This window comes from Gobio gobio (assembly GCF_949357685.1).
Source record: "Gobio gobio genome assembly, chromosome: 19".
Lineage (NCBI taxonomy): Eukaryota > Metazoa > Chordata > Actinopteri > Cypriniformes > Gobionidae > Gobio > Gobio gobio.
Genome location: NC_137112.1, coordinates 35,780,249 through 35,912,260, shown reverse-complemented (window position 1 = coordinate 35,912,260; position 132,012 = coordinate 35,780,249). Strand labels below are relative to the sequence as shown.

The window sequence follows — 132,012 nt, the reverse complement described above, 5'->3', positions numbered from 1 at the left end:
CCACAGCGCATCTGATATGATTGGCACAACGCTGGCGAATTTAGGGACCGTCTCTAAAGTTAGACACAACATTGGTAACGTTATACACGTTTCAAACTTTAAAAGCATTTGAAAAGAATGACAGTCATAAAACAGACTGTAAAGTGATAATTTAGGTGTCAGGTATGATGCACACATTTTGATATTTAATAAAATAAACTGTCAAATCATATGGAAATATGGATATGCATTATTTCACTAAGATACTGTTTGGGCTCTAACACAAAACATGCTAGATTTAAATGCTTCATTGCTGAACACTGATGCGAAATATTGCCTGAGAATATATTTACAGAGATAATATTAGAGATTATATTTACGACAAATTATTATTATTTATGCATTATGCGTTAACGACGGCTATTAAGGAAGGAAATCCCACAGAATCTATCTTTAAAAAGTGCATAGAGCTGCTTTAGTTATTTGTTGTTTGTTGAATTTCAAATATAAAACTTGTTGAAATGTTTTAAGTGTGTGCATCTGTTCTTTTTGAATACTTTCATCTCATTTGAACAAAACCGTGATAATATTGATAACCGTGATAATTTGGGTCACTATAATCGTGATGTTAAATTTCCATACCGTTTCATCCCTAAAACATACCGCATAAGCTTAATTCGGATTCCAATAATAATGAATGCATGGATGCACTTTATTTTTAATGAATATCCCGCTCATGTGGGGAAGACATTTCGCGTCTGTTAGTTCATTTAACCACGGATTAGTTTGTAAACGAGACTGGATTTGCAGACAGGATGAGATTACATGAATGAATGAAGCAACACACTAATGTGAGTAAAAAATGTGTGATAGTATTGCATTGTTACAGATCGTATTGATTATGTCTAACTGAACATAGCACGCTGTCAAAGACTGATGAATCCTTTATTTGAGGTGTTGTTGGTTCATTGTGATTCGGGATCAGACTCGGACATGTATGGGCCAGTGCTCACAAAGCCCAACGTCCCGGGGCTATGTGTTTTTCAGATGGGCTACCAAAACGTAAGCCCGGTCTGCCAACGGGCTATCTTAAATAGTGAAATAACATTCCTTTCTTGATGTACGTTGTTCACTCTCTTGACTTGATATTTGAAGGGTGCGCGCGCACGTGTGTTTATGGTTAGCGGTTATATTCACCGATCGGGCGGGCAATGTAACGTTAATAAAAAAATAACTTTCCAATCAATCGCGGGTGTATGAGAGATAAATCATTGTCTTTGTTTGATAAAGACATTTTGAGAACCCTGTGGGCGATTCATTCCGGTTGGCGTTTCCCCACACGCTTTCAAAACAATTCCCACAGGGGAGCTGAAGCTCATTATAATATGCAAATCTTATCCAATCCTAGCCGTGGGCGTTTACTTCCAAGTCTTCAGTGCGGCATAAAAACTGAGCGTTCCAGAAAATAGCCTATTACTTATTCATTATGATGTTTTTGAATGTAAAAACCACGCGTACGTCATAAGTTGACCTCAGACAACAGTATAAAAAAATACAAAAAGCCAGTTCATGACCCCTTTAATGGAGTGCAGGATACTCTTACCACCAGGAACAGATATTAAATAATGCATCTCAAAACTCAGATCATGTGTCAGATTTACCATGTACACTGTAAACCAAAAAATTGTGGCAATCGGTTACATCAAATTTATGAAATTAATTACATTTAGTTACTCTTCAAATATTAGAGCAAGCTAATTAATACATTTAAGTTAAAATGATTACTAACTTTAACTTGCTAATTCAATAAATGCTTTGATATCATTAGCATAGCATAGCACTTGCTGAGTAAGTACAGCAATATAAAACATTTAGCATACTGTATATCTGTTCTCAAACTAAGCTCATGCTCCACTCATCACCATGATGCCCCCCCCCCCCCCCCCCCCCCCCCAAAAAAAATAAACCCAACATATAGGGCTGTAACGATTTGACCAAAAATAAAAACCTCGATTAATTGAACATTTGACCTCGATTACGATTAATGAACGATTATTTTGTTCTTTTTTGTTGCTTTTTTTGCCCTCATAAGGTTTTTGAGTGAAGGTGGATTTTTTTTTTCTAATGAAAAAGTGCATTTCTTTGTGATTTTAAAATACTTGAAGGAAACGGTTCACTTTTAGCAGTTATTGACTATGGGAGTAGAGATATGAGTGTGATTGTTTGTGTGAATTAGTCATATCGTCTCTATTCATTATGAAGCTGTGGTTTGTACTTACTTCAAAGGTATTCAAATGTATGCCTATAACGGTTGAGTTTCTTAGCTCCTTTAGTTTAGTGACTTTAGTCACAGGACGGCGGTGACACTGCGTTTCTGTGCGCGATCTTCACGTGATGTGCGAGCTTCTGTCTGAGTGTTCGTTTGTTACAATATATCAGGCATTAGTTCAACATAATACACATCTGATGGTCGAAAGTCGCTTTACTGTTCAAACTGGCGGGGCTTAAACCACATACAAATGACAAGCTTTGTGAGGACTTAAGTGAAAGAGCTCTGCCTTCAGGGCGCGCGCGCGCGTGTTTTGATCACGACTTGGCTCTCTGTGTCACAGAAAAAAAGCTGAGCACTGAACGGATACGTATTGTTGTTTTTGAATAGTGCACAATCGCTTTAAATGTTGAAACTGGCAAGCCTTTAAACGCATGTACTTGACTAACTTTATGAGCATGAAAGTGAAAGCGATCTGGCTTCGGGGCTTGTGTGTGTGTCAGCGCGTAGGCTATAAGAACAGCAATTAACTGACCTGTATAAACTGTGTAAAACATGTTACTATAGTGATTCTGGGCATCTATAAACACAGATAACTGCTCCTGCATCTCTCTGTGTGCCTGCAAACTGCACTTGATGTAACTGACGGGGCAGAGTCACGTGAAAACCGAAATAACCGACATGGGAAAAATACGTCGGTTAGAAGTTCTGAATGTCGGTTTCGGTTATTTTTCGATTAATCGTACAGCCCTACCAACATAACAGAAACTCTTCTAAACTAACATAGCAAAACATTAAACACTACTAAATCTCCACCTTGACATTGATCTTGCACAAAAAACATTATATAACACTTAATTTTAGCATTTGCTCTCCCTTTTGAGTCTCATAGCAAAGCATGCTGGGAAATAAAAATCCCAGCCCAGTTTCGGTTAAATTTAAGTTTGTCTAAATTAAAAGAAAGAAGTTCCTAAAACTCAAAACAATTGAAACAATTCAGATTACATAACATTTGTAAGTTTTGTGAACTCAAAAGAAAAGGAAAGTTTTAAAGGGGTCATGAACTGTGTTTTATTGTTTTATGATGTTTCCTGGGGTGCACTTATAATGTTAGAATGCTTTTTACATCAAAATTTGTCATAATTTATAAATAAAAGGCATTTTTCCTACCCTGATTTTATCTTACTGTTCTGAACGCTCTGTTTTAAGGGACGTGTCCACTGTGAGACTTCAGTGTAAACACCCACTGCTGAGATTGGCTAACATCTTTCCATCTCTTTTAGCTCGTTTATACTATTACAGCTCTTATGGTTTACTAATCGTGAAAAGTGTTGCATCACATTTAGATCTATGGCATTATATTTACAGGGCTCTACGCTAACATTTTTCTTGAGGAGCTTTTGTGCTCCTAATTAAAAAAAAATAGGAGCACAGTCAAAAATTTAGGAGCACTTTCTGATCAATAACGCGCATTCATTCCAATTAAAACTTTCCCATTACAGGATGTTCTTTGTCCCTTTAAATTAATGTCCAGGGGCATTTTTACCATTATAAGAGCAATGTTTTCTAATCTTATTAAATGTATGCATCATCTTTTGTAATTTTCTTCAATTAAAATAGAAAAACTAATTTTTTAATTGTTAATTTAAACAATAAAACAAAAAAAATTCAATTAGAGCAATAAGACACAACCAGACTGTTACCAATCTAATTAAATCAGCATCAAAAGATCAATTGCAGTGTAGAAGTGGCACAGCAGCTCTATCTGAAGTGGTGTTTACTAGAAACAGGTGAAAACTAGAAAACATCATGGCGACGAGACGCTGTGTTCTGAAGTGCGACTCAAAAGCAAACTTTTTTAATCTGCCCAAGGATGAGCATTTGAAGACTAAGTGGCTTGAAGACAAACCATACATCGTCGCGATTGAGTGTTTATTATTAGTCGTCAAATGTATGTTTCGCGATCTCAGGAAGCTTTTATTATGGACTTTTATTATGGCACATGGTATCTTCTTCGTCTGTCTGTACCATATATGGATTACATGTGCACAGAGCGCCCTCCGGCTGCCAGTATGAATTGAAAACAACACATAAGAGACTCAATCGCTCATGATTAGGCTATTTCTGCCCATTTTGAGGAAGTATTGAATAAAAAATACTCCTCTGTTTAGAAATTTGACACAGACATATGAGAATCTATCAATATGTCTCCTCATCTGCACACTTTTGAACTAAAAGCCCTGAGGGATGTTGATTTGTCGCGAGTCTTCGTGAGGAGTTTTTTTATGAATGAGATCAGCTGAGGCTCATAATTATAACTCCTGACACATATTAACAAATTACTGTCATTATAAGACTTTGGTGGGCGTTCCGTTTCCGAAAATATCTGCACAGACTATACCAATCACAACTGACTGGGTCATCTGACCAATCACCGCAGATTAGCGTCACGTAAAGGCGGGGTTTTGAAAAGTGAATCACTAAAGGAATCATTTGAGAATCGCTGTCAAAACAGGTAAAAATAAATGCATATTATAAGAAAACTAAAGTCTTTTTTGTCATTGCATGCATGCAAAACTGTTGTTGGGGACTTCTAAAACAATATTTGGAACATTTTAAATGCCATGATAGGTGCTCTTTAAAAGATTTATATTTTAAATAAAAAGTCCATGCAAAGGATAAATATGAAAATGACGCCCACCAGTAGGGGGCGTCAAGTCTGTGTGTGTCATTCATTCAATCGTTCAAACGCAGATTAGATTATATTCGATCGACCCGCTTGGAGATGTGCAACAGTTCTGATGTAGTTTTGATTTTCACGAAATAGACAATATTGTGGCTAAAACGTTGTTACTTAATATCAACTTGTCTATTGGACTTTTTTACAAGATCAGTATCACATTTGCAATCATGCCAATACTCGGAGCAATAGCTGTCTGTAACTTTAGGCGCTCTGGTGCTTAATAAACATAACTGCAGGCGTCTCGCGGAAGAACACTGCAACCGGAGCTACTTCTCTCTGTTTATGTCTATGGCGAGTCACACATGGACTGTGCTCCTCCGCAGCGCTGCGACTCGAACTGGAATAAAATAGTCAGAATATAAACACTTATTATATGTGTACCGTAGTGATTCAGGGTAAGATAAAAACATGGTTTGGAAAATGGATTCATGATGTACTCTCTCATATATACATCTAGTCATTTTTAAACACAATAAATGTTATGGACTGCAGCAGATAAAGATTAAATCAAGAACTCATACAGGAGCGTTTTTAAATTATTTTTTATTAATTAATTTTTGGTGGCATTTTTGCCCCAAGACCCTGTTAATTTCTAACCTTGTTTATGATAATCCAAATGTGGTATTTCTAGTTAATTTTGGCTGCAAAGAAACATCAGCGCGAGGCGTCTGGTAAGTGCATTCATCTTCACTAACAGTGCAAACGTGATATAGTTAAGAGATTCGTTGCATAAAACAGGAGTCACTGATAAACTCGCGCTGTTTGATTGACAGCTGCATCGCGGGCTTTCTTTGATCGCTTTCTTTATAGAATTTAATCACTGTTAAATAACAGATTATTTTCATCATACTAAGAGAAACAACGCAAGTTGACGTTTAGTCACTGGTTTGATTTACTGACACTAGAGATGTTCCGATACCCTTTTTCCCTTCCCGATACTGATTCCGATACCTGGGCTCAGGGTATCGGCCGATACCGAGTACTGATCCGATACCTGGGTGTGTATCTGTATATACAGCTGTATACACTACTAGCCCTGTATGAATTGCTAGAATTATTTTATGGTGTGTTTCAGACTTATCCCTTAATAAAACATGAACAAATACATACAGTGAACTACTGTATTCATTACAGAATTTGTATTATCTGACATGCATTTGACAGTAATATTATTTATTTTTCTTAAGCGAAAAATAACTTCAAATGCAGCCACAAATCTAACACTGCAAACTGAAAAAGGTATTTTAGTTGTACAATATAACTGTATAAAAAACAGTGCAACACATAAATGTAGGAATATAAAAATATATATTAATCAGAAAATAATCTCTTTACAACAAAACAAGTGAAAAATAAGCAACCATCTAGGCATTATTATTATTATTATTAGTAGTAGTAGTAGTAGTAGTAGTAGTAGTAGTAGAAGTAGAGACGTATTATTATTACATAGAGACGTAGCTAAATCTACTGTACAGCAGTAGCCTAATATATTCTGTCAATTTAAATTGTTTTAAACCGAACTTTTATTTTGACGGGTTGCCGTGAAAATATTTCAGTGTCTGTGTTCCTTATATGACAGTTTTCCCAAATGAAACGGTAAATTCTCATGAAGTGACAGTTTATGCGTTCGTGGCCTCATATAGTGACCATAGACTGTGAATATGGACGTAGAGAAACTGGTAGAGTTTGCCGCTTGATAGTGACACACGGCAGAGATTATAAAGACAGCGGGCGAGTGTCACGCGTGTGTGTGTGTGTGCGCGCGCTCGCCCGCCATCCACACAGAGACGAAATACTGCTAAACAGCGGACATACTGCTAACACGTTTTCATTTCTTCTTCGCTGCTCTAAACAGTGGTTCTTTGTGGCAACACAGCACAACTTCCTGTGTCTGCAATGCATTCTGAGCAGCGAAGAAGAACCGCGCAGTGGTTAGGCAAAGCTTGCGGTCATAACTAGGTCTTGTTTAAGAAAATGGTATCGGATCGGTACATGGGTTCAAGTACTCGCCGATACCGATGCCAGAATTTTTTGTGGTATCGGTGATATTTCCGATACTAGTATCGGAATCGGAACAACTCTAACTGACACGCAGACAAAGAACATCTGACTACATGAATCATTACATTTTAGATCAGGCATTACAATTAACACAGTTACTTACTTGTTGCATTACTGTTGAACCCAGTCACTGCACAATATTTTGTAATCCTCAACGGCATGTTTATTGCTTTGTAGCTCAATCTTCTTTAACCCCTCTGGCCTATGTTTCATGCGTGAATCGGTGGGCGGGGCTAAACAGGCATTGATGAAGTAGGCGTTGTTCTTTTTCTGTTGAGGCGGTGTTTCACCACACGATGACGTCAAGGTGTGGCATATTCTGAAATCGATCGTTTGCTGGGCCTGGTGTCTATAAAAGCTTTTCTTTGACTAACAAGGAAGTTTTCAGCTCTGAAATTTAAAGGATATTCTTATATTACCATGACCTTTTATATATCAATAGCTCATGGGAAAGTTGATTTCTAAATTCATGACCCCTTTAAATACTCATAAAAGTTCATTTGATTGAACTAATTTGTTTAATTTGAGTTGGCTCTACTCAAACAAATGAATTATTTTGAGCATTAGGGTTTAAAGTGTATCAAACAAGCTTCTTTATTTAGGTGTTTCTACTGCATAAAAATCAACACCTGAACTTTGACTTTTTTTATATTATATGAATTATGTAGAATGATTAATGTAAATGTAATGTAATGATAAAATATGTGTTAAAAATTTGGCATGTGAACAAGAATTAGGCCACATCCAAGTTACAGATTCTGATGTGGAATGAAATGTGCTTTCTCTCTCACACACACATACTCGCAAATAGTGTGCATAGGCATTCACATATTAACACAGCGACAAACAAATGCTTTAGTCATGCCAGGGAAATGCTTTCGTGCCTTGAACAATTGGATGGTTCACAGGATCAGTGGCAAATTTCTGACTCATAGCTGTGGTTTACTGCCTCACTGAAAGGCAGCATTTGAGACTTGGTTTAGGAATCTGGGCATTTGTATTGTGCTGTGTCCAACTTCCCTTTTACCAAATCACACTTGCATGAAAAATGCAGGAATTGATCCCAGATCGGCTTTGTGTAAATACTAAAGCTGGGCAGGTTATAGGAAAGAGGTCATGAATCCATCCTCACTGTAGATAGAATCAGCCCTCAAGCTATTCTGTACACCTGCGCATTGCTTCGATCTGGGGCCGACAGATGGTTGAGAAAACCCTCAAGCCAAAGCCCTAGACCGGATACAGGCAGGTCTCTGATCCTCCAAACTTTCAGTGAGTCATGTCATTGAAAAACGACGTAAAGGGAAGACTCCATTGTCATTGCTGGTCGCTGACAAGCGGTTGGCTGCTACATGTCTGCACATCTGCTGGGGCAGACCTTCCAGGAAAGTGTCTATGAGTCAGAATTATGCCTGAAGTCCATAAGTACTTGTGCTATGAATATGAAGAATGTGTGAGATAATTTGTGTCCCATTGCTTAGCTGTTACCCTTTTAAAATAACGGAATAGCCCATAAAAAGTGACAACTTGAACCCTTTCCATAGCACGGCAAATGGGACGACAAAATAAATAATCTTATTCCATGACTATAAAAATTCTAGTGTTGACAGCATTCATCCAGCTCGACCATTCAAACATTTTACCAAAGTGATTGTAAAAAATTATCAAACTATTATTTTTCTTTAAATTATGGGAAATATACATTTATCAATATTACAAACCAATATTTGCAATATTACAACCAGCTCAAGCTAGCTAGTCATGTGCTTAATTTTAAGCTACATTTTTATTGTTTTTCGTTCTTAAATATAATTTTTTACACAAAAATAACAAAATGTAATTTTTACATAATTAAATTCCAAATTTTCAAATACCTAAAATTCCAGACAACAAAAGGTTAACCTCCTTTCATTGAATCTTTGTTGAAAAGGTGCTCCAAGTTTTTTTTTTTTTATCCTGTTCATGGAAAGAAATTTGATCTGTACCCTATAGTTATTATAGTTCCCAAGCTTCAAGATTTTTTAGTTTTCCCAACCTAGCATAATAGCCATACTTAAATATATATATATATATATATATATATATATATATATATATATATATATATATATATATATATATATATATATATATATATATATATATATATATATATATATATATATATATATATATATATATATATATATATATTAACTATAAAAACACACGCACACACACAGACAGGGAGAGAGAAGAAGAAGTTTTATTTATATAGCGCCTTTCCACAGCTCAAGGCTGCTTTACATAGTGTTAGACAGTAAATTTGTCCACATAAACAATAGTACATTAACAGAGAGAGAGGGACACACACAGACAGACACAAACTTGAAGCCTTTGGCTATAAATTCCTTTTTTAAAATATAAAATTAAGTATTCTGAGTTATATGAAAGAATGATTTTAGTGCAAACTGCTTCTATCTGTCTCATAGTTTCCAAATGACACAACAAAATAGGCCCATTATACGTTTTCTGTAAATGCCAGAACGACTGGTGCTTCCCGAGTTGGAAGAAATTCAGCCCTTTTTGTGAATACCCTTATGTGTTACTCTCCCGCCCTGTCAGGGTCATCAAATGACAAGGCTTTGCCCCTCTGAGGTCGTGAGAAGTAAGTCTGGCCAGAAAATGCTATATAATATGCTAACTGTACATCCCTGGGTGTGATCCTGTTTGGACTGGTCATGTTGTGGTTAATATTTCACAGTTCTTTAGAGGGTCTGACACTGAATTGTGTTTTATATGCCTGGTTGAAATGGGGTTTGGCTGAGTAAACATATTTGTCTGCTGTTTGAGTTCCACTGCTGACTTGAGCTGCTCAGATGCAACAGAGGCCTCATGATAGACTATTGGCTTTGACAAGACCGAAGACAATTGGTCTTTCATGCAACCAGATGACAGAAAGAAATTATATTATCTTTTACAGAAACTCACAATATGCATTTTTTTTATGTCAGAAATCTTTTCATGAAATCATAAAAATGCTATGCCCATTAATTAACATAATAATAATAAAGTCTCTGGAGTGAAGAAGAAGAGCAAAAACATTTAAGATGAATGAAAATGTTAAAATACTTTAATATTAAATAATAATAAAACAATTATTTATTATTATATTAAATAATTTAAAACATTATGTGATAAAATAATAATGTAACATATACTTATATTTTTGAAGATTTATATATTTAATTAAAATATTTAATTTAATACATATTTAATTTTTAATTAATATTTAATTTAATGTTAACATTTTTATCATAAAGCATACATAGAATTTATATATGTATGCAGACAAAAGGACACAGCAATGAAAGGGTTAAAGTCTAAACCTGCAAGACTGTAAAAACACATGCGCACACACAGACAGGGAGAGAGAGAGAGAGGGACACACACAGACAGAAATGAATAAAATGTTATGCCCATTAATTAACATAATAATAAGAGACAATAAATACAACAAGGCAAAGTCCCTGGAGTGAAGAAAAAGAGCAAAAACATGACTAAGTGCACATTTAAAATGAAATAATTTAATAAATATTTAATATTGAATTAATATTTAATTTGAATATTCTCTTAGTAATGTTAACATTTTTATCATAAAGCATACATGGAATTTAATTTAAAAATGCACGTGTAAATGTGTGTGTATGTGTATTAAGAGTTCAGACTGGGACAGCAATATCTGACTGTCATATAAGGTGACTATTCTAATCTAGGCTGCCGAAGAACATACAACGGGCGTGGCCTTGTATAAGCCCCGCCCTCTGCCATGGAAATCCCTATTGGTAGGAATCAAAGAGGGCGGAAACTCACCTCTAACAGTTCCCTCCCAGTTCTAAATGAAAGCCCATTGTGGAATGCACACATTCTCTCTCTTACATGCATATACACACACACACCCTCACGTATGTTCACCAAGTCCTCTCTCCTTCCTGTTTTTCACAAGTTCCTGCCTTTATGGTGACGCTAGTATTGTCGCAGACTGGAAGGAGTTCAAGCTTCCCAGGAATCCCTTGTTTAGGATTCCTTACTAGGAGGGCTGCACTGAGGAAAGCTGAGAAGAGAGCTTTGAAATCTCCCAACACATGTTTGTTGTGAAGACCGAGCTGACCATGCTTTGGAGCTTATTTCCTAGGTGTAGCTGACATTGGGGGGTTGGAAATTTGGCTTGGGAGGAGGTGAAAGCAGGGGGTGGAAGAGGAAACCCCATTCACAAACAGATCAGCCAGCATTCTGACACGCTGAGCCCAGAGAGCCTCCTCTAGTCATTGGGGACGACTAGCTTCACAATCTTCTCCTGATGGAACTCACAAGAATAAGCATTCCTAGGATTCCCAAAAACTGCTGAAACGCTCACAGAAGAGGAGATTTGGTTTAGTTATGGAATCACTGAGGGAATCTTTTCTTCATTTGACCTTTCAGATGTCTTCTTACAAACGGGCCACGCTGGATGAAGAGGAGCTGTTGGACACCGGCTCCGATGGGATCTACAACACCCCTACCATACAGGTGAGAACTATTTTTTACAACTTATTTTTCTTGACCTATGTGTATTGAAACATGAGCCAATCCACTGAACTAGTGACCAGTTTGCTTGATTTTTCACCAAACTTCTTTACCAAGTTACTTCCTCATGCTTTTCATTTCAAACATCCGCTGTGTTAGCACTGTTACAACTTTCTTCTTATACTGTTAAAGCTTTCCCCCCAGAAGTGTTTCTTCTATTTGTGTTGTGTGAATACGCCTTACATTTCCGTTTACTTTTAATAAGTACACAATTTTTTTTTATACTTGTTAAAAGTCAATGTTAAATGTTAAAAGTCACTGCAAATGCTAGCAAAATTTTTGCTTTACTGTCACGAGATGCTGCAGTTTTTATTTGTTAGATCTGAATGAGTTTTGAAGCACAAGTAAAGCAATGTGCATGAACATTTAGAAATTATAAATTGTGTTGTAACATTCTAAATGTCTGTATTGTCTTTTAAATGTAATGCACCCTTTTCTTTAAAAAAATCTTACCTCAAACTTTTGAATGGTAGTGCACATTACCTGTGAAGTTTATAGTTTGTGATTATGATGTTATTTCTGATACAGTTCGCTGCATAAGTAAACTGTGCCATTGTTACCAAACAACTGATCCACCTCTGACCCTTAAAATTACGGTTTATTGTATTGTCTAATTTAGTCAGGTCGATTCTGTCATATTAAATGATATACACTATATGACTTGACTGGTTTTGTTGATTTTGATGTTCCCACACAACATATTTTTAGATTACCTGACTAAACCTAGAGTATTTTTGTTGCTGCTAAAAGCACAAGCTATTCATGTAAAAAAAAAAAGGATTTGCATAACAAATAATGGTTTATAGGGATGTTAAAACAGACTGATATCTGCTGTGTATATGTAAATGGATTCCATTTTAGTTTCTTTGCAACACTAATGTTTGTTTTAGAATAGCACCTTATAAGCATATTATTACTGAATATTTGCCCTTTTCATTTTGAAAGGCAAACAAGTGGAAGTCCAAATATGTTCTAGTCGTTTATTTCTCGAACCAGAACTTCATTATCCTTTGACCGTTCCTAAAACATTTTCTCTGGATCATCGAGGGTATTAAATGTTCTTGGTGCCTTTATTGAAAACATTTCACTCTCTTTGTTTTACTTTCTCCCCCTGCTTTCTTTTGGAGAGAGACCTGAGTTTGGCATTAGGGCTCATTGAAGCCACACAACACATGCACACTACCTGGTATGCATCCAAACTAAGCTGAGTAATTGCACAGCTGGGCAGTTGGCCACTAAAAGTGACTTTTGAACTCTGTGAGCTCAGTAGGACTTAATCTGATTGGTATTACAGAGATCATTTATTTAGTTTCTCTGGCACCTCTTCTGCCAAGAGCTGATCAATTATGAAATCCGCAAGCCTTATTTGATCAGTACAGTATCTAAATGAAAAGAGAATCAGTCAGAGGAAAAGTTTAAAGCTTAAAGTTCATAGTTCTCAGGTATGTTTCACCAACCTTTTCTCAGAGGATCAAATAAAAAAAAGAAGAGACAGCTGTCTTATACAGTTATAGATGCACTACTGTTCAAAAACTTGCAAAGGATGCATAAATTGATCAAAAGTGACAGGAAAGACATTTACCAAAGGATCATGTGACACTGAAGTCTGTAGTAATGATGCTGAAAATTCAGCTTTGTCATCACAGGAATAAATACATTTTTAAAATATATTAAAATAGAAAATAGTTGTTGTAAATTGTGATATTTTACAATGTTTTACAAATAAGTTTATAAATAAGTGCAACTTTGGTGAGCATAAGAGACATCTTTCAAAATTTTAAAAACCTTATAGAACCCAAACTTTTGAACACTAAATATGGAACTCTAAAGGTTCTATATGGCACCAAAAATGGTTCTTGGCTCGTGATCATAGGGGAACCTTTTTTTGGTGCTTCAGTGGTTCTTCAGCGGTTCTTCAGAGGTGCTATATAGCACCTTAGTCAAAGAACCGGTGAAGAACTGCTGAAGAACCACTGAAGCACCAAAATTGGTGCTATATAGCACTAAAAAAGGTTCCCCTATGATTACGAGCCAAGAACCATTTTTGGTGCCATATAGAACCTATTAGTGTATATGTGGTTACTGGATAGTATGGTCTAGATACTTTTGCATAGTATGTATGCAATTAAATTTTTTTGAACTTTGCTATCTCAAATTACAGTTTGAGTTGTTGAGATCTTCTGAAACTAAAGAAGAGAATTTCAATGCAAAAGGCCCCATTTAATCTCATTAATGCCTAACGTTTGAGATATGAAAAAGATCTAGTTTTGAATATTTCTTTCCAGCGGCTAGGGTTGAATAGCACTGCGTTTGGCAGAACAGTGTTCAGACTTGGCAGTCTTTCCTAGAAGAAAGCCTTTTCCTAGAAAGTAGGAAGTTTATCACTGTTTTTTTGTGGGTTAGTATTTAAAGGGTTAGTTCACCCAAAAATGAAATTTCTTCCATTAATGACTCACCCCAATGTTGTTCCACACCCGTAAGACCTCCGTTCATCCTCAGAACACAGTTCAAGATATTTTAGATTTAGTCCGAGGGCTTTCAGTCCTTTGAATGTAAGTGTATGCACACTTTGCTGTCCACGTCCAGAAAGGTAATGAAAACATCATCAAAGTAGTCCATATGTGACATTGATTGGTTAGTTAGACTCTTTTGAAGCGTCGACAATACATTTTGGTCCAAAAATAACAAAATCTAAGACTTTATTAAGCATTGTCTTTCGCTTTGTTTGAATCCGCGTTCACAACGCCACAGTGACGCTGCTGACGTAAGACGCTGTGACGTGTTATCTGGTGCGACAGAGCTTCGTTTGTAGTCTGAGGGAGATGCACGCTGTAAACAAGCTGTTCTACATTGTTTGTATTGCTATATTTTTTTTAAATGGTGCGTAAGTGTGCATGTCCCGGATGCCCTAATCGCCAAAGATAACCAGATAACACGTCACAGTGTCTTACGTCAGCAGCGTCACTGTGGCGTCGTGAACGCGGATTCAAACAAAGCCGGAAGAGAAGACAATGCTTAATAAAGTCTTAGTTTTTGTTATTTTTGGACCAAAATGTATTGTCGACGCTTCAAAAGAGTCTAACTAACCAATCGATGTCACATATGGACTACTTTGATGATGTTTTCATTACCTTTCTGGACGTGGACAGCAAAGTGTGCATACACTTACATTCAAAGGACTGAAAGCCCTCGGACTAAATCTAAAATATCTTAAACTGTGTTCAGAGGATGAACGGAGGTCTTACGGGTGTGGAACAACATTGGGGTGAGTCATTAATGGAAGAAATTTCATTTTTGGGTGAACTAACCCTTTAATGCTTAACCCGATGATAACGGTTCCTGCTGTTCCTGGCTCAATACCAGTTATTCTCTGTGGACGGCATCTGTGATATGCTGTCGATTACCACAGAAAATAATTGTGGTTACAGTAACACACTTACAATGAAAGTGAAGCAGGCCAGCGTTCCAGAGGGTTTAAAAGCAGAAATTTGAAGCTCAGTTTTTTTTTGGGATGTGAATGTGAATGTGATCTGTATTTTGAATTGAAGCAGAAAGACAATGACATTTGGTCCCACCAAATATTTGTTGGACATGATCATATTTCATTTTCCCATGCAATATTATATAAAACATGAAACCTACACCATAACCTGAAACCTACACCATGTTATATCAATATTTACCAGTACCATGGTGTCACTTTCATTAAACAAGACAAATAATCATCTCACCCATGAGGATTGCTTCTTTGTCAATGATCATTCCTTTGGAAAAGGTTTCAGTGTCATATACGTCATCTATGTATCATTGCTGATTTGCAGGGATAGTTATTTCAGTCTTAACCCTTATTCTCTGATTACTTTATGTGATTATCAGGTGGGGCTGCAGCGTGGTCTGGGACTCCGGTGCTGGGCGGAGAAAACACATGTTGAGAGAAAACTAGTGGTCATCGTGTGCGCTCTGTCAGTGGCCCTGTTCATCTGCATCATGTCTTTGGGTCTGCACTATAAAGAATGTGAGTGACTTGATCCTTTGAATTGATGGTACAAATATTACATAAATGTATATTTATATATAATGTGTTTATATTAATATTATATTTTTATTATATTAATTATGTTATTATATATAATAATCATATTATATATAAATGCTATGATATATATATTATTTTTAAAAATTTTATTTTAATCTTTGTATACAATCCTGCAGTTGCATGTACTAAGACTCTATATGCTCAGGGGGGTATTCCAGAAAGCAGGTTATGTGCCAGGTATGTTTAAGAGCAAGTAAGCGGATAATCTCAACTTTCGGTTCCAAAAACTGAGGTAACTTTCAGGGTATGTAAGTAGGTTATGTTCCAGGGTTAATTTGCTTAAGAGGCATTCAGATGCGTGTTATATAATTAATATAGTTATATTAATATAACTAAATTTGTTATATAGTTACAGTTATATATATATATATACACACACACACACACACACACACACACAATAGTATATATTAATTCTAAAGCACTATTACAACAAGGTAATGTTTACATGTTAATTCAATTCAAATATATTTATTATTATATTGTCATCTCACACATGGATCTGCATTCAATTAATTAGCATCAAACAAACAGTATAATTCTTATTCTCAGTGAATAAAGATGACCTATTAAACGAAAAGGTTGAAAAAAATGATTGCACAACCACCAGATAGGTGGTGGTGTGCACTAAGTAGGTTATGTAAATCGCCATTAAACAAAAGAAGAAGGTGGAAGTAGAATGACGCGCTTTTTCTTAGCGTCTGTTTTCTGGAATACCCCCCTGGACCTCTTATCAGAAGCATTTACTCACAATTATTGCAGCTCAAAGTTATTATTTTTTCAAGTGAACTGAATGCCACTTCCTGCTATTCAGCCATCCACTGTTGCCCAACCATGACAAATCGCTGTATAAAAGAACAATGATTTTTGCCAGACTGTTTACCTCTATCAGCCTCTGTCAGGCCTATAGTTTCTTGGCCTTATCTCTCCAGATTAGGAGCTAGGGATACATCATTTGTTTTGGGCCAAATTTTATTCTTAGAAGAGCTTACAATTAATTTGTTGTAGCTGTTCTCCACAAACCAAATAAAATCAGTGCCCTTTACCTTCAATTATTTTCAATATTAAACTTAATACTTGCATAACCTCATTCAGTGGACTTGTGCCCAGCCTCAAAGCCAAAGTGAAAACAAAGAATTGCATGCTTACACATTAAGTCGTCTTAACATATTCGAGGAAAAAAAAAAAAGAAGCAAAATACCTTTTCAAAGAAGTGTGACTAAAAGTGTGACTGTTGGTGGTTGCAATACAGACAAAAAATATTTGCCATAACAGATTGCCTATCAACCTGGGGGGTGTTCCAGAAAGCAAGGTTAACCTACCGTCACATTTACCTTGATTAACTCGAACCTTGTTCTAATTTTTTAGTCTAATTCTTTAGAATTAATATATAATATTGTATATCCTCCTGGGACCCAGAAAAAATGTTTAGTATTTAGAATTTAGCATTTTTGCATGTCATTACATTGTTTAGAGCATAAGAAACAAATGGGGGAAAAAAAACATTTTTGAAAAATTATATTTTATTCATATGTTATGATATGTCCTCTGTAGTTGACACCAGGTTGTTTAAAAAATAAAATGACATGAAATTGCATGTATAGGCAAAAACAATGGGATTTATTTTTAATTCACCAATCAATTTTTAGGTTTCAGGATTTTTTTTAAACCAACTTTGTTAAAAGAGGATTCTGAACTATGTTAAGAAAGATATAACGAAATGCATTGATATACCATTTTACTTTATGAAATATGTGGGGAAAATGGCCATACTTGGGTTTTCCCATTCAAATCAATGTATCTATACACTGCATCTAATTTGCATATTGATGTGTTCTTGGTGCAACATGTAATGAAAAAAAGAAGTGTAATAATGGGAGTAATAATTGGCAACATTTTCATAATAATATCTAATATTTCATAGGAATATCGATGTTGTCTCCAAAATGCCTGATAAACATGATTTAAGTCCTGGGGTCCACTACAGTGGACATGTATGAAATCAATGCCCTGTTTTGTAACAGGAAGTCATATTTTGATTAGAAACCCCATTAATGCACAATTACCATCGCACACCTGTAGGTAATGGATAGGTGCGTGGGACAAAGGACAACCAAATCCAAAAATCTCAACGAATCAAGGGAAATCCCGCACACTATCAGAACTTGCAAAAAATATATAAAAAGTTTTCATATTTTTTGCAAGTACTGATAGTGTGCGGGATTTCGCCTTGATTCGTTGAGATTAGAAACCCCATAACATTTTCCTGAGATGTTGATTTATAACAAACAATTTGAAAATTAATCGGATTTAAATTATAATTACAAATATTATCATATTTCCATAAGAGTGCTAAACATTAATGTCAGCTGTTTTTAAAGACCAAGAAGAAGTTGTTGTCCTGATGAAACCTCCAAACATTTGGTATCTCCGCAAAACCCTGAATGTGCTCTTTACAGGACATCCAGACTTAAAACTGTGACACGTATGATGTCAGAGAAATTCACTAAAATATAATGTCCACTATAGTGGACAAAAGTCTATTCGTGGGTCCCAGGAGGATATTATATAACCGAAACCCCCTCTGGAGCAGGTTATGTTCAGAGAGTGAGTTGCTATGGCTAAAAGTTACCTCCGTTTTTGGAACCGAAAGTTGAGGTTATCCGCTTACTTACTCTTAAACATAGCCAGGGGTGTCACATAAATACCCCCCTGGTGTGCTAATTAATTGATTCTTTGTCAATGTCTTATTTTTGTTTTGTTTTTTTGACAGTTAGATTTAATATTTTATAAAGGGTCACTGCTAGAGACTCACCGTGTGGCCAATTAATCAGGATTCTGAATAAATACAGTTTGTTTCTCAGAAACCACATTTTGGCATTAGCCCCTGATAAGTGAATAGTTCCAGATGGGTTCATGTCCTGGGATCTTCCTCAAAAAAAAACATTCAAAGCATATTTATGATGTGCAGCTTGAATGCTGTATGAGGTACTGCACCGAAAGTGTAGCGCCCCAAAATCCCAAGCTATAATCAAAGCCATGTTGATTTACCTTTTCTTGATATGAAGATGAGTAATTGGAGTGGGGATATATATTTTAGTTTTAAACTGCACTTCATTTATGATAACCCTAGTGTAAGATATGCTGAGTGAAAGAGACATCGGCATGGCTTTCTTTTCTGTTTGGCACATATACGTGATATAAGGCATATATTGTAATGGATACAGCAGTATATTTACATACTTGTATCGTTTTTAACAGCTCCTCCGGGAATGTGTCTGTCAGAGCCTTGTGTTAGTGTGGCAAGTACGGTCATGGGGGCCCTCGATCGGTCAGTGGACCCCTGCCAGGATTTCTACAACTTTGCATGCGGGGGCTGGATGAGGAAAAACCCGTTGCCTGAGGGCAAGTCCCGCTGGGGTCCTTTCAGCAACCTGTGGGAACACAACATGGCCGTCATGAAGAACTTATTAGGTAAGAAACGCAGTCCAGGGTGATCATCATCATCACAAAGTATGGCCTGATATATTAATCGACTTACCTTTTTTCCGACGTCAACACGTCCTCTTATGTTCTTAATTAGATTTTTGAATCCCGGATTTTCAGTGGGGACTTTTGGACCCTGCTGTATAAAAAAAGCAGTAATGAAGTTCGATCCTGAAAGGCTCCTACCAACTTATAGGCTTCATTTCACTTTGCTTTAAGGGTTGTTGTCGTTGAATTTTTCTTCATTTGTTGAATTCAGAGAATACCAGCACAAAGAGCCTGAGCAAAGCCGAGCAAAAAGCCCAGTGGTATTACCAAGCTTGTATGAACGAGAGCAAAATTGAAGAGCTTGGGGCAAAACCACTCCAGGATCTCATCAATCAGGTGACCTCAGATACATGAACAAACCTAGTCACCTTATTTAACAATATGAAACTCAAAAGATCTGTTGTCAGCCTTAATGAAAACCATTTTTTTCTCCTATTCTGGGATATAATTCTTAATAACTGAACATTGTTTTTCCAGACAGGAGGTTGGGGCTTGAAAGGCCCGTGGGAGAAGGATAACTTCCAGGAGGTTTTACGGACTGTGTCCGCCAACTTCCGAACCTCCCCCTTTTTCACTGTTTTTGTCAGCACAGACTCAAAAAGCTCCAACAGCAACATCATCCAGGTGGGAACACTTACGGTTATGTTTTTTATTTTTAAATGTGTAGGGGAAACTCAGAATATATTATAGTGATGCATGTCACTGCTTAGCTTGTTGATTCCCCTTTTTCCACAGGTGGATCAGTCAGGATTGGGACTTCCCTCTAGGGAATACTATCTCAATAAGACAGCCAATGAAAAGGTAAACAAAGAGACATTATGTTGTTTATGAACGTTGGTAGTGTTTTGCTGTGGTCTACAGCTTGTGTTGTTATTCCTTCCAGTATTTAAAAGCATACTTGAACTTCTTGGTGGAGCTTGGGATTCTTTTGGGCGGATCAGAGGAGACCTCTCAAAAAATGATGCAGGAGATCATAGACTTTGAAACGGTCCTGGCAAACATCACGGTCCCTCAGGAAAATCGACGTGACGAGATGAAAATTTACAATAAAATGCAAGCCAAAGACTTAGCTGTGAGTACTGCATGGTTATTGTACTACTGTTTTATTGAAATCTATGGTTCTTTACTGGTGGGTCATGACACAAAAAGGATCTGTTCTGGTCATAAATGGAGAGGCTAATATTTAAATGTATAGTAATGAAGGACAAAATGTTTCCCATAATTTTGCTGTTGCAAACACATACTAACATGGGCAGGTTGCTTGACAATGGATAAACATTTGTACAGACTACAAATTGTTTTGTACAGATTATATACATGTTTTATATACATATTATTGTACAGACAATAATATACATTATTGTCAGTTTTTCTGTTCAGCCTCTACTACCGTTCAAAAGTTTGTGGTCAATAAGATTTTTTTCATGTTTTTGAAAGTAGTCTCTCATGCTCATCAGGCTGCATTTATTTGATCAAAATACTGCAACAGTAATATTGTGAAATACTATTACAATTTTAATTAAAAAAGTGTAGGGTAGGTAAAAATCTAAAATGTTTTTGAACAAACCATTTATGTGATCAGAATACAGTAAAAACAGTAATATTGTTGAATATTGCAATTTAAAATAAATGTTTTTAATTTGTATATATTTTAAGTGTAATTTAAAAAGCTGAATTTTCGGCAGCCATCACTCCCATGATCCTTCAGAAATCATTCTAATATGCTGATTTGCTGCTTAATAAACATTTGTGCTGCAAACCATGAAATAATTTTTTTTAGGATTCTTTGATAAATAGAATTCAGTAGCCTTTCTATTTATTTAGTCCTTACTGCAATTTTTGATCAATTTATAACATCCTTACTGAATAAAGTATTAATTTATTTATTTTTTAAATCATACTGACTCAAAACCTTTGAACAATAGTAGGCCTATATGTCTTGTTAGTAATGTCTCATATGGTTGAGAAGTTGTTATGGTTACGACGTCCAGATTAAAATATGGGTCCTGAAACAAAACCGGTTGAGAACCACTTATTTAAATATCATCTTCAATGAGAGTAACAATTTCAGAACATTTAGTTACATTTCCTTTGCTGGAGACATATAAAGCATTCTTTCAATTCTTCAAATTATGTTGTTGCATGTGAGCTGGGATATCAGTCATCATGCGTTTGTGTCTGTGCTGTAGACGTTGGCTCCGGCAGTAGACTGGATTCCTTTCCTCTCTGCAGTGTTCGCCCCTGTTGCCCTAAATGACTCTGAACCTGTGGTTGTATATGCTAAAGAATACCTCCAGAAAGTCTCTGAGCTCATCAGCAACACCAACAAGAGGTAAACCAACATTAGCCAGAATTAGCCAGCTAGGCTGTGTGTGTTTTTGGGTGAGACCCTTACCCCTTTTCCAACAGAATGGTTCGCGTTTTGGAGCCAGAGCCTGTTCTCGGCCAGCTCGCATAAACTGCCGGTAGTCTCATCTGTCCTTTTCAGAGATAAATTGAAACTGAAACCGTTGATCACTCGCTCTCTCGCACACTGGAGACCCTATCATACACCCGGCGCAATGTGATGCCAGACACACCCACGTGTTTTTTGCTAGTGTCAGCCCGATGCAGTTATCATTTTCACGCCCAGCACCACGTTGTTTAAATAGCAAATGCACTTGCGCCCATCTGTTCACCCCTGGGCGTGCTGGTCTGAAAACGAGGTGTGTTCAGGAACATTTGGTGTCTTGCTATTTTGAGGCAACTGAAAACGACTGCGCCATTGACCAACAAAAGTCTGGTCTAAAGTCAATAGCAGAGTATTTTTTGTGTTATTTAAAGGGCGCGTTAGTAATATGTGTCTATAGGAGGGTGCATAATGCACGTACACTCTGCGTACACACAGGGACGTGTAGTAGCACACACACATTTTTAAATTTGATTCCTCTCTGGAGAAGCGTTCAGTCTTTCCGCTCGCAAATTCCACCTTGGTGCAAGCACAAATGGCTTTTAAAGGGACTGGGAGATGAGACTCTGATTAATTTATTGCACGTTACGCCCAAAACACACCTATGACTCATTAAGAGACTAGGTACAACCCTTTTGGACCACGCCCCTGATACGGCGACTGTTTTTTCCATGCGCTCAGATCGTTAAAATAGGGCCCATGGTCTTTCTCGCGCACGCATGAGCTCGGTGCGAAGAAATACTGCCGCCGTGTAGTTTAGCAATCGAATAGCATTGCACTATATTGCTCTCGATATTTAGATATACAGTGCAATATAGTGCAATGTTATTCGATTGCTCAACTAGACGGCGGCAGCATTTCTCCGCACCAGAACCGTGTTACCGGAAAAGGGGTAATAGATCTGTAACAGATCTGTAGAAAAATTACATTCTCCTTTGTGAAATTGTCTAAAATCAAAGCTAATGTGTCTCCCCCAGTGTCTTGAATAACTACATGATCATGAAAGTGGTGCGGAAAATGGTGTCCATCTTAGACCAGAAGTTCCAAGATGCGGAGCAGCGCTTCCTTGAAGTCATGTACGGCACCAAGAAGGTGAGAAACGAAGATCAAAGCTGCCATCTGTCAGCCCAAGGCACTGCTGTCACTGAAAGAGTCAATGATCCATCAAATATCAAATAACAAAGTCATGTTTTTCACATTTACCTCTCTTTTTCTGTTTCCCTATCTATCATGCATTATTTCATTTTCCTATAGTTGAGATTTAAAGGACATTATTCATTTTATTGCAAGTTTTGCATAGTTCATCCCAAATTCTGTCATCATTTACTCTGCCTCATGTCACTCTAAAACCATTTGAACTTCTGGACATGTTTATGCATAATTATACTGCCCAGTTAGAAAATGCACCATAAAAGTATCATAAAATAAGCCCCATATGACCTTTTTAAGTCTTCTGAACTTTTTTGATAGCTTTCTGAAGTCAAATTTGAGGAACAGACCTACATTTTTGCCATTTTTCTTTGATAATTGTACCCTCTGCCATATTCCTTCTGATGTTCAGTTACAAAAATAACATCTGTCATCTATCTCATATTTGACCGAATCCAAATGGCATTGGTTGTCATCTAAATTGATACTTTTATTCAGCAAGGACGGCTCATATTGGTCGAAAGTGACATGTAAAGAAAGACTTTAACATTTTTACAAAAAAAAAAAAATATTTCAAATAAATGCTGTTCTTTCTATTCATCAAAAAATAGAATGTATCACAAAAAAAAGCAAACATTTTTGTTTTCAAAATTGACGATAAATAGAAATGTTTAGGATATCAGAAATATTTCTGACGGATCATGTGACACTGAAGACTGGAGTAATGATGCTGGAAATTCAGCTTTGCCATAACAGGAATAAATTACATTTAAAATATATTAAAATAAAAAAAACATTTATTTTAAATTGCAATAATATTTCTCAGAATTACAGTTTTTACTGTGCTTTGATCAAATAAATAGTGAGCATAAAAACGTTTTGCATCAGTTTGGCCTCGTCCTCTCTCTTCTGCTCTCCGTCTTATCTTAGTGTAACTGGTATCAGAGTTGGTGTGTATGGAGAGGCGGTGTGTTGTTCTGCGGGGAGCCTGGTTATTCAGACTCTTATCAGGAGGAGATCCTGTTGCCCTGACCTCACTTTCCGCTGGGGTCAGGCTGAAATAACAAATGAAAGACTGAGCCTTGGGCGATGTGTGTATGTGTGATGGGTTATGATAAGAGATAAAGAGAGGGTAATAAGGACGTCCATAAGGACGGTCACCTTAAGCACAACTCAGTATTTTAGAGTCAGTATAGCGTTTATAATAGGATTTAAAGTGAAAAAGGAAACTTCTTGTCATCATTTACTCAACCTCATGTCATTCCAAACCTATAGGACATTCTTCTGAGGAACATAAATGTTGACTCTGTTTTCTGTCATTGTCATACAAGGGCAATATTTCAATAAACGTATTGTTAAAGGAATCCATATAATGTCTGTGCTGGATTCCAAGACTTTTGAAGTCACATGACAGCTTAAGATACCAAAAATAAGCCATTATTCACTGATAATCTTCGCATCCGCTGAGAACGAATGTAAATTGACAACCCCTGGTCACCAGTCACTTTCATTGCATATTTTATTGCATTTTGTTCTTTTAAATGATGTTCTATTGAACTTTATATTCATTCAAGAATCCTGAAAATCATTCCATAGAAATGGTCACTTAACGTCTCATTTCCTTTAAAAACTAAAACTCCATTTTACCCTCATAGTCTTTTATTGTGAGTGTTATCTCTAGAGTCTCCGTTTCTAAACAAGACATGGGAAGTTGAAAATGTGACAAGACATGTCCTGTTTCTGCATCATATACAAGGAATTTTCAAGAGAACAATAACGTCTTGTTTCACTGATGAAGTGGAAAAAACCCCTTCTGTTTACCTTCACTGTCAGAAGAAAATGTGTACAATTTTTACTTTTAGGGGTACAACATCTTGTCACTGGGGCAGTACCCTTAAAAGGACATGTTTGTACCTTTTTTACCCCTTGAATGTTCATAGTCAAGTCAAGTCACCTACATTTATATAGGGCTTTTTTACAACACAGATTGCTTCAAAGCAGCTTTACAGTGATACAACACATTTCTGTTGTAAAAACTGATTAGTTATTTAATTTGGTGCCACTTAAACAACACCATCCTCAACTAAAATAGAAAACCCCCAATGCGTTCCGGACGCCCATCCGCATGGCAACAGCACTTGGTGGCCGGAGAACGCAATGAAATAGGTTTTGAAACTATACCATCATCATCCCCGGGAAAACCCCAAACAAGGCGAATCTGCAAAAACATGTACGTGTTTAGCCTATAAGCAAGCGCATTTGACTACGTATGTGTGCATATGTCTGTACAAAGGGGAAGGCAAGGGAAGAAGGCCTTCACAGGAAGTGTCTAGTTGACACAGTCTCTGCTGACACTTCAGCAGAAGTGGACTGCGTCGTGGTCATGTCTAGGCGCAGGTCTGCTATCTGATCTGGATCCGGCAGACTACAGTAAACCTCGGGATAAACAGAGAGACTAACAATAGCATAGACACCATTCTTTTTATAATGTAACATCAGGTGTTATGGAAAGTGTTCCCGGTTCCGGCAGACCTAGTTAATGCAGCCTAACAATCAATTAACTGATTTAAATAATAGAAATTGATCATGTTCTATGTGTATGCCATAGTAAAGAGATGTGTTTTTAGTCTAGATTTAAATTTACAGAGTGTGTATGCTTCCCGAACAATGCTAGGAAGACTGTTCCAGAGTTTAGGTGATAAATAGGAAAAGGATCGACCGCCAGCAGTTGATTTTGATATTCTAGGTATTATCAACTGGCCAGAATGTTGAGACCGCAGTAGACGTGATGGAGTATAATATGTTAAGAGCTCATTCAAGTACTGGGTAAAATGTATACCTGATGTTTAATTGGGAGCCAGTGCAGTGTTGACACAACTGGGCTAATTTGGTCATACTTCCTGGTTCTAGTAAGAACTCTAGCTGCTGCGTTTTGGACCAGCTTCAGTTTATTTATTAAGCGAGCAGGGCAACCACCCAGTAGACTAGAGCATTACAATAATGTAGTCTTGAGGTCATGAATGCATGAACTAACTGTTCAGCATTTTGCACTGAAAGCATGTGCTGTAATTTAGATATATTTTTAAGATGGAAGAATGCAGTTTTACAGATGCTAGAAAAGTGGCTTTCAAATGAAAGATTGGTATCAAAGAGTACACCCAGGTTCCTAAATGACGACGAGGACTTGACAGAGCGTCCATCAAGTGTTATACAGTATTCTAGGTTACTATGTTCATAGCAGTACCTTAAAGGGATACCCCAGGATTTACTCACCCTCAAGTCATCCTAGGTGTATACGACATTCATTTTTCGAATACAATCGGAATTGTATTAAAAAACGTCCTGGCTTTTCCAAGCGTTATAATGGCAGTGAATGGCAGCCCAAAATTTAAAACCCAAAAAAGTGCATCCATCCATTATACAAGTAATCCACATGGCTCCGGGGGATTAATAAGCGAATCGATGGGTTTATGTAAGAAAAATATCCATATTTAAAACTTTATAAAGTAAAATATATAGCTTCCAGGGGACTGCCTTCCGTATTCAACCTACGGAAAAAGCGTAACTAGCGCGACGATGATGTTGGACGTAGCGTGAGCTTTTTGAATTACGAGAGGCGCTACACTTTTTTTCTTAAGTTGAATACGGAAGGCGGTTCGCCGAAAGCTAGATATTTTACTTCATACAGTTTTAAATATGAATATTTTTTCTTACACAAACCCCATTGATTCACTTCAGAAGGCCTTTATTAACCCCCCGGAGCCGCGTGGATTACTTTTATAATGGATGGATGCACTTTTTTGGGCTTTAAATTTTGGGCTGCCATTATAAAGCTTGGATTAGCCAGGATATTTTTTAATATAACTTAATATAACTTTAATATAAAATATGATTGTATTCGTCTGAAAGAAGAATGTCATATACACCTAGGATGGCTTGAGGGTGAGTAAATTATGGGATAATTTTTATTTTTGGGTGAACTATCCCTTCAAGGTATGTATTGCTCCTTTTAAGGGTAAAAAAAGTTGATGTCCTTTTAAGAAGACTGCCCCAGTTACAAGCTGTTGTACCCCTAAAGGTACAATAAAAAAAAAAATCTGAGTGTTGTTACATATACATTTGTTGGTCTAAAATGTCTTGAACAAATTATTTGTGGTAATTTCCCTTAAACGCTAAATCCCATGTTGTGCACGTGGAAACTAGACTTTGTGTAGCTGCAGAAGTTCAAGTCTGGATGTACTGTAGATTGTTTGTGAGATGTCACATTGAGAAGATTAAGGTGCAAACGAGGATGCTAGTTGTTAATATAGCACCTTTGTGTTTTCCAGAGCTGCACGCCACGCTGGAAACTTTGCGTCAGCGACACGGACAGCGCTCTGGGCTTTGCTCTCGGGGCGCTCTTTGTCAAAGCTACTTTTTCCGAAGACAGCAAAGCTTTTGTAAGGATCTTGTGATGTTTTGCATGCCATCCCTGTCTTTTCCTCCAGGCCTATAAACTATATTCTCGCCTGATGTGTTTGTCAGGTTGAAGATATGGTGTCCGAGATCAAATGGGCCTTTGAAGACAGCCTGAAGACTGTCGGCTGGATGGATCCTGAGACAAAAAAAGCAGCAAAAGAAAAGGTGAGAACCGACAGCACAATCCCACATGATGTTTTCCACCGCTTTTGTCCGCAGGGATGGATCTTGCTTAAATCAACACCCATCTAATATTTCAGACTTTTCACATTTCACATGAGCTATAGTCTTTTTTCAATTGGTGTATGTTTATAATTTTCATTAGCTGTTTTGCCTTGTGGACAATAAAATTGGCCCATAGACCAAAAAAAAATCCCATTACTTGAAATGTTGAAAGTACTTTAGCTTACAGAATATCAGAGAGACTTGGTTCAATATTGGGAACTATGCATCATATTGCAACAAAACTACATACTAGTTTTTATGCTTGTTGATGTTCTGTAATGCCACCTAGTGTTGAAGTCTAAACTGCACTCTTATAATGCCACTCATAATCTTTATTCCCTTTTCCTTGTCTAGGCAGATGCAATATACAACATGGTTGGTTATCCAAAATTTATTATGAACCCCAACGAACTGGACAAGGTGTTTAATGACGTATGTATACATTTTGTTTGTTTGTGTTTGGTGCATGGAAAATGTTTTTAATGTAGTTGCGTGCCTGAACTGAAATCTCAGCCTCTCAAACTGTATATCAGTTTGATGTTGTTTCAGAGCTTTACTTTCAAAACGTCATGAATTATTACAACTTCTCTGCACGAGTGACGGCCGACCAGTTGAGAAAAACCCCCAACAGAGATCAGTGAGTATCAGTCCAACACGCACACAAGATGATGCTCTGACACACATCATAGTAAAACTATGTCATTTACCAGTGTTATTTTAATATTATTTATATACTATTATAGTATGTATTAATGTTTTGAATTAGCTTTTATTTTTATATTTCATTTTTATGTGCTTCTGTAATTTTTTTAAATATATATTTTTCAATATTTCTATTTAACTTTCATTTATTTTGGTTATAGTCATTTTAGTACTTCAACTTAAAATGATTTATTTCACTTAGTTGCCAAGGACAAATTAGCGATTTTTAAAGTTTAAATAATTAATCTAATATTTATATTTAATTTCAATTAACGGAAACCAACTTTTTTTTATATCGTTTTTGAATTTAGTTTTAGGTTTAGTTAACAATAACAACACTTTCATTTACTCCCTCTCATGTCTTTCCAAACCCTTGTTGACTTTTTTTCTTCTGTGGAATACAAAAGAACACAAAACGACATTGGACCCCATTGACTTTCATTATATGAAAAAAACACTGCGATTTTTCAAAATGCATACAGGTTTGGAACACCATGAGGGTAAGTAAATAATGCAGAATTTTCATTTTTTGTATTAAAACTACCCCAATGTCCGTTTATGTGTATGCCAGTGAACGATCAAGTCATTGTGTTTTTCTTTCTTGCTTTTATCTCGGTGTACAGATGGAGTATGACTCCACCAACAGTTAATGCCTACTACAACCCCACAAAGAATGAGATGGTACTTCCAGCAGGCATTCTGCAATCTCCCTTTTATAACCATGCTTGGCCTAAGTAAGAGTCTCCCAGTAACAAAACCTTACCTGCTTATTTAACTTCTTTCTTGGGTTTTTAGAAAGAGGCAGTTTGCAGTTGCCCAGTCTTGTAGTCGTTTGCTATATCACTTACCTCATCCTATTGTGTATCTGTTGTTTTCTAGAGCAATGAATTTCGGTGGTATAGGAGTGGTTATGGGGCATGAGCTCACCCATGCCTTTGACGATCAAGGTAACAGAATTATTCTCTCTAAAATATTACTCTATATTATTATTTCAGATGGTTAGGTCTCCAGTATGTAAGATTCAGGCAATTGCTGTAAAGAGTCGAGTGTGCAACTGATTCATTATTGCAGAGTTACAAAACCACAGGAGTAACTATATACCTGTGTGTTTGCTTTGGTAATAGTGAATACATCTCACACATCATTAAATGAGTATTCAATTATTAATTCAATTATTAAATGAATATTAGACTATCAAATCATTTCTCTCTATCATTCAGTTTTTAGGATCTCAGTCTAGCAAGTATTATTAGTAATGAATAATACAAGTAATGTAAAAACAATGTTTGTCTTTTGATTTTGTATGTTATCAATTCTAAAAATGTTAAAAAATACAAAAAGTTGTGGTGGCAAAGTGCTTCTAAGGTCAAGGTTCAGAATAAGAGACTGTTAAACTTGTGCATGTGGTGACCCTGTTGAATATGCATCCATGCTTTGATATTAGTTATTATATTGGTATATATATACTGTATACACTGTGTGCAGAATTATTAGGCACGTTGATTTTCTGATCATATTTTTTTCCAGGCACTTTTTACCAATTCCAAACCACATTAATCATAATAACTACTATTAATTTTGTATTTAATCATTTATAAGTGATATATAATTGTTCATGAATGCTTGAAATGAAAAACACATTACGTATTCAGGTGTGTAAATTATAGGAATGTTTTCCTTTACAGATAAATTGAGCCAAAAAAGAGATTTAACTCAGACTGAAAAGTCAAAAATTATTAAATGCCCATGAGAAGGATACAATACTAATGCAATACTAGAAATTGCAGTTAAGACATGACCATTGGACAGTGAAATGCTCGTGGGATCAGCAGGGTCAGACAAAAACAGATGGCGAAGAAAAGACACACAACAGATAGGTTGAGAGTGACTCTTGAAGGACCAGCACCACATCCTCTTGTACCACTGTTTGTAAGTTAAGTTTTGGGAGTTCATTTTTAGTCCATCTCTGCAAAACAGACTTGGACTAAAAATGAACTCCCAAAACGTACTGCCAGATTCTGGAAGATGAATTCTTCAAACAGTGGTACTAGAGGATGTGGTGCTGGTCCTTCAAGAGTCATTCTCAGCCTATCTGTCTATAAAGCCTATAAAAACCAGTCTTCTGTATTCACAACACTTTATGTATTTTACAAGACTTCAGCTTGTGATTCTTATTTAGTGGGGGTCATTTTTTTAGCCTGGCTCCGCCCTCCTACGTACTTCCGCTCAATTTTCATTTTCAAGAGTCTGGTAAAACCAGGCTATCATTTTTTAGGATTCTTTACCTAACTTAAGTCTCTGAGATCCTGACACCGTGCACTTCTGGAGACTCCAGGTAGGTTGCAGTTCTGGAAAATGGTGACGCTGGAGACTAAAGGGTTCCTGATGGTTTCATACTTAATTTTTCACCTTAATTCTTAATTCTTTTGCAGTTAACTTGTCTTTTCTTTGCCACCTGTTTTTGTCTGACCCTGCTGACCCAATGAGAATTTCACTGTCCAATGGTCATGTCTTAACTGCAATGTCTAGTATTGCATTAGTATTGCATCCTTCTCATGGGCATTTAATACTTTTTGACTTTTCAGTCTGAGTTAAATCTCTTTTTTGGCTAATTTTATCTGTAAAAGAAAACATGCCTAATAATTCTGCACACCTGAATATAAGGTGTTTTCATTTCTAGCCTATTCTAGACAATTATATGTCACTTATAAATGATTAAATACAAAATGAAGAGTAGTTATTAGGATTACTGTGGTATGGAATTGGTAAAATGTACCTGAAGACTGTTAGTCTTCAGTTTTAATCAGAAAATCAACGTGCCTAATAATTCTGCACGCATATAATATATAATATATATATATATATATATATATATATATATATATATATATATATATATATATATATATATATATATATATATATATATATATATATATATATATATATATATATATATATATATATATATATATATATATATATATATATATATATATATATTAAATCCAGGTAACGACACCGTATTAAGAATCAAGAATCAAGGTAAACTTTTGAATGGGGTCATTTTTTATAAATTCAGCTGTTTTTGTCTTATATGTGTAAAAAAACTTTAAAAAAAACATATTTTATGCAGGACAGTACCAATTTTTTTTTTTAAATAACCCATTTTGAATGATCCCTCTTTTTTGTTAAAATAATTAATATTTTCACAGATACTGCAAGGGGTATGTAAACTTTTGAGCACAACTGTGACATAAAACCTGTTTTATTACCACTGGTGTTACAATCCTGTCTTCATTCATAAAATTAATATAATATAATATAATTTTAATGCTATTAATATTAATATATACTTTTAATAAATAGTCATTGTATTGTTTGTATTTTGTTGTTTATGTAATATAATAAAATATAATTTTAATGTTGTCAATATTAATATTTTTATATATTATAATATATTTATATCCTATATAATACTTTTAATAAATAATGTTATTGTTTGTATTTTATTATTGTTTATATTATATTATATTACATTATATTATTGTCCTGTATGATTTATAATAATGTCAATTTGTTAGTAAATGCTAACATCAGCAGAACTGCAATGTGTATGTAACCTTTGATCAATATGTGTGTGTTATAACACAGTGTTTTAAACATGTCCTACAGGAAGAGAGTATGATAAGGATGGGAATTTGCGTTCGTGGTGGCAAAATTCTTCAGTGGAAGCTTTTAAACTCCAGACCCAGTGCATGGTGGAGCAGTACAGCAACTACAGTATAAATAAAGAACCTCTGAACGGGAAACACACTTTGGGAGAAAATATTGCTGACAACGGAGGCCTGAGGGCAGCTTATAAGGTTTGTGAAGATCCTGTTGTGGAACAAGACTTTGCAGGAACTAGAATTTAAATCGATTCAATTCAATTAACAGATTTGTTTCGTTCATTAGAGAGTTATAAAGAGATGAGACGCCAATGGTTACGTTCCATAACACGACAACAGCTACGGCGAATGACGTATGAGAATCTGATACGAAAGTCATTACAGTCTCTATATGTCTCTCGTTGGGGGCTTTGATAGCTTTGGGGCCGTTGTGATCCTGTCTCACTGAAAAGCCTCGCAGTGCAACAGGTGGCTCGGAATGGGCCGCTCTACCTCCAGCCGCTCGGATTCTTTCCGTTGGCTGAAAAGGCATAGGTTACAGAGCAGATGCGCAAAGCATATGGCCGGAGAAGACCCTGCGTTAACCTCTCTGATGGAGAGGAAAATAACCGTTGACATGAGGGCACTGTTTATTTGTGATCTCACCATGCAGTGTAGCATGCAGAATTATTTGCGGACTAATGTTATCACACTTGCTTTGCAGGCTTATGTAAACTGGATCGAGAAGAATGGTGAAGAGGCCTCCCTGCCTGCCCTTGGAATGACCAATCATCAGCTGTTCTTTGTGGGATTTGCTCAGGTTTGTGCCCCAAAAATGTTTGCTTTCTGTTATCTGTGATGTTACACTTGTTTTAAAGATTTTAGTTGTTTTACTGCCCACAGCTGTTTCACTTCAAAGTGTTTTGTCTCTGTTTTTGAACGATTGGTTTGCTAAGGCAAGAATCAATATTTCTCACACTTTGTTTTGAAAATGTACCTCTGATGTGGATTGTTGAGGAGAGGTGTGCATAGCCTATGCTATTACTTGAACACCTATTACCATTCACCTGATGGACACAAAAAATTATATATTTTCATATAAAAATTGCAGACATATTTGAAAGGTGGGACCCCATGAATATCTATAGATTAGAATATCCCTATGCTTATTATGCTTATTAAAATATGCTTATGTTCCATAGTTCCTAGCCATATCGGCCTAGAAAATCACAACGTTTCATTTTCCGTCTGTCTTCTTACACGATGTAACTACAGAAGAGTCAAATTTTAAATAGGAAAAATATCAAAACTCTTTAGTCATTTTTGAGCGAGATGCTAACGGTCTAATCAGATTCAATGATATATGCTAAGCTATGCTAAAAATGCTACCGCCAGACCTGGAGCTTTTATTAAGCCGCAGACGAGTGCTTTCGCTAATGCGTATGTGTGTTTTATCATATTAGATACATTTGAGTGTGTTGAAAGTTATGTTATAATGCTACTCTGTGCGTTCGCTCGGCGGCTACTATGAGACACTTGTTGCACACTGCAGTAAGCTAGATCAATATTAGGCATGGTAAAACATGGTACTTACGGTTAATCAAGAAAACAAGATTTAAACAATAAGACTATCTGTGTTGAGCTATATAACAATGATTTGTTTTCTGTCTATGAATGTCTCCAAACAGTTGCTCACCTGTCTAATAAAACACATTTTAAATCGTTTTTGGTGTTTCCATGGTTTCTACAAAATAAAAACGGAAATCGAGGTTAACACCGGTATGATGTCATAGGCGACGCACAGACAAGGTCCGTGTCCTGATTAAAAATGCTTATTTCTCTGGATTTAAACATTCTTGTAAACATTTGGGATAAAGTACACAAGTCAACAACAAATATAACATTGTTCTAATGGTTTTTGGATATTTTAATCCAAAAATCTTACATAGTGTGCCTTTAACCACTATTTTGGTTAACTGTAAAAAGTTAACATATTTATATAATTACATATTAATACAATTTTAGGCATAGCATATTTCATTTTAATAGATTTTAATACATTACATATTATAATACATCAAACGTATACAGCCTGCCTGTGTTAAACATGGAAATGCAAAATGATAGGAACTAGACTTTTAACTGTTTTTTTTTTATTTTTATTATTAAACTAAAATTCTTTTTCATGACTCAAACTATCTAAAAATGTCTAAAATAAAAAATAATTTATTTATGAAATATCTAATTCAGTAACACTTTAAAATAAGGTCTCATTAGTTAACCTTAGTTAATGCATTAACTAAAATGAACTAACAATGACTAACAATACATTGGTTGCAGTATTAATCTTTGTTAAAGCTACACTGTGTGATATTTTACCCCATCTAGCGGTTAAAATGTATGTGACCATCCAGTGAATATTAGTTTCTCTTCCTCTCAATTCCGAATTCGTTTTAACTCCTACGGTGGCCGATTTAGTCCAAGATTAATATGGCTTCCAGTTCGACCTCGTCCACATTCGACACTGTGCCATCGAGTGTTAAAACGCGAAAGGCGAAGCTTGAATTTACAGGTATGTCCCTCTTTGGCTAATGTACTTTCAAGATGGAGGGGCAACATGGCGACCCGCATTCGAACCCCTTACCCATATGTATGTTCAATGGCGTATTATAAACTTACGAGAATACTTTATTACTTGAAAGAAGTAAATATACATTAATGAGCACATATATTTTTGAAAGAACTAAGTGTTTTTAGCTAAGAATAAACTAAAAAAGTTACACAGTGTAGCTTTAACGTTAGTTCATAAAAATACAACTGTTCACTGTTAGTTCGCCAACTCAGGTCCACTAAATAATGTTAACAGATACAACTTTTTATTTAAAAAAAATTTTTATCAGCAAATGTTTAAATCAACATTAACTAAGATTAATAAATGCTTTAGAAGTATTGTTCATTGTTAGTTCATGTGAACTAGTTAATGTAGTTAACTAGTGTAAACAAATGTAAACTTATTGCGAAGTGTTACCTTTACTTTTAGTTTTTGATTTATTGTATATCATAATACTTGAAATCTTTAAAAATGCAACTGTAGATAGCAATAACTAGACTGCAATGAGAAATTTAACAACATTAAATAACATTTTGAATTAGCACATTAACTTTTCAGCCCTAAAATAAAGAAAATAAAATAACTAACATTGGAGTAAAAACTATAATGAAAATTAAACTTAAATGAAAATAAACATTTTAAAACTGCTGTCCGTAACTTTTTTTGTGTTCAAGATTTACAAAAATTATATAATGAGAATGTACAACATGAATCCATTTTTCAAAACGTGTTTTTGTCTTACCCTGAATCATTATGGTACACTTATAAGTGTTTATATTGGGACTATTTCAGACTGATCTGTTGGGAACTGCTGCGGAAGAGCACAGTCCCTGCGTGACTTGCCATAGACATAAACATAGAGAAGTAGCTCCGGCTACAATGTTCTTCCGCAAGACGCATGCAGTTCTGTTTATTAACCGCTAGAGTGCAAAAAGTTACGGACTGCAGCTTTAATAAAAATTAAAACCGGAATAAAAATGTAAAACTAAATACCCTCAACACCGTAGCATCATGACAAATTTTCTTCGAAAATGTAATAATCTTGTTATGCCCTATTATGGTCTAATAAATCCCTTTGTTTCCTTTTTTGTAGGTGTGGTGCTCTGTTCGGACACCTGAAAGCTCTCACGAGGGCGTTATCACTGACCCCCACAGTCCGTCACGTTTCCGGGTCATTGGCACCATCTCCAATTCCCATGAGTTCTCGCAGCACTTTGGCTGCAAGGTAGACTCACCCATGAACCCCAAGCAGAAGTGTGAGCTGTGGTGACAGGGACTGATCCTGGAGCTGGAGCGAGGTGGTGAAGCGGCCGCTGTTATCGCTCTCAAAATACCAAACGTCCATCTCAGGTTGCCTAATCTAGACTGCCAGAAAGCTGGTGGACTTATAGCGGACTACATGTTTTCCAGTAATTATTTGCCTCTTAATGAGGAGTAGGTGTAAATAATGACTCCATGGAAGTCTAATGGAGTTTCTTATACAAACATTCAAAACACTGGAAGTTCGGGGGTTAAATGTAACGAGAGAAGGAATTGCCACTTTTGCAAATAAGTTTTCTTTGAATATGTGCCTTTTTAGCAAATGCTTTTATTTTTCTAATGGGAAATAATATTTATGTTCTCTGTATTACGTTGTTAGTGTTTTTCTTTGTCTGTAATGTTTGCCAATTCTTACCCGCAACACATTGTGCAATATTGTTAAATAACTTTGCTTCATGGTAAACAAGTTTTATACAAGTCTCTTCCATCACATCCTATATGTTGTTCTATTGGATTTGTTTTTGGACCGCCATACAAGAAAGTGCCTTTGGAACTATGCAAATATGAGACTTGCTGGGAAAATAATATTTTCATTGCAGATTCCAAATGCCCCTTCCACCCTCAAAATAAATAAAAAAGTGGGTAACGCTTCATTTGTTAACATTAGTTTTGTGGTTTATAGTTAGTTTCTCCATCCCCCTGCAAACATGACCAGCAGATGTCGCCACATTCTCACATATTAATGGAAACACAAATGTGTTTGATGGAAACACAAATTCCTGTCAAAATGTTTGCTAATATTAAGTATCATCTAACCCCGGTATACATACTCAACAACATCAGCAAGCGTATCTATTCTATAAACGCTTGAGTTGACGAAAAGTATTCATCATATATAAGTAATAGGCCTACTGCAACCATAATATGGGCGGGACCTTTTTTATTTATTTAAGATGAAATCGCAGTCTTATATTCAGTCACCATAAACTGCGTATGACCCATTCATTTCTTACACTGAAGATTGATGGCTTGGAATGTAACTGAAATGCCATTCATTGTGTGAAACAGTGCAGGCATGTGGCGAGTGGCGACTGCCCTTATGACGTCACTCTCATTGGCGTATTGCAATGTCCGATTCGCGAACGAGTCGTTCACAAATCGAACTGAATCATTCCGAGCGGTTCTCGAGTCAACAACTCGCCGACTGAACCAAGAACCTATTTCGAATTTGACTGATGTGGCAAGACAAAAGGTTAATTATTTATGACTTGTTTGCCTTACAGTTTTATCAACACACAGGCACACAACGAATGAATTGGTTTTAATTATAGAATTTACGTTTTTTTTTTTTTAAGTGCTACATAAAATTGTTCTCATTCACGATATTTACTGAAGTGTGGTCTTGTTTAATTTAAATCCATATTACGATTATAAATGTATTTATCTTAATTGAGCACATTTTAAAAAGCTTTTCAGAGCATGGTTTAATGAATACACATTTTGATTATACATGCACTATTGTTCAAATGCAAATATTTAACATTAAACACTTAAAAATATCCTGGGTAATATAATAAAAATCAGAATAAAGATTCAATCGGGTAAAAATATGCAAAATAAATTCTTTGTAGATCTCACAAAGTTTGTCAGGGACGACGTGAAAACGTAATTGCGTCACGACGTAAAATAATCACTGAATCGTTTTATAAACCGCATCTTTGAAACGGACTGTTCAAATGAACCGATTTGTGAAAATGATTCGTTCTTCCGATCACTACGGAGTGGCGTAAGGTGAACCCGAGTATCTCCGAATTCACCCGACGTTTACCGAACCGTCCTTCCAGCCGGACTGCTGGAAGCAGCCGCAACAACGCCATGTTGAGCGAAGTCTCCCATCTTTATGAGAAATTCCTATAATGCGACTCGTTATTGTGATGTTACAACGCAAAGCGGAGAAAAGAAACCCGGAGACGGCCATCTGAGGAGGCGAAGAACAATTCAACCGGGGAGATCCAGGGTGGCTGGAGGGGGAAACAACCCCCTATCGTCCCCATGCGTAGAGCAGCTACAACCCCCGATTTCAAAGATAAAATGACATTTTTGTTACTAACAGCCAGATTTGAATGAAATCCATGGCATAAGGATATACACACGTCCCGGCCTTCGTAGAGAGAAGAGACGGCCAGATATTGTTGGAACGTGCGACCGTTTTCAGCTGCGTATTTTTTGTTTTGGTTTAAATTTCTGCAATGAGTTTGCCACCGAAAGTGGTTCCGAAACCGGCCGCTGTCTCTGTAAGTGGACATGTTACCGGACCGGCACCGCCAACGCAGCTCCGCGCAGCGCTGACCTCCGTGTCGTTACCACCGGGAGTCCAGAGCGCTCCTCCGCCGTCAGCCGTGCAGCCTACCCAGTATCCTTCACTAACAACAAAGCCCCTTGTGTCCCACGCAGATTAATGGGCAAACGAGTGCGAATTTCGCTTTGTAATCACATCACCTGACTTGTTTGTTTACATTCACGTGTAAGCGGTTATGGCGACGAAATTGCTAATATACGATTGTATTAGTTCATATTAATATAATATAGCAGTCGTTGCCAGGGTGATCGGGGTGTGTATCGATTAAGTTACATCGAAGCGATTTACTTGGTTGGTATCTGTTCTGTTGTTGTTTGTCGGTCCTCTTGGCACTTGCTTTGTTCGTTGAATTTGACAATCCCAGCTTGGTGTCCATAACAGTTTCAGATCATTCAGAATTTAATAGTTAATAGTTATTTAATATTAATTTTATACTTTTGTTTTCAAATGCTTTTTCTCCTAAAGGCCTAAGTCAAAAGAGACCGGAATGACATATTTAAGGTTGCTAGGGTATTGTTGCTGGTTGCTAGGGTGGGACTAGGAAGTTGATGTTGTGTTGTGAATGGCTGCTTGTTGGCCTGGGCCAAGTTTAGAAAATATTACTTTAATATGACTTTATTAGTACTTTGGGATGAGCTGGTTAAAATTATTTACAAATTGGCTCAGTAAAAAGGTCAGTTTTGAGAAAAGGGGCTAGTTCTTTGACATTCATACATTAAATGTTGCATAATTATTTCTCTGGCCTCTTTATGTTTACTAATATTTGTAAAAAATCAAGAAACTACTCATATAACGTCATAACCTAGACGCTGAGATATTTCCCCCTCCACAACTGAATAGAAAACATCAACAGATATGAGGCTACGTCATTCTAGTCTGATATTGAAAGTAAATCACGTCACATGAAAGTCATGTTCGCCAGTGTGGGTCAGGCTAAATGTATTATAGGAATGATTTGATGTGATGTGGAGTAATCAGTCAAGTAAAGGCTGTTTAGACCGAGTCGAGTTAAGTAATTGAGCAATAGGCGTACTGCAAATCTGGGTCACCCTCTTGAGCTCTTTGAGAATTTCTGTTGTTCTGCAAGTCTGAGCCACGATTTGCTGAGGAAGATTTAAAGGTGAAGTGTGTCATTTTTGTGCAACTAGTGTCACCAAAGATAATTGCACAAATAATGAAGATTTGAAAACAGGTTAGTTCCAAAAACTCACCCTCATGTCATTCCAAACCTGACTTTTTTCCCCTCTGTGGAACACAAAAGAAGATATTTTGAAGAACTGGTTTTGTCCATACAATGAAAGTGAATGGCACCCACGAGTTTCACCCTAAAGGTAGCGGTAAATTAATCCATCCAAACCAACTAAGAAAGAAGTTTGGAGCGACATAAGGGTGAGTAAATGATGACAGAATTTTCTTTTTTGGGTGAATTGTTCTGTTAACCGTGTAATGCAAAATGACTAGCATTATATCTTCATTAAATGCATCTGCCAAATACTAGCATCGATGCTTGACATGAAGGTTGGTGCTGACGCAACCGTCATAGTGACAACAGCCAATCATATTACTTTTCCGCTGTCGCATGAAATCTGATTGGCTGCCGCCTGTGTTGGCAAAACTTTTCAACTTCTGCCGCAAGCAACGTCAGTGATGCAACGCAACAACCTACAATTCAGTTCGGCAACGCATTATGCCGCCCATTTAAAGTAAACGAGAAGCGTTATCGCCATCACCAGTGTGAATGCACCATAGTGGAGTGAAACTGACATCTACGTGATATTCCTCAGACTTCTTCAGATAATAATTTTCCGCTGATTGTCTCATTTAAAGCACAGATCACGTCTTATTTCCCTCGCATATCAATCAATTGGGAAATAGTGCGCACTATACCTCACTCTAGTCTACACTCACCTAAAGGATTATTAGGAACACCATACTAATACTGTGTTCTACCCCCTTTCGCCTTCAGAACTGCCTTAATTCTACGTGGCATTGATTCAACAAGGTGCTGAAAGCATTCTTTAGAAATGTTGGCCCATATTGATAGGAAAGCATCTTGCAGTTGATGGAGATTTGTGGGATGCACATCCAGGGCACGAAGCTCCCGTTCCACCACATCCCAAAAATGCTCTATTGGGTTGAGATCTGGTGACTGTGGGGGCCATTTTAGTACAGTGAACTCATTGTCATGTTCAAGAAACCAATTTGAAATGATTCAAGCTTTGTGACATGGTGCATTATCCTGCTGGAAGTAGCCACCAGAGGATGGGTACATAGTGGTCATAAAGGGATGGACATGGTCAGAAAAAATTGCTCAGGTAGGTAGTAGCATTTAAACTATGCCTAATTGGCACTAAGGGGCCTAAAGTGTGCCAAGAAAACATCCCCCACACCATTACATCACCACCACCAGCCTGCACAGTGGTAACAAGGCATGATGGATCCATGTTCTCATTCTGTTTACGCCAAATTCTGACTCTACCATCTGAATGTCTCAACAGAAATCGGGACTCATCAGACCAGGCAACATTTTTCCAGTCTTCAACTGTCCAATTTTGGTGAACTTGTGCAAATTGTAGCCTCTTTTTCCTATTTGTAGTGGAGATGAGTGGTACCCGGTGGGGTCTTCTGCTGTTGTTGCCCATCCGCCTCAAGGTTGTGCGTGTTGTGGCTTCACAAATGCTTTGCTGCATACCTCGGTTGTAACGAGTGGTTATTTCAGTCAAAGTTGCTCTTCTATCAGCTTGAATCAGTCGGCCCATTCTCCTCTGACGCATACTGGATGTTTTTCCCTTTTCACACCATTCTTTGTAAACCCTAGAAATGGTTGTGCGTGAAAATCCCAGTAACTGAGCAGATTGTGAAATACTCAGACCAGCCCGTCTGGCACCAACAACCATGCCACGCTCAAAATTGCTTAAATCACCTTTCTTTCCCATTCTGACATTCAGTTTGGAGTTCAGGAGATTGTCTTGACCAGGACCACACCCCTAAATGCATTGAAGCAACTGCCATGTGATTGGTTGATTAGATAATAGGTGTTCCTAATAATCCTTTAGGTGAGTGTACGTATTCAATGTCTATTTAATTTTTGTAACCATGTATGTGCATGTGTGATAAATGGTCAGGATGTCATCATCTGTTTGCATTCCGCATACTCTGATTTGGCTTTATTTGGCATAGGGACTCTTTTGTCTCTCATTCATGCGTCCTAAAGTATTTATTTGTAAAGACTTGCAGTATGGTCCAATCCAGTAATTGAACGAAGTAGAAATGTTTCAAATTTAATATCACTAATCAAATAAGCAAAGATTTTGGCATTGCCTATGCAAACGTCTTTGTACTAAAGTCAGATGTTCTTGAACACTGTACTTCAACCTCTGATTGGCCATTCCTTTCACACGCTCAACAACATGCATGTGTGTGATTGGCTGCAATGCTTTAAAAACAGGCTGTGTATATATCTTTGTACAAGATCTTTGACACTGCCCCCTTTGCGGTCGATATGCGCCCTTGATGCGCACTTCTGCCGAGCCCGCACTGGTGCGGATTCCGCTGCTGACTTCTTCCAGACAGTCAAAGTGTCGTTACGTCATGAATGTGCGGACTCGTAGGAAGACCGCAAGGGTTTAGGGTGCCATTTGGGACAGGGCCATTGTCGAAGTAGCAGCAGCAGTGACGGCGGCAAGTAGATGGCGACTTTTCTTGCAGCTTGAGTTATTGTATCTAATCCAAATTAGGCATCTGGGGCCTCATTTATAAAACTTTGCGTAGGATTTGCGTCAGAAGTGGCGTACGGATGAAACATAGGACGTGCGTACGCACAGAAATATTCGGATTTATAAAACCGTGCGCACGCACGTCCTACGCAGATTTCCCTTAATAAATCACAATCAATTCTAAATGTAGCGCAGCTTTTGCGGCTTCATGTCACGCCCATAGTTGCCCATAAATAGTCCGCGAAACGCCCCCAAGTTAATATTCATCGATTGCGAAATCATGGCAAACACAGAGAGGAAATCATGGCAAACACATTTGCCACATTTGAAAACTAAAAAAACGTAACCTCACTCAATGTGAAGTAGAAGTTATCGTTGGCAAGGTGGAAAAGATGAGAAAAATGTTGTTTTGGAGGGAACAGTGTGGGCATTAGGCTACTAATGCCAAAAAGGCACTTGAGTGGCAAAAGGTTGCAGACGCCGTGAATGCTGTAGCCTCACAACCTCGGACCGTGGCCGAAATAAAAAAGAAATGGTCGGACATCAAAGTCGAGGCAAAAAAGCGTCTAGCGCACCATCGCCTGAGTGTGTCCTCGTTTGCCAGCAAGTCTTCTTGCTGTCTGAAGATGCGTTCACTCCGACTCCTTCCATTTGCGACATCTTCTAAGAGCGCAATATCAGCCATTGTGCGTCATTATGCATTGTGATGGGGCATTTTATTTCCATCCATTTAATTGCATCTGACAAGCTACAGATGTCGGTTATAATCTACGTGGAAATAGGCTATAGTTCAGTGCAAATGGAAAGTCTTGCAGCTTTCTGAATGGTTGAGACATACATACGATATTTTATCAAAAATAAAACAAACTAAAGGCATATGCATGAATACCATGATTCCGTAGCTGATGAAGACATTTTTACTATGAAAACAACTTTCCCCAGTGGACAATGAATACATCAATCTATCTATTTATCTATATATCTCCCTATTATCTATCTATCTGTCTTGAATCTATAGCCTATCTGCTCCGCCAGACGGACACATTGACGAGAATATCAGTTTTGCACATTATTTCGTTCTGTTTACCATATTATTTATGAGGATGAATTGCATAACATGCCAATATTATTGCAGAACATATTTCACTTTTCTTTTTGCAAATATGGGTTAATTTGCATCTGTTGTAATTTTCGTTTGATTCTGTTTGTTTTACACTGCAGATCTATCAAACGGGTGTTCGTGTAGGCTGTTAATTGTACAATTAACAGCCTACACGAACACCCGTTTGATCGATTACGTAAGACTTGCTTTGTGAAGTCTTCTTGTTATTTATGAGAGGCAGTATTGCCATTTCTTTTACACAACGGTCTACAGTTTCACACACTTTCACGTGTTTCTTCCATCTGCCGACGGTGTCGCCATTTCTCATTTCACCCGTTTTTATGCGTACGCCTGGGTCAGAGCTTGCGTGAAGGACCGCACATTTTCCCGTCAAGTTTGCTTTTTATAAATACCAATTATTGCGTAGAGAGCGGCGTACGCCTTCTTTTGTGCGTACGCAACGTTTATAAATGAGGCCCCTGTAGTTGATTATTAGAGTTAAATAAGAGGCGATCTGGCGCTGGAAATCATGCAGAGTGCTCGTGGCCACTGTTTTCAGTATCGGTGGCTCGTGCACAGACAAGCTTTTCAATCGATTGCAGTTGCGGAGACTTTATTCGTTCCGTTGAAATCACAAAACGAAATGCACCCAAATGTGTCCCTGTTCTTGATATACAATCACTGATTAACATCTTTATTGTTATTTTTATCATTAAAACCAAACTATACAATGGTGGATTAGAATCCAGAACCTCTGGCATGCTTAACAAAGATTCTACCACTAGACCATCAAGAGCTCGCTCACACACACTCACAGCGGATCTATGTATTTATTCACTAACATGAATCTCTGGACTACAAAATATTGTTATATAGCAGATGTAAGGATGAAACTATCATCCCCTTTTTGGAGACACACACTCCTATCGCAGATTTTTTATTTATTGACCTGAGGGAGGGGTTCTGGCAGACCAATCACAACGCTTGCGGTCCGCATAGAATTGACGTGTTGATACATTTTTTGAGAGGTGCACACCAGGGTATGTCGTAGGCTACGCGTGCAACTCACAGCCTATGACGTAGCTACGGCGTACACTCGACACAGAAGTATAAACTGGGCTTAAAGGGATAGTTCACCCAAAAACGGAATTTTTATGTTTATCTGCTTACCCCCAGGGTATCCAAGATGTAGGTGTCTTTTCTTTGTTTCTTCAGTAGAACATAAATGAAGATTTAACTCCAACCGTTGCAGTGATAGTCGTATAATGCATGTCAATGGGGATATTTTAGAGTATGAGAGCAATGAGAGTAAAAACACATAGACATACGAATCCTTATTCAACCATGCGGGTCGTGGCGACACATTGATGTCTTAAGACACGAAACGATTGGTTTCTGCGAGAAACCGAACAGTATTTATGTAATTTTTTTACCTCTTATCAGACGAATGTCATCTAGTATTCCCAGCGCCATAACTTCCGGCGAATAAGGTCAAAATACTGGCGTGATCAAAGATATATATATATACGTAGATGCCTCATTCGACCGATCCGCGCAGGCACTAACGAGGAATCTATGTATATATTTATGATCACGCCGGTATTTTTGGATGTATTTTGACTTTGTTCGCCGGAAGTGATGGCGTGGGGACGGCTGAATGCAGAGCCATCGAAAAAAATGAAATAAATGTTTAAATATGGATATTTTTCTTACACAAAGGCATCGATTCGCTTCAGAAGGCCTTTATTAAATCCCCGGAGCCGCGTGGAGCACGTTATTTGACGGACAGATGCATTTTTTTATGGACTTCAAAAACAGAGCAACTATTACTGCTATTATAATGCTTGGATTAGCCAGAACATTTTTAATATAACTCAGATTTTATTCGTCTGAAAGAAGAATGCCATATACACCTCGGATGACTTGAGGGTGAGTAAATCATGGGCTAATTTTAATTTTTGGGTGAACTATCCCTTTAAGAACCATATTTTAAAGGGTAAAAAATTGGCAGTTTCTGCCAATCTCATATTAATCTTGAGTACCTATAGAGTAGTATTGCATCCTTCATATCTCAGAAGAGTCTTTAGTTTTGTCATATTTATAGACCGATACATTGTACCGATTCTTTCTGAAAACAGCCGAACTTGTGGAGGTGTGCAGTCGGCGGAGCTAAAGAGTCACAGGCAGACACACACCTATGACATACACAATACATCATGGCATTATCCCTGGATAACTTACGATTCACTATTCAGTCGTGTTGTTTACATTTTATGCACTTGTGTGCCGATTGCCAGCAAAACATAGATATTTGATGCAGTTTCACTCACCACCTGCGGTTTCGACTCGTGACACACTTCCAGAACTCCGTTGCTGCTCCGGAAAAACAAACTGCATCCACTGTTTCCTTAACGCTGGGTTATTTGGGAAGCTGAACAAGGTTATCTTTCCCTCACAACCAAAAACATACTTCTTTAGTGACATTGTTGATTTCGTGATCTAAAAACAAAATGACAGCGCTGCCGACGGCTTCTGTGACCCGAACGAAGCTCGTTGATGGGTGTGCTCTTGCTCTCGCTCTGGTTGATGTGCGCGCACGCTCATCTGGGAGAAGTGCCCATACAAGGAACTCTGCCCTTTATGACGGCTTACAGGGCCAACTCGGGGCTAATGTTCCGAAACTTGTTCGAATCCTGAAGTAGTGTATTTGGCACAGAAATACTCCATAATACGTCCAACTCATTTTTGGAAACTTTGGCCATGTTTAGCATGAGAATCCAACTCTTTAACAGTGTAAATCAGTCCGAATGCATGAAATAGCATTAGACCTCCTCTTTAACGATCTGAGTGCATGGTCTGAAGCGCATGGGGCAGGTGCACTTAGGCAGGGTTGCCAACTTTTAAGTTCAGGTTGGAGTGAGATTTTTGTTGTTTCAGGGGTAGATATGCGGGTGATTGGCACAAATATTGTTTTCGATCTTGATTTAGTATCAATTCATATGTAGATAGCCTACTGTATAAGGAAAAATAAGTTTGCCGTAGCACTATTTTAAACGTTTCTTGGGTTAAATTATATGTGCTTGAATTCATTTATATTCACTTGTGTGTGTGTGCTTATGTAAGTATCATTAAAGATATTAGGATGTAAGTTATTAACGTTTTAAAATGTCACATTTAAAGAAATCTAGTGTTTGATCATATCTAAATATTTATTAAAATGCAAAACTGCAATACTTTTTTGAGCAACTAGACTAGATGCATGTATTAAAGAGCCATACAGGTACCTACTGGGTAATGGCATTACAAATAAAAATTATAATTTTTCTTGCCACAAAATGACTCCAATTTGCCTCTTAGAATTGGAATTCTCTATTTTAACCTTAATTACTACACTAATTGTAATATAAATAAGAAAAATATTAGAAGAAAAATATTTTAAGTGGACATTAATTGACAATAATTATGCAACAAATAGTATTTAGTACCAAAAGATACTCAAAATATTCAATAAATACAGCTCTGGGAAAAATTAAGAGACCACTTAAAATGGATTTCTCAATGTTAAGTGGTCTCTTTAATTTTTTCCAGAGCTGTATTATTGAACGAAAATATAGAACATTTATTTCATTGAAAAATAGTTAGGGTGAATAGTCACATTTGACCATCAATCTATAAGTATGAGTGTGATCAATTAGTAAGGAATACCTGAGGGATAAATATAGGAAAAACATTAACATTAATGTTAACAATGTTAGATCTCCATCACTCTCCATAATAAAATGATCCTGTAAATATGGTTGACGTAATAATCAATGCACACTATGCTGTACTGTTTACCAAAACTTGCTGCAAACATCTGTATAGTTAAGCTGTTGTGTATCCGCTTAAGCCATTCAAATGCATTGACACAGCGCTAGAAGTTTTGAGAGCTCCATGAACCACGTGACTACACGCGGCGCTGCGAGATGAAGGCATGTCGCAACTCTGCTCTGGCTTTAACTGTTATGCCACATTAAGTGCGCCAAAGCAGTGTTTATTGTTTGAATTTCATATTCAAACTTAAAAAAAAAAAAAAGTAAAAGCTTAGACTTTGTTTAATATCAATAAAAGGTTTGGCAATTTGGCGTGAGATGAAGTTGGGCTGAGTGAGACCGTGAGACTGAGCCTGAAAGCGTGTGTATCACGCCAAAAGCGTGAATGTTGACAACCCTGACTTAGGGCTTGTCCGAATCCACTTTTGCTAGTTTAACGATGGAAAAAAACGGTCGCCGCTATTGACTTTAGAGCAGGTTTTTGTTGGTCAATGGCTCAGTCTATTTCAGTTGCCTCAAAATAGCAACGCACCAACAATGCGCCAAAACCACCTTGTTTTGAGACCAGATGGGCGTGAGTGCATTTGCTATTAAAACAACATGGCGCTGGATGTGAAAATGATAACTGCGTTGGGCTGAAACTTGCAAAAAACACTGGCATCGCATTGCGCAGGGTGTATGATAGGGCCCTATAAGCCAAAAAACTTCAATTTTCATGGGGACTTTAAGGTACATTTTTAACATTGTCCTGAAATTCACAATATTCCCTAATTTTATAGCGCATCAAAGTTATAATACTGAATATTCAGTGTATCGCCCATATAAAACAAAGTGCTTCTATTTTTCACCAGTGTACTTTAAAATTATAATTTCAAAAGTTTAATTTGCCTGAAAAAAAAAAAAAAAAAAAAAATGGATTAAGTAAAATATTTTTCAGACTTCTCATTTTTCATTGGCATGTCATGCCACATCCATCACCTAGTGATCTCAGCTTTGTGGCCTCCCTCATTGAAATTTTCCTAATCAGTTTCAGACTCTTGTTCTCTATGACAAAGGGTTTATAATTCCCAAAATGATTTGTTATTGCTTTGTTATTGGAAATCGTATTATATCAGCCCTAGCTGTTCAGCAGTGATCAACATCGACCACAAACCTCAGCAAAAACATGTGGCTGTAGAAATGAACTATTGTGTGCACACATGGTTTCACTTATGTCGGATAGCGATGATTACATCACTTGATGCATATCAGTGTCTTCCAGTTGTAGATTGTTCATGATTGCATAAATCGCAACTATGATCCCTTCCTGTGCTCAGAAGTCACTGTATTGCTTCATCTCAGGGACAAAATCGTCCCAGTTGACGGGATTCCTGCTTGCGGGACGCCTGCCTTTGGTGATGATGCTGCGTTGAGAGATTGTGTGTAATGCCTAGGGGGGTTGGGGTGTTGGAGGGAGTGGTTGCCAGAGCGACGGGTAACATATGCGACTGGCGCTGCACCCCTCAGACAATGGCAGCGCTGCTTAGCATTCAGAGTGTGAGGCTTCCCACCGCCTGCCAACAATCGCCTAGGTCAAAGAGAGTCTCACACACACACCGCCTGCCGCAACCCCATTCTTAGTTCCAACACATCTTGTCACCTGCTTTTCCACTTTTTCATGTCCTTCGCAAACTGTACAATCAGCCATAAATGCTTATCAGGAAAATGCTACACCAGTAGGGATAAGGAACTTTCGTTCTTGAAGGTGAAGTGGGCAATTTTCTTTTATTCAATAAGAGATAACTACAAGTAAGCTATTTGTAGGAAGCTATGGCTTGCTCTGTGATAGGGCTGGCCACAATATTTTTTTCCATATCATATGGTATTAATAGTTATCACAACAATATTAATTTACCATTAATGGGGACGGAAATGCTTTACACATATTTGTTTGACCTTGAGAATGAATGTAAACTCGTTTGTTCCCACTTAAACTCCACAGAGTATCTACCTTTTAATGTAGGGCCCCATGACTTCCATTTTATTTTTCCCAAAATTTTGTTTTCCATTAAATTTTTTAGTAGTTCTATGTTTTATGATTAATATAAATGTTAACAATTTAATCAAGCTTTTAAAATGTAATCAAATGAAAATGATAACAATTAATTTACAACAAAACATTACATTTTTCGTCAAATATATATATTAGGGCTCTCAAACGATTAATCGCATCCCAAAAAGTTTTTGTTTGCATCATTTATAGGTGTGTACTGTGTATAATTACGTATATTTAAATACACACTCATGCATGTATATATTTAAGAAATATTTGCCTGCGTATATATATATATATATATATATGTATGTGTGTATATATATATATATGTATGTGTGTATATTATGGCTGTCAATAGATTACAATTTTTGATCTCGCAATTTAATCGCACCTTTATTGTGCGATTAATCGTGCGCTTATCGTGAAATTAAGCATACGCCATTTATCTTTTTATACACATTAATTTTGTCATGATTTGCTATATCCAAAGTAAACAATCAGATTGAAGGGTGATTCTCACAAAACTGTATTTTCTGAAAGCTTCAGGGATCATTGGAGACTCCAAAAGGACACCAAATAACCAAATATAAGGATTCCATATAATTCTATCGTTCGCGAACCGGACATCACTAACGTAACGTACATATGACAAATCAAACATTATCCTTCCTGAGTGTGTGTGTGTGGAAACAATGCAAATGTACTGAAATGTGTCTGTACATGAATGCAGCGCGATCAGTGATTGAGAGTGTGCACATACACGTTCTTTGCGCATCAATATAACAAACTTGTACGACTGCTGTGAGTCACCAACATTGCGCTCTTTAGAAACAATGGCAGAATACGACAGAGCTCGTGTTTTAAAGCAAAGCACACATTGAAATGAATGATTCACTAAAAACGTGATGTGAGTCTCTATTCTCTCTGATATAGCTGATGTGATCAGCCTGGCCTTCTTTGCATTAGTGCTGTTTTGGACTGTTTGAATTGATTTGATTACTGGATCACTGAACACTTTCCCAGAGTTTAACAGCGTAAAATGGCCTGATCACAAGCAGAGAAGCAGAACTGGGTTAAAGAATGGAAATGTCCTTCTACCAGGGTTACAAATAAAGTACTCAGTGTGATTCTGTTAAACTCCCGACTTCTAAGATCAAATAACTGCGTGACGAAAAGTATGTTAATGACGCAGCTTCACGTACTTCTGTAATTTAGTTTTTTTGGCATCGTTGCCTACTAAAATTTGCATTCCCGGTGCTAAATATCACATAATTGGGGTCGCTTCAACCCGCGGACATGAAAAACAGCGGATTGGCAACACTGAGCCACGCTTCCCTTTGAGGGCGGGGACAATAACAAAAGAAACACGCCTCTGCTGCATGCTAGAATCTCTGAAAAACAAGCCGATTTCAACCTCAAAGTGTATGCTTTTAAATATACCAATACTGCTATCTCAAACAAGGAGAGGCTTCTTCATAATCTCAACTAACAGATTCTGCAAAAAAGCGAAAACACCAAGCTAACATAACATTACTTAGCATAAAGTTACAATGTTATACACTTAGCGAACCATTAGTAGGGATGATAAATACTCAATATGCCTAGCTCAAGTTGATCGCTGTCGTGTTGAATTTCGCAAAGTGTAACTTTAGATAACAAAATGCATGTGTAAAACCTAGTACACCGCATCCAGGAACTTTTTTTTAGAACTAAGTTAGCTTTAGCTACTACCCTCTGTCTAAACTCTTTTTCCATGTTCACCGGGAACTTTACCTGCACGTTTATTTCCGCCTTGGTTTGTTTTTATAAACCAACGTTTACTGATGTTTTTATCTTGTATCTGTGTGTGTCGTAGACACTGTGTTGTGCGTGTATTTTAAACTTTACCAGTATCGTTACTCTAGCTTGATAGTGAGTACTAAAAGACATCTTATTTGTTTATATTCATAATGATAAAGTTAGATTTTTTATTACATGTGATTCTGACATGATGTCACTACATGCACTTCTTCTCCGCTCGCCTCAGGTAAATAATGCGCCTTTCAGCTGACGGTCGGCGTGGCACATTCATGTGTTTTGGGGGCGTGGCTTTGGAAAGAGCCCAGAAGGGAGAAGGTGGAGTGAATGGAAATAATGAGTTGTCTTTAAAACAGTCATGAGAGGTCTACAGACACTCAATTTTTATACTTTCTTTTTCAGAGTACTTACATTTTAATTATGTATTTATATATAAAGAAAGTTTAAACAAATTTGGAAAAAAAGTTTTTTAACCAAATCCTACCTACCCTACCTTTTTAAGTTTAAAATATTTAAAAAAAAAATGTAATATATTTTTCTCCTGGTCCTTATTTTAAATAGATCATTAAAATATCAATAATTATCGATATCAACCGATAAGAAACTTATATCGTGATACAGACGCATAACGTTAGTTGTCAAATGTCAACAGAACTCAACTGCACTGTGTTGCCAAGTCCACGGGTTGAAGCGACCCCAATTATGTGATATACAGTCCCAGGAATGCGAATTTTAGCAGGCAGCCCTGCCAAAATAACACAAATTTTCCCCCCAAATGCCATTTTTTTCCGGAGATCCCCCCCGGAAAGCTATTGGGCTTGTTTTTGGCTAGTTTTGAGTAGCAATTGGGCGGGTTTTGTTGTAAAAAACTTGGCAACCCTGTTTGCACGCACGCTGGAATAAGTAACGTTAGAAGAAAAAGATGAGTGTAAACGATCTTTGCCGGTGTTGTAAAAAAAATAATTTTAGAATACACAGAGTACTTACCAACGCGATCATCATTTCTGAGAGAAATAGTAAAGGTGAATGCATATACGAACAAGTTCTCCGTTTAGGATTAGAACAAATTCAACCCAAGCGACTTTGATGACGTGGATGATTACGTTACTGTTTATCATCTGTCCATCATCCTCTAAAGCCCGCCCTGATAATTTCATTGGTCCGAACTGTTTCTGTTCGGGCATAATTACTCCTCTACGGATCAAGTCCAGACTGAACTGCCCGAGCTCAAATGTTGTGGGTGGGGCTAAGTTCGGCTGGCATCCAGGCTACAGTAGTGTTATATTTATGTCATAATTTCTTGGAAGTTGAACCAAACTTTTATTTTGACGGATTGTGGTGAAGATCTTTCAGTTTTAGTTTCAGTGTGTATTTGATGGTAGTTTTTTTCTCAAATGAAACGGTGAAAAGCTTGTGAAGTGACTGGAGATGAAGTTCATGTGTTCATATATTGAGATGGCAGATGCTGAAAACACTTGCCTGATCATAACCCTTCTTTTTCCCAGTGATATTCCTCTGACTTATTCTCTTTAGTAATGTCTCTTCTTTCAACAGTCTTTCTTCAAATCTCCCTCTTGCTCACTCTCTCTCCTCCCTTATCATGAGTGGACATGCCCCCTACTGCTGACTGGCTACAAGTTTGACTCAGTCTGATCCACTTTCAACAGCGTTTTTCAGAAATGGCTGTTGTGCTTTTTTTGTGTTACCAGATATTACCAAACAGAACTGAAAAAAAAATTGGTCAAACACGCAGATAATCCCACCCCAAACTCGTGCCTTTGGTTGAGCCATTGTTTCAGGATAATCAAATAAACAGCAATGTTTGAATAGCACCACAAAAGTACAGTGTTTACACTTAATCAAACTACTAGTGTCTTACTTATAGTTGGCTTTCTATGTTAAGCATTTCAATAACACTTTACTTGTGAGTCACTTTCTGTGAACGGTCTAAGTCGTGTGATGTTGGCCGCAGTCTTGCTGCAGTACAGTGTACATGGGCTGCATTTCATTTCATGAATTTTATATACGGTCAGTGACCGTATTCCTCAAAGTGTAATACATCTATATGTATAAGAGTATAATATACATATCTCCAGATGAGGGCCGTAGGGTACAGATCCTCATTTTAACAAACGTCAGCTATGCAGATGTGTTCATAGAGAACAGTCCTGAAATCATACTGCGCCTTTATAGCGCAGCCTGACCTGAGGATCACGTAGCAAGGAATCTCTCTCTCTCTTTCTCTCTTTCCTTCCCTCTCACGCCCTCAGCTGTAGACCCTCTGCCTGCCACGTAGACATTCTACTTCTGGTTTATCTTACTTTTCCTTCCTCCCTTCCTTCCTTCCTTCCTCCCTTCCTTCCTTCTTTATTTCCTTTTTATACTTTAGTCATTCCTTCCATCTTTCTTTCCGATCTTTTTACTACTTTCCTCCTTTTAAACTTTTTTCCCCTTTCCCTCCTTTTTTTATACCTTGGTCCTTCATTCCCTTACCTTTTCCTTCTTTCGTGTCCTTCCTTTATTTTCTTCAGTTCCTTCAAAAAATTCCTCACTTCCTTCTTCCCTTTCTTTTACTTCTTTCTTTCTTTCTTTGCTGGTCCTTCCTTTACTTAATTGTCTTTACTTCTTTCTCTACTTCTTTCTTTCTTTTTTTTCTTTTACTTCATAAATTTTTTCCCTTTATTCCTTTCCTTCAGTTGCTTCTTTTTTCTTTCTTTTTCATTTACTGTCCTTCCTTCCTTTTCTTAATTAATTTCCTTCTTTTCCTCCTCTTTCTTTGTTTCTTTCTTTGTTTCTGTCCTTCCTTTATTTAAATAATTTTCTTCTTTTATTCCTTTCCTTCAGTAGCTTCTTTCTTTCATTTACTGTGGTAATTCCTTCCTTTACTTCCTTCTTTTCTTCATTTGTTTTTCTTTCTTTCTCTTTCTTTCTTCAGTCCCCTTCTCTCTATCACTCCATATGGTGCCTAATTGGATTTACAGTAAGCTACTATGAAAGTACTATGAAAGTTTAAGGCTACACAGTTTTGCCATCTCATCCTTTGCCATTATCTGTACTCGTTCTACTAGCAGTAATTAAAGAGACAACATTTAGAGACTAAAGGACCATCTCTTTCCAGAGACCATGGCACTAATAGGATATTTTCAAAAGAGATTCTTATTAACAACGGTCTCAGTGTCTCAAGAACCCAGATGACTTTTAAATGAGTGCTTTTGGAAAACTTGTAAATTCTTCTCAAATTCTCCACACCTGTTGGTACACACTTGCGTGTCCTGCCATCAAAATAGTGCCATGACCATGCAAAGGGATTTGGTTATGCAATGGAGTGCCAAACTGTGAACACAGGAATCAGATCAGCCTGTAATTCCAGTAAGTCGTGCCTTGTGTCCTGCCTTGAGTCGAGCGAGTGTCACCTGTCAGTTTTAACCTGATTAAATAGCCTCACGGGCCATCCCCCAGGCTGTATTCCTCAGGTGCACCCCTCTGAACTCTGATTGGGTACCGTGGATGTGTCCCTGATGACCTGGAATATAGGTTTTCAAAGTCAAATTCTCATAGGAGTGATGGAAATCCTCTCGCCACACATTATACCTCTCTTCCCGGCTGTTTTTTTCCCAGCTCTTACTTCCCCATCCCCCTTTTTTCTCAGAGTTTAGGTTGGCAGAAGGCCAGAGAGGTAGAGGGGGGTGGGGGGAATGGGAAAGAGAGTGCAAATCGGAAGGCAGGATTTCACCGAAAGACTAAAAAGTGTTCACGAGTGCATGAAGCGCATGAAGGAGGAAAGCCAGACCTCCTCCACTTTCCCCGAAACCATGTGATCTGCTCATCTCTCACTTGCGTACACGGATACTGTAACTGCCGGAGCCGGTTCCTGCTCTTTTCTTTCTCTTTTTCTGTCACATCCATCCATCTTTTTCGCTATACATGTCTATAACTGTATGTCTGTTCTGAGCCGCCCTGTTGCTCGTGTCACGTAACATGACAGTGCAGCATTTATTATAAACTCTTTTTCCCTGTTGGGGAACTTCCTTTAAAGAAGACAGGCCGAGAATAATGATGATATCATAAAATGTTTCAGTTCCTATGACTCCCATGTCTTTTAATAACTTGCCACCTGTAGCCTGAACATGTTCAGGTTATCATTATCAATTTCTTGGAATGGAGTAACAGCCGTGAAGTGGTACATGACTTTTAGATCGTGGGACATTTTTGGTGGTCAAGTAACAGTGTTCTGATTTTCAGCAAGGAATTTAGCAGCTTACTTTTAATATTTTCTATTTGTTTAACATGTTTGCATACACACTGTATCCAAAAGTGCGCCGATCCGTTTCTCACATATTTGGAATTCCATGTCAGGATTTCTGTCTGACATCTTCCTGGCTGGTTGATGTACGGGGTGCACTGAAAGGGGGAACTGGACATTTTAGAGAAGGGAGGGAGAAAATGTGTTCGTGTTAACTTTCTGAAACCTTTGCTCCAAATGCAAGTCATTGGAGGAAGTGGACAGTAATATTAATTGGTGTGAAAGAGTCTGCACCATTATCGCCGAATGAACTGAATGTTTGCTATTACAAAACACAAGGATTGCCGTTTTTGTTGCTAATATTTCATGTTTCACAAACTTAAACCTATTAGAGATTTTCTCTAACAGTACCCTTCCCAGAATCCCTCGAGCAGCGCTATCACTGGAGGAACGCATGTTTCCCACCCACTCTGGGGTGACGGCCGTCTACAGTGTGAGTGATAACACACATATGTACCCTTACAGTCATTACACATCACTATAATGTATATACATAGACAATCCCTCAGGCTAGAAATAATCTTTAAGTATGTGAAAGTGTGTGGTCCCGTTGTACATAGTTACTGTGAGTTCTTTTACCATTATTATAAGCAGATGATAAAGATGCCTTTATTTGTCTAATTCTTGGGGTACGTTTCTATCTGTCACACTGGAATAAATGGTCTATTTTAGGTCAACTACTGTTATGGCACTGCAACAGTCTGAGGAAAATCTTGCTGAGCAAATTAGTTCAAGTTAGTTAAACTGTCAACATGTATATAGCTAGATCAGACAAATAAAAGCATCTATATCATCTGCTAAAAAGGAATAAAGATTTTAATCTATTGACATAAGTAGTATTTTAGTACAATAAACGTTATACATTTTAGTTTTTTTTTGTTTTATTTCTCATATCTTATAACTGGTATCAATCTCAGACAGGTTTTGTTAAATATTTTGCCAGGTCGTCTTAGGCAAATGGAAACCCTGCTTAAAGAGGTTGTTCCACATTATTAAAAAGGATAGTTCAGCCAAAAATGAAAATTAAATACCCCATGATTTACTCACCCTCAAGCCATCCTAGGTGTATATGACATTCTTCTTTCAGACGAATACAGTTATATAAAAAAATGTCCTGGGTCTTCCAAACATTATAATGGCAGTGAATGGCAGCCCAAAATTTGAAGCTCAAAAAAGTGCATCCATCCATTTTAAAAGTTAATAAAAGGCCTTCTGAAGCGAATTGATGGGGTTTTCTAAGAAAAATATCCATATTATTCAAGTTATAAAGTGAAATATCTAGCTTCCGGCAGACCGCATTCTGTATTCAACTTGCAGAAAATGCGTACCTGGCGATGACATCTTGCGGATGTAAGCGTTTTGAACTGCGAGAGGCGCTACACTTTCTTCATAAGTTGAGTACGGAAGGCAGTCCTCCGGAAGCTAGATATTTTACTTTATAAAGTTTTAAATATGGATCTTTTTCTTACACAAACCCAACGATTCACTCCAGAAGGGCTTTATTAGGAGCCGTGTGGATTACTTTTATAATGGGTGGATGCGCTTTTGTGGGCTTCAAAATTTGGTTTGCCCTTCACTGCCGTTATACTGCTTGGATTAGCCAGGACATTTTTTTCATAAAACTCCAATTGTATTTGTCTGAAAGAAGAATGTCATATAGACCTAGGATGTAGTTGTTCATTTTTGGGTGAACTATCCCTAAGCAAGTCAGTACTCATGCAATATGGGGAGAAAGAAAGATCTTTCTTAAGATAGTAAGCATGAAATGGTACAATGTCTTGCAAAAGTCATGAAAAAAATATTTTGCGAAAACTGAATATATATAAGATTTGTGAGTGATTTAGAAGAACTCGGTCAGATAAAGGCTTAAGGAACGTTTCTGTCAAACCAATTAATTGTATTAAAGGGTTAGTTCACCCAAAAATGAAAATTCTGTCATTAATTACTCACCCTCATGTCGTTCGAGACCCGTAAGACCTATATTCGGAACACAAATGAAGATATTTTTGTTGAAAGCTGGTGGCTGAGAAAGGCTTCAGATAGGCCTCCATTGGCATTCTGTAAACTTATACTCCCAAGACCGATAAAAGGCACTTAAAATGTCGTTACAAAGTCCATCTCACCACAGTGACTCTACAATAATCTTACGATGCGACGACAATAGTTTTTGTGCGCAAAAAAAAATCTAAATAACACCTTTATCCAGCTTGTTATTGCCTTCCGCGTGTGCCTCCACGACGCATGCGCGAGAATATGACGTAGCGCCGGGGCTCGGGATTCCATGAAATGCACACTTAAGCCCCATTTTGAGCACTACGCCGAGACCTAAAGCACGATCAATGTAGAATCCAACAGCTTAGACACGCGCGTCTTCCTCTGATTGTAAACAAATCGCTTCTGGGTCATATGTCCGAACGCCGGATCTGCGTCATATTCTCGCGCATGCGTCATGGAGGCACACACGGAAGGCAGTAACAAGTTGGGAAAAAGGTGTTATTTTGATTTTTTTTGCGCACAAAAACTATTGTCGTCGCATCGTAAGATTATTGTAGAGTCACTGTGGTGAGATGGACTTTGTAACGACATTTTAAGTGCCTTTTATCGGTCTTGGGAGTATAAGTGTACAGAATGCCAATGGAGGCCTATCTGAAGCCTTTCTCAGCCACCAGCTTTCAACAAAAATATCTTCATTTGTGTTCCGAATATGAACGGAGGTCTTACGGGTCTCGAACGACATGAGGGTGAGTAATTAATGACAGAATTTTCATTTTTGGGTGAACTAACCCTTTAAAAGGGCAGCTATAAAAAAAGCCACGGTTGAGCAGCAAACAGGTATTTTAAGCCACTGGTGTCTATTTAAAGTGTAGTGCAGTATATCTCTACAAAGGTATTTCCAACTTCCAAAACATTTTAAACAACTTCGCCCATGAGTATATCAGGGCATTGCATCACATGCAGTCTCTTGTACGTTACGTGTGCACTAGTGAACGTGAGCAATAAGTTGCTGGCTGTAGTTCACTTAACGGCCACTGGTGTCACTAATAGCAAGGGTTTCTAAATTCGGCATATAGCCCCTTTAACTGAAAGGGGCAATGGTGTGATGCGCTGTGTGTAAATGTTGTTTCTGGTTATTCCACAGGTATCCAGACACCCTGGTCCTCCATACCCAGGTCATGATCTCAGCAAAACCCACCCAAACCTGGCAGGCACCCCTCCGGGCCACGCCTCGTCCCCAGCCCTCTCTCAGGTATCAGTCCCTGCCGGCGCCTCGTACCGCTTCCTCAAGGGCTGGGAGACAAGCGGAGGGGTATGTACCAACACCCTCAGCATGTCCACATCCTCATCTGTCTGTCTACACAATTGTTTGCTTAATTACCTGCTATTTTATCTGTTAAAGGGGTCATGAATTGCATTTTTTTGTTATTTGAGGTCCAGTTATAATGTTATCAAGATTTTTACATTAGAAAACATACTAATTTAGAAATAATAAGCTATTTTCTATCCTGTTTTTGACCCTCTCTTTCAAACACTCTGTTTTGATAGGCATTCCACATTCAAGACTTGGAAGTAAACACCCACTGCTATAATTGGGTAACAGTTTTGCATATTAAAATAATTTCAATGTCCCCGACATTACACATGTGTATTACAACTTCCGATGTTTAAAAATATCCTGTTACATGTGCCATATATACGGTAATACGATATATCATGATAATGAATGTGCATTTATTTTTATTGTTATCATGGGCACTTCAAAATACAATGAAGAATTTTTTGTGAATTATTCAGATTTTTTTAACCCTTAAATGCATACCTCGGGTCTTTAGCGACCCGGGACGTCATTCACTACCCTCCTCCTCATTCATTTTTTTAAGTTAGACATCAACCTTCTTAGTATTCCTCAATCAATTCATTATAAACAATATAACAAGAAAATAATAATCAAATAAAAAAAAGTTATATAGTAAATGTATAAATTTATATATAAATATTTACAAATATATTGTAAAAAATTATATAGGGTCCCTAACGGCCAGAGGTGTGTAAGAGTGAACATATATTTTTTTTCTGCACAACAATAATTGAATCTCTAATCCTGGAATAAGTGCAATTCACCTTTATTCCACAAGGTGGCAATGTCTGAGACACAATGATGAAGTGACGTTTCACTCATACTTTTCTCTCATACATTTCGTCACATACTTACCGCAACCTGAAAACGAAACCATAATAAGTATGATCTGCAAAACTTGAAATGGCTCAGCGATTTAGGGCAGAGCAAGTACTGAATGCAATCACATATTAGTGTCACTGTCACTTGATGGTGGATCTGGTAAAGATACTGTCAGTGATCAAAATATTGATTTTGAAGATGCTGAAAATTATAGTTTCGAGAATGTTTTGAGATCGTGAATATGAGCCAAATGCTGAATGTACTGGGAAATGAGCTCTGACGAGGACGATGATGGTATAAAACATCTGCTCAAACTGAACCCTTCCAAGCTCCAAAAGGTAACAAAATATATTTTATTTTATTCTTCTTTAATTGTTACACTAATTTCAGGAGAGTTTTATATTATCGCGACAGGTAGAGATCCACAGTGTATAGACCCGGGTCACTAAAGACCCGAATATGTAAGAATGATTGGCGAAACATGTATTTAAGGGTTAATGCATTTTAAGAACACTTTTCCCCATCAACTGGTTAAAATGCACACTACCACTGTATGCTGCATCAAATAGGAATGCGCACTCTGATGTAAACAAGCCCACAATGGATGAGAAGCGCATGGCGTAATGAGTGAAGTAGATGCGCTGAATGAAAATGCACATTCACTCTCTGACAGCAGATGGCATTGATGGAACGGCAGAAATGCAGCTGTTACCCTGGTAACCCCTTAAAGGGGTCATGAACTTGTTTTTTGTATTTTTTTTATACTGTTGTCTGAGGTCAACTTATGACGTTTGCGTGGTTTTTACATTCAAAAACATCATAATGAATAAGTAATAGGCTATTTTCTACCCTGGTTTTGAGCCTCTTTCATGGAACGCTCTGTTTTTATGGGCGTGCTGCACTGAAGACTTGGAAGTAAACGCCCACTACTATGATTGGATAAGATTTGCATATTATAATGAGCTTTGGCTCCCCCGTGAGTATACGTGAGTAATTGTTTTGAAAGGGTGTGGGAAAACGGCAACCGGAATGATTTGTCCCACATGGCTCGCAAAATGTCTTTATCAAACAAACACAAGGATTTATCTCCCATCCGCCCGCGATTAATTGGAATGTTATTTTGAATTACTTGGCCCACCCGATCGGTGGATATAACCGCGAACCGTGCATCAATAACACGCACAAGCCACATTGCAGAGTCAGACAAATCAGCATGATCAAAACCTCCACGATTGTATTTTTCCTTCAAATATCAAGTTAAGAGAGTGAACAACGCACATCAAGAAAGGAAGGTTATTTCACTGTTTAAGATGTATCACCGGCCTGCCGATGGGCTGTTTTAGTAGCCCAAAAACACAAAAACAAAAACACTCAAAAAAAGTGGAGTGTTCCTTTAATAAAAAGAAACGTATTGTAATGTCTTTCTGATGACAAAACAGAAGTTGTCGCTCACTGAAGCTTTTATTCAGTGAATGGCTTGGATCAGAACAATAACAAAAGCAGCATCCTCTACGTGCTTTCTTCCGTATTCGATAATCATATATGATAACCCATTAAGTGGAGAAGCAAAGGAAAGAACAGCAAATCAGAACTATTCACAGTTTGACTGCGGCGCTACAGTATAAATACTCTGTACATATCAAACCATCTGTAACAAACAAAGCAATAGTGACACATGGTAAAAACATTGTGACATTACTGTCGGATTCAAGATAATCGTCACTGCATCATCTATTATTTTCAGTTATTGATAGTGGCCTGCGCCAAACGGTGTCTTGTTTAAAAACTGTTCCGCAGTAAAATGAAGGCGAGCAAACAAGTGTCTTACTGACGCAATCTGGAACTTCATTCAAATAGAGTTCATCCACGCTGTCTTAATGTTATGATCACAACTCGGCACTGCAAAATGTCTTGTAGTCCTCAGAGGCATCTCTATTGTTTTGTTACTTGAGTAATGTGTTTGCGTCTCTCTCGTATTTACAACTACATAACATGCGTGAATCGGTGGGCGGGGCTAAAGAGGCAATGATGTTGAAGTAGGCGTTGATTTTTCTTCTGCAGAGGTGGCCTTTCATCACACTGTTACGTAATAATGTGACAAAATCCAAAACGAGTCGTTTGGGCAGCTTGGTTTCCATAAAAACTAAAAAGAAAGTTTTGAGTTCTGAAACTTACAGGGTATTTAACAATCAAAAGATCAAGGGAAATTTTATTTCTCAAATCATGACCCCTTTAAGACAGAAGAAAACTTAACTTAACTTAAATTTTGGTCTTGCTATTTTTTTCTAGGTCACCTTGTTTTGTACCAAAAATTATTTTTGTTCTTTGCCTTTGTTGGGTCTGAATTCAATGTGACATTTAGACTTGTGTATTACATTTAGATGTCTGATGTTTCGTCTCACACACACATACGCACAATACAGAATGCCAAGGTTTTGTGTTATGAGTGATTTTTGCACCGCTCTCCTCACCATGGTTACAACCAGCCTGAAGGGACACTGTCGCTATTTTATAAATAGTGTTTCCAGCTGACACAGGTGCTGTAATGATCCCACGACTTTCACACACACGCACACACTGGATGGATATATACACACTCTGCAGACACTTTTAAATACACTGTTGCTGTGGATTGATTAGAGGGTAATGTATTCATCTGGGTTCTGTCTGACAAAGAAATGAAGTCAATATGCACATACTCACACAGCTAATGATGATCTCTTTTTTGAACAGCGCTCTTGCTATTTTGTATCCTGTGCTCTGAATGAAAATCGAGCTTCAAAAAGGAAGTTGTCTTACCTTTTCGCTGTCTATAATTCACTCCTTAGCCTCAATATAACCCGGCTCAGAATGCAGGCTCCACCCCACTAGTGTACTCGCCACAGACGCAGCCAATGAACGTACAGCAACCGACTCGACCGGTAAGCACTGCACTCCGCATAGGGTGTTATGGTCATCGCCCTCATCTCCAAACCTTTTTTTTTTTTTTTTGTATTTTATTAAAAAAAATTGCTGGCAAAAGTTACAGGAGTGCATATGGTGTGTGATATGAACTATAGACACAATAATCATTGTTTATCATAATTTACTGATGATGTAAACGATATGATTCGCGATATAGTTGTTTTATCCAAAGATCAGCTTACTGTATTTATAAGGTATAATTCACCCAAAAATGTAAATGCTCATCATGTACTCACCCTCATGTCGTTTCGTTTAAATTCCAAACACAAATTAAGATATTTTTAGGAAACCTGAGAGATTTCTGTCCCTCCATTTAAAGTCCATTCCTCTCAAACTTAAATGATCCATAAAATGTCATAAAGGCATTGTAAAAATAACGAATCGAGTGGTCTAATCCAAATCCAAGTCTTCTGAAGAGACACGATGGCTTATGATCAAAAGATTTACAACGACGCATATACTGTTGTAAACATGGACGTTCAAATGCTCGCACAATGGTCAAAAACAACAGCGAGTAAATGCAGAACTTACATTTTTGGATGAGTTAAACATTTACAGTTTGGGAATAGTCATTTTGACATGCTTTCTGTTCTGCAAGTTCTCCAGCAAATGGATGTTTTCAGTGTAGACACGGTTGATAATAATAGAACCGTTTTAGTGCCGTAAATTATAATAACATTTTAGATCACATTATGAGTAATGAGGAGTTACGAGTAGAGCACATAGTCTGCTCATTCATTTAAAAGAATATTATAAAAATTAGAAGTGTGGTCCTGATGTTGTTTGACTTACTGAGTTTATGTGTCTCAAACCAACTTATTAATTAACTAAATGTATTAATATAAAGGAATAGTTCACCCAAAAATTAAAATTATCACATAATTTACTCACCCTCAAGCCATCCTAGGAGTATATAAGACTTTCTTCTTTACGCCAAACACAATTGGAGTTCTATTAAATAATATCCTGGCTCTTCCCAGCTTTGTAATGGCTCTGAATAGTGTCCAAGTTTTTGAAGCTCCAAAAAGCGCATCCATATTTAAAACTTTGTAAACTATAATCACTCTGGCTTCCGGCAACGGCTGTACATTCCAGCGTGAATGTGCGTACGGCCGTTGCCAGAAGCTAGTGGTTACAGTTTATAAAGTTTTAAATATGGATATCTTTCTTACAAAAATCCATCGTTTCGCTTCAGAAGGTATTTCAGAAGGTATAACCCCCCGGAGTCGAATGCATGTGCTTTTTGGAGCTTCAAAAACTCGGACACTATTCAATGCCATTTCAAAGCTTTGAAGAGCTGAAAGAAGAAAATCATAGACACCTAGGACGCCTTGAGGGTGAGTAAATGTTTATTTTTGGGTGAACTATTCCTTTAAGACCAAAAAATTAAGATTTAAGACCAGCCAATAAGACTACCTGCTCTGCTGACATGTAACACAACCCTGCTACACTACTCTTTTTCCATTTGTAATGGAAATGCAAAGTTATCCAAGGTAGACATCTGTTATCCTCACTGTCTCTCTATTCTTTCTCTTCTTTTGTCGCTCCTGATGACCTCAAACTGTTATCTCCTTCAGTTTGTGACGGGACCTCGGCCGACCCACCATCAGGTAAATCCCGCAGACCCAATGTCTCTCTATCCTATTAGACACTTCTGCATTTGCTTCTGGAATTTGCTTATGTGTGTAAAGATCTGGACTGATACCCGTAAAGTTGTTGTATTTGCTTAATGACTAATTATTTAAAATTTTAAAAGAGAATCATACTATGACTTAGCCTGGTCCTACCAGACTCTCGTATATTTCATTTGTACAGAGAGTCTGGCCACTCTCCATTGACAAGCATTAACTTCCTTGAAGGCGTGAACTCTGTTGAAGTTTAAAACTATTGGATCTGCCATAACCAATTGCTAAGGTTTGGTCATGACGTATGTCATCTCAAACTAGCGCATGACATCAACGTCATTATTCTCAGCCACTCCCTCTGTTCGCTGATTGGACCGGTTAAAACTTGACCTTGGTACTGAAGGAAAATGAAATGAATGAAAATTGAGCGGAAGTACGTTGGAGGGCGGAGCCAGGCTAACTATGACTGTCATTTTACAAGGTTGTTTGATATTGTGTTCTGTGCCGCCCAAGTGTGTTTTTGAAATACCATGGCAACGTGTATCCCCATCAGTTTTGCATTAAATATATAAGACCACTTACAGCAGTGCAAATACAGTTTTGAGCACATTGGTTCAGGATTTTATTGTAATTTGAAAAACCAAGACTGATATGGTGGTAACGGTTTCAGGAACAGTTCTGTCCGCCCCAGATCACCAAAGCAATTCCATTGGCTGAAAGAGATTTCAATGGGTTATGCTAGGGCTGCTCGATTATGGAAAAAATCATAATCACGATTATTTTGGTCAATATTGAAATCACGATTATGTAACACGATTATTTCACATGACTTTGGGAATGTGTTGTATTTATTAAAAATACACCTTTCAACAATTCAATTGAAATTGTAACATTTGTTGTACTTTTTGAACTATTAAAATAAATAATATAACATATATTCAAATCAAAGTATAAAAGTATTCACGTAAAAATGATAACCACAAATAAATAAGATCAACAATATGGTTCGGCTATGCTTTCATGTACGTCTAACATTAGTTTTCAGGTACAGAAATGTATCAAATGTAAAATAACATTGCATATTTGAGTGCATAAATTAAAGATTAATCCTATTAAATTTACAAAAGCTATTCAATCAAGAGCAGTGAGTGATGTCCTTGTCTTTTGTTGTTTGACATTAAACAGACAGCAGTAAAGGCTACTGCCCCTTTAAGACCTCGCGTCTTCTTTATCGACTGTATAAAGTTCACTTAAGGCATATACAGACTATGTCTGCAAAGATACTCATCAAGATGGACATGTTGACATACGTTTTGTGTGAGTTTGTCCGTTTAAGAGCAAGACTTGAAAGAGAACTCAATATTTGCGCGCTGAGAGACGTGTGCGCGCTCTCGGAAGAACGCACAGAGACACATTTTCTCACAGCGCGCGCGGCTTCTCATTCTAAACCTAAACCCTAAAGCACTAAACCCGCGTGATGACGGTGAAAACGACTGGTCATATTCGAAAATATGGCAGCACTCGCAATCTCGCATGCATTGAACAAAGTTTACAAAGAGAGAATTATTTGAAAAATATGAAGGAAAAAAAGGACGTTTACACGGCACCCCTGCTCTCGTCAGTTTTTGTTTCTTTATTAGATTGTCATAGGTCACTCTGTTTAATTTTCAAGTGGTTAAACAAATTCGTGGTGTTGCCTTGCGTTGCAGACACTACCATGTAGCAAATCTTGCACGAAACATATTTCTGCTATCCTCTGATTCCTCGAAGCCAAAATGTTCCCAGACAACGGAGTTGGTTTTGCCTTTTTTGCTCACCAAACGCTGCTGTAACTGCCCTCCTTCTGCCATCTTTACTCGCGCCGAGTTTTTAAATTCCAGCGGATGATATGCACACGAGACTCACGACCTCATAGAGATTTGTGGGTTCGGGAGGGGCGGATGTGCGCGTGCGCGTTTCATTCAGAACGCAAGGCAAAATAATCGATTTTTCTCGATTGTACTATTTTGGTGATCGTTGGGAGGCAAAATCGAAATCGAAATCGAAATTCGATTAATTGCACAGCCCTAGGTTATGCTGGTGGGGCAGAAATTACGCTCCATTTAGTTTCTGTTTCTGTGAAGCCTCTCCGAAAAGCACTATGTGCTCTGATTGGTCAGCTGGACCCCAGTGTGTTGTCAAGTCAACTTTATTTGTATGGCGCTTTTAACAATGCAGATTGTTTCAAAGCAGATTCACAGTGTTTAACAGGAAAATAATGCAACAGAATTTTATTCAGCTGTATAGCTGTTCTGGAGAAAACAGTGATGTCATCAGCTCATTTCAATTATCATACAGCGACAATGTGGGCATTAGATCAGTAATTAGATTAGTAATTTAGTTTATATGGTTAATTTAGTTTAATAATTAGATTTATTTGGATATTTAGTTGAAAAATGTAGTGTCCCCCACTGAGCAAGCCAAGCCAGAGGCGACAGTGGCAAGGAAACCAAAACCCCATCAGGTGACCTAATGGAGAAAAATAAACCTTGGGAGAAACCAGGCTCAGTTGGAGTGCCAGTTTTCCTCTGGCCAATTAACAAACAGCGTATGATTATTATTCTGGCAACTTTACAGTTCAGAGGTCATAATAGATCGGAATATTCGAAAGATCGGAGGCAGCAAGCCGGAGACAGGTTTATTGAGGATGATATGTCGATTAAATAATTATTAAATAGGAATAATCTAAATATCAGAGTCATCATGCCGGTGACGGGTTTATTGAGGATGCCGTATTGATGAAACAATTATTAAAGTGCAATATTCGAAAGAATGGAGGCAACACGCCGGAGACGGGTTTATTGAGGATGACATATCGATTTAACAATTATTAAATTGTAATATTCGAACAATCAGAGTCATCACGCCGGAGACGGGTTTATTGAGGATGCCGTGTCGATGAGGCAATTTCAGGGGGAGACTAATTGACATGGTCTCTTGTTGTGACCATAACCACGAGTTTCAACGCACTACTAACACAACTCAACCAGGCTTCGCCCCCCTTTTTTTGCATTTATCTTGGGTGGGAATTATTTAAATGAGGAAGATTGTGACGTGTACGTTTCAGAAAGAAAACTCAAGACTACTATTGAGGCGTTTCAGGGAGTTCAGAAACGGTGATATAGAGAATAACTCTCTTTGCAGTGACTTTGTGCTTTGTAACTTTGCAGACCTTTTTCATGATCAAAGAGCAACATTACACACTAAATAGTGCGTCATTTTGTTAAATGTTCAACTTTAGTCATAATAGTTCTTAAAGAGGACCTTCAACACTAGACTTATTCATATTCGCATATTAATGTATTAGCTCGACGGTGTAACAAGCTTCCCGTCCTTAAGAACCAGACATTAGAAGTGTCTCCTCTGACTCATCCATTTCTTGTCTTTTCTGAAATATCGTCTAAATGATGATTTGTATTCATGTTTTCTGATGAGCAGATGTGCGATGATGAAGACTGACATTGATTGCTAATGCCTGCTGTTAGTGCACCTTTTATTAGATGAAATGCTTATATGTGTCACTTTCCTGAGCAGAATCATTGTTGTAAGTGTCTCGACGACTCGTAACCAAATGTATTCAGAGGTCATTATGATCATTAGAATGTAAGTTGCATTGCTGAATTCATGAGCAGCATTACACGTGTCTGTACATGATATTCCATCCGCTGTGATTTGGTGTTTCATTACAAGGAAAAACTTCTTTGTCATTTGTTGTTGCTAATAATTTGTTTATGCACTTTGCGTGTAGTCACAAGTCCATCCATGCATGTGTGTCCATATATGCATCTGACCTTTAAGGAAAGTTGAATGACTTTCTGCCTCAACCTGCCACGCATCTCTCTTCCAATGGCTGTGCTCTTCACAGGGCTTAACCCTATAAAACCTAATGTATCTGGATTTGATATGCAAATTAATCTAAATTACCTACATTCCTTCTATAGTTTAGCAAGTAAAAGGCCTTTTAGCAAAATTCTAAAAACATTCCCCTAGGGATAGTTCACCCAAAAATGAAAATTATCCAATGATTTACTCACCCTTAAGCCATCCTAGGTGTACATGACATTCTTCTTTCAGTTGAATACAATCGGAGTTATATTCAAAAATATCCTGGCTAATCCAAGCTTTATAATGGCAGTGAAAGACAGCCCAAAATCCATTATAAAAGTAATCCACACTGCTCCAGGAAGTTAATAAAGGCCTTCTGAAGCGAATTGATAGGTTTGTGTAAGAAAAATATCCATATTTAACACACTTGATGAAGTAAAATGTCTAGCTTCCGCCAGACCGCCTTCTGTATTCAAGGCTTTGATTAGCCAGGGCATTTTTTAATATAACTGACTGTATTCGTCTGAAAGAAGAATGTCATACACACCTAGGATGGCTTGAGGGTGAGTAAATCATGGGATAATTTTCATTTTTGGGTGTACTATCCCGTTAAGGTCATTGTTTACGTTTTTGTTGTTGTGAATCTTTACTGATTTTTGTCAAGTAAAAGTTAGAATAACTTTTATAACCTATAACATGTTTTATCATCTTAAAACATATTATTGGATGATACAGAGTGACAACTGATATTTATATGCATTTTAATGCAAGTAGTCTGCTGTACAATACTGTTCTAAAGATCTCATTGATTTACATTTAGAAGCCTTAAGAATTTCATCTTACTTTTTGGCCATATGAATAGCAGCAACTGCACAAAATTACATATTTTTACTTTTGTTTTGGGCCTCAGTTTTTACAAGCTTCATATTCTCCTATATCATTCTATGTGAGCCATACAAGCCTGATGTATCAAATATGATACAATGATGCAAACGTTTTTATAGATTTAAAAAATAATTGTAATAATGTCCGGCATAATTTATCTGCACCAGAATTATAATAACAAGAAACAATGTAAATGCTTAAACGTTTATTATTGAATTGTGTGCACAGCAGATAGAATATAAGACTGATTGACATGAGGGAGCGTCAGCTTAAAGATTTGCAGTACAGAACTGGGCAATAGCATTTAGAAAAGATGCTTTTCCTGCTGTCTCTAAATGGCTTTCCCCCTTGAATTTTAAGTGTGTAGCAGATGTGCTACTGGTAACCCTTGTGCCGCGGGTTTAGCTTAATATGTAACTGCTGTATTATGTTATGTTATCATCTTCTGCACAGCACAAGAAACTGTTATTGGTGGTTGAGATTATAATTGGGCAACATCATGTTAAAATACAAAGGTAACTTTTTTAGAATGGAAAGTGCGTCCATAACAGACTTTATCTCCAGCGTCACATAAACAGACAGGAAAACAGATCTCATCGCATATGCTTGTCAGCAGTGAACTGACAAGTGGTCTTTTAAGGTAATCTAATCAGCCATCCAAGCTAGTTATTTTTATTGTTGGACATCAGTTATGCTCATCTTTGGTAGCTCCTTTGAAGGCATCTTGGGTAAAACTGCTCTTTTTTTTTTATTTTATATGAAGCACATACAGAAGACCTGAACCGGAAGCTATGCAACCCGTTTTACGGAATATGGAAGTTTGTTGCACTTTACCCCCATACTTCTGTATTATTGTATTGCAACACAGGACAGCAACTCTTTAGAGAAATGGAATGATGACTGGGCCAATTTTTTTTATGTAAACTGAGATACGGGTACATTTAGTGTTGCTCAGCAAATTTTTGTGAGCTAAATCCAATAGTAATCCACACGATCAGGAATTTTGCGTTAGGAAGAATGATTACTACGGGTTCGAACGTTTCATAGATTCGCCACATTAACCAATGGAAAGCCACTTGGTTTTGAAAGTGACTTATGTGTGAGCTGTGCTTCATGCATCGCTATATTATAATTGCAGTAATGTGACCACACCTTTGTGCTTTTTTATTTGGAGGAGAAAAAAAGAGATAAAAGCATAACAATGTACACAGGTCTGTTCACCCCAAAGAACAGTGCTTGACTGTGTAATGTGCGGCAGTGAAAGAAGCTTTGACATCTGTGCTGATGTTAAAAGAGCTGAGTTAAGGTTTCATTTCTCCCCTGTGGCTGCGGCAAGTCCCAGCTCGCTTCCACTGCAGACTGGCTAAAACTGATGCCTACAGGCCATTAGAAAACAAACAGAAATAGGAGAGAGTGGAGAGGGAGTGTCTCACACACACACACACACATATATAGGGTGGAATAGTTGGCTGGTGTTGAATATTGGACAGAGGAATAGAGAGAAAGAGCATACAGGTCTGAGCCTCATCGAAGTTCTGTATCCTGCTTGATGATTGATTCTATATCTTGGATACACTTGTGACTTTAAGAAAAATATTTGTAATGATAATTGGTTTTAAAATATTTAGATATTAGTTTATTCAGTTCAAGTTTCAATTCAATTCAAGTTTATTTGTATAGCACTTCTCACAATGCATCGTTTCAAAGCAGCTTAACAGAAAATGCTTATCATTACCACTGCACATTGTCTTTACCTGGACAGACATGGTTGTGATTAATAACATTTTTATTAAGACTTTTTCGAAAGCCACTAGTCACAGCTGTCCCTCAATACCTTACCTTAATATACACAATTCACAATAATTGTGTTTCAAAGCGTATATATTCCTTCAATAGTTGAGAGCTTTTAAATTCTTAGTTTTTCATTTTTATAAATAAAATTGTATCTATGTTCTTCATGTGCTTAGTATGAATTATTGCTGAGTAACAGTTTATTTAAGTTTATTCCATGATAACCTAAATTGATTTTGTGTGTTAAAATTTAATCAGTGATGTGGCAATGACACAAAACCAGTGGACAGGGACATAAAAAAAAAAAAAAAAAAAAAAAAATATATATATATATATATATATATATATATATATATATATATATTTATATAATATACTTGCAGAACACCCTGCTTGCAGAACACCCTGCTTGCAGAACACCCTGCAAGTTCTCCCACTTAGAAATCATGGAGGGGTCTGAAATTGTCATCGTAGGTGCATGTCCACTGTGAGAGACATAATCTAAAAAAAAAATCCAGAAATCACAATGTATGATTTTTTTTTACTATTTATTTGTATGATACAGCTGCAAATAAGTATTTGAACACCTGTCTATCAGCTAGAATTCTGACCCTCAAAGACCTGTTAGTCTGCCTTTAAAATGTCCACCTCCACTTAATTTATTATCCTAAATTAGATGCACCTGTTTGAGGTCGTTAGCTGCATAAAGACACCTGTCCACCCCATACAATCAGTAAGAATCCAACTACTAACATGGCCAAGACCAAAGAGCTGTCCAAAGACACTAGAGACAAAATTGTACACCTCCACAAGGCTGGAAAGGACTACGGGGAAATTGCCAAGCAGCTTGGTGAAAAAAGGTCCGCTGTTGGACCAATCATGACTGTCAATCTCCCTCAGACTGGGGCTCCATGCAAGATCTCACCTCGTGGGGTCTCAATGATCCTAAGAAAGGTGAGAAATCAGCCCAGAACTACACAGGAGGAGCTGGTCAATGACCTGAAAAGAGCTGGGACCACCGTTTCCAAGGTTACTGTTGGTAATACACTAAGACGTCATGGTTTGAAATCATGCATGGCACGGAAGGTTCCCCTGCTTAAACCAGCACATGTCCAGGCCCGTCTTAAGTTTGCCAATGACCATTTGGATGATCCAGAGGAGTCATGGGAGAAAGTCATGTGGTCAGATGAGACCAAAATAGAACTTTTTGGTCATAATTCCACTAAACGTGTTTGGGGGAGAAGAAGATGAGTACCATCCCAAGAACACCATCCCTACTGTGAAGCATGGGGGTGGTAGCATCATGCTTTGGGGGTGTTTTTCTGCACATGGGACAGGGCGACTGCACTGTATTAAGGAGAGGATGACCGGGGCCATGTATTGCGAGATTTTGGGGAACAACCTCCTTCCCTCAGTTAGAGCATTGAAGATGGGTCGAGGCTGGGTCTTCCAACAGGACAATGACCCGAAGCACACAGCCAGGATAACCAAGGAGTGGCTCTGTAAGAAGCATATCAAGGTTCTGGCGTGGCCTAGCTAGTCTCCAGACCTAAACCCAATAGAGAATCTTTGGAGGGAGCTCAAACTCCGTGACTCAGCGACAGGCCAGAAACCTGACTGATCTAGAGAAGATCTGTGTGGAGAAGTGGGCCAAAATCCCTCCTGCAGTGTATGCAAACCTGGTGAAAAACTACAGGAAACGTTTGACCTCTGTAATTGCAAACAAGGCTACTGTACCAAATAGTAACATTGATTTTCTCAGGTGTTCAAATACTTATTTGCTGCTGTAGCATACAAATAAATAGCTAAAAAATCATACATTGTGATTTCTGGATTTTTTTTTTAGATTATGTCTCTCACAGTGAACATGCACCTACGATGACAATTTCACACCCCTCCATGATTTCTAAGTGGGAGAACTTGCAAAATAGCAGGGTGTTCAAATACTTATTTTCCTCACTATATATATATATATATATATATATATATATATATATATATATATATATATATATATATATATATATATATATATATATATATATATATATATATATATATATATATATATATATATATATATATATATATAATCTCACAGGAATAAATTACAATTTCAAATATTTTAAAATGGAAAACAGTAATTTAAATTGTAATAATATTTTACAGTTTTACTGTATTTGTGTTGCAGCCTTGGTGAGCATTTAAGTTTATATAAATACACAATAAACAAATGTTTGTTTGTTTTTTTAGATTACATTAGATTCAGCTTTATTGTTACAAGTACAGAGACAATTAAATGCATCTAAATTATAAATGAGGATTTAACCAGAAGTGCAAATAACAATATGAATGGAAAGAAATGTGATGTTATTCACACACATGTCTCTCTCATGGTGTCTCGCACTCATTTCTGTCCCTTTCATAGATCCACAATCTCTCATGCCCTTTTTACTTTCAGTCACTCATGCCCTCTTTCTCTCTCTGTGTCTGTAATTCAGATACATGCACTCATTCTTATCTCTGTCCTTTACAAACACACAGACACCAAGTCTCCGCTTCCATCCCTCCCTGGCATTTCCCCACACACACACACACACACACACACACACACACACACACGCCATTGTGACAATAGTTTAACACAGAGTGGTCTTCGCCTTAGGCTGCGCTCTATCCCCTGTTGGCCTGTATGAGTCACAGTGAGAGGAAATCACCTATGCGTACACACAAGCAAAGTTTGTTCTCCAGTGGTGGTCTTCATGTTTCTTTTCTTTCTTGTTTCCTTTGTCAGGTCTCTGTTTTCAACTTTGACCTAAAAGTGGCTGAAGTTCTATAAACCGTTCTATAAATCTATAAAATATTTATGTTAAATTTTAAGTGATTCCAACACCGTATCGTTTCTTTGTGCCATTATCGCTATAGTTGTGGTCAGGACTCATTCTTTTATATTTAGAATTTTTTTTTAGAATTATCATCATAGTTATCATCCTTGGTGTGAACAGGCCTTAAAGGGAAAGTTCACCCAAAAATGAAAATTACCCCATGATTTACTCACCCTCATCCGAGGTGTATATGACTTTCTTCTTTCAGACGAATACAATCAGAGTTATGTTAAAAAATGTCCTGGCTCTTCCAAGCTTTATAATGGCAAAATTTGAAGCCCAATAAAGTGTATCCATCCATTATAAAAGTAATCCACATGGCTCCGGGAGGTTATGCTTCCTTCTGAAGCAAATCGATTGGTTTTTGTAAGAAAAATATCCATATTTAACATGTTATAAGTTAAAATATCTAGCTTCCGGTGGACCGCCTTCCGTATTCAACTTATGGAAAAAGCGTAACTGGCACGCTGATGACATCAGATGTAGCGTAAGTGTTTTGAACTGCGAGAGGCGCTACACTTTCTTTCTTAGTTGAATTCGGAAGGCGGTCCGCCGAAAGCTAGATATTTTACTTCATAAAGTTTTAAATATGAATATTTTTCTTACACAAACCCATTGATTCACTTCAGAAGGCCTTTATTAACCCCCCCCCTGAGCCGTGTGGATTACTTTTATAATTAATGGATGCACTTTTTTGGGCTTCAAATTTTGGGCTGCCATTATAATGCTTATATTGGCCAGGACATTTTTGAATATAACTCCGATTGTATTCGCCTGAAAGAATGTCATATACACCTAGGATGACTTGAAGGTGAGTAAATTATTGGATAATTTAAATTTTTGGGTGAACTATCCATTTAACACAGACTAGTGGTGCTTGTTAAGGTAAGATTAGTAGCTGTGATATTTAAGCGTAGTAAAGTTCAATCCCTCTCATGAACTTTTTGGATGATGTGATACAGCTATCTCACATCCTTTTCTGAGCATTTGTTCAGCCATCATCAGTGTCTTTACTTGACTTCTCTGCTTATTTTTTGCTGAATCTGTATTTTTACTATGTCTAAGCAAGTTGTTTTAGAGTCCGAGCTTCTTTTCAGCTGTCGTGAGTTGCCCCAACATTCCACCCTATTGCATGATGTCTCACATACTGTAGTCTATCCATTTACACCAAAGCATGCCAGTCCAGTCCCTTGACCACACTATTTTATAGGGTACATAGTGAAACCCAATTTGGGTAAGTGCACATAGTCTTTTATTCTCTGTGTACTTAACTTAACTTGTCAGGTTCTTCCTCAGCTTTTTGATAGCCACATAAATGATTATGTCCTCTCCAAAGAGCACAACAACACTCAACAGCAGGTTTATTGCAGGACCACTATGGTGAGCACAGGCAGTTACGCATAATCTTCACTCGGCTTTCAGGCACTAGCGGATCAGTTCTGTGGTGTTAAATCACTTTTCAGCCAACCGTCTTGGGCGTCCTCTGGTTTTATCCTTCTTGTTTCTACACATACTTTTGGCTTTGGGAAATCTCCCCGAGGCTTGTTTAATGATAGGCCTGGATTATTCTGAGCCATGTTGTTAGATGTTTTTGGCTGTACCTGAGCTGTACAGTTAGGATAGATGTTGTCTAACACCGAGGCATGAACTCTACAAGAGCCCTGAAGGTGTCCTGTGTTATCTGGCATCAAGACGTTAGCAGCAGATCCTTCAAGTCCTGAAGGTTGCAAGGTGGAGCCGCAGTGGATCAAACTTGTTGGTCGAATTGACCTATCGGTAAGCCCCGCCCCCCTTAGTTACTGTTGCTAACTCGGACAAACAAACGGAGTTGCTAACTGTCTTACAATGACCGCTGTCAGTGTGTAAACCTTATCCCTAAATGTTTTTGGACACAGAATGTAACGGAGCCTGTCTGAATGATGGCCATACTTTACTGATGGTTTATGAAGTTTATTGCGCCAAAAAATGACCGTAAGAGCTGAACAAACAAGTATAAGAAGTGCGCAGTAACGTCGCATTCAGAAACTCTCTCTCTCTCTGTTACATTATCATTAACATACACAGCAAATTACATGAAAACACGCATACAACAAACAGTAAACAAACATATACTGCTCCAGTAGCCATATCACCTTGCAGCCCAAGACTGGTTTCCCACTGAAGCTAAGCAGGGCTGAGCCTGGTTAGTACCTGGATGGGAGACCAACTGGGAAAACCAGGTAGCTGCTGGTAGAGGTGTTAGTGAGGCCAGCAGGGGGTGCTCACCCTGTGGTCTGTGTGGGTCCTAACACCCCAGTATAGTGATTGGGACACTATACTGTAACAAGCACCGTCCTTCGGATGAGACGTTAAACCGAGGTCCTGACTCTCTGTGGTCATTAAAAATCCCAGGATGTCCTTCGATAAAGAGTAGGGGTGTAACCCCGGCATCCTGGCCAAATTTGCCCATTGGCCCCTCTCCATCATGGCCTCCTAATCATCCCCATATACAGATTGGCTTCATCACTCTGTCTCCTCTCCACCAATCAGCTGGTGTGTGGTGGGCGTTCTGGCGCAATATGGCTGCCGTCGCATCATCCAGGTGGATGCTGCACATTGGTGGTGGTTGAGGAGATTCCCCCTTCTATATGTAAAGCGCTTTGAGTGCCTAGAAAAGCGCTATATAAATGTAACAAATTATAAATGTAACAAATTATATACGGATCTTATGTAATAAACTGTAAACATTATTACCTGCAAAACAACTGTGAGCTCTCCCTCTCACTCCGTATCGCTCCATAGACTATAATACCCATCAAAATAGGAGTCCCTCCTTAGTATATCTAAAATCGTATTTTATAGATTAATTTGGAAGCGAGGGTTTACAGATCTCAATGCAAGCGGGAGAAGCCTCATGTTATGGTCGTCACGATGGTCACAGATGACAACATCCAGGATCAACACTAATGTACCGCAGGGTAAAATTAAATTCATTTACATTTAACCAGTTTAATATGGAGAGGAACTGAAATGTAGACCTTCGTTTATGAGTTTTTGACCTACACTGTACATGACGCGAGAACAGTTAGTTATTTTGGTTTGTACGTTAGCAGGTACTCTCTAACTTTAATCGTAACTTAATGAGAGTATGACAACCAGAAAATCCTCTCAGGATACCTGGAATCAGTGTTACAGTACCCCAGGCACATCCTTTTACCATTTTTGTAGCATAAATACCACCAAACCGATGAGAGCTTTGGATTTTCCAATGTTTCTCTATGGCGCTGAAACCTAAAGATGTCCGAGTTCCGGTCCCAGCGCAACTGATACTCATCTGCCATTGGCTCATCTGCGTTCGAGGGGAGGGGCTTACCGATAGGTCAATTGGATTGAGATCTTGGGCATTTTGAGGCCAGGGCAACACCTTGAACTCTTCATCATGTTCCTCAAACCATTCCTGAACAATGTGTGCAGTGCAGCAGGGTGCATTATATGCTTTTTTATAGAACTAAAAACCATTTAGGTAAGTTGGACAGCGGACTCTACAATTATAAACTATAAGCTGCAGATTTCACTTATATCTTGAAGAGAGTAAAGAGAAATAACTGACAGGATAATGAGAGAGGATTTCGTGCGCAACAGATCCTTGGTGTCAATGACAAATATCTTATCTTGTAAAATGTCCGAACCGAAAGCGAATGTAAAAAGCAAGGGCATACTCAAAATCGATTCAATTCCTGCATATTGATCACAGCTCCCTGATGCCTGCAATGTATAGGCCTATACACTGAGTACACATGATCGCGAAAGTCAAAAGTGAACGCCCATCCTCCAGTGTTGTCGCAAGTTTATTTACCGGTGTCAACATTTTCACACTGTGACATCCCTAGTCGCCGGTTTGTCCCTCCTTGGACCATTGTTGGTAAATTCTTACCACTGCTGACCGGGAGCAAGCCTTACCATTTCAGAGATACAGATGACCTAGTCGCCTTTCCATAACAAACTGGCCCATGTCAAAGTCGCTCAGATCTTTATTCCTGCCCATTTCTCCTTCGTCCAACATGTTGATTATGAAAACTTATTCTTTGCTTTAGGGCTGCAACGACGCGTCGACGTCTACGAAAATACGTCGACACGTAGGCGTCACATTATTTACGTTCTAGAATAGAACAGAAGATCTAGAATAATGGCGGCTTCTGCTCCCGGGCATAGTGAAAATGATAATTTATCACATAAAGCCAGACCGCGACATTCAAAAGTGTGGGAGTACTTTGAACGCAATAAAATTTGTTGGCAATAAAACTGTGCTTTGTTCGCTCTGTAACGCCGGTTTCACACTGCACGCGGTGGCAGAGCAGGAGCCTCGCGCGCCCGTTGGGCTTTCACACTGCCAGTGTTCGTCTCGCGCAGCTGAACCGTGGCGCGTGTATTGCATACAGACGAATATTGTCCATTCGGTCACATTTTCCTGTGTTCTTCTCCGACCACAGTATGTCTCGTGCTTTTATTTATTATGGGCAGCATATCTGCTGCAAATGCGACTGGGTTCCCCTCTGTCCCAAACACATATGCATAATAACATGCTGTATATAGGTAGTTTACATGATTAAAGTTAAGATATGCCTCTAGGTTTAATCATTTAAATGTGTCTTTGAAGTTTGGGCAAAAACTTCTGGCAGCTTTAGTCGTTGTTTATGCACATGTAGGCTATATCTTCAAAATGGACGACTATTTAATGTAGACGACATATATTAAAACTATGCTGAAAGCTCCTGTATGTGAACCTTTTGCAGATAAATACAAGTGCATTTTCGTTTACTATTGACACAAATCAATAAGTAAATCATACTCAACTATTATTGTAAACAACTTTTCCTAATTAGGCCTACTCTGTATACAATTTATGATGAATGGTATCATTTATACATAATGTTTAAAAAGCTTCTTGTGTTCATATATTTCATTATAAAATGGTTTAAGTACACTACCCTTCCTGAAATACAATTAATATTGTCATCATTCATTGATTTCATGTTAAAATAATACACAAATTCACTACCCTCTTTGAAATACAATAATCAGTAAAAAAAGATTAATCCGGAAAAATAATCGTTAGATTAGTCGACTAATCTGAAAAATAATCGTTAGATTAGTCGACAGAAAAAATAATTGTTAGTTGCAGCTCTACTTTGCTTACCATCTAATCTACCCAGACCTCATAGCCTCATTAGGAGATGATAAACGATATTCGCCTCACCTGGTTTGGCTCATCAGTATATGAGTGATATTTGAATTAAGAGCACTACTTATAATTTTGAAAAATGAGACTTGTTCAAAGTACTTATCACGTCCTGGAATAAGCATCTGATCATGGCCTTAATCAACATTCTAGTATATTGTCTTTAATGTGAGATGGATTTTTGATCGTGTGTTACGATAAGAAAGAAATGGAGACATGTTTGCAGATGTATCCATTTGTTAAAAGGACAATAATATTTTTAATACAATATAATCTTCCATTATCTTATATTAAAATATTTTTAAGGGCCCTAAAAATGTCCCCATTTTGAGAAATCAACCACGCATATGGACAGACATTTAGACTTTATCAATCCCATGAGGGAAATTGCATATGGTGTGTGCATAAATAGTGTGTGTAGAATCAGGCAGAGAGAGAGAGGGAGAGGGAGGTCACCTCTCGCTCCAGTGCTGCCTGGTTGCTGGCGCCCACTGACTGGGTTTGCTGAGGTAATATTTGCTGTGTGGAGTGAGCTAGAGAGAGAAATAGAGGGAAAGCGGGGGAGGAAGTGATGGGGGAGGGGACGACTCCTCCAGCAGGCATGCAGTATTCTCCTGATGAATAAACCGTTGTGCCAGAGCTGTGCCATCACCCTGCTACAGCGGAGAATGAGAATACTGCTCATTTCTCCAGGCTGCTGTGTGTGTATGTGTGTATTTATGTTTCTTTGTGTCTCTTCGATGAGCAGAATTGATATAATTCATCAAGCATTTGTGATCGCTGCAGTTCCATTGTCTGAATGTCATATTGTCAATTAACTGCAAATTCAGATGCCTCATGATTTGAATACACTGCCTGACAGAAACACAACAGGATGTCCTGAGATGAACTGTCTTGTGTCAACACTGAATTGTATCTCCTCTTTCTGTGTTTCTGCTTAAAGGCGACATAACACACACAGTTTCCACCAATCTCCTGTTAATCTTGAGTACCTATGGTGTAGTATTGCATCCTTCTTATCTCAGAAGAGTCTTTAGTTTTATCATATTTATAGACGGATACGCTTTACCGATTCTTTCTGAAAACAGCCGAGCTCATGGTGGAGGCGTGCAGTCGGCGGAGCTAAAGAGTCACAAGCGCACACACACCTTTGACACACACATACACAATACATCATGGCATTATTCCTGGATAACTTTTCACTATATAGTCGTGTTGTTTACATTGTATGCACTTACGCACCGATTGCCAACAAAACAGACATTTGATGCAGTTTCATTCACCGCCTGCGGTTTCGACTCGTGACCGGGAACAAAGAAACACACTTGCAGAACTCTGTTGCTGCTCTGGAAAAACAAACTGCATCCACTGTTTCGTTAACGCTGGGTTATTTGGGAAGCTGAACAAGGTTATCTTTCCCTCACAACCAAAAACACACTTCTTTAGTGACATTGTTGATTTCGTGGTCTAAAAACAAAATGACAGCGCTGCCGATGGCTTCTGTAACCTGAACGAAGCTCGTTGATGGGTGTGCACTTGCTCTCGCTCTAGTTGACGTGCTCACGTGTTCATCCTGGAGAAGTGCCCATATAAGCAATTCCGCCCTTAATGATGTCATACAGGGCCAAACTCAAAGAAAAAAAACTTTCCTAAAATTATTAGAATCCTGAAGGAGTGTATTTGGCACAGAAATACTCCGTCATACGTCCAACTAGTTTTTTGACATTTTGGCCATGTTTAGCATAAGAATCCAACTCTTTAACAGTGTAAATAAGTCGGAATGCATGAAATGGCATTAGACCCGCCCCTTTAACTCTTATTTTTTTGACTTCCTTCACAGTTTCTCCACAGGACTCAGATGCAGACAGCACGGCCCACCCTCCCTACCAACAACCCCTCCATTCGGCCGGGCTCACAGAACCCCACGGCTACGGTTTATTCCCCCAACCAGCCCATCATGATGACCATGACGCACATGCCTTTTCCTACCCAGACACATCAATACTACATTCCCCAGGTAAAGAGTTAGTAGTCCTGTTACTGAGAAATAGATAAAAATATGGATTGTATACAAAATATTTTCAGGGTTTCCACTGTGATGAAAACCTAAAAAATATATTCTGACATTTTTTAATTCATTAAATGTTTTTAATGCATTGTTATATACGTTTCATTCTTTAATAATTTTTTTTAAATAAATAAAGCTAAATTTATATATATATATATATAATATAACGCATACAAAATGCCTATATACAGACATATTCATTAAACATGTTCACTTACAACCCCAAATCAGAAAAAGTTGGGACAGTATGGAAAACGCAAAAAAAAAAAAGAAGTGATTTCTAAATTTACTTTGACTTGTATTTCATTGCAGACAATATGAACAAAAAATATTTCATGTTTTGTCTGGTCAACTTCATGTCATTGGTAAATATGCATCCTTTCCTGTCATTCAGACCTGCAACACATTTAAAAAAAAGTTGGGACAGTAAAGCATTTACCACTTTGTAATGTTGCCATTCCTTTTCACAACACTTAAAAGACGTTTAGGGACCGAAGACACCAAGTGATGAAGTGTTTCAGGTGTAATTTTGTCCCATTCTTCCTGCAAGCAAGTCTTAAGGTGGGCAACAGTACGGGGTCTTCGTTGTCGCATTTTGCGCTTCAAGAGACCGGTCGGGACTGCAGGCAGGGCGGTCAAGTACCTGTACCCTCTTCCTCCGCAGCCAGGACTTTGTAATGTGTGCAGAATGTGGTTTTGCATTGTCTTGTTGAAATATGCATGGACGTCCCTGGAAAAGATGTCTTCTTGAAGGCAGCATATTATGCTCCAAAATCTCTATGTACTTTTCAGCATTAATGGTGCCTTCACAGAAGTACAAGTTACCTTTGCCAAGGGAACTGACACAACCCCATACCATGACAGACCCTGGCTTTTGGACTTGTTGCTGGTAACAGTCTGGATGATCCTTTTCTTCTTTGGTCCGGAGCACACGGCGTCCATTCCTCTCAAAAAATAACTCAAATACTGATTCATCTGACCACAGTACACGTTTCCACTGTGTGATGGTCCATCCCAGATGCCTCCGAGCCCAGAGAAGTCGACGGCGCTTCTGGACACTGATAACATAGGGCTTCCTTATGGCACAGTACAGTTTTAACTGGCATTTGTGGATGTAACTACGTAGTGTGGTACTTGACAAAGGTTTGCCAAAGTAGTCCTGAGCCCATGTGGTGATATCGCTTATAGATGAATGACGATTCTTGATGCAGTGCTGCCTGAGGGATCGGAGATCATGGTTGTTCAGCTTAGGCTTGCGCCCTTGTCCTATACGCACTGAAATTCCTCCAGATTCCTTGAATCTTTTAATTATGTTATGCACTGTTGAATGTGAAATATCCAAATCTCTTCTTATCTTTCTTTGAGGAACATTGTTTTTAAACATTTCAATAATTTTCTCACGTATTTGTTGGCAAACTGGCGATCCTCGGCCCATCTTTGCTCCTAAAGGATTAGACCTTTCTTGGATGCTGCTTTTGTACCAAATCATAATTACAATCACCTGTTGACATCACCTGTTTCAAATCACATCATTATTTAACCATTTTACCTCATTACTAGCCCTAAATTGCTCCTGTCCCAACTTTTTTTTAAATGTGTTGCAGGTCTGAATGACAGGAAAGGATGCATATTTACAAATGACATAAAGTTGACCAGACAAAACATGAAATGTTTTGTGTACATATTGTCTGCAATGAAATACAAGTCAAAGTAAATTTAGAAATCACTTATTTTTTCTTTTTTTTGCGTTTTCCATACTGTCCCAACTTTTTCTGATTTGGGGTTGTAATATAGTAACACATTTTACATATTTAACATATGAACTGAACATATTCAATAGATCTGTTTATATAACATGCAAATGTTACTTGTTTTATATAAAAATATAAATATATATGCATGTATGTATGTGTGTGTGTGTGTGTGTGTGTGTGTGTGTGTATATATATATATATATGTGTATGTATGTGTGCGTGTGTGTGTGTGTGTGTGTGTGTGTGTGTAATATATGTATGTATTAAACATGATTGTTTATATACAAATATATTCATTTAAATGTTTAGTGTACATATTTTAAATTGTTTGTATTTAACATATTTATGTAACATGCCTATATACAAACATATTCATTAAACATATGCAAATGTTACTTGTTTTATATATAAACATCCTTTAAATGGGTTTTAAGGCCATTTATCTTTTATGTATAGATAACATTTTTACGGATTATGTTTGTATAAAAAAGCCTATTAATAAATGTAATATAATCATATTTATTAAATGTTTAAATATTTAAATATTTAATTCATTTAATATGTTTATATTAAATGTAAAATGTTTTTATGCAAACATATTTATTAAATGCATTCAGTTCATATATTTTAATGCATTTTTAAACATAAACGTTGATATTGTAAACGCAAATATTTTTATATACAAAAATACTCATATAAATATGATTTTAAGACTTTTTACCCTTTAAATAAAACCTTTATCAGAAATAATTTGCTGTGTGTGTGTGTGTGTGTGTGTGTGTGTGTGTGTGTGTGTGTGTGTGTGTGTGTGTGTGTGTGTGTGTGTGTGTGTGTGTGTGTGTGTGTGTGTGTGTGTGTGTGTGTGTGTGTGTGTGTGTGTGTGTGTGTGTGTGTGTGTGTGTGTGTGTGTGTGTGTGTGTGTGTGTGTGTGTGTGTGTGTGTGTGTGTGTGTGTGTGTGTGTGTGTGTGTGTGTGTGTGTGTGTGTGTGTGTGTGTGTGTGTGTGTGTGTGTGTGTGTGTGTATTCTATTATATTCGCTATATATATTCTCCACCTCTTCTCTCAGTATCGTCATAGTGCACCTTACGTGGGACACCCGCAGCAATATGCCATCCAGCCACCAGGGTCTGGAACCTTCTACCAAGGACCCAGCCCTGGGGAATATCCCACTCCTTATGGCAAGTACTGAGCGCTCTGTAGCGCACACTTCAGTGTGAGTGCGCTTGCGTCACACCCAGCTGGTTTATATTAGCTCCAGGTAGTTTCAGTGTGTGTCTGATTAGCTGAGAAATGACCCCGTTTCCAGAAAGCGATTCACTCCAAGGCTGTTTAGATCTCATGTGAAAGCAGCACACACAGCGACATGACTTACTTTTTTCCCTCCTTCCCTCTCTTTTCCAACAACAGCTGCCGGGCCGCCATATTATGCTGGCCAGACAGTGTACCCTCCCTCTCCGCCCATCATAGTGCCTGCACAACTGCCACCTCCACCAGCCAAGCGTGAAAAGAAACCAGTGAGTACCTGAAACATTCCACCTCGTTTTAGAAACTCCAAGGGATCCACTTAGTTTTCAATTCATTTTAGACTGATAAGGCTTGGAATTAATCCCAGCAGCCCTGGCTGGCAGACCCAGATTAAATGCACAAATGCTGTTAAAAAGGGATATTCATCAAGTCTTAGTTTTACCCAGATATTGGCCTTGGCTTTTTGTGTAATTATGTCATGCTAGTCTATTAAATTTCCAGAATTCAAGATGAAGAATAAGTAAGTATTGAATTGGTCCGGGAATTAAGTCGATTTGTGTGCTGTGCAACTCCTGACATATGGTTTTGTTGCATGCTGGGAGGTTGGCATAGCCGAGGTGTTTTATCCCAAGCCAAAGTGAGAATTAAGCCTGTTAGAAATTTCACCCATCCTCGTGCAAACTTTAGTCTTGGGACCATCAAGCCAATTAAAGATGTCAGGTCATTCCGAAGCATTTTTTCAAAGATTGATTGTGAATTCACAAATTTATGAAACATAAATTGAACTTTCAGGATAAAAATGCCAGTGATATATTTCAGTTCTAAACTAAACCAAAACAAAAATGAATGTGCCTTTGAACATACTAATGTAATTTACATGATATATTCATATAAATATGATCTGATAACATTAAAACTATGAAATATAGCTTATTTAAGTACATTTATTATTCAAGTAAACAGTTGGTTATAGAATAAATAAAGAACAAGGAAAGAAATTACAAGCATTTGAACAAATTTTAAATTTATATTATAGTAATTATATTTATTTTATTTACACTATCATTTAAAAGTGTGGGATCAGTAAGACTTTTTAATATTTCTCTTAAGACCGTAAAAAAAACAATATTTTGACATTACAATTTAAAATAACTGTTTCCTATTTTAATATATTTAAAAAAAATAACTGATTCCAATGATTGCAAAGCTGAATTTCTAGCAGCCATTACTCCAGTCTTCAGTGTCACATGATCCTTCAATCATTCTAATATTCTGATGAAACATTTCTTATTAATATCACAGTGTAAAACATTTTTGCCGCTTAATATTTTGTGGAAACTGGGATGCATTTTTTTCAGGATTATAAATCATAGTCTTTTATTTATTTATTATTTGTTGTTTTGCGCCATTGTCCTCCCAGATCCGGATTCGAGACCCCAATCAGGGTGGAAAGGACATCACGGAGGAAATCATGTTTGGAAGCAGGAATCCTACTCCTCCTGCTGGGCATCCGGTCTCCACCTTTACCCCACCTGCAGGACGGCCCTCTTCGACACCAACCCCTCCCACAGGACACCTGTCCTCTACGCCGACCCCTCCACAGGCAAGAAATTGTTCACATTGTTCTTTGACTCCAGAAACGGGCATCACTTCAAACAAGGGTAGGTGTAGTATAGGCTAAAATGACATGTAATTTCATAGGAAAGTGAGTTATCAGGTGCCAGAACTTGTTAATTCTCAGTTATTTAAATTTGAAATTATTTACTTCAGTGCAGTGCAGTTCTTAATTCATTTTTACACAAGTTCCTGCGTCATGTGAGTATTTAACACGTCTTTAATAATTAGCACCGATTTAAGCTCTCACTACTCATGTCTATTGGGTCCTTGGCTCAGCTGTTTTAAGCTCACCTGTCTAATGCTATTTTCCAGACATGTACAACCACCCACTACTCTCTCTCTCTAGCTGTCTCTCCCTCTCTCTGGCACACAGGGTGTACATGGATTAGTTCCAGCTCACACAGTCTGCCCCCAATCTAATCCCCATGAACACACTGAAAGCATTAGGCTGTTAGCTGCTCCATTATATGTTTATGTATATTTTGGTCTGTGGACAATCAAAAAATAAAAAAGAATCTATAAAGTGTGTTGATAAGCAGTTAAATGTTTTGCTAGTGGGAATAGCAATGGCTGCCACATTCCACTTGAATCATAACCAGCAAAATGAACTTCAGCGGTTCATAGATAATATCAGATGCTAATAGATTTGACAATGTACTATGGCACAAAATGATTACCATATGTCATGTCAAGTCACCTTTATACAAAGGTGTTTCAAAGCAGCTTTGCAGTGATAACAGGAAAAGGATACATTTCTGCTGTTGTTCAGCTGAAGTCAGTTCAGTGTTGATTCTGTTCCGTTGTAAAGATCATCAATTATTAAATGAGTTCATTTCATTTATACGGCAGTTCTGCAAAGAATAATGTCATGGTCCAGCTCAGTTAATTACATGGTACTGTACGTCTGTGATTTCAAAGAAAGCAAGGGTACTACGGTGATTTATGTCTAAAAAAACATGGTAATCCATGGTACCTGTCTAAAAAGACACAAGATTACCATGCCCAAAACATCATGGTACCATGATAGCTAAAAAGCATGGCGAATATTATGAATATACATGTTCAAAAAACATTAATTCATGAATCCATTATCTACCCACGCCTTACATGAAAATAAGATGCTGTTGGGCACTTTATGGGCCAGATTTACTAACAGCTTGTGCCAGTGCAAACCCTCTTTTGGTGTTAAAAAACTACTGTCAGGATTTATTGAAAACACGCAGTGAAAAATTAGAGCTGAAAAAACAAAATTTATCGGATTTATTATCATGCAAGGTGATTCACTAAGGTTTGCGCTAGTCAATTTACTGGTATTTGCGCCATTATTTAACGGCAAAAAAAGCATGTCTTAAACCAGGTGCTTATTTGCGCTGCTCTTGGTAGATTGCATTGGTTATTATGTAAGTGATTCGTCTGCGTCTGTTCTTTAATTTGAGCGTCGTCAGTAGATCACATGCAGAACTTTCCATTCCCATCTGCCCTGTTTAGTAAATCTGGCCCGATATGTCTAAGCGGGTGATTCTGGGTAAGAATAAGTTAGACGTTGGACTAGAAGTTATGCCAATAGTACAAGGTCTAGCTCTGTCAGACTGTACTATGGTTGACTGATGTGTCTGTATTGTTCTTTCTTTCCCTTTCACCCCAAAGCAGCCAAGCAACTGTCAGACCCCAGAACAAGTGACGTATGTCAACCCACCTCAGAGACTCTCAGAGAGTCCTGCATACATGGATGGCAAACCCAGCTTAGGTATAAAGCCACACACAAACCCCCCTTTGTGATATGATTTGTCCCTTAAAGGAAATTTATTTCATTTTATTCATGTTTTGACCCTCTTTTTGCTCTTGACATTATAGATGACGGGCCAAAAATGGAGTCTGGTCCCATAAAGCCTGTTTCTCCTGGGCCAAGGCCTCCAGAGTCCTCTTTAGAGAAAAGAGAAGCTCCAAGTCTTCCATTATTAGCCTCTTCTTCTTCTTCTCCAGAGGTGGCTTCCGATGTTCCCTCCCATCCTTCAAGTGGCTGCATGAAACCCACTGCCGCGGGAGAACCAGAATTTATAGCTCCTACAACCACTAAGGCTCGGACGCATCAGGTCATCTGCGGCGAGGAATCTCTTCCTGTAACTTCTCCCAGATTGTCTGCTTCACCCTCACTGTCCCTCAAAGTGGTGAATGGCCTTGCAGAGTCTCAAACTCCATTATCAAGCTATGAAGAGCCTGAGGTCCAGGAAGCCCTAAAGATATCCTTGTCCTGTGAGGTTAATTTGCCAACCCAGGGTACATCCTCCACAGAGGAGTCCGTTCAGGAGGTTACAGTGGCCTTGGAGGAGCTCCAGGCAAAGCACCTCCCTTCTCTAGCTGCACATGTGTCCTTGATCCCAACCGCACAGGCCTCTTCAAGCACCTCTAGCACCGCCTCTGTCCTTGCACCACCACCTGGTTTGGCACCACTAGTGCAGTCGGTTGTCCTTGAGGCACCAGAGCAAAACAAAACCTCTGACGATGTCCAACCGAAAACTCAGGACGCTTCAGAATCACAAACTCAGAATAATTCTAAAAAGCTCATACCATCAGGTATGTGTGCCAATCTGTGTCAATATCAGGCAAAATAAAATGTTCAATGACCAATTACCAATTGTGTTTCCTTTTTGTGATAGCCCAAGCTGTTTCTGCTGTACCAAAGTCTTGGAAGAAACCAAATGAAGAAGTTCTGATGGTGGAAACACTGCCGAAGGAGAATGAGGTGAGCGAGAGTGTGTGCATTAGTGTTAAGGCCTGTTTAGACCAAAGAAGATAACTATAAAGATAAAGATATAGTTCTAAAAATCGTTCTAAATATAAAATAATACCGGTGTCCACACCACAACTACAACGATAACGGCACAGATAAACTATATTGTTGGAATCACTTTCAGAATGATTTTTCCAGTTGATGAGCGATAAAAACATTGACAGCCAATCAGAATCCATCCTGCTTTTAAGTGCTTGATAATTTCAGGTGTCAGGTGACATACAGTAACTGCAGCAAGCGCTTTGAACGATATCATCCACTGGAGTAGATGCTAATATAGTTATCTTTGTAGTTATCATTCTTGGTGTGAATGGCCTTGGGGCAGTCGTGGCCTAATGGTTAGAGAGTCGGACTTGTAACCTGAAGGTTGCGGGTTCGAGTCACGGTGGGGGGAGTGAATAACCAGCACCCTCTTCCACCCTCAATACCACGACTGAGGTGAGACCCTTGAGCAAGGTGCCGCAGCAATATGGCTGCCCACTGCTCTAGGTGTGTGTTCACGGTGTGTTTGTGTTCACTACTGTGTGTGTGCACTTGGATGGGTTAAATGCAGAGCACAAATTCGCCATTCACAGGGTCACCATACTTGGCCACACGTCACTTCACTTCACTTTATTGTCCTTAACAAAATTTCTGAAATAAACATACAGTATCTGGGGAAAGTATACTAAAATTAATTTTTGGATTGTTTTGTTTTGCAATGACATTACGCAGCACCTGAAAATTGTCCCCAGCATGCTCCCTGTGCAAGCAGGTTGTCACATTGGTTATGTTTATGGAAATTAGCCTATTTTCAGGCGCTGCGTAATGTCATTGCGCCGCTGCACCCATGGTACGGCAGCAAAGTTCCTTGATTATAACGCCTGAATGAGAGTATAGTTCCTAGCCATATCGGTCTAGAAAATCGCAACTTTTCATTTTCCGTCGGCCTTAGTACACGATGTAACTACAGACAAGTCGAGTTTTAAATGGGAAAATATCGAAACTCTGGTCATTTTTGAGCGAGATGCTAACGGTCTAATCCGATTCAATGATCTATGCTAAGTTATGCTAAAAGTGCTACTGCCAGACCCAGAGATCGGCTGAATGGATTCGAAAACGGTAAAACTCAACCGTTTGACTCTAGGGGAGTTGGAAAATTAGCCTTTTTTCAAAAAAAAGTGGAGTGTTCCTTTAACAAAAATAAATAATCGGATAAATAAATGCTTTATAATTGCAGTTCATTATTAGTTCATGTTAACTAATGAACCTTATTGTAAAGTGTTACCATTTAGTTTTTATTTCAGTATCAAATTATTTCAGTAACAAGGTTTGTTGTTAGTTATAATAACCTGTCCGTAGAAAAGGGATATTGGAAAATTGGCAAAACCACAGCACATAGCGTAAGACAGACTAATGAAATTGTTGTCATAATAACACACACCATTATGTAGTCATTTATCTCACATTACACCTCCAGGCCCTTGTGTAATACTGCTTTTCTTCGCTCCACATCAGGAGGAGATCTCAAAGGAGAGCTCTGCTGAAAATGAGATGGTCTCACAGCTAACCTTAGGGACCTTCAGCAGCCCCTTTACAGTGCCTGAGCACCAGGAGAAGCTCTCAGAAGAGAACGGCGAGACTGAAACAGAGCCATTCAGGAATGGGGTGGAGACGGAGAGCACTGACAGTGGCGTTACGCTCGGGGACAGCAGAGGGTCCATGTGTTCCCCCACTCCACTCATGCAGGAAGGTAAGACTTTGTATTTGGTCTTAATCTTAGTGTAGGTAATTAGCAGTTTTCTATCATTCATTCATTCATTGGAGGTCACATGGTTGAAATATCGACATATATTGAAGGACTGTTTATTAAATAGTCAGTAGTCTTTTACAGCACAGGCTTTTTATTGCTAGTCACATTTTGATTTCAGAAAGTCCTTTTTAATTTCAGAAAGTCCTTTTTAAAGGTTTTTTTGTTGTTTGTGTCACCAGAAAGCGCCATACAATTTTATAGACTTTTTGTTGATGCTTCCAATCTATTATTCTTATTAAATTGCATAATAAATTAGTCTTGTTAACATATTTGACCTATATTATTGCTGTGCTTTTTCCACACCAGGCCTTGTGCAATCTAATGGAAAGAGACAGTATGAACGGGACTTTCTGTTGGGATTTCAGTTCATGCCGGCCTGCGTACAGAAGCCAGAGGGACTGCCTCAAATCAGTGATGTGGTGCTAGACAAGGTGTTTTTTTGGCTTATGGTTTTCTTATATACATTGTCAAAAGTGTTGGAGTCCATATTTTCCTTGTCTTACTGCTTCTTGGATTATGTAGACAAAAACAGTGCATTTGATAAATAATAATATGATATAACGTTGGCAGCTAATCAGCACATTCAAGGCTTTTCACACTTTTTTTTAACCCATGGTTAAAGGGATAGTTCACCCAAAAATTAAAATTGACCCCATGATTTATTCACCATCAAGCCATCCTAGGTGTATATGACTTTCTTCTTTCAAATAAATACAAGTTATATTAAAAAATGTATGAATGGAAGACCAAAAAAGTGCATCCATCCATTATAAAAGTAATCCACACAGCTCCGGGGGTTAAAGGGGCACTTCAGCGCTGGAAAGATGCATGTGTATTTAAATTTAGGTCATTTATGTAGTAGAAATGTGAAATTATTTATGAAGTGGCTGCCTTCTAGACTGAGAAAAGCCAGAAAATGTACTTTTGGCTCATATGGATGAAGACAACAACTCCCAGAATACACTTGCTTCGCTGCCCTACGAGGCCACTCCCAAGCCACGCCCACCAGTTACATCTCTTGCCCACCGCGCACCACACTACCGTTGTTTTCATTTTTATAGTAATAAAATAATTTAGTTCAGTTAGAGAACAGACACTACAATTAGTCTGTGTCTTACATTCTATGAGTGAGATCCCATCCCTGTGGGCAGCTTGCAGAACTAGCTCCTACTACTGGCTGTAGTCTTTAGCCTCTGGCCAAAAAAGCCTCCGATGACGCAAAATGACGATATTTGCGTCATCGGAGGCTTTTTTCCAGGCATAAAATACATAAATCTCTTGTCTGAGGGGGGAAGCACGATCATTCAAATATACTACCGGGTTTCTACTGATACAAAGCTTAATGCTAAATCGCTGAAGTAACCCTTCAATAAAGGCCTTCTGAAGCGAATCGATGCATATTTTACTTTATAAAGTTTTTTTATATATATACTGCAGACGGCCTTTATTACATTTCAAATTATAGAAAACAGTTAAATTGTAATAATATTTATTATTTCACAATATTACAGGTTTTACTGTATTTTTGATCAAATGAATGCAACCTTGGTGAGCATAAGATACTACTTTCAAAAACATTGCTGACCCCAAACTGAAAGGCAGTATACGTGAAACAATGTGATGCTTGAATGTTATGGCAAGTTGTTCTGCAAAAGACAACCAATCATAAACTTTGCCATTTTTGTCTCATTAAATATACATAACCAATCAGTGTTATTAACCTTGTGAATATGCAGATAAGAATCTTAACCCAGGTTTTGCAGTGTGACACCTCTTAACCAATACTCAATTTAACATTGTGATCCTAATCATTTTAAGTGTCAAATGCACATTCTTTGTCTACTTCCTAAAAAAACATGCAAATATAGACATAACATTTGTGAAAACAAAACGTGAAAAGTACAGCAATACAAGTATGTTTCCCTGACTTCTAAACTTCAGCTGAGCTGCACTCTTCAGCTATGAAACTCCCTAGACGTCCTGTTTCCATTAAAATTGCATTACGGTTATGTCATACTTGGCAGTAGGCATCATTTAGCCTAAAGACGATAGAAAATAAATGCCCTGCCCCTGTTTGATGCATAGTCTTAAGCTTTAGCCTAATCTGTTGATATGAGGGAGTTTACGGCTAGCTTTTCATTTGTTTATACATTCTCAGTTACTGTTTCCGACAACACTTGCTTCTGTTGTTCTGAACATACACTCTGTACTTTCAGTTTCCCATTTCAGTTCCTCGATTTGACTCTGCATGTGTACTCGCTCACATCTGTTTCTGGCTGTACTTGTTCCCTTCATCACAAAATGACTGGAGCATAAATCGTTGAACATGCTGTTGATATATAAATAACAAATGGAGCTGGTCTCCATGGCAAATAGTGTTTGCCCATCAGTGCTGTAGGGCAAGGAAAGACTGATCTCAAACCAGTTTCTCTCATACTGATTGTGATAAAGATACTGATAGGTACAGCTAGTCCAAGATCAGCATATGCAGGGGAGGGGGGGGTCTGGGATTTCATTCATGTCACAGCTCGGTTTCTCACTGCGTCCCCTGCTGGATAAATCATGGAAACGTTGTCTTCTGTTTCAGATTAACCAAAACAAGCTGCCTCTGAGGTCTGTGGACCCCAGGTTGATTTCCAGAAGCGCTCCCCAGGATTTCACTCCTGCTTTTGCTGACTTCAGCAGGCAGATGCCCGGAGGACGTGGAGCCCCAGTGAGTTATAATATCTCATATGCTTTATTACAGACCAAAAAAACTAAAATAGTTCTAAATGTAAGGTTTTCACACACAAAAAAATCCTAATCTATCAACCCCTTTAGCAATTTGGGAGAACATGTAGCAATTTGGTTGATGAATCTGTCCATATCAAGAAGCCTCTGAAGAATAATATCTGGGTCATGTTAGCCCAAAATGAAAAGAAAGAATTAATTAATTGAATTTTCCATAAACCTATTTTTTTGGGCCGTTATGACATTTTCATAACAATTAAGCACATTTTCATCCCAAATTCTCATTACTGCATGAATGCAAAAAATTTAAATAAAATCCTGTTACGACAATGTGAACTAAAATAATGATATATTATTTAAATGATAAAAAATATATCAAATATTATCAAATATAGAATATATATCATGCCTTTATTTTAAAGGGGTGGTAAACCACGATTTCACTATTCTAACTTTAGCTAACGTGTAATGTTGCTGCTTGAGCATAAACAACATCTGCAAAGTTACAACGTTCAAAGTTTAAAGCAAAGGGAGATATTTGCTTTTAAAGAAATCAGTTTCTAAGGACTACAGCAAACGGCCGCTAGGGACTACTACACATTCACCCAGGTTTTGCTGACATCACCAGGCCCAATATTTACATAAACCCCTCCTCCGGGGAATATGAAATAAGGGGGGCGAGGCAATTTTGTATCGCCGCGGGGAAGCGTTAGTAGGCTGTGTTTTTGCCGCAATGCCGAAGAAACGCTGTTATTTTCATCCGGATTGCAGGTCTGGGGTACTTGCTTTGTTCAGCCTTCATAGGGAAGGGGGTGCGTTGCAGAGCGTTTAACATACAGCATGTTATATGCACGTGTGTTTGAGTCAGCGGGGAATCAGGCGCGCGCAGGGCTCCCTGCATCCACCGTCTTCGCGATTTCAATACCAGATTTGCACAACGTCAGCTGCGTGAAAAAAACACTGCCGGTGCGTGGATGCACAACGCGCGCGCTGCACATTTCACGGAGGACAACACAATCTTCCACAAACTTCGCGAGTTCAATACAGGATATGCACAACGGCTTGTCCTGAAAGCTGGATTTACAAACAGAAGCTGTTTACGGGCCACAACCTGTAAGTCTGATTTATTTTTCATCAATGTGTTTTCCTGTAATAGGTTGTAGCAAGGAAGTAAACAGATGACAGCGCTGTTCTGCAAACCAGTCTGTTAAATGCTCATTCATACTTAACGTTATCCGACGAACACCTAACGTTAAAATCTCAACAGCGAACCTGGCATTAGTGTAAATGATTCTTTGATTAGAGCTTTTATGTATTGTTTATCTACAGGCATGCTAAACATGGTTCTGTGTGTGATTTGGCTAACTTACTAGTTAAAGCCAGTGCTTAGTGTTTGTTTTGGGTTAGTTCTTGCGACAGATATTTGGCTATAATCGTTCTAAAAATACAAAAGTAACAGTGCCATTCAGTAGCGATCATTATAGATCCGCAGTCTTTACTCTTGAGGACTGAACAGGTTCTGCTCGATCATCTTCACTCAAATGTTCTGGGTCTGATTCGAGCTCATATGGTTTTATTGACGCCGTTGTTTCTAATACTGAACAGCCTCCGGTAAGGTAAGGGGCGTGACGTTTCCGACGTGCACTGCGGTTAGCGAATCACAACACACTGGGCCAGCTAACCAATCTGAGCCCACTGCGTATTTTTGAGGGACTGGCTTCATACAACCCGGAAAGCATCAGACCGTTTTACAAGGAGGGACAGAGCAGTGTAGAATAAAGGTCAAATATATGAAAAATAAGGCAATTTTTTTTAAAACGAAGCATGAACACATGTTACAGTGCACCCCACAAACACAATCAAGCCTTCAAAAGAATGTGTTTTACCACCCCTTTAATGTAAATATTTTTTTACAGTAAAAATTAACAAAGTATTACTGTAAAGAAATAAAATCTAATGAAAATCACCATTTGAGAATGAGATACAAATAAACTAAAAAAAAAAAATCATATATATATATATATATAATTTTTTTATTTTATTTATTTTTTTATTCTTTTGATTTATAAATGAGATTCACCAAGTCGTTGTCTACATTTGAAACTGACACTCTTCTAAACGTTTCTAAACACTTTATCCGAAGCTTATACATGTGCGACGTCCCCCTCCACGCAAGATCATTGTGAACCTTTCCGTTAACGATGACGTTCAACTCAAGAAGTCGGAGAACGCCTGGAAACCTGGGATGAAGAGAGAGACTGTCCCAGATGAGCCAGAGGCCCTGAGAACCCAGGTGTGAATTCCTGTTCTTTTATAACTATTATACACGAGTGTAAACATTCACAGTAAAAAAAGCACTCAAGACATGACATGCACTCTCAAGTTTGAATTAGATGGTTGGCACATGTGGATGCTCTAGTCTAGTTCTTGTCAGGCACTGGGATTTGTTTGAGGATCTCGCATCCTTCGAGTCCTGTTTTGTCTGTTTAAAAAGAAAGGTTGTTTTGAACGCTGTTAACTGCTATGTGTTGGCAATCTTGTTTTCTGGCACTACAGGAGTTGTTCCGTAAAGTTCGTAGCATTTTGAACAAGCTCACACCCCAGATGTTCAATCAGCTGATGAAGCAGGTAACGGATCTCACAATCAACACTGAAGAAAGGCTTAAAGGAGTCATTGACCTTGTGTTTGAGAAGGCCATCGATGAGCCCAGCTTCTCTGTGGCCTACGCCAACATGTGTCGCTGCCTGGCCACGGTATGTTCTATGCATTTTGCACATTGCAAAATTTCCATGTCTATTTTCATCGGACTGTCCATTATTTTACCTCGCATTCTTTTATTCAATATGTCATGGACATTTCTTCCTCTTCGGATCCAATTGTAGCTAAAAGTGCCCACAGCAGACAAACCTAATACGACGGTAAACTTCCGGAAGCTGCTATTGAACCGCTGTCAGAAGGAATTTGAGAGGGACAAAGTGGACGACGTCGTACTTGAGAAAAAACAAAAGGAGCTGGACTGTGCCACATCAGTAATTATTCAATAATTATTAGCAAGACTTAATTTAGACTTGCTTGTCTTAGGCATTACGGACAAAAAATATAATGGGCAAATATGTTTTAATATGAATAATTTAATGGGAACTTCACCCAAAAGTTACAAATCTGTAATTTACTCACCCTCATGTCACCCCAAATGATTTTAGTGTCTAATTCATATTTTATTGGGTAATAATTTCAAAAATTTCATTAGTGTATACTATTAATATTTTGAATTGGCTTTTATTCTTTTTTTTTTTCAGTGTTCATTTTAGTTTTAGTGCTTTTTAAATTTGTATTTGGTTTTGTTTTTTATATTTATATATAGCTTTAATTCATTTTATTTCATATTATACTTTAGCTTAAACTTATTTGTCAGGTTTTTTTTTTTTTTTCATCTAATATTTATATTTTATTTTATATTATAGCAGCTTTATTTCAGCTACCGAAAACAATTTTAGTTTTAACTTTAGTTTAAATGAACAGTAACAACGCTGCTAGAACATTCTTCAACATTTCATATTTCGGGTTCCACCGAAGAAAGTCATACAGGTTTGGAACAACATGAGGGGGAGTAAATAATGGCATAATTAATTTTTTGGTACACTATTCTTTCAAAAACCTTATTAAAAGCATTATGCGATTTACATGAATTTCTCTTTTTCTCTCAGTCCTCAGAAAAGGAAAGAATGCAAGAGGAGCTCGAGGAGGAGAAGGACAAGGCCCGACGTCGCTCCACAGGAAATATCAAATTCATCGGTGAGCTGTTCAAGCTCAAGATGCTGACAGAGCCCATCATGCATGACTGTGTGGTAAAACTACTAAAAAACCATGATGACGAGAGCTTGGAGTGCCTCTGCAGACTGCTCACCACCATCGGCAAAGACCTTGACTTCGAGAAAGCCAAGGTAACTCGCCAACAGTTTGTTATTATACATTCTGGAGCCGTATTGATTTGAATTTCGCAAGATCGTTGGTGAAAATCCCATCGAAAGGGAAATCGGAAAGGCTCTTGGTGCATCCAAGGTTGAATATGTTGATAATGGAGACTAGAACCACTGTAAAACATTTTCTCACTTTTCAAACTGGTCAAGAACTGCCTTCTTACACAAAACGGTATTATCTATTTGACAAGTAGGGACAAGTAATGTCAATGTCAAGCACCGAATACGAGTAAAACTGTTTTTTATGTGACATTTGGTCGATTTAATGGAATTGCAACTTAATACATAGTTAAAGTTGAATTGTAAGAGTGACAGACTGACCCTTGCTATTGTAACTCAAGTAATTCAAATCAAAGACATGCAAACCATCCACTAAAGAAAACATCTGTCACGACTTGTCTATCTTGTAGCGACTTGAACCTTAGTGGAAAATTTAGCAGTTTATCTAGGATTCTCCAGACTTTGTCCAGACCTCCATGTGGCAAACACATACACTATTGTTCAAAAGTTTGGGGTTGCTTGCATATTTTAATGTTTATGAAAGAAGAGTCTTATTCCTACCAAGACAGCATTAATATTATCAAAAATACAGTAGAATATATTTGTTAGGGATGCACCAATCATGGTTTTTCATGGCCAATAATGATTACAGATTTTTTTTACAAGCAAATGGGCCGAATCCGATACTGATTGCCATTTTTTTGTTTTTTTTTGTTTGCTCTATTACAGGCCAAACTGTAGCCATTTGAAATTATAGACAACCACTTCATTTTAATCACAATCCAAAGATGATACACACATGTAGCATGAGCAGTTGTTTTTGATCATGATTTAGATCATATCATTTTCATGTTCTGACTTTAGCTTTGTGACATTATGCTACATAAAACAAAAATAGCAGACGGATTGAATGAAAATGCGAATCCACTCTCTGGCAGTAGGTGGCGCTTATGGAAGAGCAGCGATTTATGTAATGTTTCCTTGGTTATCGCTGTACACAAAGCAGCACTGCGCTTATAAACACTACTTTAATAGGCATTATACGGAAGTAGGAGGAAACAATGAGCTTGCGGTACATTCATTTGAAAAAAAGTGCATTTTTATAAATAAAAAAATTTGGAATTCTGCTTGATTTGATGTTTTTAGATTCAGGGGTAGAAAATCGATAAACGGCTTGAATATTTGATTTACGCATGTGGGTGGGAAATGCCCCATTCCGATGATTGGTCAACCAAACGTGGTTCTGTGGCTTTATTTTGCTATAGCATTAATAAATTTGATTTCAGTTTCATCCATTGTTCAAAACTCAGCGAATTGTCTAAAATAAAAGTTATGACTAATGCATATATTTACACTTAAAACAATACTGGTCTGCGCTTCGCTACAACTTAAAAGCATCCGCTCCACGCTGTCCAGCCGCAGTGGGTCACACAGCTTTGCCACGCAGATTTGGCTAAATAAAACCTGTGGTGTGCCAAAGAAATAGCCTGATGGGTAATGGTTGCAGATGCGAGGTACATTAATATTTCTAAAATAATCATAATATTTCTCTGACACAGGTTATCGATCCCATGCCTACAGAGAAGGCCCTTTCTATGCCCTGCCCAGTGCGGTTTGTGTCAGCATTCCTTAGTCCAGTTGTTTGATGAGAGAGAGAGGTTATTTGTAATAAACGCTTTAAGAATTCGTCCAACTATAGCAGCAGACGACTATTATTCTGTTGCAAAGAACTGTGGAAGAACTGAAAGTGGCACAGGTTGAAGTTTGGTTGACCAATCAGCGTAAAGGAGTGTTCCATACCCTGCCACATTTTCTACCCTTGAACCTAAATACATAAAATCAAGCCAGATTCTTGTTTATTTGTATTGGTTGTTTTTGTTTTGAAAAAAGTATTTTTACAGTATTTTCTGTGCTCTCCTCTTCTATTTGCGTCCGAATTCAGTGAATGGGGACACCCGTCGTTGGCCTGTGTTAACATCCTGTTTACAGACTTTGTAATATGACAATATGACATTTTGGTAAATTATTGCAGTGCAGTTTGATTGCAAGTCTGAAACACAGGTCGTCCAAAATAAAACAAAAAAGTCTGGTTGCTGATCGTGTATTTGGAGCAAAACATGTCCGGTTCCGATTTATGTCCAATCAACCGGTGCATCTCTAATATTTATAACTATGTAAAATTCTTTTTTTGATAAATTAAATGCATCTATGCTGAATAAATTATTAATTTGTGAAAACAATTATTTACTTACCCCAAACGTTTCCCAATAGTCTTAGTCCATATGAAATACTTCTCATATTAAACTACCTACATATCACTACCACTTTTATTTGATGGTGCCACATGAACCATCTAAATAATGTCAAGAACAACATATTCACAATAAGACTAGTAGATATTTGCAAAAGGTTAATTTCAAACTTTATAGACATGTAAAAGGACCAAAATTACGAGACGTTTAGGGACAGCTAAACCTGAAATCGTGTGCAGATGTGCTTCAAAGTTCCTCAAAGAAAATTCTTGAATATCCTTCAAAGATTCAATGCCAGAACCCTGCAAATATGGGCAAATCCTGTAATTGGTTTCACCTTGAAAGTGCAGAGTGTGGGAACATGTAAACAATTGTGTTTCCTGGAAGACTGAAAACTTTTTTTTCCTTTGGACATTGCATAAATCCAGCCAATCAGACTGTGGCTTGCCATTTTCAGAAAGCTTTTGTGTCCAGTATGCATCAGACATTTCGTGAACTGCCTCTGGGCATGCTGTCTGAGGCTACAGTGTATAACGATTGGAGCTTTATTTAGCACGAGAGGACACTCAAAAGCTGAATTTTTGGAAGAATTCTTAACTAACCACATAATCACTGTTGTTCACTTGGCATTTCTTCAGCATGCCTCAGCTGTGTGTTTGTTTGTTAAAATAGGCTACAAATAAATCAGTCCAGTACCCTGGAAAGGCAGCACTCAGCAGGCCACTAGAGCTCAAGCTGTAAGGTGTTAACTGTGATACTCAGAGGAGGGACAGACTAATTGTTTTATGCATGTGTTGTAGGAAAATAGCTCCAGTCGAGACGTAGCCCGCAGAGATCTCTGCAGCTCTGTCGGTATTGTGACTGGCATCTTAGTGGCTTCTCTGACAGCTTTGGTATTCTTGTCCAGTAGCTCAGATTCGTAGGATGTCAGTGGTGTGGCATAGTGGTTAAAGGATTAGCAACCAAAAGAGTGCTGGTTCGAGCCTTGGAGCATGAGCTATGCATGGATTGCCACCTCTTGAGCTAGACACCGAACACTAAATAAGTGTACACTAATAAGTGTAAGTCGCTTTGGATAAAAGCGTCTGCCAAATGCGTAAATGTAAATTGCTTCAGGGGGATTCTCCTTGTAAGAACTAGATAGGGGGTCTCATTGGAGAGAATATGTGCAATTGGATGTTTTTGAATAATGTTTTTGAAAGAAGCCTCTTATGCTTACCAAGGCTGCATTTATTTGAAAATTCAGTAAAACAGTAATATTGATATTATTGAAATATCATAATATTGATATGACTATTTTAATATGTTTTAAAATGTCATTTATTTCTTTGATGAAACCTGAATTTTCAGCAGCCATTTCTGCAGGCTTCAGTGTCACAGGATCCTTCAGAAATCAGTCTTATATGCTGATTTGGTGTTCAAGTAACCTTTTTTCTTATTAAAGTTGAAAACAGTTATACGGCTTAACATTTTTCTGGAAAACATGATAGATTTCAGGGTTCTTTGATGAATATAATGTTCAAAAGAACAGCATTTATTTGAAATAGAAATATTTTTGAACAATTTAAGTCTTTACTGTCACTTTTGATCAATTTAAAGAATAATTTCTTCTTACCTTATATGACCCAAACTTTTTATCGTTAGCTTAAGTGAAACAAAATAATAAGCTAGTGTGTGGTGGGCGTTCTGGCGCAATATGGCTGCCGTCGCATCATCCAGGTTGAGGAGATCCCACGCCTTCCATGTAAAGTGCTTTGAGTACCCAGAAAAGCCCTATATAAATGTAACAAATTATTATAATCATTATTATTTTACATGGAAGATTGCATTGTGGGAAATGTAATTCCTCCCAGTGTGCTATGTTGCATACTGTACATTTTTGTATCTCATCTTGGTATTTTATGCATAGAAAAAATTTGCGTACTGTGAACAATATACGTGTACATACTGCAGTAGTAGTACAAGTACATGTAGTGTTCCAAACATACTTGCTTATTTACTAAAATGACCAGGTCTGTGTCTGCCCAGCGTTTTTATAGTGGACTTTGCAGTGTTCAGAGGAAGGTCCAAAGCTTTGCCTGGGGAAAAAAATTCACCAAGTTCCCCAGCACAGCTCCTTATGATCATGGCATGATTGTGTAATTTTGAGTGTTTTTATCTTTAATCTGATTGTGAAGATGTTGAAATACTTTTGTCATTTGAAGTACTTAATTAAAATGTCATTGTAGCTCTACAAGAGGACTAAGCTGGGGGAAAAAAGTCATTTAAATATGCTGCAGTCCAATGCAAAGCAAACGTTTGAGGAATAATCAAGCATGGGAGTGAATATATTCTGAACATTTGTACACACATGCATTTTAAATGTGTTCCAGCTGGGCCCAGCAGACGGCCATAAACCCTGGAGCTAAGTGTTAGGCAAGAGGGTAAATGAAAATGTTTTCTGTATCCATATGACCTTACAGCAGGAACTTCAGGCAGTTTTCTTCTAGCAGGGAGTCAGGTTGGGAGATAGGTTCTGCGTTTATTGACCTTGTTGATTTAGTGCAGTTCTTCGCCTCAAAACATTATTTTTAGATTTAAGATGACTCCCTGTATGTCCTAAATAATGGATGGGTACAGACAAGAACATCTGTGCTGTATGATCACATATCACTGCCACAATAAAAAAAAAAATCTGTATTTAATAATCATTTTTCAGAGAAGCAAGTTGTGATTGACAACTAAGGGCGCATGGACTCAGTCTTTGATAATGATTTGCTCTCCATCACCCTCTTCTCTGTGTCCTTGAATAGCCCCGTATGGATCAGTACTTCAACCAGATGGAGAAAATTGTCAAAGAGCGCAAGACATCGTCACGGATACGGTTCATGGTACAGGATGTGATAGATCTGAGACTGGTGAGTGCCAGGGGGGATTGTGATTGCGTTTGTTTGTGTGTGTTGGGAGAGTGTACTGATAGCCATTGCCAGATGTTTTATAAAGGCCTGGTTTTGATACAAGTAAAAGAAAGAAGCAAGAACATCGTAATTTTTTATTTCATTAAACACTTTGAAATCTAGGCTTTATGATGCCTATTCACAAAAGTCTTTTGAATTTATGGTCTGGGATCAATTTAAGGTCATAACTTTTGGCCATGAAATGACATTGTTCACATTCTTCAGATTTAATTTTCACTTTCGAGTGATACAAATGTGTGAGAGAGAAGAGACAAAAAGAGGAGCGATCCTTCTTTCAAAATGTTCTTTCAAAAGCCTTTATTGTACTCAACTTTGAAAATCTGAATGCTTTGTAGTATTATTTAGTTTAGAGTTGAATGGAACTATTTTCCAAAATGATCAATTAATCATAGACATGTGATCTCCCTGTTTATTTATATTGTTTAGCATAACTGGGTTTCTCGGAGAGCAGACCAGGGCCCAAAAACCATAGAGCAGATCCATAAAGAGGCCAAGCTGGAGGAACAGGAAGAACAGAGGAAGGTCCATCAGCAGCTTCTGTCTAAGGACATCAAGAGGAGGCCAGGTTAGATCCACGGCACTTACTAACAGCTTTATAGTGTATCTCCAGCCATACCAGGCCAACTACAGCACCACCCAGAGAACAAAACCTAAATTTCCATGTATACTCAGAGATAAGGTAAGAAGGTCAAAACATTAATGGGAACATGTTGTTTGGACAGCAGGCTTTCCAGACAGCTTGTTTGTAGAGGAGAACACATTAATGGTTAACCAGGTTTGATTGCATTGTTGAATTTGTTGATGCAACATGACTGATCATTTTAAAGTGCCCCTATTATGCTATTTTAAAGGTTCCCAATAGGGATGCCACAATTCTCAATATAATATTGAACCGTTCGGTACGGCATTTACGGTTCAATACGTGCTTGTGAATTGCGTTTTTTTTCTTTCGGTTTTGCATTTAATTATTTTCCTACAAATTCTAGCATTTGCCTCCATCCCAATATACTGAACAACGCGACATACATTCACATCACGCGTTGTGGTAGAGTTATACTAATGGAACACTATAGATATTCACAATCACGAAAGTTCATTATTTGCATGCGTTTGACAGCCTTGCCGGTTAAACATTTCATTCACGTGCTTATGCACTGTTTTAATGCTGCCTTCACGTGCTATCGGAATTATCGTAAATATGAGTTTCTTAGGTAAAAATGGCACATGAACGCCCTCTGATGTCGTGTTTACCACTGGGAAGTTGGGAAATTATTTTGATACCCCAATTCCCGAGATGGGCGTGTCATAAACTTTAAAGATGCAGGTGGGGAGAACCATGGGAGAACTACCAGTGTGGGCAGGTGTGGTTTTATTCGTTTTTCCCCAAAAACAGCTTGATCGTCTTGTCCTGACATAATGTAGTGCATATTTACATGTACGAGTAATAATTTGAAGCGTATTATGTTTGGTACACACTACACAGCGAAAATAGCCTGCATTTGACTGAAATTACAGAATCGGCAGAAAGCTGACTATCTGTAATGTTTATGTCAGTGCATATGTTGGTTTTAATAAGATTTCCCCAATAAATAGGCAAGAATAGCCTTGTGTCCAGCATGATTCCTGTTCATTCCGACAACAAACCACTTGAATGCAACAAGCTCGTAATCACGACTTCTAAAGTGGGAATTAGGAAATTTCCGATAGCACGTGAAGGCAGCATAACACGCGCTTTTCCGAGCGCGCGCACTAAACGCCTGTCAAACACGCGATTACTGAACTAAGTAGTCTTACTGCGCTAATACTGTCAAATACACACAAGGTTAACATAAACACAGTCGGTTATGTCTAAAGTGAAAGTAAAAACGGCATGTGTCTGTATATTACATGCACGCAGGTCTTAAATTGACAGCAGCACAGCCTATGAACACGCTGTCCTTAAAGGGACAGTTCACCTCTAAAATGATGTCATTATTTACACACTCTAATATTGTTCCAAACCTGTATTCATTTCTCAATGACAGAATTTTAATTTTTGAGTAAACTATCCATTTAATGTTAATACAACAACAAAAGACAAAGAGTAATACAGTAGCTAAGAATCAATGTATATTTTATAGTGAAGTCTATGTAGTGTTTTATTTTTACATTTATTCATTCAATTTCATACTTAAATGCTGCTGTACAGCTCTGAGCTGCCACTGTAAATCTTTATGTTTATTTTATATTATACAATACACTAGGAATGTGTACAAGGGTTTTTAAGTAAAGTTTTAAGTTTAAGTAAGGTTTTTCAATTCTTTTAAGTAAAATAAAGAAAGAGTATTGCAATAAAAAATAGTCTTTTTTCTCCTTAACCTGTTGCGGTTCCTATCGCCTAAGAATAGAATAGCAAAAAACTGATGTGACAAGCCATCAGAACCGAACCGAAAACCATGGTTAAAAACCGAGGTATGTATTGAACCGTGGACTAACTGTATTGTTGCATCCGTAGTTCCTAATGTTGCTTTGGAAGTCTTCTACAATATGTTTACATGCATCCAAGGCTAATAAACACTTTAATGTTTAACCTTTTTTTTAACCTTTTGACTCCAAGGCCCCCCATTTTCCAAGACAATATTTGAAGGTGTGATTTACAGATGTGATTTACAGAATTTGTATAGGTTTATTATTTGTTATTATTATTGTTGTGATTGTGAAACAATCACTGCTTTAAACTAATGGCATTTCTGATTCAATGGCTAATATTGGCTAGTGATAATCTGTTGTGAAGTAACTTGTGTAACACGCTGTTCTGTGGCTGTGGTTATAGACCAGAGAGACCAGAGAGATCAGAGAGAACAGAGAGAACAGCGGTCGCAGAGGGAGGAGACGTGGAACACCGTGCCCACTACTAAGAACAGCAGGACCATCGACCCCACAAAGATTCCCAAGATCTCTAAGGTGAAGAGATGGGACAGAATCATTTCGTGTTTCACACATTACATTTTTTTTAATGTGAATCAGAGCATACAATCTGATACGTCAGCACAAAATTGATTGGGGTAACACTGCCACCTGCTGATTATAATCTCAGTTGTTTAGTGCAGCACTGAATAGATTTGACATTGAGTCCATGTGTCCTTTAACAATCAATAATAAGCCATTTTAGTATTTGTGAGGAACTAAATGCTCTCTTTCGTACCCTCTATGATCCCTGAACCCCCACTACTCCCCAATCACAGCCTCAAATCGATGAAAAGATTCAGCTTGGTCCGCGGGCTCAGATCAACTGGATAAAGGGCAGCAGTGGCGGAGCCAAAGCCAGTGACTCTGGTGAGGAAAAATCCACATGACACACAGTATGAAGTAACGTTCGAGACTTGTATGAAGTAACGTTTGTTAAACCTACCAAACTTCATGAATCTTGAATTGACTGTCCATTCAGTAAAGTTAAGAAAACTGATTTATATATAACGTGTATGTATACATGTATGTATGCCCATATTTCCAGAGTTGACACGCTCTGCCAGTAGCACCCTGAACCGTTATTCAGCGCTGCAGTCATCCACGGCTCAGCCCAGCCCACCTGCAGCCCAAACCTCAGAATCCGATTCCAGACGCTCGATGGGAAGGTAAATAACATCTGAAAACAGAGCTTCAAATACAAATTTTGAATGAAATTTTCTAAAAGTTTGACATCTTTTTATTCTGTATGTCTTTGTCAGTCGAGGCAGCACCAGTCGTGAGCGCAGTGAAAAGCCGGTGAGTTTGGGGCCGTCGCGACCCGGGCCCTTCAGTAGAGGTAGCAGTGCCAAGGAGCTAACGGACAACATGGTCCCTGATGAGACACGGAGAGAAGGGCCCGACTCACTCAACACTCCTCGCAAAGCCAGCATCTCAGAAGAGAAATGTGAGATAGAGAACAACAGAGCCACAGAGGCCGGTGAGGAGGACACATTCTCATACTAATGAATGCATATAGATTAAAACTGCTTATCCCATGTATGCAATTTATATATGAAATACTGAGCTTCTGCTTCGTTGCAGTGAAATCAGAGACGCTGCCGGTCACTGGTGTTTCAGAGAAGCCTGTGCTGTCTGAAGAGGAGGCTGAGCGAAAGACCAAGTCCATCATCGATGAGTTTCTGCACATTAATGACTACAAGGTACGTCAATACTGAACCACTTATAACCAGTACCAAAAACCCTTTCTAAGAAATGAATACTTTTATTCATCAAAAATGCATTAAATTGATCAAAATTAACAGTAAAATTCTGTTTCAAATAAATGCTGTTCGTTTAAACTAAAGAATCCTGAACAAATATAGCATGGTTTCCACAAAAATATTAAGCAGCACTGCTGTTTTTAACATTGATAATAAAGATAAATGTTTCTTGAGCGCCAAATCAGCATATTAGAATAATTTCTGAAGGATCATGTGACACTGAAGACTGGAGTAATGATGCAATTAGTAATATTCAATTAGTAAGTTGAATATATTCAATATATTGAATTTTAAAATTGTTGTAATATTTCACAATATTCATTTTTACTGAGTTTTTGATCAAATAAATGTAGCCTTGGTGAGCATAAGAGACTTAAAAAAAACAAAAAGAAAATCTTTTTTAACTTGTGTACAGTACTGTATTGATAAGTATTAAAATTTAGTATAAACAGGATTCATAGGATTAACATGTATAACATATATAACCGGATATAATCTTTGGCATGATCTTTTAATATTGTTAATATTTAATATATTTTGCCCAATCTATTATTGGGCAAATTTGAATTGTGGATATGTAATGGTTGGAAGTCTTCAGTATGTGCCCCTTTTTCTACCATGATGCATTTAGAAAGTCTATATTTCATTGTTATAGTCAATATAGTGTCTGTCTATGTTTGTGCCTGCCATCATACAGCTTTTCATTATTGTGGTTGATTTATTGTGTGTAAAGTAACTTGAATATCTGCTATGTGATTGATTGTAAGTACTGTAAACAGTTTTAATGTGTTTGTGTCTGTGTGCAGGAGGCAGTGCAGTGTGTAGTGGAGATGGAGCAGCCCTCTCTGTTATATGTGTTTGTGCGCATGGGTCTGGAGTGCACACTGGAGCGCAGTCAGAAAGCCAGAGAGCACATGGGACTGCTCTACTATCAGCTTATTCAGAAGGGCATTTTACCCCATTCTCAACTCTACAAAGGGTGAGAACATACATTTCATTAAGGACGTGTTCACACTTGGCAGTTATGGTTCAATTAAAACAAGCTGTGGTGCAATCGCTCGGTTGAAGTGTGAACGCTGCCATCTGAAACCTTGTGCACACCAAACAATCAGACCGAGACCCACATTTTCAGGGGGTCTTTGTCCTCTTACAAACAAACTCTGGTATCAACTGAAATATTGAACACAACACAGACCAAAGACATCTAAACACGGCAAAAACAGGATGTGAAGTTAGAAAATGCGACCCTAAAAAGGACAGAATGCTCAATCTTACTTGGTTTTTCTCGTTACAAAACGTACGGTGCCCATTACAGTTCGGCACAGCCGTCAGAACTGCCGTTTCCTTGCAGCAGATCTCCGTTTATGGGCGACGGAGGAATTCCTGCCGCTGTTTTGATTCCTTTGCACATATTTGCTGTTTGTGAGTTGTCAGCTGGTAAAAATACCGTCATATGTACACACATACAATGAGTGCATTTAGCCCAGCACACAGCATTGGTTTGGATGTTGTTGGTTTTGTTTATATTTTTGTGAACCAGGACTAAATGTATCTTCTTTGAACTACAAGTGTGAACACCCTAAAATCAAATGTACTGTAGTTTGCATTGCATGTATGTACTTTCATACTATGGTATTAAAGCACTATGGGTCTCTTGGCTCTACAGGTTCTCAGAGATGTTGGAGCAGGCTGATGATATGGCGATAGACATTCCCTTCATTTGGCTTTACCTGGCTGAGCTGCTCAGTCCTCTGTTGAGAGAGGGAGGAATCAGCATGAGAGAGCTTTTCAGGTCAGGACCCCACTGGTCACATCAAACACTGAGTCTTATGAGTTCTGTTTGGTGCTTTTGTGTAATTTGTGATAAAAGGGCATTCCACCCCTAAACCCAATTACATGTTGTCCTTGTTGTACATGTTGTTCTTTTGAGGTGGAATCTCCTGTCAAAGGACGATTTAACAAATGCATGTACTGTTAAAGCTCCAGTACAAAGTCAATATATTATTTTAGGTAATGCTTTAGGGTTACACTTTATTTTAAGGTGTCATTGTTACAGTGTAATTATATATTTATTCACATTAATATTAATTTACAACATGTACTTACTATAGGGTTATGGCAGGATTAGGGTTGAGGGTTAGTTTGCATGTAATTATGCATAATTTACTGTTATTACTATGGTAAGTACATGTAATATGTAACAATGACACTGTAAAATAAAGTGTTACCTACTTTAGTTTATGGTCCAATTCTCATTATTAACTAGTTGCTTATTAGTATGCATATTACTAGGATATTGGCTGTTTATTAGTACATATAAAGCACATATTGATGGCTTATTTTGCATGACCATATTCAACATATTCTAATCCTATCCAATACCTAAATTTAACATAATATACCTTACTAGGAGCTGGAGCCTATTCCAGCATTTCTCTGGCATTTATTATATTATATTAATTATATTATATTAATTATATTATATTATATTATATTATATTATATTATATTATATTATATTATATTATATTATATTATATTAATTATATTATATTATATTATATTATATTATATTATATTATATTATATTATATTATATTATATTATATTATATTATGCTACATCTAAAACTTGAAATTGAGCTTCATAATAGTGGTAAAATGCTTTTCAAAGTCAACTAACACTAGATAATTTGAATATTGATTACAATCAATAATAAATGAATTAACAATAAGTGAGAATAAATTTATTTTTGTAATACTTTAATTTAAGGTGACGTAGTTACACGTTACTATATATACTTACTATAGTAATAACAGCAACCTTATGCATAATTACAAGTAACTAACCCTAAACCAAACCCTAACCATAACTCTATAGTACATGTAGTTAATTAATATTACTCAGTACTAGTGCTGTCAAACGATTAAAATATTTAATCGCGATTAATCGCATTAATGTCATAGTTAACTCACAATTAATCACAATTAATCGCACATTTTTATTTATTCTAAATGTCCCTTGATTTCTTTTTGTCCCATTATTTTTTCTTATTTTAATGCTCTTATCAACATAGAAAAGTGGATCGGCTTGCTTTGTTCAAATGTTTGTTTTATTGAAAACAACATTGGCATACTTTAGTGTTCGATTTCACACCAACATTCTCACTTGGAGCAAATAATCTCACACAATGTAACACTGCCCATCAATAAAAGGGTGAAACAAATACTTTGTTGCACAAACAGCCCCTTCAACAGCCCTTTCTAAGGGATAAAAACAGGGTGATACAAAATAAAATTACAAAGTGCACATGCAAGGTAAACTAGGACTCCGCCTATAGTGCAGTTAAACCAGGGGTCGCCAACTAGTGAACTCCGGTCCGAATCCGGACCGCGAGATGCGTCCATCCGGACCGCGAAGCCTTTTGACATAATGAAACAGTTAACGTTGCAATGCTCTCTGTTACTACGTTCAGACCCAGACGCGCGGTCAAGCATGCAGTGAAGAAGAGACTGATGGTGCGCTCACACCGGACGCGAATGACGCGACATGCACGCCGCTTAATCCGCGCCGCAGAATGTCTATTTGCGTCTTTGCATTGACTTAAATCACTCGCGCAAAACGCTTCATTCGCGTCTGGTGTGTAGGCTACGCACCATCAGAGCAGAAAGCAGCGCTCAAGACAAGCACTTTTAGTTGAAGACCCCTGAGTTAAACCATGGCTTAATACGTTTCTCATTTCGGCGTCTCACGCTTGCCATCCACGTCTACTCTTTTAATGGCCCAAACGAGTGCGGGCAGCCGCAGCGTGCCTGATGTTTTGTTTCCGGTCTAGCTACATCCGGAGTGGTGTTGTAGTTTTTCTAACGTTACTAGTTGTTGCAACAGCATGTGAAAAAACTACAAAGTTTGTTAGACCAAAAAGAACGTTAATCTCGCGATAAAAAAATTGACGCCGTTAAAATAGGTTTGCGTTAACGCCGTTAATAACGCGTTTAACTGACAGCACTACTCAGTACATATCTGAGTAAGTACAATCTAATTACGTCACCTTAAAATAAAGTGTAACCGAATAATTTACCTGGGGGTAAATGTAGATGACGTTTCATTAAAATATTTATTTAACATTTAATATACAAAAAATACAGCATGCATCCTTCCTTACTAGTCACTATTACTCTACAAGGACATTTTACCATATTTTTTAATAATTTATGAAAAAGTTTGCTTTAAAACAATCCAGACACACTAGAATTGTGAAGGGTGGACCATATCCAAAGTATTTTCGCAGTCATAAATTTTGCAATCTTTGAGATTTTTATTTATTTATTATTATTCAAGTCAACATGGCCTTTTTCATTTTTGTTGGTTTGTGATTTGAGACTGGTATTCCAGTTGAAATACAGAATTCAATGCTAAATATAAATAATTAAATAACTCAGATCATCACTTGTATTGGGTTTTATGACTTCTGGGGCTTTAACAGTTCGGTGGTGCACAGTAGTTGCAGTCATTCCAGGCCCACGCGGGCTACAGCTGTCAGACGGATTCAGTTTAGCATCTAATGGAGATTTGTTTTGTTTCTACAGTGAGTTAAGTAAACCGCTACTCCCTGTGGGAAGAGCTGCCATCTTATTTTCTGAAATACTGCACCTACTATGCAAACAAATGGTAAGCTCAACTTTTGTTGACATGGTGTTTTAGAGCAGCGAGTTCATCTTTATCTAGTTGATCCATCTGTGATTGAGGGGTTCCTGCATGATGCTGCCAAAACGATCGTCTTTCATACACAAACACCTCTGCGACAGTAATAATTTGCAGTAAAGTAGCTTTGTGTGTTGTTTTGGCTCCTTTGAGTGTTTGTGTATTTACATGTGTCTACTTGTGCTAAAGAGCCATAGAAAAGTTGGAGACTTGTGGAGAGAGTCTGGGCTGAACTGGGCCGACTTCTTGCCTGAGGGAGAACTTCTTCCTGCCTTCATCTCAAAACAGGTGCAAATACAGCCTGAACACCTCCCCATATTCAAATACTCATAAATAAACAAACTACATTTTCAGTGAAAGTAGTTCTGCTGTTTTCAAAATAGTGTAGCTTGTCCAGTAACAAACTTTTTTTTAAACAAGTAGCGGTGTTGCACAATTGTTACCACAAACTGAGGTAAAAATCAAAAACGCTTGCTTAAAAGATCTTAGCTCGTTTTCTTTAATAAGAAGTCTGATTCATTCATTCAAATTGGCAATTCATTTGAGCCCTGTGCTGCATTTTAGATCGTTTTTGTAGCAATATACAACATAATAGCATAATATATATTACATTAATTAAACAAAATAATAAATAAATCAAATGGATACCACCACAATTTATGTAACTCAATTCATGCATTGAATGGTAGATTCAGTGCATAAATTGAGTTACATAAATTGTTGTGGTATCCTCATTGTTTTGTGCTTGACAAATACTCTTCTGATTCCGAATATAAACATTTCATATACACTAACATTCAAAAAGAGAGATATTAATACTTTTAAACAGCAAGGGGTACATTAAATTGATCACAAGTGACAGTAAAGACATTTATAATGTTTATAACGTCCTTTGGATTAGACGTTGAACCGAGGTGCTGACTCTGTGGTTATTAAATATCCCAGGATGTCCTTCGATAAAGAGTAGGGGTGTAACCCCGGCATCCTGGCCAAATTTGCCCATTGGCCCCTGTCCATCATGGCCTACTGATCATCCCCATATATATGTATATACGATTGGCTTCATCACTCTGTCTCCTCTCCACCAATCAGCTGGTGTGTGGTGGCGTTCTGGCGCAATATGGCTGCCGTCACATCATCCAGGTGGATGCTGCACATTGGTGGTTGAGGAGATTCCCCCCTTAGCGCTATATAAATGTAACAAATTATTATTATTAATGTTGCAAAAGATTTATATTTTAAATAAATGCTGTTCTTTTAAACTTTCTATTCATAAAGAATCCTGAAAAAATGTATCACAGTTTTCGCACAAATATATTTAGCAGCACAACTGTTTTCAACATTGATGATAATAATGTTTCTTAAGCACAAAATCAGCATATTAAAATGATTTCTGAGGGATCATGTGACACTGAAGACTGAAAATTCAGCTTTGCCGTAAATTACTTTATAAAATATGTTAAAATAGGAAACATTTCAAAATATTACAGACCCCAAACTTTTGAATGGTAGTGTATGTATTGCAATCTAAAGCCCTATTCGCACGGGATTAGTATTATCTGGGGACCTCTGGCGATTTGTTATAATTGCAGAGAATGTCTGTGATCTTAATCCCGTGCGAATCGGCTATGTCTGTAATATGTAAAGTAAAAATTCCCCTGCAAATTACCTACCATATTTCGCCAAACACTGAGGTCCTGTGATAATATTAGTCCCGTGCGAATCAGCATCTCTGTGATTTGGCCGGGATTAGGCGGATCGTATATAAATTTTGCAAGGTTTTTGTTTCCTGTGCGCATTTTTATCTTTATCTTTATCTTTCACGAAGAATGGAGCTAGGCTGCATATAATGCACACCGTTTTGAATTCCGTGCGGCCGCGCGGATTATACTTTCACTTTAGAATGAGCACCAATTTGGGAGTAAATTGCTTGAATGGTGTGTTTAATATTATTCTTAATGAAAAACACAAAAACAGAAAAGGACAATGACAAACTTGCTTAAATGGGCGCGTTTACATTTAGGTTTGAAACTGAATCTTCCGCCGTATATTATTATTATTGCTCAGTTCAGTTTTTAATTGTACTCTAACTGAACTAAATTATTTTTATTACTATAAAACAATCAAAATTATATTGATACGACTGTTTATAATTTCATACAGCTATATCTATAACGAAAAAACATTTACAAGTCTTGACATCATATCTGGGAGATAAGTCAGTAAATTCGAGTAAAATCACAGGCTTGCTTATCCCGTGCGAATGCGCCACGCAAAATTAAGATGTGGGGGGGTAATTTCAAAATCACACGAGGTCCCCAGATAATACTAATCCCGTGCGAATAGGGCTTAAGATATATTTATAAATAAAAAATATGTATTTATAAAAAACCTAAATAGCTTTAATGTAGTTCACTACTTTTTATCAGCAGCTTGTATTGTAACCATTGTAAGCACAACCAAATTATGAGTAGCTTGAAGCTAGAAGACGCTAAATTAACCAGTCGTGTCCTTCTTTTTCCAGAAGTTAGAGTTCACCGTGTCAGACGTCTCCCCTGTCTCTCCGGCCACAGCTAAACCCAGCCTCAGTTCTGAGGAGCTCTTCAAACAAATGGAGCAGCTACTGCTAGAAGACATGGCCAGTGACGAACAGATCTTCGACTGGATCGAGGTGGGACTGATCCCACACTCACAGACCTCTCATAAGCAAAGAACATTTCAAGTATATGCAGGGCTTGACATGCCACACTGTAGTGTTTTTAGTGGAATTTTCACTGACCACAATTTTGTCATCATTGATACCATGGGGAAAAACTGCCAGAGATATTTTTAATATTATCTCATAATTTGGTAGCAGGTATATTAGGCTGCTGTCACTTTAAGACCTGACGCACGGATCCATTATACTGTTGCACGTTTTCGTTCTCAAATGTTTAAAACTTAACTGACTGTGTTTATGTGAATACTCCCCAAGACCAGCAATTTTACATTATTTAGTTTGTATCTGACTGTTTAAAAGAATACGCAGCCTTTTTGGGACTTTAGCTTATTCACCGTATCCCCCAGAGTTAAAAGTCCATACATACCATTCTCACCTCCGTGCGTGCCATAACTCTGTCTGACACACCCACCGCTAGCCTAGCTTAGCACAAAGACTGGAGGTAAACGGCTCCATCTAGCCTACTGCTCAATAAGTGACAAAATAACGCCAACTTTTTCCTATTTAGATGTTGTGATGTGTATAGTTACATCATGTACGAAGACCGATGGAAAATGAAAAGTTGTGATTTTCTAGGCCGATATGGCTAGGAACTATACTCTCATTCCTGCGTAGTAATCAAGGAACTTTGCTGCTGTACCATGGGTGCACAGTGCACACACAGAGTTATGAGAATGGTATGTATGGACTCATCTAACTCTGGGGGATACGGTGAAGTCAGCGTTTTCCTTTAAGTGCAATAACCAGCGAAAAAATAACTAAATTTAATACTAAGAGGCAGCTTATGTGCGAGCTAGGTGTGAGTACAAAATCTGCAGGAATGAGTAAATACTATACGCAATATGCACAATCCCACGCTGGAATTCAAGCCCTGTAACACCAACAATATCCGGAGCATCAGCATCATCTGACACAAATGAAAGGAGTGAGTGAGGGAAGGCGGGTTTGTGTGTCAACTCGCTGTCGAGAGATGAGAGAGCGAGAAAGCACAGCTGGTATTGTGTGTCTATTTTGTAGAAAATGAGTATTGGAAGTATTTCAGTATTGATATGTATTGAAAATCGATATTTTTGACAATTTTATTTTGCCTTTTTAAGAGACTACAATTGAACATTTTATTAAATATAAAATTCAACACGACAAAGTGAGTATATGACACATTTTTAGGAAATTTTGACTTTTCTTTTCAGGCTAATTTGGACGAATCTCAGATGAGTTCCTCTCCATTTTTGAGAGCTTTAATGACAGCTGTATGTAAAGCAGCAGTTAAAGGTGAGCAAACGACTTGTTCTTGGGCCTTTTGTTAAACAGCTTCACATCTATCGTCCTTTTGCCAATTGCTTTTATCTCTTTCTTCTCCAGATGAAAGCACGTCCTGTAGAGTGGACACTGCCATCATCCAGAGACGCCTGCCTATATTGCATAAGTACCTTAACTCCGACACAGAGCGGCAGCTGCAAGCACTTTATGCTCTTCAGTCTTTGATTGTCACCCTGGATCAACCACCCAGTATGTACCGGGTGAAAGTAAAGAAGCTAAATCTGAACAAAATCTGATTTCTAAGATTGTAATTTTGATCTGTTTCTATTCACAGATCTACTCCGAATGTTTTTCGATTGTCTTTACGACGAGGACGTTATTTCGGAGGATGCTTTCTATCAATGGGAAACGAGTAAAGACCCAGCGGAGCAGCAGGGAAAAGGCGTAGCGTTGAAGTCGGTCACTGCTTTCTTCACCTGGTTACGCGAGGCGGAGGAGGAGTCTGAGGATAATTGACATAAACAGGTGGCCGACGCCCAGAGGCCCCCTACTGACGCGAACAAAAAAATGCATACAGACTATAAAAGTCTAGCCATAGACACACCTACTCCTGCAGAAACAGGAACTTTGACTTTGAAACGCTGGCCAACTTGAGCTGGAACTCTCTGCAACACGGAGGGAACACTAAATACTTGTATCATATATATAGAAAATATTTTTGTTTTAAAGTTTGACTTTTTTTTCTTTTGTTACTTTTAAAAGAAGAGACTTAAAATAGGTTCTGAACTCTTTAATTTATTATTTTTTTAAGATACTGCAAATACGAAGTTCTATTTAACATTTGCAGGCGAAAAGAACATTGATAGAAATAACAGAATAAACATGTATCATAACAATAATATTAATTTTGTTTAAGTGTTTCAGCAGCCTCCCTGGATTCATGTGATTCACCTTAAAACAGGGTAAGTATTTCCAGCGATAGAATTAAACGCATACGTTTTTTTTTTGGCTCAAAGTCCGGGATCGGCTAATGTCGCTGATGTTTCAGACTGTTTGGAGAAACTCCCACCACCGATTCTTCTGCTTCGGCTTTTGCGAACTCCGCAAATAACATGACAAACACAATAAAAATGAATATGCATCCTGAACAGAATGAAAATAATTCAGACATCAACATCAAATACCTGTATGCATTGAAGGTGAAGCGCAAACACTAATGCAAGCCAGGATTGCTCGGTGTTCTTGTAATGAAGAACTACGGAGGAAATGTAAAGCTTGTAAATACATTAAAGAGAAAAAAAGAGATTTAAAAATGACTGGACTGTGATGGTGTGCTGTTTCTTTTTGGAGGCATTTACAGGATTTTGAAAAAATATATAATTCAATTATGAGAAAAGACAAGATTTATGAGTAATTCATGGGTATTTGTTAACAGTTAATGTTTTAACTAACATGAACTTACCATGAGCAGTACATTTGTTACTGTATTTGTTCATCTTTGTTAACGTTAGTTAATATAAATCCAGCTGTTCATGGTTTGTTCATGTTAGTTCACAGTGCATTAACTAATGTTAAAAAGATTTTAATAATATATTAGTAAATGTTGAAATTAACATTAACAAAGATACATAAATGCTTTATAAGTGCAGTTCATTATTAGTTCATGTTAACTAATGTTAACTAATGACCATTATTCTAAAGTGTTACCGATTTATATTGCCCCTTTTTGCATTTTTTATTTAATTATTATTAATAAATATTTCCAAATAATATTTGGGCAAACATTTAATAACTTATGACTTATGTGTAATTAATAAATATGTATTATTACTGCAAGTTGATTTTCACATGAGTTAGAGCTTGAACCGTGTTTAAGGCTACATAAATTGCATGTATTTATTCCCTTCTTTAAATATCTCTGCTATTATATACTTTGAAATGCTATTTTTAATTGTGTGTCCTTGAATACAAAGTATAATAACATTAATAAGTCATTAATAAACAGGTCAGATGGTCAGGGGCAGTTAAATGTATATTTATCAAAGTTTTGGGATATTTTATTTGCACTATTTTGTATTTTGATTTCCTAATTGACTTTTAAGTATTACATATATAAGGATGTTTATTCAAATCAAGTTTTAATTTGATCAATTATACAGTGTGACCAATATTTGTTTGTGCTTTTTTTTCTAATATCATCAAAATCTGTGTGAATTTCATTGAAAACAATCATTCGGGGACTTTTACTTTAAATCAGCCAGAGACTTTTAATTTATCGGGTTTATTCCCACAACTCCACCGTGTATGCTTACGTCTTGACGTCAGACGTACAGCGTGTGCGCGCCCCTCCTGAAGTCGTGAATTGGTAAGTCGTATTTTCTGCAACTTCAATCAAATGAAACCCCGTTTATATTGTAACATTTGCTTACTTCGAGCCTTATTTCAGAAACAGACTCAAACCACATTTAAAATAATACGCCGCTGTCTATATCACGCTCTGATTTGCGGCAACAATGCACTAGAATAAACAACAATGATTGTGTTTTGAATCCAACCGAGTTGCTTACCCAGGCAATATTTGAGTAACGTTAGCCTATAGTAGAACGCGCCTAAGCATGTTCTCTAAGAATTAGTTAGCTCATTACGTTTAGAAACACAAAACTACGTGCATTGAACGTTTGTATCTTAACGTACTTCATTCATTTGCATGCAGCAAGCAGCAAAGATGTTTCGACCAAAGCCCACGTTGAAGGACAGACATCACCTGTACAGGCTGATCATCAGCCAGCTGCTGTATGACGGCTACACCTCCATCGCCAACAGCCTGATCACTGAGGTGAAGCCCCAGAGTGTGGTGTCTCCATCAGAGCAGCTCATGCAACTGGCCAAGACAGGTATGACTGTAAAAACCTTTCCTGCATAAATGCTAAATGACAATAAACTGAACCTGTACCGAATAAGTACTTTCATCTCTCTCTTTTGCAACAAAGAATAAAGTAAATATTCGAAGAGGGTTGAAATTCTGAAATGAACTCAAGCGTATTATATTGTCTTACAAGTATTACACCATAGAAGTGTCTAACAAGCAATATAATTACAGGTCTTTAACACTTTTCATGTATGAATGTAAAATGTTGCAAGGAAAGTAATCAAATATAAGCATAATATGAACACGTATGCCTTATACAGACATTTAAGGAAAAATTCCTTTTAAAGGTCCCATGGCATGAAATTTTCATTTTATGAGGTTTTACAACATTAATATGAGTTCCCCTAGCCTGAATATTGTCCCCAGGTGGATAGAAATGTTGATCGGTGTAAACCCGAGTTCTGGCTGTCTTTCTTTGCCTTTGAGAAAATGACAGCCCAGACGAGCCAATCCTGAAGTCTCCTGGTTTGACGTCCAAGCAGGAACGGTTACCTCCCTTTCCTCCACCCAGAGAATCTGGCACGCCCATGCAAGCGCTCGAGAGATCATGGCTTGTGAACGAGTGAATGCTGGCAGTTTCTCAGTGTTTGGATGTACAAATGAAAACAGAAGTCTTTTTTCAGTTCCTTCTGATCTGTGATCAGTGATTTCTGATGTGTAGCTAATTATTTATTATTCGTGCACACGCAGCGGCTTCTCTCTCTCCAGACAGAACGGTGTTTTCTATCTTGTGAGTCAGTGTTTTTGTACGTCCTCGTTGCGTCTATCTGTTCTAAAATGTGCATACAGTCGTTTCTGCTCAACATCAGCAGACTCACATCTCTTTAGAGATAAACCTCACACATGCCGAAGCTTGGGCTGCACTGGCCGGTCGGCCTTCAACATCACCGACCCCCAGTACTGCATCTGGCCCACAGCGGAGGCACCAAACGTGGCGCGAGATTAAGCAGAAGGGGGGTGAGCGTGAGGGTATACGGGCTAGCCAGCTATCCCCACAATAAACTGGATTACATTCGATTACTGCTGTTGTGTCTTTGTTTGCGCTGTGTACTCAATGCGCGTCACTGACGCTTTTCATATGATAGGAACATATCTAAAAATAATGCTATTATCAACACTTACTCGTAACTCGTTCATCTCGACAGCTGTAATGGTACTTGGCATGTGTTACAAAGTTGGTAATAATGATGAGGACGGACTCGGTGTCACTGGGACTCGTGTTTATTCAGAACTCTCAGATACAAACACAATAAACTTGCGCTGACTGACAGCGCTCTCATAACTCAGTAGTTACTATAAATAACTTTGTTAGCAATCGCTGAGCTCCGTCTCTGGTAACGTTACATTAGTGATGTCCGGTTCGCGAACAAATCTTTCTTTTGAACCGGTTCTTTTTAGTGAACCGAATCAGTTCACCAAATCGGACTGAATCGTTCTAAACGGTTCGCGTCTCCAGTCAGCGCTGATCCATAATTTACTAAAGTTACTAACTTTCTGACATGAGTGACAGTCCCTCCGACTTGAAATAGACTAATAACCTGAAGTATATGCTGTAACTACAACAGTTCACTGAACTGAGACTGACAGAACTGATGTGAAGTGAACTCAGGTCCATCTGTCTCTCTGGCAGCAGCTCGTGCCTCGTAGACCTCGTTAAACCACGCCCCCTCCGCTCATTTAAAATGCAAAGATGTCAGCCAATCACAACAGTGGCCGTTTTTACTGAAGTTTCACAGCAGACACGCCTCTTGAAACAGGGCATTCAGCCACAGGGCAAACATCAGTATTGAAAAAATGCCTTTTATTTCTAAATTATGACATTTTATGATGTAAAAATCATACTAACAATATAAGTACACCTCAGGAAACATTATAAAATAATAGAAAAATGCCATGCCATGGGACCTTTAACAAAATCAGAAATGCCAATCCAAAACACTTAGTCACACCAAACAATTATTCAGACACCAGATATATATTTTTTTACTAGTGGGTGCAGGACACTAGTTCATTGATGTTAGTAGGATAGCAAAATGTAAACTGTGACATTATTGTACCCAAAAATGATTTTATTCCACCCAGACAGCCTTAACAAAATAAAAATGTTTTTTTTAGCAAAAACCTTTTACACCACAGACTGAACAAATTTAAGCATTGCTTGGTAATTGGTTGATCTAAATTTGTATTATCTAATTGTGTACTTAACATTTAACAGCTGATTGGTTGATTGTAATCCATTACATACCTTTCTATCAAAGTTATCTTACATTATCGAGATTAATTTGTTCTGACGCAATTTAAGTTCGTCATATTTTATTACTATTTTCTAAACTATAACGAGTAAACTGTGAATATGTGAGAAAATGTTTAAGGTGTCTGAATAAATTTTGGTTTGACTGTATAAACATAATTTGTTTTAATAATTTATTTATACATAAAGATGTATAAACAATATTCCAGAATGAGTAATTGTTTATTCAAAGTGATGACAAAAGTTAGCCTGACAAGCCAGACCCACATCAAGATGTTGGGTCTGGAAACTCACCATTGACAGGGCTCTATCCGAGGGGCGGGATAAACAGTTCTTTCAAATTCCCTCTGCACGCAATTGGATAGCGCCATGAGCGCAACATCCAACCAGAGTAAAGAAGAAGGTGAAGCCGAGCTAACTTTAGGTGATAGACTTTCGCCGTATCCGGTCGGCAAAACTTCATACATATCATCTTTTCTTAAGAATGACTTCAGTGCCGTTCTTTTCTCAAAGAAAAGCTTAACTCAAAGTCTTCCAGAGTCGCGGCCAAAGCCAATTCAAAAGACTTCTGTTCGTCAGCTTCTTTGCTTACAAGTAGCACGCGGAACCTCCGCACCTCTGTCATGACGTGCCGTCATTATGTTAAGCCCACCCACCGACTCTACACACGCTGTGATTGGCCTGACCAGAGGTTGGTTTTTCCAGCTCTGGAGGTCTACCAAGAGTTGCCAGACTACACTCGCGGCAAAATACATTTTCTGCCGCTAGGGTGCGTCTAGATTTCTAGGCTAGACAAAAGTAGCAATTGGGTGAAATACTGTAATTAAACGTTGCAAGTTTATAGTTAGTATAACGATTATGAATCATTTTAAAAGTAATTCTTGTTGAAGGCAAAAAAGTACTTTAATCTGATTTCCTAGGAATGGAGAACGATGACAGTGCGGTGCAGTACGCCATCGGCCGCTCCGACACCGTGGCGCCTGGTGTGGGCATCGACCTGGAGTTTGATGCAGACGTGCAGACCATGTCCCCAGAAGCATCAGAGTACGAGACCTGCTATGTGACGTCCCATAAGGGTCCGTGCCGTGTGGCCACCTACAGCCGTGATGGGCAGCTCATCGCAACGGGCTCCGCAGACGCCTCCATTAAGATCCTGGATACTGAGCGCATGCTGGCCAAAAGTGCCATGCCTCTGGAGGTGGGTGCCACCTTTGCCTGAAGTCAGTGGGTTGTCAGTATGAAATGAAAATTCATTAATCTATTTTCTAAATACATGTTATAGATCTTATTGTTAACAATTCATCTGCACATGTGTTCCTTTTTTTATGTGTAATATTGTATCAAAATGTCATAACTGAATCGTCCGATAAAAGCAGACTTCTGTCCGGTGATGATTTCTCCTAGGGCTGTGCAATATATCGAAATATCGCAAATGTACATATCGCAATATGCATATCGCATGGGCACTCAATATCTGAATGATTTTAATAGGCTACTTCAACATTGTGAAAAGTGTACGTTTTAGGTTGACGCATGTTAAAAAGAGTTATTAAACGCAATAACTTGCGAAAAACAACTCCTTGCAGTCTCGCGCTGTCTGACACACACACCGAAACGTGCGCACAAGCCGTTCTTTTTTTCGTGTCTTGTTACACAAGGCAAGGCAAGTTTATTTGTATAGCACATTTCATACACAGTGGCAATTCAAAGTGCTTTACATAGAAATTAAGTTAAAATAGTCATAAGTGAAAAAAAATATATATATATGTAGTATTACAGTTATAATAGGAATTAAAAGGAAATGAAAAATAAAGATGAAATCCCCTATCTCGGGTGGAAGAAAATGGAGAGTCAGGTTTACTTTAAAAATATTTGTCAGGTAACTGTGCGTTTAGACAGTACCCTTCCAGACAAATCTTCTTGGCCTAACTTGAGGGCGTTCTCTAGATGTTTTACCCGCCAGAGCAGATCTAAACGGGTCTTCCTCGCACCGGAGGGAGTACTCAAAAATATTTGTCAGGTAACTGTGCATTTAAACATTACCCTTACAGACAAATCTTCCTGGACAGGAACACCAGGGCTATCTCTACTTTGTTCGACCGTCAGAGCGGATCTACACGGTCCTTCCTCTTACCACCAAGGCTATACAGATCTATCCGTCAGAGCAGATCTGAACGGATCGTCCTCGCACTGGAGGGATTTCGATTTATCGCTCCCCCGTCTCTCAACCTCTTCCACCCAGACAGCCTTAACAAAATAAAAAATAATAAAAAATAAAAAGTATAATTAAGAACTAAAAATAAAACAGGGTTAAATTGAAACGCATAATTAAAGTGCAAGCAGTTCGGACAAAGCACAGAGCTCATTCAGTAAATGCATAAGATAAGGTGCAATCAGTCGGACGTACAGTGGCACAGCTCATTCAGTAAATGCACAGCTGAACAGATGTGTTTTGAGTCTGGATTTGAAAGTGGCTACTGTTGGAGCACATCTGATCTGTTCAGGAAGCTGGTTCCAGCTACGGCTGGCATAATAGCTAAAAGCAAACTCTCCTTGCTTCGAGTGAACCCTTGGTATTTCTAATTGACTTGATCCTGATGATCTGAGTGATCTGTTGGGTTTGTATTTAATCAGCATATCTGCAATGTATTTAGGTCCTAGGTCATTGAGTGATTTATATACAAGTAATAGTACTTTAAAATCTCACACACTCGAACTGTCTATTACACACACTGATGTCAAAATGGCTGTCTTGATGAGTATTCATGTAAACACAGTCGGTTATGCTTTTAGTGAAAGATATCAGTTGGGGAAAGAAATAGATTTTATACACTTAAAGCAATATCATATCGCATATCGTCATCGCATTATTTAACAAGGATATCACATTTTTCTTCAATATCGCACAGCCCTAATTTCTCCAATCATTTAGTCCGCTTAAACTCACCCCTGTAATCCCATTTTCATCTGCCTTCATTTTTTTATTCAATGCCCACATTTTAAAATCCAATCAACTGCCTTCTTTTTTATTTATCCTGGGATGTATGTCACAATTCGGAAGAAAAGATCTGCCTCTACTTTCATTTCATCGTGATCCGTGACTAATAATATGTAGTGCATTCCAGTTGGACAATCTAAACATGTGATTCTGTTTGTTACAGGTGATGATGAACGAAACGGCCCAGCAGAACATGGAGAACCACCCTGTGATCAGAACCTTGTACGATCATGTGGATGAGGTCACATGCCTGGCTTTTCACCCGACCGAACAGATCCTGGCCTCCGGCTCTCGGGATTACACCCTCAAACTCTTCGATTATTCAAAGCCATCTGCGAAAAGAGCCTTCAAGCACATACAGGTATACAGACAAACTAAATCAGAGGTCTTCAACCCTGCTCCTGGACATTTAACCTGCGATTTAAAACCTCCATTTACGATTAATTTTCGCCGCCATGATGGATTCGCCAATGACAGCAACAATACTAATATTCAATTTCCTTCATTATTGACCACCAGAAACTCTCTCTGACATAAGTAGCTCTTGCCAATAAAGGAAATAAACTTATGGCAAAATGGCAGCTGTCTTTATAAAGCGCTACATAGAGAGACCATTACTGATCAAGCAGGCAATGAAAACAGCGTGTGTGTAAATATATATTTATAGTATCAATTAATAATGGAGTATATTGTGGCAGCGTAATTTATGACAAAACAACCGTCATGATTGGCGGAGTGACTATCTCCGCTCTTGACAGCGCCAACCATCCCGTTTGATCGCCTGGCGCTCCCCTCATCATCACCGCTGCCATCAATGCTAAATATACTCCGCTCTTCTTTTGTTTGTCCGACAATGAGGTGCACCAAGATGAGTGACGGATCCGCATCCTGGACTTGATAGCAGGCGTAAACTCACGGGCCGCCACGACCCTCACACTCCAGCTCAATTCGCTTTATTTTTCATTTTTATAAGTAATAAACACCTCTCTGAGACCTGACGACACACCCACTGTTTCTATCTCTGTTCAATCATATGCATAGTTTAATTAAGGTGCACTTTATTTTATTTAAATCTCACATGTAAGTTTAAAATTAATCCATAATTGAGATTTAAATCTGAGTTTAAAGTTATGGAGCAACAGGATTAAAGTTAATCTATCTTAAATTAAATCCAGGATCAAAATGATTGTTTAAATGTAAATCTGCTTATTTTTAAACACGGTTTAAAGTTTGGTGCAACAGAATTATTAGATAAACCTTGATTTAATCTAGATTTAAGATTAATCCTTGTTGGTGCAACCCACCCTAAATTCTGTATTCTTCATGCCAGTCCAGTAGTTGGCGGTCACTTTGTAAAGAAACACTGCTTAATATGCATGCGCATGGCGTCATGTTTTCACAAATTTGTGTTTAATGATGATAAGGTGATAATGGTATTGTTTTCAAATTTTGCACTTTGAAACTCTTTTTCAAAAGAGTGCTATTTCAGGCCCCCAAAATACTGTTGTCGTGTAAATGTTTTTAGTTTTTTTTTAATTGTCGAAAATGGTGTTGTTTAAACGGCCCCTAAATTAGTTTGAAAAGGTAAGATTTCATAATAAATTTACTGTAATGTGTAGGGCTGGTCCAAATACCATTTTTTTGAGCTTCGAAGCTTTGGTAGTAATCAACACCAAATATTCGAAGCTTTGGAGGGAGGGGACTGAACATATTATTCTCTAGAATAAAGGCAGGAATCTGGAGAAGTGGCGCGCCTCACGCCGACAGGCCTTATATACTCCGAGAATGAACACTGCATTAGTAGTGATACAAAACACACAGGTCTTTTACGTCCCAGTACAAGCTCCTATATTACGCAGTAGATTAATTTAGATTTGATTTCAAAGTGAAATGTAAAAGCGGCTATTTAAGGGAGTTTGTCATTGTACGGTTTTGTTTTTGTGTTTTTCATTTAATACTAATAGGCTAATGAACCCACCATTCAAGTAACCCGGAGCCAAATTGGCGCTTATTCAAAACCAAAACTCATTCTTTCACGGCTGCACAGTGCAGCATTGTAATGTGACGGTGAGGGAAAATTTTCACATCCCTAACAGGTAAAAAGGCTAATACATTTTCATTCTATTATTCTATTTTCCCAAATGTCAAACCAACGCAGCTTAACCCAAAATGCAAGCTCAGGCATGCATTTCTTCCATATAAGCTCATGCAGTTGTGCGCTCTAGACAGAGAATACTCCGTTGCAGCCATGCAGGGAACACTAGTCTAAGAAGAAGCAAATATATTTATTAAGGATTACTAGGTTGGATTCCTATTCAACTGTTGGTCAGACTATAAGATAATTGTAAAAAAAAAAAGAGTATTGTAATTCGCCAGATTTTATTGTATAAACATATGCAAGCATGAATGAGAACCGATTCGAGGGGGATGCCAGGTGTGCGGAAGGGAGAAAAAAAAGAAAGGGGAAAAAAAACAATATTCGAATCCCAAATTGAAAATCGAATACCAACCCACTGAACAAATATTTGAATATTCTGGTAGAGCCCTAGTAATGTGCCTTGTTGGGGTAATGCATTACAAGTAATAAGCATTATGTAATCGGATTAATTTTTTGATGTAATGCATTACTTTATAATTTTATACGTTAAAATTGTAGTTACTTTTTAAAAAAAAGTTACTTTTGTTTAATTTGCTTAAGCAATTTTTTAACTACTGAATAAAAATTCTGTTCTCCATAGCAGATCTTAGACATGCGCATTGGGAACAGACAAACAGAACAGAAGTAACAATATTCTAGCCTGACAAGCCAGACCCACATTAAGATGTTGGGTCTGGGAACTCACCATTGGCAGGGCTCAATACGAGGGGCGGGATAAACGGTTGTCTTTCAAATTCCAGGAGCTAGTTGATAGATTAAACTTTTGCCGTATCCGGTCGGCAAAACTCCGAACACATCTTCCTTTCTTATGAGTGACTTCAGTGCTGTTCTTTGTTCTTTTCTCAAAGAAAAGCTTAACTCCAAGTCTTCCAGAGTCACGGTCAAAGCTGATTCGAAAGACCGCTGTTCGCCAGCTTCTTTGTTTACAAGTAGCACATGGAACCGCTGCAACTCTGCCGTCATTATGTTAATCCCGCCCACCGACTCTATACATAATGTTTTTGTATATATACATATACTGCTGAGTGTTCAAAATATAATGTTATTCTGCAATAAAACATTTCAGTATTAAAAAAAACCCTGCAAGGCCTGGAAGAGAGCAAGCCTCCGCATGGTGAGAAAAAATTATGCAAGAGTAACATAACATTACTTTCCATAAAAAGTCATATAATTAGTTACTCTTTTAGGGAGTAATGCAATATTGCTTTTAAAAGTAGCCTTCTGGGTAATGTGACTAAAAAGGTCCTTTTTTTTCTTGTGGCCCTTTATTTATTTGAGCTATTTGCATGGATTTCTTTAGAATGGTTCTCCTTTTCATTTTCTACAGGAAGCTGAAATGTTGCGCTCCATCTCTTTCCATCCATCTGGAGATTTCTTGCTGGTGGGTACGCAGCACCCAACTCTGCGCCTTTATGACGTCAACACTTTCCAGTGTTTCGTGTCCTGCAACCCTCTGGATCAGCACACAGACACCATCAGCGGAGTCTGTTACAATCCCAGCGCCAACAGCTACGTCACCTGTAGCAAAGATGGCAGTATCAAATTGTGGGATGGGGTGTCTAACAGGTGCGTGACCACCTTTGACAAAGCCCACGACGGTGCTGAGGTCTGCTCAGCCGTCTTCTCCAAAAACTCCAAGTATGTTCTGTCCACCGGAAAGGATTCTGTTGCCAAACTCTGGGAAATTTCCACAGGCCGGACTTTGGTCAAGTACACAGGTGAGCTGGAGAATTATGTATTGGGTTAGATTATGGATTAGTTCACTTCAAAATGTAAATTTCCTGATAATTTACTCACCCACATGCAATCCAAGATGGTCATGTCTTTCTTTCTTCAGTGGAAAAGAAATTAAGATATTTCGGGAAAACATTTTTGGATTTTTCTCCCCACAATGGACTTCAATGGCAAAATGTTGAAGGTCCAAATCAATGCAGTTTTAAAGGGCTTCAGAGGCTCTGCGTGATCCCAGCTGAGGAATAGGGTCTTATTTAGCGAAACATTAGTCATTTTCTAAAAAAAAAAAATCATTTATATACTTTTTAACCTAAATTGGTCATCTTGTGCCTAGGGTTGGGTACCGAAACCCGGTGCCAATATGGTCACATATCACATATATCACAAATATTCAGTGTTTTCAACCACATCATGTTTATTTTAGGTTTCAGACATTTAAATGCTCATAAGTACTAGCAACAAATGTCTATGGAAGCGGCATAATTTGACTGTGTTTTATTCATATCAGACACACATTATATAGTTTACTCTATTCTTCTCCCAGTTCAGCGGTCACTTACTTTCATGTATTTCGTGAGAAGTGGATAAGTTACGTGTTGTAAATCCGATAGATCCGATTCTCTGAGGCGCAAACTAACATGGCGCTGCCCATCGCGCATTATAGATCAACTAACACACATTCACTCACACATATTTGAAAATCAGAATATCAGATAGTTTGTGACATAGTTAGCAATTTTGTGGATATTTTGATTAAAAAAGAAAAAACGAAATAAACCCGATTCAGCTGAGCTGTCATACAGCGCTATTGCGGCTGCTGTGTATCATGTGAAGCATGACGCGTCGCCATGGAAACAATAAGGTGATGCGTTCTAAAATATTTAGCCAGAGAATATGGTCATATTTCTGCAAAATAATGCTAAACCTTGAAGCTGGTTTGTAGCATACTAAGAATACCGACTACTTACGGTTATTAGTACTGTAACTGTTATGTAAGGAATAATTGACGACGGGCCGTTGAATTATTAGAAAAATAATGCACAACCGAGGTGGTGATGCAGTCACGACGCGAAGCGACTTGTTATAAAAAAAAATATATTTTTCTAATAATTCAATGGCCTGGAGTCAATTATTCTGCTTCTACTACGGTTACCACACCTCAAGACATCGATCCGATGATATATTTAAAGGGATTCGTCTGTTTTTTTAACTTAAATGAACGCTATTGTGAGTAGGACTATTTCTTCCGCGTCTCATCCAACGGCTCTTTTGCTAGTTCCAAAACGTCATTTTAAAGCTGGTAACGGAGGCTTGAGCGGTTGATAGTATTCTACTGCAGTTATTCATGAAGTTATTAGAAAGAGGGCGAGAGCGACAGAGACACAGAGAGAGAGAGCGAGAGAGCTTGTGTGAATTAGGCTACCTCTGTTTGTCTCTAAACAGCGCTGTTATTACCTCGCTAGTGAAAAAGTCATGTGTAGCCTTTAAGTTGCTACACTTTATACTACTATGCTACACTTTATTCAAACTGCCATTGAATGCTTGAATCTGATTGGCTGATGAACGTTCTAATCGTCTGTCATGTTGTTTTTTTCAGTCCTGTAATTTCCGTTATTACAGTTAACTATGAGAAGTGATATGGAACTGTAATGTGGTCAAGAGAGCTGCTGGAACTACGTTCGCTGTGTTTCCCAGAAAATAATTGCACACCTCAAAACATTCATCAGCCAATCAGATTCAAGCATTCAACAGCCCTGTAGTATAATTAGTGTTAATTTAGGCCTATTGTAGTTGGTTTAGGTTGCTTGAGTTTTACTGTGAATTTAAGTAAATTGTGTTTTGTATTTATTCATATATTTAAGTATACTTTAAACTTTTAATAAATTGTTCAGTTTAAATAATAATAAAAAGATTCAATAAAAAGCCATTCTTTAATGTCATCCACCTTGTTTTGTGGCTCTTTTTCTAAAAAAACTAAACAAACGATACCCAACCCTACTTGTGCCGCTCCGCGACATGCCAGGGATTACGTAATCACGTCGGAAAGGTCATGCTATAGACCTATGCAGAAGTACCGCCCACATGTTTAGAAAGTGTCTTTTGGCAACAAAAAAAACAAATTTTCCGCTTGGGGTGGTGCTTCCGCCTACGTCTAGTATAGGGATGGAACGTTTACTGGTTTCACAATAAACCACAATAAAATGTACTGGCGGTTAGTAATATCGTTTAAAAAGTAATTATAATTAAAACCGTGTTTGATTATCACGATTTTGAAAACAGGCAGCATCATGGCGCAGCGCGCAACATTGTTTTTTGAATGAGAAGAAATGGCAGAAGGCAGTGACAGCACCGGGAGATTTCCAGCCTTCTAAAAGGACCAAATCTGAGGTGTGGTCATATTTTGGCTTTTGCAAAAGTCCTGAGGGAAACTTACTAGAGTAGTCTGCTCGGTTCTTTTATATTTAATCAAAAACGTATCGCAACTTAGCAAGACCAGTGTGGTGTGACTTCATGAAAAACAACTCTCATGATTCATGAACCAATGTTTTTTCTTATTGTTTCTTTTTTTCGTTAATCAAAAACAACTAGTGTAGCCCGATTCCAGAAACACATTACCCTTATGAGTCGTTCTTTTAAAAACTGGTTTTGTAAAGACTGTTTACCAGCTTGAATCCGTCTAAAACATTGCTCTGTATGATATACAGCATTAACTGAGAGAGAATTGATTTTGTTTGTAAGCAGAAAAGACATTACTGTAATGTACTCACATGTATCAGAATTTAACCACATATGGAGCTTGAGAATCTGAATCAAATTTAATCAGGAAATCTGTGTATTTTAGCCAGGCTAGAACACTAAATTGACCAATCAGCATCCAGGACTGGAACTATTTATTTTATAATGCATATTATGATGGTCAGTAAAGAGTGCTAGTATTTAATATTTCTCTTCTTTTTTTTTGGAACTTCCATTGGCCAATTTGGGGCGAATAAACCAAAACCTTGACATATATGTTGGAAATACCGTGTCTGTCATGCCAGCTCACCCTCATTGTGTTTCCTGTCATGCAGGTGCGGGTCTCAGTGGGCGACAAACGCACCGCACTCAGGGTGTTTTCAACCACACGGAGGACTATGTGCTGCTGCCGGACGAGCGAACCATCAGCTTGTGCTGCTGGGATTCACGCACAGCAGAGAGGAAGAACCTCCTCTCCTTGGGCCACAATAACATTGTGCGCTGTATCGTACACTCACCCACCAACCCCGGCTTTATGACCTGCAGCGATGACTTCAGAGCCAGATTCTGGTATCGTCGCACCACCACTGACTAAGAGACATTTGTGTGACATTTGTGTGACCAAAAGGCTCTGAGTTTTTTTTATCAGCAGGTCCCAAACACAGATATGTCCACACTGTGTATGATTTCACAGGCTCCTTTGCCAAGGCTGCGTATCATTTAACACACAAAATCGTTTTTTAAAGCATCAGAGAACTTGTTGCCTCTTATGACTGCGGTACCTTTGTATTCCTGTCAGGTGGTGCTGTTTTACAAATCATCATCTGAGATGCATTGTTTTCAGGTTTTTAGAACTTTACTTTTTGGTTTCGTGACCATTTAGTAACATCAAAACATTCAGCTGTAAACTTGTGCATTAATATTGCACTCACAGCTAAAGACAAAAAAAAAACAATTTTTTTTGTTATTTGTGTATCTGACAACGAGTAGATGAGTATAATTCTAATGGGAAGTGCCTAGGATGTCGTCTTTTCAGTTTTGATTTGTGTACTGTTCTCTTTGTTTTTTATTAAAAGACTCAGCGAGAGGTGTTTCTTGTACCAATTTTTAATAGTCACAGGTTTGAAGCATTTGTGAATGTTATTGAATCATTAAACCATAGCTATTGCTCAAACTTTGGGTTAAAGGGTTAGTTCACCCAAAAATGAAAATAATGTAATTTATTACTGTTTTTCCACACCCGTAAGACCTCCGTTCATCTTCGGAACACAAATTAAGATATTTTTGTTGAAATCCGATGGTTCAGTGAGGCCTCCATAGCCAGCGATGACATTTCCTCTCTCAAGATCCATTAATGTACTAAAAACGAGAATATTTTTGGTGCGCCAAAAACACTAAATAATGACTTGTATAGGGATAACTGATTTCAAAACACTGCTTCGTGAAGCTTCGGAGCGTATCGAATCAGTGTGTTGAATCAAAGCTAAACTGCTTGTCTGGCTATCACAGACCAAGCTCAATTTAAGGTTGAACATTGGTCTGGGGAGTCTGCTCTGTATTTTCTACTGCACAAGAGGCGTGATAAATGAGCATACATTAAATGACTCTGTATGCAATTGGATAGTCCTTCAACCAATCAGACCACAAGAGGCGTGATCAACGGGCAACGACCCATCACTTCTCCATCCGTCATCGTGTTAAACCCACCAATAGCACGGCAGGTGGATAAGCCAGTCTGTGATTGGTTCCCGCAAAAGTGTAACAGAAGCAGTAGAAATTATTGTACAGGTTTCCAGACTGAGCTGCAGGGTGAAATCAAATCGCCGGCAGATCAGGCTGTGTTTACCCAGTCTACCAACTTTGGCACTCCGAACTGCTGATTCGATACTGTGATGCATAACGCTCCGAAGCTTCATGAAGCAGTGTTTTGAAATCGGCCATCACTATACAAGTAGTTTTTTTTTGGCACACCAAAAATATTCTCGTCACTTTATAATATTAATATTGAACCACTGTTCTCACATGAAATGATTTAAATATGTTTTTAGTACATTAATGGATCTTGGGAGAGAATGTCATTGCTGGCTATTCAGGCCTTTCTGAGCCATCGGATTGCAACAAAAATATCTTAATTTGTGTTCCGAAGATGAACGGAGGTCTTACGGGTGTGGAACGGCATGAGGGTGAGTAATAAATGACATTATTTAAATTTGTGGGTGAACTAACCCTTTAAGGATTTGAACAAACTCATAACCCTCAGTATTCGACTGCTGTTTAACTCGTTTCTAAACCATGAAAAAGTGAAAAAATCTTGTAGACTTAACACTACCATTCAAAAGATTTATAAAAATAAAGAAAAGTTATTAAAAGACGTCTCTGATGCTAGCAAGGCTGCATTAGTTTGATCAAAAATACAGTAAAAACACATATATGGTGAAATATTACAATTAAAGTCCCCTTGGCCTGTAGTCAAAAATTGTTTTCCTTACATATTATCTTTGATCACCAAAATGACATATTTAAACGTTTTTTCCTGTGATTTTTTTTATTTTTATTTTTTTTTATTTGTGCCTTAAAATAGCTTGAATGTAACTCATTTAGTATGTGCAGATCCACTCATTCATACCAGCATAAACACTGCTTTAACTCAGCCATATATGTTTGAATCAGAAACTGATTCAGAAGAAGTCGTCTACAAGTCAACAGGCATAGTTAAAATAACTCCTTCAACCAATCAGACCACAAGAGGCGTGATCAACGAGCAACGGCCCAACGCTTCTCTATCCATCATCGTGTTTAACCCACCA

The 132,012-nt window shown here is 37.9% G+C and overlaps 3 protein-coding genes across 4 annotated transcripts; all 3 read left to right on the top strand.

The window, feature by feature from the left end:
- Positions 1–10,947: 10,947 nt before the first annotated feature.
- On the top strand, positions 10,948–36,451 carry ece1 (endothelin converting enzyme 1). Its single transcript, XM_079844844.1, has 18 exons — positions 10,948–11,597; positions 15,531–15,669; positions 19,012–19,224; positions 19,496–19,620; positions 19,762–19,908; positions 20,020–20,085; positions 20,168–20,356; positions 21,474–21,616; positions 22,711–22,825; positions 27,211–27,321; positions 27,407–27,505; positions 27,920–27,997; positions 28,099–28,202; positions 28,891–29,001; positions 29,147–29,214; positions 31,943–32,133; positions 32,642–32,737; positions 35,622–36,451. Exons 1-18 carry the CDS (start codon positions 11,469–11,471, stop codon positions 35,796–35,798), a joined length of 2,301 nt encoding a protein of 766 aa, XP_079700970.1. The 5' UTR covers positions 10,948–11,468; the 3' UTR covers positions 35,799–36,451.
- A 1,152-nt stretch (positions 36,452–37,603) lies between these two features.
- On the top strand, positions 37,604–116,186 carry eif4g3a (eukaryotic translation initiation factor 4 gamma, 3a). 2 transcript variants are annotated; one of them, XM_079844841.1, is made up of 35 exons: positions 37,604–38,201; positions 55,273–55,345; positions 58,052–58,219; positions 58,456–58,503; positions 61,918–62,010; positions 63,631–63,663; positions 80,162–80,338; positions 83,210–83,321; positions 83,551–83,657; positions 84,809–84,991; positions 86,656–86,752; positions 86,860–87,579; positions 87,663–87,748; positions 89,294–89,528; positions 89,895–90,019; positions 92,176–92,301; positions 94,462–94,611; positions 94,875–95,072; positions 95,202–95,348; positions 96,027–96,263; positions 101,344–101,448; positions 101,935–102,073; positions 104,321–104,451; positions 104,733–104,823; positions 105,002–105,122; positions 105,216–105,433; positions 105,538–105,656; positions 106,523–106,695; positions 107,383–107,508; positions 110,306–110,387; positions 110,610–110,708; positions 112,945–113,091; positions 114,330–114,411; positions 114,502–114,648; positions 114,734–116,186. In XM_079844841.1, exons 1-35 carry the CDS (start codon positions 38,038–38,040, stop codon positions 114,913–114,915), a joined length of 5,241 nt encoding a protein of 1,746 aa, XP_079700967.1. In that variant the 5' UTR covers positions 37,604–38,037; the 3' UTR covers positions 114,916–116,186. The 2 variants fall into 2 exon arrangements, with proteins under 2 accessions (XP_079700967.1, XP_079700968.1); XM_079844842.1 differs by lacking the exon at positions 58,456–58,503 and having other exon boundaries at positions 114,734–115,707.
- Positions 116,187–116,699: 513 nt separating this feature from the next.
- On the top strand, positions 116,700–130,292 carry cstf1 (cleavage stimulation factor, 3' pre-RNA, subunit 1). Its single transcript, XM_079844256.1, has 6 exons — positions 116,700–116,764; positions 117,113–117,293; positions 120,500–120,777; positions 122,741–122,938; positions 126,063–126,453; positions 129,541–130,292. The coding sequence occupies exons 2-6, from the start codon at positions 117,125–117,127 to the stop codon at positions 129,798–129,800; spliced, it is 1,296 nt and encodes a 431-aa protein (XP_079700382.1). The 5' UTR covers positions 116,700–116,764; positions 117,113–117,124; the 3' UTR covers positions 129,801–130,292.
- The last annotated feature ends 1,720 nt before the right edge of the window (positions 130,293–132,012 follow it).

Bases quoted from the DNA above. Each gene is read 5' to 3' on its own strand.
- ece1 (XM_079844844.1), top strand. From the start codon at position 11,469: ATGGAATCACTGAGGGAATCTTTTCTTCATTTGACCTTTCAGATGTCT. The intron at 19,225-19,495 runs GTAAGAAACGCA...TGTTGAATTCAG, and splicing joins CGTCATGAAGAACTTATTAG to AGAATACCAGCACAAAGAGC. The intron at 27,322-27,406 runs GTAAGGATCTTG...TGTGTTTGTCAG, and splicing joins CCGAAGACAGCAAAGCTTTT to GTTGAAGATATGGTGTCCGA.
- eif4g3a (XM_079844841.1), top strand. From the start codon at position 38,038: ATGAGTTTGCCACCGAAAGTGGTTCCGAAACCGGCCGCTGTCTCTGTA. The intron at 80,339-83,209 runs GTAAAGAGTTAG...CTCTTCTCTCAG, and splicing joins ATCAATACTACATTCCCCAG to TATCGTCATAGTGCACCTTA. The intron at 87,749-89,293 runs GTGAGCGAGAGT...GCTCCACATCAG, and splicing joins CACTGCCGAAGGAGAATGAG to GAGGAGATCTCAAAGGAGAG.
- cstf1 (XM_079844256.1), top strand. From the start codon at position 117,125: ATGTTTCGACCAAAGCCCACGTTGAAGGACAGACATCACCTGTACAGG. The intron at 120,778-122,740 runs GTGGGTGCCACC...TGTTTGTTACAG, and splicing joins AAAGTGCCATGCCTCTGGAG to GTGATGATGAACGAAACGGC. The intron at 126,454-129,540 runs GTGAGCTGGAGA...CCTGTCATGCAG, and splicing joins GACTTTGGTCAAGTACACAG to GTGCGGGTCTCAGTGGGCGA.